At 43.7% G+C, this 144179-nt stretch overlaps 3 protein-coding genes across 9 annotated transcripts; all 3 read right to left on the bottom strand.

The window, feature by feature from the left end:
* Window positions 1–58800: 58800 nt before the first annotated feature.
* LOC307215517 (uncharacterized protein) lies at window positions 58801–74459 on the bottom strand. Its single transcript, XM_079974851.1, has 6 exons — window positions 74338–74459; window positions 72901–73176; window positions 67496–67750; window positions 64817–64954; window positions 63134–63253; window positions 58801–62371 (listed from the first exon to the last, which is right to left on the bottom strand). Exons 1-6 carry the CDS (start codon window positions 74396–74398, stop codon window positions 62187–62189), a joined length of 1035 nt encoding a protein of 344 aa, XP_079830977.1. The 5' UTR covers window positions 74399–74459; the 3' UTR covers window positions 58801–62186.
* Window positions 74460–78599: 4140 nt separating this feature from the next.
* LOC307215461 (uncharacterized protein) lies at window positions 78600–94170 on the bottom strand. 3 transcript variants are annotated; one of them, XM_079974694.1, is made up of 8 exons: window positions 94003–94170; window positions 92924–92998; window positions 91393–91701; window positions 90701–91009; window positions 88514–88645; window positions 86416–86505; window positions 81642–81791; window positions 78600–79810 (listed from the first exon to the last, which is right to left on the bottom strand). In XM_079974694.1, exons 1-8 carry the CDS (start codon window positions 94091–94093, stop codon window positions 79677–79679), a joined length of 1290 nt encoding a protein of 429 aa, XP_079830820.1. In that variant the 5' UTR covers window positions 94094–94170; the 3' UTR covers window positions 78600–79676. The 3 variants fall into 3 exon arrangements, with proteins under 3 accessions (XP_079830820.1, XP_079830821.1, XP_079830822.1); XM_079974695.1 differs by having other exon boundaries at window positions 78600–79625; XM_079974696.1 differs by lacking the exon at window positions 88514–88645.
* A 7247-nt stretch (window positions 94171–101417) lies between these two features.
* Window positions 101418–142723, bottom strand: ILDR2 (immunoglobulin like domain containing receptor 2). Of its 5 annotated transcripts, XM_079974798.1 has the most exons (11): window positions 142200–142723; window positions 135615–135670; window positions 132925–133257; window positions 131552–131671; window positions 117865–117921; window positions 115644–115790; window positions 113663–113842; window positions 110627–110740; window positions 107900–108110; window positions 104096–104836; window positions 101418–102493 (listed from the first exon to the last, which is right to left on the bottom strand). In XM_079974798.1, the coding sequence occupies exons 2-10, from the start codon at window positions 135646–135648 to the stop codon at window positions 104110–104112; spliced, it is 1923 nt and encodes a 640-aa protein (XP_079830924.1). In that variant the 5' UTR covers window positions 135649–135670; window positions 142200–142723; the 3' UTR covers window positions 101418–102493; window positions 104096–104109. The 5 variants fall into 5 exon arrangements, with proteins under 5 accessions (XP_079830924.1, XP_079830922.1, XP_079830923.1 ...); XM_079974796.1 differs by lacking the exon at window positions 135615–135670 and having other exon boundaries at window positions 142200–142721; XM_079974797.1 differs by lacking the exon at window positions 135615–135670 and having other exon boundaries at window positions 104149–104836; window positions 142200–142717.
* Between the last annotated feature and the right edge of the window lie 1456 nt (window positions 142724–144179).

Raw genomic sequence — 144179 nt, 5'->3', positions numbered from 1 at the left:
CCTATAGAGATTTCAGCACACACACATATCCATATCCATATCCATACCCTCACTTACAACACATACTTTACTATTCAACTCCATGACTAATAACCATGCACATCAATTGGTTTATACTGTATGTGAAGCCATCAGGATTTATCGAATGCTTGCAGTGTGCTTAAACTAACTGTGTCCAGGACAGTCAAATTTTCCATTGAGTCACACACTCAAGAGATTCCCAACAAAGAAAAAAACATTGGTCTGGTCTGGATCATTAAGGAGAGCAGCACAGAGATGGCTGTACATTTTGCCTTGTCAAACAGTTATATAATAAAATTCCATTCCTAAGCATAGGACTCATATTACAGCTTTATGTGCCCCTGCCATCCCAATTCATACTCAAACTGCTTGAGGAGCCATTTGCAAGTGGCCTATACATGTACCTCTTCAGGGAAGGCTGTGGTTTGGAACTTGCTTTGTTGTTTTGGATAGTGGGTCTTCTCATTTTGGTGTTTTGGACTGATTTTACACTTTGGTGAACATTTGAATCAAAACTTTGCTTTGGTTCATTTTCCAAAAGTTTAGATGACTTCTCCATTGATTAGAATGAAGAACAACAACAACTGCCTTTAACTTCTTCACTTTTTGACAAGATTGAAGGGAAAATCCACAGCCTTAGTAGACTGACTAATATCCAAAAACTTGATGCATGGAAGGGTTTTCTGTTTGTAAGATACCTTGAAAGTTTGAGCTATAACTACTTCTTCTTCTTCTTCTTCTTCTTCTTCATTTGAGAGGCAGAATGTGTATAGGCTCTGATAGTACCATTTCCTGCAAAAGTGGAAGACACTGATCATACTTGCAAAGTCTACACACACACAGGCTCATGCACTGAGGAGACATCAAATATGTGGACATGGGGGAAGGAGACAGTTGCCAGCATAAACAACCAACTTCCTCTCCACACAACCAGTCATACAAGTTTGAATGCCACTCTGTTCAGGCTTTTATGCACAAGCAAATTCAGAAACGCCAATGGATGCCATAACATGTACACAAGAAGAGCCTGCTGGATCACATCGGTGCCTCATCTGGTCCAGGATTCTGTCCTCCTAGTGCCCAACCAGATGCCCACAGTCAGGATCCAGTGACAACACCACGCTTCCTTCCTGCATTTCCCAGCAACTTGTATTCAACTAGTATATGCAGCCTCTGATTGTGGAGGCCAAGCCTTTGATAGCCTTTACCTCCATGGATTGGTTGAATCAGTTGGTTAGAGCATGGACAGGACCTGGCTGGATGGGAGGCACCAGCCGGGGAACCCCCAAGGGAAACCCCAGAGGAGGACGGCTCAGAGCTAGGGGATTGGTGGAGGGACACAGAGGAGAGGTCAGGGGGAGAAGAGTGGGAGGTGGTGTTGGATGCTGAGGGGGCAACAGGATTTGGTGAAGAGGGGGAGCCTGTGACTGGAAGCAATTCCAACTCATTGGCTGAAGCAGAGCAGGAGGGGCAAGAGGCTGTAGCAGAATGCAGGGAGCCTGCCTCTCCTCCTGTGGCAAGCTCCTCTCCCCCCCACCCCTTGTCTCCAGGGACACGCAGAGCAATGAGTAGAGCAGAGATTAGAGATTTCCCATCACAGTTTGAGACTGCTTGGGAAACTTCTGGCAGAGGAGGATCCTTAGAGGGGGTAGAAGGTGAAATCCTGACAACTGCTCTGTAGGGGCAAGACTTACTGGGAAGTGTTGCTGAGTCATATGCCATTTATTTGAATAAAAAGTTATCTTCTCAGTCAAACACCGCTACTCGCTCATTGACCTGCGTCTGACTCCAGCCCTGACACCTTGCAAATCTGCATATCTAGGTTTCATTTGACACACTTTCACTAGTGAATAGTGCATAACTTCTAGGTGCTGGCTCTCGCGGCTGCCTGAAAGCCTTTGCCATCTTTACACCTTAACCCAGATATGTGGAAGCTCATTCTTCTTTTTACTGATTACTGAGAGGAAAGCCCTCTGCATGTGCTCAAGGGAAAACTTTCAGGATTGCCTCACATGTCCCAGGGCTGAGCCCTGACACTAAAAACAGATTCTGGCTCAGGGTAAGAAATTCACACCTAGGTACATGAAACTCAGTTAAATATATCTCTCCCTCTTGGTCTGGCTGATGGTGCAATCTTACTGGATGGGACTCAGCAATAATATAAAATGAACGTATCAGCTTTGAGTTGTTGTTATTTACTTCCTCTCTGTGTCTTTGCGTAAAGGCTACAGCACTAAAACTGGTCTTTGCTTTCATTCTGCGAGTCAAATTTGTCTCCAAAATGCTGCTGTTTTCCCAACCAGACACTGTGCTTTTGCAATCTCTCTCTCCAGTTATCCTAAGGGGCTTCTCTCAAAAGCCTCAGTCAAGACAGCTCATCTCAGTGCCCAGGAGCTTTACATAAGCAATGCCCATTAGCGTTAATGGAAGATGCTTGCATAAATCTCTCAGGCGAAGATGGGAGAATAGACCCTTGGGTATATACACATGCATCAGTGCCGGAGTTCTTATCAGCTAAATGGAGGAAGATGCATTTGCACCTGCTAGTGTTCTGCTCCTTGGGCCTCCCCAAAGAAGCTTCTTGCACATGGCAATTCAAGAAGCAGCAAAATCCATTGTAGTGCATCTAGTTAAGTCAATTCTACAACTGTAGAATCCAGGGCAGCATTTCAGCACTGGAGACAGGAGGCAGTTGTTGCTTGCATATCTCAAGCAGGAGCTGGGAGTCTCCCTATTCCCAATTCCCCATTGTGATCTTTGCATTCCAGAACAGTAAATTAGTGGAATTACTTTTGCTATGCAAGGTGGATTTGGGTGAATGGCGTCTCATTCCCACTCAGCCACCCCTCACCCCACAAGTTCTCTTGGGTGTGTACCAGATATTTGCCTGACTAGAAATAGTCAGAGGAGGCAATAGTCAGTTTTTGCTGTGCAGTTGTTTCCTTTACATGCAGTATCACAACACAATTCACCTGTCAATTAAACTTTGCTAGTGAGGATCATATGTTAGGACCACAGTCTCCATCGTCTTCCTTTCCATATTGATCAATGATGGAAATGAGGTGCCAATTTGTCTATTGCTCTTCTTGTTTATTTGTTATTGTTGTCATGTCTCTCACAATGTTATATTAGCATTAAACACAATGATAAATTTTGGTGCATTTGTTTTGTGGAACACCATTTTTAATGGAACTCTTGATACATGTTTTTGTTGGTCTTTTGCCAAAATTCAAAAGGCATTAAAATGAACTTTTAAAAGAAAATTTTAAAGAATTCATGCACAGTATAATGTTAGGTTAAAGAAATAAAGAGCCAACTACATCTATGGGGTCCTCTATTTTTTGCTGAACATATAAAACATCCCAGCACAGTCTATTACAATGGATGAATCATGGCTTAATAACCAGAGGAGTTCCCCCCACCTTTTGCAGACCACCTATTTAAATATTTAACTAGCAGATCAAGCAATTTCTTTCAAAGCTTAATATAGCAGACATGTCAACAGCTAACACACCAGGTCTATTTCATCCAATTCACATGGACATCTACCTTAAAAAGAAATCCTGTCCCAAAATTGCAGCAATGTTAATCTTATTAAAGTACAAGCAAGTAATGTTTCCCACGTTTTAAAATTTAGCACAGTTGTTAGCTAATATACCAGTGCAATGGGGTACTTGAATCATCACAGAAAGACAGTAGCAGGGGGCAAATTTACGGCTAACAGAACAGGCTTTCCAGGACCCTTTTCCAGCCTGTTCCTGTCCACATTCGTCATCACGAATGGACAGGGACAAGAGCAACTAGAGCTGTCTGTGCCAGAAGCTCAGTGCTTCTGGATGCACAACAGGCACAAATTCAGGTGATGCTTCTCTCTAGCAGGGATATGTGGTAAGAGCAAAGGCTGCACCTGTTGAATTTCTGCCTGTGAAGCTGCCACTGGCAGGAAACAAGCAGTATAGTGATGCAATCATTGCTCTTTGTCCTTGTTTGTGATCCGGACTTAAATTGCCCTTTCCTCCATCGGTATAAAAGAAAACAACAGACAATGAGGCTGATCTTTACATAAGGAAGTGATAGGGCACTATGGCACTGAATACCACTTGCTGGGGAAAACAGGAGCTTGTCAGCTTTCCAGGAACATCTGGTTGGCCACTGTGGGAAACAGGTGCTGGACTACGTGGACTTGAGATTAGACACAACAAGGCCCCTTTTATATTCTTGCAACTCCTTGACTGCATTTTTCCCTCCTATGCCCCTGTGAGATAAGGCAGATGGTGCAGAGACATTTCAAAAGTGAGGGCCAGAGGCACACCCTTCTCTTCCACTCAGAAAGGAAGAGATGGCAGCTGTTGCAAAGAAAGCTGAGCCACTCGACATAGATTTTTCTCCCGCGTCTACAAAGAGAATGCGTCAAGCGGTGGAATGAACCGAATCCACCGGGGCCTGGTGACGTTTGCACAGATTCTGAAGGAAACAGTCTATGCAAATCTCAGAGCTGCTAACAAAGGAGCTTCATTAGTGCAAGGATTTCTGTTTGTGCAATGGGAAGCCCCCCCTTCCCCTCCACACACTCCCCAAATCTGATCTGGAGGGGGGACCCCCAGAACAGGTTTAGGGGCACACACAGGGTAAGTGGGGAGTAGAACTGTAGAGTTCGAAGGAACTCCAGGGATCATCTAGTCCAACCCCCGGCAATGCAGGAATCTCAACACGTGGTTCCCCCATCCCGGTTGAAACCACCATACTCGGGAAGGAGGAGGTGAAGTTCAGTTGCAAAACCAGAAGTTCTTGAGCAATGGAACTACTTCACCAGATATTGCCCCTAATGTCTATAGTGGAGGAATAGTGTGGAAAAGGAAGATAAAATGATAGAAGGGCCAGACTCCAATACAGGTCTGACTCCAGGTTTTGAGGGTCTCATAGGTGGTGGCCCCTCACCTTTGTAATTCATGGGTGAAGGTCCCTGGCTTGCCAAAGCACATTGTCTGATGACCCTAAAGAGCACAATTTCTAAGAACGAGCAAAAAGTTGGAGAATCATGACATGGATCCGACTATGTAATATAAGAGGGTGTACTTGGCATCATATACCTAAGCTTTAGCAAGGCTTTTCTCATCTCTATAAAGGCTCAGGGAATGTGGGCCAGAATGAAGGTGGAGGCACATTTAGCTGAGACACAAACTGACATCAGATTCAAAACGAGTATCCAAAGGAATCAGTCCAAAGTCCCACATTGTTCAGCACCTTCCTTAATGGCTTGGAAATAGGTTTCCTAAACTTGTTGAAACTGTTGGCTGTTTTGTAAACTTATTGAAGAGACTGGCAAAGATAGAAGAGGGTAGGCTACAGTTCAAAATGAGCTCCATAAACTAGAGAACGAATAATTATGACAAAATGGAACTTGACAAAGACAAATGTAAAGGATTATAAATGCTCCTTTATACGATGCAAAATACCCAGCTAGGCAATAGTACTGCCAAAAATGATTTAAGTGTTACAACGGATCACTAAACATGAAACAAAGCTATGACACTCTGCTTTTTCAGTACCTGTGTTTGGGTAGAATTCTCAGTCAAACGTTAATCACTGCAACATGGAGACTTTCCCTATGAAGTGTGTGAAGAACTAGGTCTAAAAAGAATTCTCCGTTGTAAATTTTTGTGTTGAATATTCTCTAGATATATATGTGGATCGTTAACATCTGGCAAAGAACCTCTCTGTTTGCTGCAAAAAATGGCATGTTGCAAACACCTGCAACTAGGAGGTGTGCACAACCCCTAGGGCTTGCACAAACCAAAGTAGGATCCTTCTGACATGCCCTGAACCAAAATGCAAACCAAAATGAAAGGGCAACTCAGATGTTTAAAAAAACTGTGCAGACAAGTGGGGGGAACGATACCCCCCCTTATTTCCCCATAATGGGGAACATGAAGCTTTGTTTTGCTGAATTGGGATTCAGATTTGGACCTGAACTTAATCAGACAGCATCCAAAGCACTGTTTTTCAAAGTGTCAGGCTGTTTTTCAAAGTGCCAAGTTGGTGTCTGAACCAAATCTGGTGGTCTGTGCAGCCCCCTAGGGTGAATCCTGGCCAGTAACGTCATCTTTCTTTATTCTTTCAGCTCCTGCCACCACAAGAAAAGCCTTGCATGTTAATTGGGGAGGTGGGGTTGAGAGACAAGGAACAGAGCAGTCTGCTTAGGAATGAACTTTTCAGGATTATTCTGAATGAAGCAACACTAAGATAAGTGAGAATCAAGCCCTCCCAACCTTTACAATTTGAAGCCAGGAGCTAACATCGCTGCATGCTGAATTCACAGCTCAACAAAGTATGATGTGAAGAACTGCTTCGCTTCAACCAGGACCAAGTTAGTTTGCTACCGTCAGCGATGGGTAAAGAAACCTTTTCCCAAGCATGGACATTTCCCAGGCTCTGGCAGCAGCTCCAAAATTCATTTCACCCTTTAATTCGATTTCATGGAGCAGAGTAAAGAGAGGTGGGGCGGAGGGAGAGGACCAAGGGGATAAGGGAAAGGGCATCTTACAATTCTTCCTTTGAATGCAGTGATGCTCTTGATCAGTGAGGGGTGGGATAAGTGGTTTCCATGGCAATATATTCCCAAATACACACACACACATATTTGGCAGGGAAGAAATTCAGTGCCCTGTATTGAGTGTCAAATTTCAGCAAGAGCACAAGTCACTTCCATTTCATCATCTTCCAAAAAAATAAAAAATAAAAACCTCTGGCTTTAACTAGGTCACATTTTCTTACCAGAGCAGAAGCTGCTGCAGCCTTGCTCGGAATGGCTTAACCACCCGAGAAGAATTTCACTAAGAGGCGCCTTATATGCCAGAATTGGTGATAAAACCCACTTCCCTCTGCTCCAGAGGGGGGGGGGACCCTGTGTGCAGGGTGGGGGCAAAGCCTTTGGAATGGTGCCGTTCAATGGCGGCATTAGAACAGCAGTTTAAAACAATGACGCAGTCCCCCAAGGCAGGCCACAGCTGTACACACACTGAACACATTTGGGGAGAAATGGGGAATGGGGACAGAGAGAGAGAGAGAGAGAGAGAGAGAGAGATTTGCAGAAAGCCTTTATTCCGCTTCTCATTTCCCGGGAAAGGCTTTGTAACATATGTTATTAATTCAGTGTGAGTGGGTATGCAGGATGTTTAGTACAGTATACGAAGTAAAATTCTAGTTTCATCCCATTGATTTTAATGCCAAAGCGTCCTGGGCAATGTTTCTGAAATGTATTTCACTTAGGATTGATATCTTTGCCCATTTTTGTAACTATGTTGATTTAAGTATCTGACTGTTTCATTAAAAAAAAAAAAATGCAGTGCAATCCCATCTTTGATTTACAATGGCTAGGATGAAGGTGGACTGTTACTAAATCCCTTATAGAGGCTTAAACCCTAAGCTTCCAGTACCATTTGCCTCCAGACACATGTGGAAAAGGAAATGGGGTTGACCCACTGGTCTCACCTTCAACCTTCACACATGCAATGGAGAACCTGCAAGTCACCCTGTATGAACACAATAACTGCATGTGGCTGGAACTGTCAAAAGTGCCTGGAAAGCAGGCACAATCAGGATTTCGTATTATGTAGCCACAGATCCATAGTATCAAGTCAAAGTTGGTTGGCCATTACTAGTCACTGCCTTTTATGTGCGGGTTGGGCGGTTGCTTTATCTATGACAGAGGTGGCCCTCCAAAAGGCTGCTGGATTCCAGCTCCCATCAGTCCCCAGCTAGTGGTCAAACAACATCTGGAGGATGGTAGGTTAGCCACCCCTGGTCTATGGCATCTGCTTGTATCTATGAATATGGCCAGTGGAATACCTGGTCTATGTTCCTATTGAGAAGCTTGAAGACAGTGGCACTGCTGGTTCCAAAGCTGTATGTGCATAGGGCAGCTCAAGCCAGTTGGCTGCCTCAGGAGCAACGGACAAAACGTAACCTCTCCTCTCATTTCTTGCACAGAGTAAACCAAATCTTACTTCAGCACTGGCAATGGGTCAGTGTCTTGCACTGCAGGCTAACTTGGGGGGTGGGGGTTCAGGGCAAACCACATAGCTCAGTCATCTCACTGCTGTTCCCCACCATCTGCCACCAGAGGCAGCCATCTCACGCTGCCAAATGATTAAGTTGGTCTTGTCCAGGAGCGCAGGAAGGATTCTAGAAACAGGAAAATGCTTTTCCATTTGCACAGCCTGGTCAGCCTGCATCAGTTCAGTCTATGCTGGTTGATCCTTCTCAGATTAGTAGCCCCCATCATTTCCAGGAAGGGCTGGGAATGTCCCTTGCTTGAAATCCTGGACAGCCCCTGCCAGTCAGTGAAAACAATACTGAGCTAGAGAGATAGTTGTGGATACCCAACAATTAGAGACAATAAGAGATGCTATGGGGAGCCTCGCATGGTCCAAATCTGAGCATTCATTGCAGAGTGAAGTGGGAATGGCTTTGCTGTGCATCCAAATGTTCAGTCGTTTCTTGAATTTAACAGAGCTCTTTTGGCCTCCACTATCTTATGGCAATGAGCTCCACACATTAATAATGCATAGGGGCCAGTTTTAAATATATTGCCTTTTAAAGACATTAAGGTCCTCTTGTGCCTCTATTATTAGAATGGGAAACAGGGTGTAGATAATTTACTTTCATTCATTATTTTTAATGCATCTGCCATGGCCCTTATTCTTTGGCTCTGTAAATTAGGCATCCAGTATTTTCATTCCATCTTCATCTTGGGGGCTTTCCATGCTGATAGCACATGGCTTTTTCTCTGTCTCTGGGCACCTTCAGATTCAGCTGTTTCTTTGAGATAGGCTGAACCTGGCGCCCTTCAAATGTACTGCAGCTCCCAACCTTGAGATATGCTGACTGGCGCTCTTGGGAGTTGTCATCCAAACATCTGGAGGCTGGCCATTTAGGGGAAGACTAGATGAACAGTCATAGTTCTACTATTCCTGGTGAAGAATCCTCAAGGATGTATACAAAGCAATTATAATACCAGATTGTTACTTTATAGTAGGACTGAACATTTCAGTTTGTAGATTCAATGTACAGCACCCCAGTGGGGCTTTGCAGAGAGGTGAGGTTGCTGTATTGACCACAGGCCTGTTGCTCACACTGGCCACAGTGGAAAGAGGAGCAGGAGTATTGGAATTGATCCATGCTGATGACCGTGCCACATCTAGCAGTGAGGCTGGCTTGAGATCCTGCAGATTCCTGGCCAGCTCAGCCCTGCCACCACCTCAAAATGCCCAGTTGAGGCCTTTCTGATGGCTCCCACCAGCCTCCAGGCCTGACATTTCCCTGCCCGGTCTTAGATAAAGCATGATGAAAGCAGAGGCCAATGGTTCAACCAATGGTGCAATCAAGCCTGTACATGTCTACTCAAATGCATGTCCTATTGGATTCAAGGAATTGTCCACACTTCCATTTGTCCCATGCCTAGATAGCATATGTCTGAGCGGTTTTCAACTTCATCTGCAGTTTCTAGGCATGGGTCCAAGCGATTTTCCTCTTGCCCTGTTCCTTTCCCAGGAAAAACTTGTTCTTTGGTGCTAAACTGGAGCAAGAGTTAATCCATAATAAACCTGAATTGCTGTTGCGCTGATTGAGCACTAAAGAGCAGTTTTCCCCAGGGTAAAGCAGTGAGACAAGATAAAGTTACTCCCAGGTAAATGAGTTTAGGATTTGCAACCTAAAGCACATGTGTGGCTAAACCTTCTTTAGCTGTTTTAGATGGTTAGAGAAGGAAAAGTACTATACATGCTCAGTGTACAGTTGCAAAGAGAACCAGATGCAAACAGATCAAAATAGACTTTCCTAGAACAGAAAAAAGGCATTCATTTCAGTGAAGTCTATTTATCTGCCAAATTGTAATGTATTTCCAGCTGGTTTGGCTATGGCTAGGCTAAAAAGAAAATTCAGGATTATTATATGTTTTGTTTTTTTTGAAAGGCAAAACATATTTATTTCAGTTTCCCTTGGCTCTTTTGGGAAAATGGCTGATTTATATTTGCTCAAGCTTTCAAGAAAATTTCACATCTAAAAAGAAACTGGGCCAGGGAAGCTGCTTCAAGTTCCAAACAGCTGGAAATGAGATGGTGATGACAGTGAGGGAGGTGGCTAAAGTGGAAATCTTAATCCACTTCAAAAGTGAGCTTTCTCTAATATAATACAGAAGCCCCTCACATTTACATGTACCTCACATTTACAGGTTGGTGGCAGAGCCATTCATGGGATTACTGCAAGCTCAGCGTTGCTACTGCTAGTCGCCCACACCATTATTCCACTTCTCCGGTCATATGGCAATCTGCATCTTCCTATGTAGTCCAGCATTCTCTCCTCACATTGGCCAGCCTATGAGAAGCCTGTGATTCCTAGCAGATGGCATTCATGGGCATACTGCCTCTGACATCAGGTGTAGAACATCGTGTGTCCCAGTGGCCTCAGAGTGCAGCAGCCATCACAAATCAGAAACTATGTGAATCTCCAGCTAAGGTGTTGGACCAGGTTCAGGACCCTGAACCTCCTGCTGGAGACTGAGAAACCACTGAATCTGAACTGACAGACAGGAGCCCGCAGCATGCGAAGCAGAACTGGTGAAGGTGTGCTACCTGGGTAGAGCCCCGAGGGCCAGGTAAAGAAACAGGGGTTGCACATTGGTCCCCTGGCCCTGAGATTTCCTATTTCTGATCTAGCAGAAGTAGAGCTACCAGTGAACTGTCCAAGACAATATTCCCCTCCCCTTCCACTTGCAGAAGATGACTAGACTGGCAGTTGAATTGGATGGGACAGTATTCTGCACAGCTGAAGGTGGCAAACTAAATTAGGGGGCACTGAGCACGATACATGGTTCACTCAGCTCCATCTTCTAACACCTTTGTGCCATTTCCCTCCCTGCAGCATCTGCTGCCTGAGGCAACTGCCTCACCCTTCCTAATGGTAGGGCCAGCTCAGAGTGATATATTACAGGAGATCCGTGCCACATGGCTGCTGCCAAAAGCCATGGCCGTGCATCTCTTCCTCCTTTCTTCCTTGGTAATTCAAAACATTTTTAAGTATATTTGCATTTTCTAGTGTCTTTATCTTACTTCTTTACAGATATAATCCCTTTCTTCCCAGTCCTTCCAATAACTGTTTTTCCCCCCATTTGTTTTCTCTGTACTGTCTTCCACAAAACCAATTAAAGGCAGGTATTTTGACCAGTTTGCAAATCTCCCTCCCTCTTCTTTGAAAATGGGGGCTTATTGCCCCAGTTCTGCACATCTGAAATGATTTGGGGTGGGGGGGGCGTAAAACCCCTTTACTACCACATAAAACTTGCCAAGCTAACAAATGAAACTTTGTGAAATAAGCTGCAGAGCTGTCCAGATGTCCAGAATACCAGTGACCTGATAGGAGATAAAGATGAAAAGGAAACATCTCATGGTGCATTCATACCTCAAAAGCAAAAGTGGGCAGTGGAGATATATGAGTAGAGATAGAAGGAAACAAAACAACATTGCTAATTAGGGAAGAAACACTGGCCATTTCTGAACTCGACTGTAATGGCAAATGATAGATCTGTCACTCGACAGAAGGGATTCATTCAAATTGATTGAACAGAACTTTATAGTCTAAATTGTTGTTGCATATCATTAGAAGCAATTAAGGTGTTCACACTGTGCATCACTTACAGGGCATATTCCTGAATTATCTGTGAGCAGATTGTGTGTCTATGGATGTGGTTCGCAGTTGCTTAACACAGCAACAAAAGAAATTTTAACATGTGGCTTATTTGCAAAACTTATTTGCATTTGATGGAGTATGCGATGCTAGCCTGTGATAGCTTACGCCAGAATAAATTAACCTTCAAGACGCTACAATTCTGCTTTTCTTTTTGTTGCTCGAGAGCTCTCCTGTAAATAGCTATCAGCACCACATGAACTGTCACCTCAGGTAGATAATATTGTTTGGCTTCTCTGATTGGAACACATTAATTCTATATTCTATTTCTTTCCTTCCTTCTTCTCTCTCTCTCTCTCTCTCTCTCTCTCTCACACACACACACACACACACAGAGAGAGAGAGAGAGAGAGAGAGAGAGAGAGAGAGAGAGAGAGAGAGAGAGAGAAGGAATCTATTATTTTATTGCCAGCAAATACTCAATTGCTATGGAAATCCAAGTTATGTGTTGGTGTATTTTAGAAAGGCTGGGAGTGTGTTTTTATAATGAATACCCCAATGGATCTTAGATATTCCAGAGAGGATTTAGATAACCCTAAGTGGCTTAAAGTCTGCAACATCCAGTTTTAATTCCTAGGAAATATCTGGTGGAACTGCCCAGTTATAAAGTCCTTTGTGAGAAAACTGGTAGATATAACAATTTATCTATCAGAACTCATGATGTGACCCCCATGACTGTTCTGTTGGGTTATCTGGATATTAGACTTGAGGAGGGGAAAGAGTCTGTATGAAATCTAACAAATACAGCACAGATATCTGTAGCACAAAAATGGAGAAACAGTTCCCCATCTACAATAAAGGAATATTTGGCAAAGCAAATAGGCTCCTGAATTACTAAAAAGTGGTGTGAAAGACGAAAGTCATAAGAATTTTATAATAATTGGTTTCTGTTTATTGAATATATGAAGAATAGATTTGGCATAGTTATTGACAAGCATGGAAACTTCTCTATGTGGTGAATAATAAATATGCAAAAATATATATTTGTGTGGTATATTTCCAACTATGACAGAGCTTATCTTGTAAGTATTATCAATATATTATTTATAAAGTTGTATGTAAATATTAAAAGTGAATGTACATAGTTTTAACTTATTTGTGTTTAAATCTTAATACTTAAAAAAAGACTATCTGCTGAGGATCCAATTCATGGGACACTGTGAGGTCTTTGCTCCCTGAGGTTAAGGACAAGATGGCTCCCATTCCACATACAGAAGCCAACTGGGCTCACAGCTAAATTTCACTTTGACACCAGTCATGGGCCAGTCTTCCACTGTACCCCAGCCAGTTTTGGATGGTCATAACGTATTGTGCAGTATACAAAGTTCTGTCCTTCAATAGACGAGAATGGCAGGAGGGCCTAGAAGAAAAATCACAGGGCTACTTTTGTTGCTTTGGTGGTCATCTCACTTTGCCCAATATCTATCTATCTATCTATCTATCTATCTATCTATCTATCTATCTATATCTATCTATTTATTTATTTTATTTCCTACCTGCCCCTTGCCATAAGGTCCCAGAGCATGTTTCAACAATGTAATAATGCAGTATTTAAATCAGTTAAAACTGTTCTATCACTGAGTTGCACACTTAAGAATGACTTTATTCTGTCACTGGGGGTAGATGGTAGTACAGAGAAGGCACCTCTAGATGAGAACTATCTTGAAACACCCCAAGTTTCAAACTCTGATGATGGACAATAGAAATATAATTGTTTTTCCTCTGGTTGCCTTGATATCAAAGCTCTTGCCAGCTGTAGATGCATTTAAATTGGGCAGGAAAAATAAGGTTTGTGGTGGATATTGTGCTTCCAGAAATACTTATTTACAATATGTATACACCATCCAATAACAAAAAGTTTTCTGGACAGTTTACAGTAAAAGTGAAAACTACAAATTATACCAGGACCTTCTCCAGCCTGGTGTTCCCTCCAGATGCTGTTGCACTAAAACTCTCATTATCCCTGTTGATTTGAAAGGCATCAGATTGGGGGAGGCTGAACTATACAAATTATCTCAACAAAAAAACAGCAAGAATAAATTCAACATACAATGCGAGACAGAGAATTACAACAGTGCAAAATATCTAAAAATCACTAAATGTTTTTTTATAAAACTGAGAGACCTAGGAAAACAATAATAAAAACAGAAAGTTTCCACCTGCCATTCTGCTCTAACAATAACAAGAAAAAGCAATGTTGCATCATATTTTGACATTTAAATGAAGATTGTACTTCAAGGTTAGAAAGAAAAGCACCCAGCATCCAAATACTCAGAAAATTTTATTGCCTTTTCTACATTTGAACATTTATCTTACAATTGTCACTCTTATTTGGATATCTATTTGGACATATGGCTTGCTTATACTAAGATATGTGTTTACATCAGGATTAATGTACTGTGGTCTAAACCACTGAGCCTAGGGCTTGCTGATCGGAAGGTCGGCAGTTTGAATCCCCACGATGGGGTGAGCTCCCGTTGCTCGGTCCCAGCTCCTGCCCACCTAGCAGTTCGAAAGCATGTCAAAGTGCAAGTAGATAAATAGGTACCGCTCCGGCAGGAAGGTAAACAGCATATCCGTGCACTGCTCAGGTTTCTTCAGAAGCAGCTTAGTCATGCTGGCCACATGACCCGGAAAAACTGGCTGCGGACAAACACTGGCTCCCTCGGCCAGTAAAGCGAGATGAGCGCCGCAACCCCAGAGTCGTTTGTGACTGGACTTAACTGTCAAGGGTCCTTTACCTATTGATAAGGTGAGCCGACGTAGTTTCTTTCTCTTATATCTTATTTTTAATATAAATATAAATATTGTGTGCTTTTAAAAAACCTAAATTCAGAAATTGACTTTTTATTTTAAAAAAAAAGGTTGCCACACTTAACAAAATACAACCCAGAGCTCTGTTTTTATTCCTCCTCCTTACTTTTCTGCACCCACTGCAAGTGCATGAATGTTTGCTCAAAAAAGGAAGTTGAAATGAATTACAGGACTGTGGTCCCAGGATAATTGACTGTAAAAAAAAAAAATGGGAGGGGAGAAAATTAAAGAAGCTCATTGACTTACACATCAACAGATGGAGAAACAAGAGACTTTGAGAAACAGCTTCAGGAAAGCAAAATTAAACATAACAGATATGGCTTTCATTAACAAGAGCAGCAGTAAAAACTAATTTTCCATGGATGCAAATGGTTCCTCTGCTTGCTCTGTAGCACGCCATTTGGGGAACTTGGGTATTAGGTTGGGAGGGGGTTCACCCCGGTTTAGTCTTTTATTGCCACAGCTCTCCGAGTCTGTCAATATTTGTAAAAGAGCATGTGCATATCTCAGGAGACAGATAGGTGTGTATTGGATTTCCATGGTGAGAATGAGAAGAACAGACAGAAGCTGTAATGTAAGGAGCCTGAGGAGACTAGCAGGGCCAAGTAAACAGCCTTGTTTCATTAGACGAGAAATGAATTCCCACTTCAAGCTCCATGGCTGGAACAGGCAGGGGTCTCTATTGACAAGCAGAGGCATAAGTACACGTAAGCACGCGTCAGGATGTTGCCTTGCTTCACTGACAGACAATCCCCTTGACGTGAGCCAGCCACTTTCAGCCAAGAATAGTAACCATTACACAACTCTCCTGTGGGACAGCCTGCAGAGGCCGGGATGTGGCTGTTACTACGGTACAGAATGTAGCACATTGAAAACGCTCTCTGGGGGGGGGGGAGATAGAAAGAGAGAAAGAGAGAAAGAGAGAAATATACCCACTTCCTTGAGGAAATAAGAAGCTCCACTAACTGTCAGATTTGCAGTATCTTATTCTTTATTTACATTTAGACCCCTGGGTATAGGGTGGTATATACATTCAATTAATAATAATAGTAGTAGTAGTAGTAGTAGTAAAAGCATACAGGGCTTCACCTTTCCTACCTTCTGCCACCAGTTTCGGAGTGAGTTTAATACTTGTCTAGTTATGTCTTGCTCTCTTTTACTACACTGCCGCAACATTTTTGAATGATGGGCAGGCTGCAAAATAATCATAGCATATTCACAATTTATTTTTGGCATCTTCTCAAGAGGCACAACCCTGCTTAAAAAGTCAGTTGTTAATACAATATTAGATTCATCTTTTGAATGTATCGATGAATTTAGATGATCCATAGCTCTAGTGCTAATAGCTATTCACAATAGTACCATTATGCAGAAAATCCACTGCAAAGGTTTTAAGGACATGTAAACACCATACATATCTATTTTAAGGAAAGGGAATGTAGCATAATAAAAGCATTATTTCACAGATGATTCATTTTTACTCATTTCTCCAGTCACTTCACTTGCACTTCAACCGCAGTAGAATATTCAAATTGTAGCTTCTTTCTTGTTTTATTGTTTTCTAACCAAACCTCCAGAAAGGGTCATAGCTCAGGGGTAGAACACTCTCTTTGCATACAGAAATTCCCAATTCCATCTCCCAACTAAGACTTGGAAAGGCTCATCCGAACCCTGGAGAGCCACTACCAATCAGTATAGACAATGTTGACTTAGATGATCTAAGGTTCTTAGATGGATGACGGGTTCTGCAATTGCCGGGCAGGCTGGGTTCAGGACCCTGGAGGGCCGCATCTGGCCCACGGGCCTTGGTTGGAGGACCCCTGGTCTAATGGATCAACTCAGTAGGACAAAGCTTCCCAAACAATAAAATAGAGCTCCTGCTAGTTTTCGAATTTATTATTCAGTGTACTTTTGTCACTGTTCTGATAGGGCTATGTATGTATTATACGCATCACACGAATGCACAGTAAAGTGTAAAGGCACAGGTCAATTCTGTGACCAGGACAGCTGTCTACCAGCTTCGTCTGGTACACAGGCTGAGACCCTACCTGCCCACAGACTGTCTCGCCAGAGTGGTGCATGCTCTGGTTATCTCCCGCTTGGACTACTGCAATGAGCTCTATGTGGGGCTACCTTTGAAGGTGACCCGGAAACTACAGCTAATCCAGAATGCAGCAGCTAGACTGGTGAGTGGGAGAGGCCGCCAAGACCATATAACACCTGTCCTGAAAGACCTACATTGGCTCCCAGCATGTTTCCAAGCACAATTCCAAGTGTTGGTGATGACCTTTAAAGCCCTAAACAACCTCAGCCAAGAATATCTGAAGGAGTGTCTCCACCTCCATTGTTCACCTCAGACGCTGAAGTCCAGCTCCGAGGGCCTGTGGAACACCCTCCCATCAAATGTCAAGGAAGCAAAGAACTATCTGACATTTAGAAGACATGTGAAGGCAACCCTGTTTAGGGAAGTTTTTAATGTTTGATGTTTTATCGTGTTTTAATATTCTGTTGGGAGCACTATGGTTTCATAAACTAGTGGTATTTCATGTATTTTACAGACAGCATAGCCTGTACTGAGGAGGAGGTCAGGAGAAAGCTGGGTGGAAATAGCTCAGTAATACAGAATGCAAGAACCCCAGTTTGCTTTCCTAAGAACATATCAACAAAAGGAGAATCTGATCAAAGGTCCATTTAGTCCAGCATTCTGTTCTCACAGTGGCCACAAGCTTCCAACTTCTGATTCCCAGTAACTTTTCTTCATAGGCATACTGCCTTCAGCAGTGGAAGCAGATTACTAGTCAGGGATAACGTTTTCCTCCATGAATCTGTCTAATTTGTCTCTTCCCACTCACCCCCACCTAAACAAACACAACATATATTTATTCAAATCTAGCCAGGATCTTTAACTTAAACCTGTGGTTTAATATCCCGGTTTGCTCCAAAGCTGATAACTATGGCTTTCCAGTTTAGACGTAAATGAGAAATTATGGTTAAAGATGAGGATTTGGACACATTTTAGAGCATACAGTTAGGCATGGCAGGTCAGACCATCTTCATTCTAGACCACAAAAGAAGAGTGTTGACGTGTGGAGAATGTGGTAGGATGGAAGCTTTGAAGATGTGCTTTTAAAAGCCCAACTTGAGTGGAAAGTCAAGTTCCAAGCTCCTGTCTTACTCTTGCTTGGCTGCAAAGAGGTGGGGGATACAGAAGGAAGCTGGTAGAAAAAGAAACCATAAGATGAGAAGAAGAGAACAAGGTTATGGGAATATGCCTTGTAGGTTTTCCCAGGCTGCCTTGCCTCTTCCTTATCTCTCTTTCTATGCAAACATGTGTGTGCATATCATCTTCACTCTCACATTAATAATATCCTGGAACTGATTAACTGCATTCTTTAATGCTTCTTTCCACAGAAGCATCATCGGGAAAAGTGTATTTAGATACAGGGCGTGCATTTGCCCAAAATAGAATTAATCCCGAGCATTTGGATTAATACATCCCTAATACTGTGAAAGGTATCAAGGGGGGATTCTTTTATTTATTTATGCAAATATAGTTTTGTTTGGCTTGGCCTACCCCAGGTCTCAAAGAGATCTCTCCCTCCATATAACAGACCTTCTTCTCTATGTCAGCCCAGACGACCCCGAACTCCTGAACTCCTTGCATATTTACTGACATTTTGATTTTTAATCCACTCAATCCCAGCATTATGTCCACTCTCTTTGCTTTTGCAGTAGACAATCTTGGTTCTAAGCCCACCTATGCCAGTAGTGGCTGACATAGTAGGGCCGAGCCGCAGAGCTGCTTAGGTTTTTGTTGCAATTCTGGCCTCAGTAAGGAGTGGATAATGTGCATTACAGACTCACCACCACCCCTGCTACACCCAGCCCCATCCAGTTAAGCTGCCGTGATGGATAAGCCACTCTGCCCCACTATACCAGCCACTACTGTCCTATGCCCCACCCAGCTCTAGAATTTCCTCTCAACTCAGTGTTTATCCCTAAGGGCCAAGTCTAATGATTAGGCTGTAGATCTTTACAGGTGTGCCTGGGAGTCAGTGGTGCCATCAAGGGAACGGACATTCAAGGCCACACTCAGCAGAGTTAGCAGGACAACCTCCAAATGCAGCAGGGTTGACTTGCCACATTTCAAAGGAAGGGAAGCAGTCGCCTTGACAATCTGAAGAGGACCCCTGCAAGGCCAGCAAGTCTAAAATAGCTGCTCCACTGATGGAAATCAGTCCTACGGAACGCAAGGCGGCTTACCTCTGCATAGGCATGTACAGGATTGCCCTGCAGATTAGTTATTCATTACTTAAGAAACCCAGAATTACAGCAAAGCCCTAATCAGACTTGAACAGAGCAAGAAATTAAGCAGCTTTGGCCCAGGGAGCCAAGAGAATGACAGAATTGCAACCTCATAAACATTCTCTGCAGCATGCCCAACATTGCTATTATTACAGTCTTGAGCAGATCCAGTTATTTGGGGGGGCAGACAAAAAAAACACTTTATTCCATATGTTCCTTCCCACATGCTCTGGTCGCCATCTGAGGCACTGATCCTGATTCCTTTCACCCTATGAAGCATGGGGAAAGGGGGGTGGACAGTAACTATGAGGTATAAATTCCTCCCTCTAAAGAAATATAGGCCTTCTGCCGAAGAGGGCACCCCACATTAATTCAGCCTCCCTACTAGTCTCCCAAGGACCAGAAGGGTAAATTAGGGATCAGATCAGGTCCATGATCTGACTCGGTGGGTCTTACTAACATCTGTTACCCCTAGCTGGGCTGCACAACTATAAGCATCATAAGTTTCTCTCCGTTTCATAGGAGTTCTTCCCAGTTAGTATGTACAGGACTGCAACTTTGATGCGGCTAATAGTCGCGCACATATTTTTCAAGGGAAAGAAATGTCTGCTTCACTCCAATAAGCCCCCTATGTGATGCTATTATCACACTTGGCACAAACCCTAGAATCAGTGCCAAAATCATGCAAACAGAAGGCAAGATGTTTCACTGAACATTTCAATTGCCTCCCAAGGATTCTGACCCTCTTTATGGAGCAGTGCAAGAAGTGAGCTTTCATAGTGTTATGAGTTTTGGGTGTTAAGCTGTGTGCCAGACTCCCCAATCCCTGGATCTAGTGAGTGTTAGAATTTAATCAAGGCATCTAATTCTTGGAATAGCCAGGCTAGCCTCTTGGTGAGGTGATAGCCTGGTGATGAGCCATTAAGGGGGATTAAGGGGATCAGTGTGAGATGGCAACTGGGTGTCTCCACCTCAACAGACAAAGCCAGAGTTTGGAGTTTTGCAGTGATGTGACCTACAATCAAAGCAGCAACAAGGAGAGAGAGCCACAATCCAAAGCTGTGGCTAAGGGAGAAGCAAGACCCTCTTTTAACATCTTTGTCTTCCAGGAGCACTTCTGATCCAAGTCTATCAGTGACAATGACATCTTTCCATATCAGACAATGGAAAGCAAATGATGGACTCTGGCCCACATTCACCCACACTGCATTAACCTCTCCACTTCCATTGCTAAACATCTGGCATTGTTCTGGCTCACACAAAATGAAGCCACAGACTCCCAAGGAGAGAACCCTGGAAGGCAAAGGCCTTTACAGAGGAGAAGGTAAGGGCTACATCTGTTTTCCATGAATGCAATATTTTATTTATGCACTCAGCTCTTTGGTTAAGTGAGCCTGAGGGGCTGAGAATCTGCATCCATAGAAGCTTTTAGCTATTGTCTTCTTGGATGTGGCTGGAAGACTTGGAATGGAATGAATTGGAGCAGGACCCCTTGACAAGGCAACAGCAAATTGCCAAACGCAAGGAGATAAGAAAGCCTGTTAAAAGGTCAATCTGTAGTGATTGCTAATAGCTCGGGGTGACTCACAAGCCACAGGAGTGGTCTATTTCTGATATTCCATTATGCCCAGTGTGGCTTGCTGGAAGCTCTGTAGTGTGAAAAGGCAAAATAGAGCAAGTAAATCATTTCTTATTGATTGGCAACTGTGAGGCAATCCACTGGCCATCTTGAGAATTCTTCCAAGGAAACCACCCAGAGAATAAAAAGAGGACTCGCTTGTTTTGGAAAGGCTTGCTGGTCTTCTGGGTGTAATTTAAGAACAAAAATTGAGAATCTGTGACCTTTGGGCTCTTCTGGAAATCTAACTTGTATGTTTTATTATTAACTAAAATGGAAACAAATCCCTGCAAGTTAGAGCAGATATGCCAGTTTGTTTCTAGGCCCAATTCAAGATGCTTACATTAGTGTTTAAAGCCCTAAATGACTTACTCTTTGACCACTCCTGTTGCTTTTACACACATTATGATCTTGATGCCTTTACCTTGCTAGGGATGTTGCCATCTGTCTCTCTATTAGCCACTGATAGATCCTCACTCAAGATCCATTCCTGCCACTATGCAAGTTGTCCTGTTGCTACCCAAAACCTGGCCTCTTCACACAGCTGCTATTATGCAGACCAGTGGCTTGCCACACATATCTATGCTACTGTGTGGAAAACCTCCACAGAGCACTTCCGGTGCACCGCGATCCCAGCGCAAGCAGGGTTCTCATTGGGAGGGAGAACCCAAGCTATTTTGAAGGATAGGGGGCAACTCCAGGGCGCGGAGACCCCCCCAAACCCTTCTGAAGGGTGTTCAGAAGGGCTGGTTCCCGGCGTGGCCAGAGAGCGACCAACCCGGCTGCCAGGTAGCCTCGGAAGAGGTGAAGAGAGCGGCAGTGAGGTCCAGCGAGCCGAGGGAAGCCATTACTCACCTTCAGATAGCGAAGCCCTGCGCTTGCAGGGAGAGCGGTGCGCTCTCAGTTTAAAGGACTCCGAAAGCAAAATACTTGGATTTATGTGGCTAAAAGAATAAAAGAACAAGGAAGTCTCGGAGCAACAAAGAGAGGTAAATGGAGTTTAGCTGATAGCCAAAATCAACTCAAACGCGGCGTGACACCAGTGCGGGAGAAAGTGAAAGTGAGTCGCCTTAGCGGTTACGTTGTTTCTCCTTAAGTATCTTCCCCCACCAGAAAAAAAAATATATATAAGCATAAAAATACGAACGCTACGCTGAAGGAAAGGAGGGAAGAGAAAGGGGCCAGAGACAAAGTATCGGGACTCAGCGTTCTTGGTGAACCGGAGGGCGTGAAGAGGAGAAGGGGCGTTTCTCTATCTCGGCGTTAGAACACAAGAGATAGCAAACTCGGAAGAGAAAGCTCCGCCACCATTAGGAATCTGTTGTGCGTGGAGACGGGAAAGGAAAAAGAGGACAACTACATACATCTATATGGTGACTCATATGTACATGATCTCTACCTTTCCCCCCTTGGTTTGAGACTGGGACTTGAAATTTGGGGATTTCTAACTTATAGGATCTCTAACATATAGGAAACGCCAAGAATTTGGGGAAATAAGATGTCGGCACACTTCCAGAACGCTAATTCATAGAGACTTGGTGACCTCTAGCGATAAGATGGAGTTTGTGTGATTCTTGGCCGACTTCTTCCCTCCTGCTCTCCTCCCTGCCCTCCTTTTTCTTTATATGTCATTTTGTTCTATTTCCCTCTTTATTAAGCCCCCCCGTATGTGTACCCAGCAACACGGATTAGCCTGATTGAAGGCGGGAAGACCCCCCCGGTATTGAAGCACCCCGCTTTGAAAGGACAACTTTGTAGCAAGAACCTTATACTGACTTTCTATTTAGACTTTTCGGAAATATATACACATAAAGGATTGGTAACTCTGACTAGTAATATTAATGAAAGTAAGTGGATTTAAGGAAAACGGATAAAGCGGGAGATACAAAGGAAGGTATTAGAAACAACTACGGTGGGAAAGATACTATCTGGGATTGGAGGGGATATAAGTGTACAAAATGTCACTCACCGGGAAGAAAGGGACGAATGGTGGGACTCCTGGGGATAGGAGGGGTTCTAAACAAGAGGTAGACTTCAAGTCAGATATTTTGAAGATGTTTGTGGAGATCAAACAGAGTCAAGCCAATTTAGAGCATAAATTGCAAGGGGGGAGAGACCCCAGAGCACTAAAGAAGTGGTCCAGAAAGCGCTGGTGTCAGAGCTGCCCCTAGGTCCCAGCTCACAGAGGACCAACGCCAGGCTGTCGTTATGTACAAAAGTCTTTATTGATGTTCAGTTTCCATTTCCAAGCTGCAGCACGCAGCTCTACGTCTTAACCCTAGACCGGCGAAGTACCGTCTGAGTCTCCTCCCCTATGACACCAGTTTAAGATCCTAGCCCTGCTCCACCTTTTACGCTGCTCTCTCCTCCTCTGGGTCCTCCTGCCCGCTGGGGCATTGCCCTTTCTGGACTCTTCCGACGCTGAGTCGCTTAGCTCCTCCCCCTCCCTCCGGCGGGCTTTAGGACCCGGTTCCCAATCCTCATTCTCTGCTGTCCCGCGCTCCTGTACATTTGAACTTGCCTCTCGCGCCAACCCAGTGACCTTCCTCCTGACCGTTACACTACTTCTGTCACTGCTTCCCTCTTCCGGGATACTGGCCGGATCTGACCTCCCCTCCGTTGTCTGACTCTCCGATGGAGGTGTGGTCAGCCCTGCCTTATCTTCTCTCCCTGGTGGGGAATGCACTGGCCCCGATCCTTGGGACTCTTCCCCCCCACTCTGCTCTGGTGGGGAAGCTGGTCCTGATTTCCAACTACTGCTCTGGGAATCCCTGCTGCCCCCTTGCTCCTGGGGCGGATAAAAGGATTGGGATAATAGGATTGGGAAAATGGATAAAAAAATAGAAGAAACTGTTAACGAACTTAAGGGCCAAATGAAAGAAATATTTAGGAGAACGCAGCTCACGGAGGAAGGATTAAAGAAGACAAAGCTGGAATTAAAAGATATCAAAAGGGATAAGGAAAAGATCAAAGCAGAAGTGATGGATTTAAATAAGGCACAGGAAGAGATGAAGGATATTATAGCGATGAACGAACTGAGGCAGAGGGAGATTAATCTGAGGTTTAGAGCTGTACCAGAGACACAAAATGAAAACATTAAAGAGAAATTGATAATGGAGCTAGCGGAATGGCTGGGTTTACCAGCGGAGGAAATGGCCAATAACATACAGAACGCATTTAGAATGCGCGTTAACACAACAAGAGTGAGAAAACTGACAGGCGACTGCCTGATTACATTTAAGGATAAAGAAATGAGAAACAGGATTCTTCAAAGGAATAGAGAAAAGAGGTTGAATATAGATTGGAACTATATAATTATCTTTAAAGATGTCCCAATCAGATTACTTAAACAAAGAGACTCTTATAAATCTCTAGCACAGGCATTGAAGAAAAATAAGATCGAGTTTAGATGGGAATTCCCGGAAGGGGTTTCATTTATGTATAGAGGCAAGAGACATAGGTTATTAAACCAGGAAGAAACTGGGAAGTTTCTTAGGAAATATAAGGAACTGAGAACGGAAGCGAATGGAACCGGGGGTGCAGAGGGAGGACTACCAGGAGAATCAGGAGTGGGGGAGGAGGAGGAGGGGGGAGGAAGCGGATCAGATGAAGAGGCAGAGGAAGAAAAAGAGGATTCAGGGCACCTATAAAGGAAAGGATAACGTAAAGAAAAGTTAAGCGAAAGTGCAGCACTATGGGACTAAAAATTTGGATTTGGAATATTAACGGGATGAACGATAAAAAACAGAGAAATAAAATTGAGCAATATCTGAAAAAGAAGAATTTGGACATCATTTGTCTTCAGGAAACGCATGTAGCTAGAAGGCATAGAAAAGTGCTAATTAACAAAAGATTGGGAAATGAATTTGAATCCTCAGATAAGGAAAAGAAAAGAGGGGTGGTATTGTATATTAAAAATAGGAAGGAAGCTAAAACACTATTCAAAGATGAAGAGGGGAGGATGATAGGGGTTAGCATTAACTGGCAAGGAGAAAAGCTGGTGGTAGTAGGGGTATATGCCCCAAATGGTAGCAAAACCGAATTCTTTAAAAAATTAGAAGAGAAGCTATGGGAATATATGGACCAAAAAATAATTCTAATGGGTGACATGAATGGCGTCGTCTCGTTAGAAGTGGATAGACTCAGGGATGGAGTAAATAAAGAAGGAAAATTACCAAAATCCTTCTTTTCAATGGTAGAAAACTGTAACTTGACGGACATCTGGCGCCTCAGACATCCATTAGATAAACAATTCACCTACCATTCTGAGCCCAACCAATCGATGTCACGTATAGATCAGATATGGGTTTCAAGCGAACTATGCCCAAGAACCAAACTAATAGAAATAAGACCGAAAGTAATTTCGGACCATAGTCCGATAGAGCTGGAATTGGAAAGCTTAGAGACAAGAACCTTTAGATGGAGACTGAAAGACTATCTTCTAGATGACCAGAAAATTGTCGAAAATGTACGGAGAAAATTGTCAGACTACTTTGCGGACAACTGTGATAAAGGAACAAAGATTAGCGTAGTATGGGACGCAAGTAAGGCGGTAATAAGAGGATACTTCATTCAACAGAACGCAATTAAAAACAGGAATAGAGAGAAAAATAAAGAGGAAATTCTAAAACAGATAATGGTAAATGAACAAAAACTATCTCAAAAACCTAATTGCCAAAAGGCAAAAGAAAGAATAAAAATGCTACAAACTCAGTTTGCTACTATAATAAACAGAGAGGTGGAGTGGAACATCAAAAAATTGAGACAAAAAAATTTTGAATCTTCAAACAAACCAGGTAAATGGCTTGCCTGGCAAATCAAAAAAAGGAAGGAACAAGGTACGATAAACAAAATAATAGGGGGGGGGAGAAAGAACAGATCCCAAAGGAATTAGGAGTGAGTTTGTCAACTATTATAGAAGTCTGTATAAGGATAAAGAGAGAGTTGGCTTAAGGAGAATAGAAAGATTTCTGAAGGATAAAAAGGTGCAGAAAATCTCAACAGAGGACAAGCAAAGACTGAATATACCAATCGGAAATGAGGAGATAGAGGAAACAATTAAAGATTTAAAGAGGGGCAAAGCACCAGGTCCGGATGGATTCACGGCTGGTTATTATAAAGAGATGAAATCTATCTTAGTGGGACCTCTGAAGGAGACTATGAATAACATCTTAAAGAAAGGAAAAATCCCTGGGACTTGGAAAGAAGCATATATTACGTTTATCCCCAAACAAGATGCAGATCCAACTCAAGTCAAAAATTATAGACCAATTTCATTACTAAATACAGACTATAAAATATTTGCAGGAATCCTTGCAAGAAGGTTGAAAAAGTTGTTATCAGAAATTATTCATAAGGACCAGGCGGGATTCCTGCCAGGTCGGCAGATGAGAGACAACACAAGAAGCATAATTGATATGTTAGAATATCTATCTGTTAGGATTGACAAACAAGTTATTATGATGTTCGTGGATGCTGAGAAGGCATTCGATAATGTGATATGGGACTTTATGTTGAAAAATCTAGAACATATGGATGTGGGCAATGATTTCTTCAATGGGGTAAAAGCAATATACACAGAGCAGAAGGCCAAACTGATTATAAATAGCATGGTGACAGAAGAGATAAAGATACAGAAAGGCACAAGACAGGGCTGCCCACTCTCCCCGCTACTATTTATAATAGTTTTAGAAGTACTCTTGAACTCAATAAGACAAAATGGAAAAATAAATGGAGTATCATTAGGACAGAATGTCTATAAGACCAAAGCCTTTGCTGACGATATAGTAATAATGACAGAAGAACCAGCAACTGCAATAGAAGAAATATTAAAGGAAATAGAAGAATTTGGAGAAATAGCAGGCTTTAAATTAAATAAGACAAAAACGAAAATGATAGGTAAAAATGTGGACCCAAAAACAATAGAAATTATCCAACAGCATTCACAGATAGAGATAGTCAAAAAAGTCAAATATCTTGGTATTTGGTTAACATCTAAAAATATAGACTTATTCAAAAACAACTACGAGCCGATGTGGAAGGACATAAGGAAAGATCTGGAAAAATGGGGAGGGCTGAAACTGTCATTCTGGGGAAGGATTAATACAATCAAGATGAATGTTTTATCAAGACTTATGTTCCTATTCCAGACCATCCCTATAATTAAGGGGAGCCGAATCTTTAAAGACTGGCAAAGAATACTCTCAAGATACATATGGCAGGGCAAAAAACCTAGAATTCAGTTCAAATTATTGACAGACATAAAGGAAAGGGGGGGCTTTGCCCTGCCAGATTTAAAACTATACTACGAGGCTTCATGCCTTTGCTGGATAAAGGATTGGGTAAAGCTGGTGAATACGGAGCTACTCGATTTAGAGGGCTTCGACAATAGATTTGGCTGGCATGCCTACTTATGGAAGAACAAAAGGAAAGTACATAAGGGATTTGAAAATCATATTTTTAGAGGCCCGCTAATTGAAATATGGGAAAAATACAAAAATCTGTTAGAGCCGAAAACATCACATTGGCTATCACCTCTTGAAGTAATGAGCATAAAGGCTATTAATATGAGAAGCAACTGGGCAACATATAGCCAGTTGCTAACTAAGGTTGATGGGAAATGGAAACTAAAACCATATGAACAAGTAAAGGAGTATGTCTATGACTGGCTACACCATCTCCAGGTGAATCAGATGTTTAGTAAAGATATTAAAGAAAGAGGTTATGCAGAAAAAGACTCCAAATTCCAAACGGAGATAATAAATAATGAAGTGAAAATTATATCTAAGATGTATAGGATGCTGCTAGACTGGAACCTAGGCGATGAGGAAGTCAAATCAGTGATGATCTGCTGGGCAAGGGATGTAGGTCATAGCATACCATTTGAAGACTGGGAAAAACTTTGGAAGGAGGGGCTAAACTTTACGGCGTGTATAACGATAAAGGAAAATGTCATGAAGATGTTTTATAGGTGGTATTTAACACCGATGAAATTATCAAAAATGTACAAGGTGGACAAAAAGTGTTGGAAATGTAAAGATGGGGAGGGCTCCTTCTACCATATGTGGTGGGAGTGTAGAAGAGTGAAACAGTTCTGGGAGAAAATATACATTGAATTAAAAAAGATCCTAAAATATACGTTTAGAAAGAAACCAGAAATTTTCCTGTTAGGAATATTAGGGCAAGAGATAAAAAAAGAAGATCGTAGAGTAGTATATTATGCAGTGACAGCAGCAAGGGTAGTACTAGCCCAAAAGTGGAAACAGCAGGAAATACCAACGGTGGAGGAGTGGAGATCTAAACTGTTGGACTACGCAGAGCTGGATAAATTAACAGGAAAAATTAGGTATATAAGAGACCAAGTGTTCATCAAGGATTGGGGAAAGTACGTGGATTATCTGGAATGCATTAGTGAGGGACAAACAACGCTAAAGGGATTCAGAGACGCACTGTGAAAGAATATGAGTTATTGTGCAAAGCAAAAAGGAGACAGAGATAGGTACAATGACAATATAAGCAGAGAAACGCGTGACTCTGATTATTGCTTCGAATGATTTATGGACAAGCTGAAGGAAGTCTTGAAAGGGATGGCTATGTAACAATGCGGATGGGAAAATTATAAGTTTGTGTATCTCTTACTTTCCTTTTTTCTGTATTTGTTTTCTTCTCTATTTTCTGTATTTTGACTTTCTTACACATGTGTTAGTTTTCATTTTCCTTTATGGAATTAATTAATAAAAAGAATGATGGGGGGGGGGGGAAAGAAAGAAAGAAAACCTCCACAGAGGAAACTGGTGACAACATAGGAACCTTCCATACTAAGGATGCATACACACTACAACTTTAAAGCAAATTTGAAGCACATTATTTCCCTCAAAGTATTCTGGGAGCCGTAGCTTTGCCCCTCACAACTGCAATTCCCGGCAATCCCTAAACAAACAGTGCCCAGAATTCTTTGAAGGAAAGAATGTGCTTCAAATGTGCTGTATGGTTGCCATAGCTTTTTTAAAAAGCTATTTTTTTTACTAAATTCACACACACAAATTCAACACTTCTGACATGGGTTGCCATACGACCGGGTTTTCCCGGTCATTTTTACCGATTTTCGGAAATTCCATCCGAACACTATTTCTGACGCTTCCTGGATATTTCTGGCAAATTCAACGTATGGAAGCCCTATAGTGCTGTGAAGGTATGATGTGATCTGCTACATGTCCCACATCAACTGCTTTTGCCCAATATGTGCTTCAGATGGGATAAGGCATGTGACCAAGGGAATCCTTGGGCTGAAAAAGATTCAGAGACACCTTGGCCTAGAGACAGTCTTGCAGCGATATCACAAGAAAGGTAGGTGCTGTTGGGCTATAACTGCCATCATAGCTAATAACTGGCCATGCCAACTGAGGCTGATGGAAACTGGAATCCAACCGCATGTCTTGGGTCCTATTCTGGCCTTGAGAGGAGTTCATGGAGCAAAGCAGGCTGGTTATCGCAGCACCAAGGAGAGCTCCCAGAGAGCAAGGTTACACCCACTCCATACATTTAATGCACATGGCTTCCGCAAAAGAATCCTAGGAACAGTAGTTGAGGGTGCTGATAATCATAGCTCTGTGTGGGGTAAACAAAAGTACCCAGGATTCTTTGTGGAAGGCCATGTACTTTAAATGTATGGTGCGGTTATGACCCAAGTTGCTACAACAAAGAGTGGATGTAAATTGAGGGCTTTTGTCCCCAGTTCACCTGTTCTATGCTCCATCTCCCTTTGTCAGGGCACAAAGTACTCTAAAAGGCCCAGTCCTCTGGCCTGAAGATGGGAGATCTTACTGATGTGCTCCCTGCATCATTGAAAAGGCAAGGTAGTGTAAGAGTCCATCAGTTCCTTGGGTCTAGGGGAGGACCCCTGAATACTGCTGGACTCTGGGTGTCACAACACAGAAGGCCCCAGGTTCCTTACCCCTAGCATACAGCAAACCAAGAAGGAGAGGATCAAATACGGATAGGTTGTTGCTTATCTTTATCCCATACTGGACAAAAGTGAACATTAAAAAAAAAAATCTTACAAAATTAGAAGTGTCATTTGGACTGCAAAATGCATTTGATCAGCTTAAATTCAGTCTCGCTAAATTTTGATGGGTATTTTTCTAAAACACATCACTTCACTGATGTCCTCTCCAGAGATGTCTTTATCCTCGGCTAGCTCTTGTTAAGACGCATCATTCTAGACATCATGGAGAAGCCCCAGGAGAGCCATTGAGTAAAAGCAAAATCACAAGAAACAACCCACAGCTGAAGCATTGAGATTTAACAGCATCGCTCTCAACAGCTTAGTACTTGGTTGCAGCGCTCTTGGCTGACTGCAAAATTAGGTTGGTGCCAACAGCCTAAGAGCTTTATATTCCATATTCACAACAAAAACTATGATCATTTTTCCTTTGGTGATGGCCTTTCTTTCCCTTGCCAGTCCGGGCTCTTCCCCTTGCAGGAAAATCCTCTCTTAGTTTGGCCATGTAGAAAATCCTCTATATGAGAATTCCAAAATTGGTGGGGATGAATGCTTTCCTCTTAAGTTACTGTCCTGGCAAGACTAGTGTCAAGGATCAGCAAGGTCAGGCACTCACCAAGGTGAGACTGGCAGAGAACCCACCATTGTAATGAGACCCTGAGCAAGTATCCCATATCCTAGTGGAGGAAGTACCTGCTGGCAGAAGGTAAATCAGACAGGGCCACGTGCTGCACGTGCTTCAGGTGCAACTCCCACTGCAGAGGCCCCTGGGGGCAAGCTACCATTTCCCAGAGGGAGGGGCACCTGGAGGCTGCAGAACTGTAATCCTCTTGGGATCTGCTCCCCCCACCAGAGTGCAAAAAGGAGAAGGGCTGGTGTTGGGGTAAAGTTAGCCATTATGTCCCCACCCTTAGTCCCAACTCTCTCACAGCTGAGCATTAAATTTAAACTTGCAATAACTTGTCCAGAACTGGAGCCCTAGTAACCAATGGTGAAAATGAAAATCAGTGACAAGACCCAAATACATTACTTTGGATTTTCAGTGTTGGCTGGGTTGACTCATCAAATTGGAAGAGACCCCCGAGAATAATCTAGTCCAACCGCCTGCAATGCAAGAATATGCAGCTGTCCCTTATGGGAATTGAACCTGCAACCTGGGTGTTATCAGTACCACGCTCTAACCAACTGAGCTATGCTACATTCTTATTTATAGTAATTCACATAAATAGGAAGCTATGTGGAAACAAGAGTGGCTTTGGGCATTTGGGGTGGTGCTACGGATTAGCCACCTTTTAAAATCTGCAAGATAATTGCTTTGAGAAAGTCCCACCGAGTCTCAGATTCAAGTCTGCCATAAGCCCTTTTTAATATGTTGTGGTACCAAATGAATGAGGGGGCAGCAGGAATTTGCAGCCCAGTTCCCTAGATGACACCATGCACCCTGGCCACAAACCCCAGGCAATGCATGATGCAGCTTAGTCTGAATCGGGCTGCCTCCTATGCTCTAGGGTTTGCAATTTGGGGGTGGGAACTTTGATTAGCCAAGGTTTCTATTCCCAAGGTCTTGAAGTAGCTACTTTCACACTCAGCCAATCACACATCAGCTGGGAGATACTGCTGGTGTGTGCAGTGAGGTCAAGTGAGTGGGCCGAACCCTGTGACTTCCCACTGGCCCCTTCATGCATTTGGTAATGAACACCCTAGCAGGGTTTTAATGGCAAACCATGCTTTTAATGTTACATGATTGGGTCTTGGGCTTGCATGCTGCTTCTTCCCTCTCCTCCCTCCCCGACATCCTGTTTGTGGCAAAAGTAGAATTTGTGATTATTTCCAAACTGTGTTTTGCACCACGAGTTGCTGGCCCTTGGGCCACATGTACCCCACCCACCCCAGTGGTTGCTCCAGCCTCTCGGACCTTTTCTTCGAGCTGAAAAATGTTAGCCACCCCTGTTTTACACACATCACAGCCTGCCTACAAATGAATACAGTCATACCTCATGTTATGTTTGCTTCATGTTACATCTTTTCAGGTTGCGTCCCGCGGCGACCCAGAAGCACCGGAAAGGGTTACTTCCGGGTTTTGCTGCTCGTGCATGCGCAAAAGCGCTAAATCATGCTTCTGCGCATGTGCACAAGCATCAAATCACATCACGCACCTGCGCAGATACGGTGCTTCAGGTTGCAGGCTTTTCATGTTGCGAATGGGCCTCCGGAACGGATCCCGTTCGCAACCAGAGGTACCACTGTACTGGAAGCCTTCATCAAACTAGAGTTTTCAATTTGGGACTGTGGTCACCTATGGTTTGTGCCGACCATAATTTGCCTGGTTCAAATGTAACAGCAAGCAAAGGTTTGCTTCTGAAAGGAAGAGTGGGAGAGAATCAGGCCTTGTCCAGGAAAGAGGGAAGACTAGGAGTGAGCATGTGAGCTCAAGATCATTCATGAGCTCATATAAGAAAGCAAGACCTAATATCAGCAGCCATCACCAGGGCATAGCTACCACCTTCCAAGCCAGGGGTCAGCAACCTTTTTCAGCCGTGGGCCAGTCCACTGTCCCTCAGACCATGTGGTGGGCCAGACTATATTTTGGGGGGGAAATATATGAATGAATTCCTATGCCCCACAAATAACCCAGAGATGCATTTTAAATAAAAGGACACATTCTACTACTGTACTGTAAAAACATGCTGATTCCTTAGGTTGCCTAACCCTGCTCCAAGCTATGGGAAAAACAATGGTTAGGGCTGTCTATCTGCCTGGGTTCTGGATTCCAATGAACAGAAGGATCTTTTAAAAAACAGGAAACCAAGTACTTAAAGCAGTCCTTTTCCAAAGGTAGTTGCCTCTTTAATGCCCGAGGGCAAAACATGTGCAACTTATCAAAACAGGTTTATTTACCAACATACATCAAGATAATCATAGCATAAAATAAATAACCACTTCTAGCTATCTCGACTCATTGTTTGACAGTGGTGTAGAAGGTCAAACAAGCCTTGAAAGCATGCAGTTACATTACAATGATCCTTTGTGCAAGATATCTTAAAAGCTCTAAGATGAATCTCAGCTGCCCAGACTTAACACATGGGTGGGTAACCTACAACTTGCATAAGGTAAAGTGAAGGCAAAGGATGGTATACAACTAGGTTTTGCTCAGAGTTGATGGATTGAAAATAGTGGATCCAAGTTAGTTAAGGTCATTAATTTCAGTGGGTCTACTCTGAGTAAAATGTGGTGAATACCACCCAAGGAGCCTTGTTTAAAGAGAAAAAGCCCAAAGTATTGTGCAAACAAACATGCCCTACTTCAGTGGCATGGAGAAATCAGGATCCTGGATATCGCTAATGGCACCAGGCCTACAAAGTGTACACATCTTTTAATTGAAAATCCAGCAGGGCATAGAAAAAGGTTTGCGCTACAACTTTTCTCCACAGGACTCCCTGGTGCAATTTAATAGGCCAGCCACTAACTGTGGAGGAATTGGATGAAACAGAAGAAATAAAGACAATAGGTATTGCATGAACATTGATTACAAGTGACAGAGAGTGAAGATCCAAGGACTCCCTGCTTTCAAAACAGAGTTTTGTAGTCAGGTCAAGCAAGCCAGAAATGTGATTAAGATCATACAGGACAAAGTTCAACATTTGCATCTCCCCCTGTATGGAGAACTGGAGCAAACAATAATCGGGGTTTCTGTGGACTGCCATTTCTTCCAATTCAGTAGTAAAATACAGGTTTCCCTGGGGAAAGTGGTGGGGCAAAACAACAACACCACTCAGATACAGAGCTGGATATCCCATACCTGTTCCTAGAAAGCACAGCACAAAAGGAAGTGTGACTGAGCCCCAAGTTCGATGAGACTAACAGAGACCACATCTGCACTATTTAAAGCAGTATCATACCACTTTAAACAATCAAGGCATCCCCCACAGAATTATGGGGAGTGCAATTTGTTGAGGGTGCTGAGAGTTGTTAGGGACTCCTATTCCGCCCCCCACCCCCACCCCAGAGTTACAATTCTGAGAGCTGCTTAACTGTCATAGTCTCATTGCTGAGCCACAACAATACAGAGCTCAGTGGAGTGGGAGACCAGCCAACCAGATAGGTTTCTGAGGTGTACTTGCCTGGAGGCAGAGTCAGCATCCAAAGTTGGGTCCAGTCCTGGGGTGAGGCAAACAGCAATCCTCATGGTCAGATGGTCCAGGGATTTAGGAATCCAATGATCTTGGGGTCAAGATGAGCAGGAAGCAGCAAGGTCATGCCAGATACTACAAGCATCTGGCTGCTCCTGGAAGCTCTGCCTAAGAAGGCTGAAGCCGGCTGGTTCTCATCAGTGCCTTCTCCTCTGTCTCCTTGAAGGCTGATCAGCTGCAGGGGGAGTCACTCTGCCTTCTCCCCCTTCAGGCAAAGCTGACTCCTGGCCCATGACATTAACAATCAATCCCTCTTCTTAGGGAACTCAGGAATTTGTTGTTCTGTGAGGGGAAACAAACTATAGTTCCCATGTTTCTTTGCGGGAAGCCACCATAATTGCTTAAAGTGGTATACTACTGCTTTAAATGTTTTGGGTGGTATTCAACTAAGTTTTACCTAGACTGGACCTATTGAAATTAACGGGCCTAACTTAGTCATGTTCATTCATTTCAGTGTGTTTGCTCTGATTAAAAACCTAGTTGAATGGCAGATGGGGCCATAATTTGGATCCAACCATATATGCTTACTGCAGGAAACTCTGCTGTGACACTTCTCCACACACATTTACAGCCTGTATTTTGGTGGTGTACAAAAATATTTAATTTTTTAAGGATTGCACTTCTGCTAGAAGGGGGACCCCAGTATTTCAGAAGGACTCCAACCTCCTGAGTGCTGAGTGGAACAGGCAGTTTCAGTGTCCTCCTTTTATATTTATCTTTTGAACAGCCAAGTTCTGCATTTTGTGATACTATGGTGATGACATATAAGGTTTTGGTATGAAGGGCTGGATCTAGACAAATCAAAGAAGCGTTTCAGTTAAATGTTGTAAACTTTGTATGAGAAATCGGGTTGGCAAAAACAGAACTTAACAGCACCATCTGGTGTCACAGTGTTATAATGCAACTGGGTAAAGGTACCCCTGACCATTAGGTCCAGTTGCTGACAACTCTGGGGTTGTGCACTCATCTCGCTCTATAGGCCGAGGGAGCCAGCATTTGTCCGCAGTTTTCCCGGATCATGTGGCCAGCATGACTAAGCTGCTTCTGGCAAACCAGAGCAGCACACAGAAACACCGCTTACCTTCCCGCCAGAGCGGTCCCTATTTATCTACTTGCACTTTGACATGCTTTTGAACTGCTAGGTTGGCAGGAGCAGGGACTGAGCAACGGGAGCTCACCCCATTGCGGCAATTCGAACCGCCTACCTTCCAATCGGCAAGCCCTAGGCTCTGTGGTTTAGACCACAGCGCCACCCGTGTCCCATAATGCATATACAATGCATCTAAAGCGCTTTTTCTTTGCCAGTGTAGCTGAGTCCAAGGCCTGCAGAATTTTACTGGGGGGAAAGAAAACTAAGGCTAGCAAAGTGGACTGGGTGTATGGGAGGAAATTAATTCATTCAACTTGGTAAAACAAAGATGCTCTTCTGCTATGAACATTCTACAAGTACAGAATCTGGTGCAGAATGGATTTTTTTAAAAAAAAAAAAAAACTATCTGCTATACTGTATTTCTTAATTAAAAATGCAAGTTGTAGAGTTTCTCCCTTTTCAAGCAGCAACTGTAAAAGGCTCCAGCGTCTGGACTCTCCGCCCCTTCAAGGCCTTCATTTATGTTCATCCTTTAGAAATACATTCCCCCACAGCCCCCTGCCAACCTTTATCTGTCTTCTGACAACATGCTTTTGACTTGCAGTCTCTTGGAGACTTTTTTTATGCTGACAGGTCTACACAATTGTTTAAAATTTTCTTGAGTTGCCAGTCTTTTTAATGATTGCTCTTTACTGCTTTTAATGTGCATGCTCTTTGTTTTATATTGCTGTGCATCACCCTGATATTTTGTGAGAGCGTGATATGGAAATACTGATACAAATAAAGAAAATCAATAAATAAACATGTCAGTCCTTGGAAAAATCTGTTTTCAAGCCTACAGATGCTCAAATGACAGATCCCCCCCCACCCCCTGTGCAAGGAGTGGAAATGTAGATATTGTCTCTAAAGACCAGGCTCGATTTATGCTCCTAGCTACGTGACTCACTATCACTCAACAACTTCCACAAACCACAATCTGAGGTACCAATTCTTGCACCTAGGTCCAATAGCACTTTTTAACGTTCTGTGATAATGAGATGTGAAGCTACCAGTGTAAATTGAACCAGGTCTTTAGAGGCAATGGCCTTGTCCACATTTCGCCCTGATTTAGCTGTTAATCCACTTTTCTGCCATTTGTATTAAACTGGAGTAGCCCACACCTGCACATATTTCAGTTTGTATATGAGAAGGTGTAACTTCGGTCTTTCCTGGTTGTACCAGCAGCCATTTTGTGTTTGCCTCTGTCTTCTGATTTGTTGATTCTGTACCAACAGAGCATGCATGCAGATACCTGCACTCTCACCTTATTTTTTTATTTTTTTTAAAAAAAATATCCGTCCCCATGAAGTATGCAACAGCACACACTCAGGCAATTGTTATATTTGCTTGTGCATTTTCTGGTTTTGTGCAAATCTGAGGGGGAAGCAGAACCCTCTGTTCAGGAGCACACCAGAATGACTGCTCCCCACATTAAATGGGGGCACCCTTTGTGTGGCCACACGCAGCCCCCTGGACCCTATGCGGCACTATTAACACAGTCTCTGCCTACCTCAGCCAGTTGCCCAATCCCGCCTGGGGAGGCGTTGCCAAGGTGATCAGGCCAGGTAGGGGGAGGGACTACCTGCCCACACAATAGGGGAAGGATCTTACCTGGGAATCGTCAATTGGCTCCAGAGCTTCTCCCACCCTACCCACCCTCAGTTAAGACTTATTTTGCAGGTTAACCTTTTCTCCACAGGTAGGCAGGCGCTGCTATGACAAGGTTGCTGTTGAAGGGCTGGAAAGGAATTCTCCTGCATTGGCAGGTTTGCCTTTCCCGTAGCAAAACGTCACAACTTTGGCGGTATCAGGCCTTGGGCGGAATCCTTTAGTCTGTCTTCCCTAAATTCGGGGTGGGCATGTAGCGGTGACTCACGCCCCCCCCTTCTCTTTGTGGTGGTGATACCAGGGTTCCCCGATAAAGGGGTTGTTTTGAGGGGAAGCTTTGGCCGTACGCCGAGAGGTTGTCATTGCTCTCCCCTGCGACAGCGGTGTAATGGGGGCGGGCTCTCTCTGCTTGAGCATATGTTCTCCAGAGCCAGCCCCCACCCACACACACTCTGGATAACCCTGATGTTCCCCAGATCTCCCCGGGGGGGGGACTGGGAGGGGTAAATGCCCAATGCCTTATCCAAGGTCTACCCACATCTGAAACATAATAAAGTTGTCGCCAATTTTAATCCCATAGCACATTGTCTTGAGTCGTTATTCCACACGGGGGCCACCCAGGGTTTGGGAGGACTCCGCCTCTCCACACAAAGAGTTAACAAGCACACCTGGAAAAGAAATGAAAGCATTGAGGATGCAGCAGGCATGGAAAGGGGAGTAGCAGAAAATGACAATTGAGCCACCTACCCCGAAGCACTGAAACAAATAATTCATGAGTCTGAATGAGGTGGTTTGGAACATAATTTCCCCCAACTTATCAGGTTCCCCCCATTTCAGGTCAGCCCGTATACAGGCATCACAACATGGATGCATGTGCTACTCAAGTGCAACCATATATATATATGTCATGCCGGGAAATAATTAAATAATTCAATTCAAACATTTAGGCTGCTTGGCTTTCCTGTGGAACTGCTGATGTGGAGAGTAGTGCAGCAGCAGCCACTCTCCTGTGCACCCTCCAGCCAGCCTCAGAGCTTCAACTCTGCTTGAAGAGAGAGTTGTGTGGAGAGACAGAGAGAGAGAGAGAGAGAGAGAGAGAGAGAGCTGGAGAGCAGGGGGAAATAGGCATATAGAGGCTTTTTGGAGGGTGCTCCCTGCTTTATGTGATTTCCCTTATGCAAGAGGGAGCCCAGAACACAACCCCTATGTAAGTGAGGGGACGCCTGTATACAGGGGAAAGGCATTGAGACTGGTATTGTTGGAGAGTAGCATACATGGACTACCCAAATAAATGGGAATGCAAACTGCTGCAAACACACACTGAACTCTGGTGTGGACAAGCCCAATATCTACAGATGGTCCCTTGAAAATACAAAATAAATTCAGTGTCAGATCCTTCACCATGACGGTAGGCTCATTAATTCAAGACTACCTCCCAAAATGATTCTACTGGGGGCAGCTCCACCACATATGTAGGAGTACCTTTCCAGACACAATCTCCCCAACAAAGATTTCGACCCCATGCTGTCACTCAGGCCAATCTAGCTTGTCTGTAAAAGCACTTTTATGCTGAAGTTTCATACAGTTCTCCCTAATATTGGCTGAGATGGAGTGGAAGACTATATAATGATACACACACACACACACACACACACACACACACACATCACTCCCATGTTTCAGATTAGTTCTCCTAATTCCTGCACCCATTGGGATATATGTCCCAAGAAACTGGCAGTACTGAACTCTAATAATGTATATCTTAGATACTCACAACATTTTCCAGCTTTGAATACCAATGACTCAGAAAGTCACCAGGTGTTGGTTGCTGCTTATGCGTAAGAAAGCAGGCCTGATGAAGTTGCAACCAGCCCAAGATTATCTCTCCAAACACCTGCCACAGATGCACTTAAAATAAAGGTTTCTTAGTCTTAATATCAAGGTCTCATTACAATAAAGGCTTTTCGGTTTCCAGATCAGGCAATAGTTTCCATTGCCATTGTTTTCACATTTTTAATGTACATGCCAAAAATAAAAATAAGGGTTTCCTTCTGGCTTCTGCCTTTCGAGAGCCTGAAACAAGAGTGCCATGACTTCTATATGTGTGAGACAAGGTTCCTGTGCTCACCCATGCCTTACCACAGTCCTTCAGCAAAAATGGGAGATGTTGCCTTAGTTAAAAAGCATCCAAATACCGCTGGAGGTTAGATATTCCCCAACTACCTTGTCTTGATTTATTGTATAAAATGTACACACTCAGTGAGTTTCCAAACAGGGGCAACCCATACTGTAAATGGGTTGTTTGCATATCACAAGTGAGTCGTTCACAACAGCGAGTTTCTGGTTGTTGTTTTTTTAATGTATGCAATTTCCCCCAGAAAGGGTAAATCTGGATTAAGGTGGCTGGGGGATATGGGCTGGCATTTTGGTGCCAACAACATCATGTGGGCACCATGACAAAAATTATGCATGGGGAGCATCCATTCCACAATAAACACCCTTCAGGAAGCGCCTTGGATCTAGGCATTTATTGTGGAAACTAAAACTGTTGAAGATGGTTTGCCAGGATTTGATGGTCCTTTTCCCTCTCAGGAATACATTTTTAAAATGAATATTGCAGTAGGTTTGTAACAACACATTGAGTCAGCGCGAGGGAGGAAGATGGTCTAATGAATTCAGCACATCACAGCCGCCAGTTTTCACGGCGCCTCATGAAGTAGCTGAGCTCTGGTCTGGTCAGGAGCTAGAAAATTCTTAAGAGTCCTGCACAAACCAGGAAGCAGGAAGCCCTGAAAAATAGCTCATGATGTCATTGGATGCCAATCCCTGCCTAGTTCTGAAATTACACAGGAGGTGAGAAAAGGATATTAGAGTTACAACACCAATAATATATTTTGTCACAAATGTCTGCTTCCTCCTCCTCAGGGAGAAGTTGCAACTGGCTTTTCTCCCCAGTTTCCTTCTAAGCCACTCCTTGTGAACTGGAGGGTGGGTGGGTGTGGAGTTCCCTGGTTTTCTTTTTTGACATTCTGTGTTGTGTGCATAGCGTTTCCCTTAATATCTATTTGCAATATTCAAGCAGAGCAAGCATAGATAGGCTTCACCAAACCACCCTTGCTTGAAACCCTGCCATCTTGCAACCTGTCTGTACCCAAACCATTGAAAGCAAAGGTTTGTGTGCGCAGTTGCCAACTCTGTCAGGCAACATCAACTTAGTGACAGTTAGTGGAAACAGGCACCATGAAAGCCAGGGAAAGAACTAATAAGAATCAGCAGCTCCGGCCCTGTTAATCCATCTTCCATCACTCACCCAACTTTATTACTCCTGTAAAGATCAATGATGCATCAGTATTACACTTGCATCCTTCCCTTCCTCTAGATCAGGATGGCATATATAGTGTCCCTACAAACACCTGCTGCCACCACCCACATTTTATCCCCACAACCAACCTGTGAGGAAGATTAGGTTGAAAGATGTCTGAAGTGAGCTTCTTGGCAAAGTGGGTGTTTTAACTCTAGTCTTCCAGATCCTAGTCTAACACTCTAACCACCAAACCACACTGACTCTCACATAATGATTAACTTAATACATATATTTCTAGACTTTGACCAGGAGACCTGAATTTGACTCCTCACTCATCCCTGAAGCTCAGTAGCTAACCCTGGACCAGTCACTCCCTTTCCCTCCCCTCCCTCCCTCCCTCCCTCCCTGTCTCTCTCTCTCTCTCTCTCTCTCTCTCTCTCTCACAGAACTGTAGTGTTGAAAGGGACATCAACAGTGAAATTTTGGTGAATGGGCAGGACGGCTCCAAGATCACCCAGCAAGCTTTATGGCTAAGTCAGGATTCAAACTGGACTCACCCAAGTCCTCCCCAACACTGATTTTTGTTGTTGTTGTTGTTTAACTTAGGGTAGTATTCAGTTAAGTGTTACTTTGAGTAGCCCCACTGAAATCAGTAACTATAACTAGGCAAGGCCTATTAATTTCAATGGGTCTACTCTGGTTAAAATCTATAAACTGTTCTCTGAGCAGCTCCTAAGAAAGTAAAGAATCAAATTGCAAGGTTCCTCATAAGCAAGGGTGTAAGTGCAAGTGTTCTTTTAAAGATAAGGAAGAAGCAGTGGAGCAGGTGATGTGTGGGTTTCACAAGATGCAGGCTTTGAGCTGGCAATGTCCCACACATTCCAGGTGAGAGTTTTGCCCTACCCTTTTCCTACCTTGCCCTGCCCTGCCTTTTTACCGGAACTTCCTCCCGCTCCCATCGGTGACTCCCAGCCTGTGAAAATGCTGTCCACCTTCCATTTGCATACTACCTTGCTGTGTACATCAGGGTCAAAGAGACTGCGATTACATCATGTTTAATCCTTCAGGCTACATGAATCAAAAGAGCTATTGATACTTAATGCAGATCCAACATAATCAGGCAGGCCTCGACAAGTCTGCTGACATACACAGCATTAGCAAAGAAGACAACTCATGCACCTTCAGCAAAAAACAAGGATCCTGGAAAGAAGCCTGGCCGGCGCGGGGGTAGGGGCGTGGAGGGAGGTAGAGCAGGAACAAAGAAGGGGGGGGAATACTTAGGGCAGGCATGCCTCTTCAGGCACACAGCTCCCCACCCCCCCCAAGACATGCTTACAGGTGTATTGCAGGAAGCAGCCTCTCCAGTTTAATGGTACCACGCTACTGACAAATCTATGGCATGGAGATTAGATTAGATCTGCCACCTCTTTTATCCAGCATAGAGACCGTGGCTCTAACAGCTGTGAGTCAGGCACAAATTCAACAGGCAAAGCTTTTGCTGCTGTGGAAAAAGCTGCACATGTCCATTTTCCATCTGGGAGGAAAGAGGCTTGGTCAGAAAGATGGAGGCACGCCTAGCTGGACGCACCACACATGCCTCAAAAACAAATGACGCACAAGCTTCCAAATCAGAGGGGACCAGATACAATCATACCTCTTGTTACGTTTGCTTCAGGTTGTGCGTTTTCAGGTTGCATCCCACAGCGACCCGGAAGTACCAGAAAGGGTTACTTCCGGGTTTCACCGCTCGCGCATGTGCAGAGGCGCAAAATGACGTCACGCGCATGTGCAGAAGCGGCGAATCGCAACCCTCACATGCGCAGATGCGGGTTGTGTTCTGCTCATGTTGTGAACGGGGCTCCGGAACGGATCCCGTTCGCAACCAGAGGTACCACTGTGCTATAGATGATAAGAAGTTGCTCTGTACCAGGTCAGACCTTTGTCTAATACTAGGGGCTCTCCAGGCTCACGGGAAGAGGCTTTGCATCCCTTATTCTTTTACAGCTAGGCACACAGGGATTGCACCTGCAAAGGATTTGTTCTGCCCTGGAGCTCCCGTTCCTCTCCAAATGAAGGAGGATAGTCCGTGCGCCTTTCGTAGTTGTTGAGAAGCAGGAATTTCAGCAAGCGCTGTTTTTCCACCCCCACTTTCTACAGCAGTTTCTGTGTCTGAAGGATCGCCTCTTCCCATGCATGCCTACCAGGACCTGCCATCATCCCTCAAGGCCCTGCTCTCTGTGGCCCCACGAGTTGAGTTCAGGTAGGTGGCCACAAGCAAAAAGGCCTTCTCAGCAGTGGCCCCTTGCTTGTCAAATGAGCTCCCCAGAGAGGCCCACCTGGCACCTACTTTAATGTCACTTCAGCACCAGCAAGAGTGCGGTGCTTTTAAAATCTCATCTCTTTTCCTCTGTTTTTATCCCTGGAATGTTTTTAGGATGAGTTGTATGCTTCTTGCATGATTCTCATTCTCTCTCTCTCACATTTCATACTGATTGTTTCGTTTTGCTTTTCAAGATTTGTGTTTCATTTTTGCCTGTGCTTTTCTAAGTATAAATTCATTGATATTGTATTATTACACTTTGTAGCCAAGATTGTTATACATCAAACAAGCTTGCTTGTCAAGAAAAAAAGAAAATAAGTGAAGCAGAAAGGGAGGAAAAGAAAAATGACACGTGAAGGAAAAAAGGGGCAACGTAGCAAAAAACCTCTAAAGTATGGTAAAGGAAAACTATCGTTTACATTGTCATTCAATAAATGTAAACAAAGCCCACATCTCAATAAATCTGTTTTCTTGATTTTTATGTATTGTGTTTCTCTCCTACGTATGTTTTATCATTAAGACAGTTTGTCAGGTTTTCCTTAAACAATCAGTTATAGTAGGAAGTCTTTATTTTTTCCATTTTCATGAAATACACTGATTTGCTGTCACTAGCAGTGTAGTAATGAGCTGCAAATCAATATTAATGACTTCAGAATGAACTTTGGTGACACACATGCACATGAATACACACAACAAAGATACTTTAAAATATTATACTGTATTAGCAGAGAACTTTATAGCACTTTGTTTGTAACTTGGCAAGCAACTACAAATTATAATTGGGTCAATTTGCTCATCACCAACCATACCATCCAACATTCCTCAGATAAAAATAGGGACATTTATCCCTCCCTTCTCAACTGACCCTCCCCGACCCCGACCCCCATTTTTTGTCCCCACCCCCCACACAGAACATTTCCTATCAGAAGAAGGGTGAGTACCACTGGAACACAGTACACACACCCTCCTGAGAAAACCCCTTAATCCTCATTTTATTTTATTCTTTGGTAGATTTACGAAAAGAAAAGCACACACCAATCAATAAATGCATTTTATTTTATTTTAAAATTTTATTTATGCTTTATACATTTCACTAATTTTACAGTCATTTTAACATTTTAAAACTTGACTTCCTCCCCCCTCTTTCTGTGGCTCCTTAAATTTATTTTTAATATATTCTGCATATCCAAATTAACTTCTAATTTATTCCTCTACTTTAAATATATACTCTTATGAAACTGCAGGTTATTACAATAATCCTGCCCATGTTCTTATCTGTTTACAATTGATCTGTAAATATTCAATAAACCATTTCCATTCTTTTATTAAAAAGTTTGTTGTCTTGATTTGCGAAACTTACCGGAAGAATAAGAAATCAAGATACCAATAAATAAATTTTAGAAAGGAGCAAGATGAGGCGCACAAAGTGTTTGGATTTTGTTTTCCTTTAAGAAGGAGACTCCTTGCTCTCTGCTTTGCTTCCCCTTTCTTCCTGCCCGGGGTAGCCCTGCCCTCTGCCTGCCCCTCAGAGTTGGTTTTATGTTCATTTTAATAAACATAAAGCTATCCAAATGGAGTTCCAGCAGTAAAATGAACAAACCAACTATCCAGGGTTCTCATTTTCTACAATCTAGATGTTGTAATAAGCAGTGCTTTTTTTCTTGGGGGGGGGGGAACGCAGGGGTACGCATACCCCTAAAAATTTTGTGAATCTAAGTTTGGCCTCATTGAGGGGCAGTATTTCAATATGAGTAGGAAAATGAGAATAGCCCTACACTTTTTTTTAAAGAAAAAAAGCACTGGTAATAAGAATGAAAGTTCTATACAGTGGTACCTCGGGATAAGTACTTAATTCGTTCCAGAGGTCCGTTCTTAACCTGAAACTGTTCTTAACCTGAAGCACCACTTTAGCTAATGGGGCCTTCTGCTGCTGCCGCGCCACCAGAGCATGATTTCTGTTCTCATCCGGAAGCAAAGTTCTGAACCTGAGGTACTATTTCTGGGTTAGCAGAGTCTGTAACCTGAAGCGTCTGTAACCTGGGGTACCACTGTACAGTGGATGGGAAAGACATCTAAAGCCCTCTTGGTTGAAACAACTGTTGTTCCTGTGCTCCCCCTACTGTTCACTTCTAGGTGTACACCCACATTTTTTGAATATTCCATTGCAGGGAGAGAGAAATGTTATTGGGTGGCTTATTTGTTTGTTGTCAGCAAACAAAGCTCCTTTACACTTGGTGCTCTCCTGGCTTTATTTCCCTTCCTGCTCTCATAACATGAGAACAGCATAAGCCAGCAGTTGACAAGGGAGTTTCCTGCTGCAAAAGAACAGCCTCACAAGGGAGGTGAGACTGTTTGCCCTCTTTTTTTGAAAGAATAAAAGGGAGATATGAATTACAATCCTCAAAATGGGGAGCATGCATTCTTCAAAGAAAAAGAAGAAAATCAGCCTCAAGATATTGCTACAGAAGAAGGGGAGGTCTGGCATGTATTCAATTTGCTTCCTTTTTTGCCCCATGAATGGAACAGAACATAAGCCACCCTAGCCGTAAAGGAAAGCATGCTAACTGGCCAAGATACAGCAAATATGCTTTAAGAAAGCTACTCCATGCATGCTCAGAGGCATGTTTCTTTTCTTCATTATTACTTCACAGATTTCAGGACTCAACCCCAATAGTAAAAACAGAGTCAGGTGGCTACAAATGTACACAGAGGAGACCTTTCATTTTTATTTTGAAAATGTGTGTTATTGTCTTTTAATATTGTAATTTGCTATCTGTTTCATGTGCCCCAGGACTGATTGTAAATTTCTGACTCCTCAGGATTTCCCACAGCTGTATTATATTCTTAGTTTCCTTGATTTTGAAAACATGTCAGGTAGCCACAGACGATGCTGATGGTGTGAAAATGCATTTACTATTATGGGTTGGATCCAGACCTAGCCATACTTGGAACACATCCATGGAAATCAATGGGGAATGAATCACTCATGATCCAACCCTGTATATTTCTTCCATCTAAATGCTGCCTTTCTATTAAGGCAGGCAAGGAAGTTTACAATTTTAAAATACCAAAATGAGAAAGAAGAAGAGAGCATAAAAGCAGCAAATCTCAAACAAAGTTTTCACAGGCTGTTTGATAGCCCCTTTAGGAGCTAATGATATGGATCCCTTGATCTGGATTTTTCTCTTTGGCCTTCCTTCTAGCCAAAGTTCCTTCTAGCGCATGTTTTAAATAGGCTCTTGGGAAGGCGTGAGGAGAAACTCCCTTTAAAGTTATTTCAAGCCATTGTTGATCTCCTCAGAAGCTCCTTGATGTAGACTTCTTCCCTTCTTTACTAGTGCAAATCGTAGAAGGGCATACCTTAAAAATCTGCATTATCACAATGACAGATGAGCCATCAGTTTTGTGAAGAGCTAGCTGTGTGCCATAGAGTGTGTACATCTTTGGGTACCATTTTGATTTTCTGCCTCTGTCTTGGGCTGACCCTGTTGATGGCTGCCACCTGCTGTTCAGCATCGCTTACACATGCTCAAGCACTCCCAAATCCACCACCGGGCAATATCTTTATTAGGACAAATCAAAACACCACAGTTCTCCAAAACTAGATGTTATACACAAAGGGGGTGGACGATGGCTGTTAAGCCAATTGGGCTGGGTGTTATAGTCATGGGGATCTGCAGCTAGACTTCATGCCATGATGGGAGACTGCAGACTGACTGGATTAGTCTTGGCTAGGTGGTGCTTGTGGGTATCAGGTTACATCCAGGATTCTGGGACGAAGCAGCAGCGGCTGGTTCCTGCCTGGCAGCGTTCCAGATCTGTTTCACACCGTAAGCAAAACACACAGCTTCCTGGTTAGGCAGAAAGCAGGATTAAGACAAAACGCGCCAGTCTTTATGTTAACAAAGGTGGAGATTAATTTTGGGTGATGTGCGATAGAAGGGAACGTAAGCCTCAAAAATTCAGACTTCCACTTCAGATTCGAAGAAATCGAATGATAATTTGATTCTACAACACAGCCCTTAATTTCTTTCTTTTTTTTCATTTGAAATTATGTCCCACGCTGCTCAGTTGGGCTTAAACGCCCTTGTCTGTGTGTTTTATATCGCCTCACTCCAAAGCATTTTCTCACATTATGTACCCTAGTTGTAAGAAAACGGCATATTTCCAAACTTAAGACCATGAATGGACTGTTATAGGTTGGGGAAACCCCGCTCCCAAACCCTAGAAATTAATAAATGGTAGAATTTTGATTATTTGGGATATGAAGGGGGAAATACCAGCTGCAGAGGAACTCCTGGGCCAGCCTACATGAAGCAAGCTGGCATTAAGAAACTATAGGGCCATTGAGGCCCATTCAAAATGCAAGAGAACTGTCCTTCCCCACTGCCCTGAGGTGTGAAGAGAGAAGTTTGGAAGGTTGCCAGGATAACTTGGCGTGATGTGACAGAAGGAGTTTGGGGGGCCTTTAACATGAGGCCTGGAGTAGCTGATAAAAGGAGCAGAATGCAGCATCACTGAAGGCAGGCTGGAACTCCAGTGCTTCACTGCTGGGGAAGAAGAGCCAGAGGTTTCTATGCACACACATTTCTCCATCAAGGCAAGCAAGATGCAATATCAGGACACATTCCAGCCAGGCAAAAAGCACTTGAGGACAGTGTCCGGAGCAGGGCTGGTGAGAAGCGTGGCCTGGAGAGGTGCATGATGAGAAAACATATTATCCACTAGCTGGCGCCATTACCATTTCCTTGTAACCACAGATAAAACATTGTTGTGTATAGTGGTTTCAAGGTCAGTTAATCTAAGGTCTTGTCCACACCATTTCAAGGTTCACCAGGGACTCAGCTGTCCAGCTGCAAATAAAACGTCTTAAGTTAGTTTGTAAAGTGCAATATACAAATGTGACACTAGATGGCGATGGTGAGCTATGGCAAATTCCATTTCTTTTTCAAAACGTTTTTATAAAAAACCATTTTCACAGTGTTTTCAGTATGTGTGTAGATACCACCCAGGTAGTAAAAGGCAAAAGATTTATATGAACTGAAGAGAAAACAGAGCTTTCTTTTTCTTTTTGAAAAGCAAGGATGTTTGATGCCTAATGGTTTTGGTTACAAATAATAAAGGGGGTGGGAAGAAAAATGAAACCAAACAAACATTTCACTTTGTAAATTGCTTGCTCCTTCCTCTTTTTGCAGGAAACATGTGATGTTTGTACTGACCAAGTGACATACTGGTTTATCTGGAGCTGAAATCTGCTTTTCTACTAACCAATAATAACAAAAAAGTTTTTTTCTAAATAAATTACATGCCCCTTTGCTGTGTAATGTGCATTTGCCATATCAAGGATTTGGGGTTCTCCCATTTCCCCCTGCATCTTATCTCCTCCTCTGTGCTACTTCTCTACATTCCAGAGCACCAACAAGCCCAAAGCCTCATCTTTTCTCCCTGCTTCTTCAATTTGAAAAAGCTTTCCTTATTTCTTTTCCTCCTGTTCCTCAGCTCCTGTTGTTGCGTGCTTACTTGTTGCAAGGCATTTGAAGCAGCAGTATGCGATGCAGTCTAGTAGTAATGAAAAAGCAATATGACAAGTCCCATGAAATACAAACAAAAAAACCCCCCACACACTCCTTCTCAGCTCATGAATTTCCCTTCTTTCTGCTGCAAGCAGTACATGTTGGAAGATTTGGTGTGGTAGTTGTAGTGTGGTTGCTTATACCAAGTCACTGGCAAGATATTAAAAATAGACAATGTTACACAACATGTGGAACAAAAGTAAACACGTGTGTGGTCCTTGGACAACAATACGTGGGCACAGTGAACAAACTGGATAGTTATGGCAGCACGAAGGGCTGTGGTGCACAAAACAGATTTGGAAAATGTGAATTTTCAGCTGTGGTGCACATGAGTCCTAAATTTGCAATCCTGCACGGAACCGACACCAGGCTGATAGATGCAAACCAATAGCGTTCCTTCTGACACCTGTGGGCCAAACCACATGGTGTGGATATTTCATCAAAAGCCTCCACAAAAAGAAGACCCCTTTTTAATATGGAAATGCACAAGATTCAGCTGAAGCCTAAAGCCCTGAATAGAATTTGGTCAGTGTTTTGGTGGGGGGATCCTGGTGTCCCCTAAGCTAGGTTGAGACAGCCACTGATTGCCTTGGGTCAGGTGGCCCAGAACAATTTGGTGTTGTCAGGGTGAGGGGCATCAGACAGGAGAGGCAGACACTGAGCAGGAAGAAGGAGAGATCAGGCAGGGGAAAGGCAAAACTATGAGAGACTAAACTAGGAGAGATGGGGCATACCTGACTGGTTGTGTCTTTCACTTAGAACAGTTGTGGTTGAAGGCGAAGGGCAGTGCCCCAAGGAGAAGTCGTAGATTTATGAGCAGGAGGGATGCAATATCTGAAAACCAACAGAAAATAAAGAGCCTGGAATGTCACTCCATGTTGAAGATTGCTACACCAAGAAGACAGACCAGGGTACCAGCTGCGTGGGTGTGCGGCCTCTGATCACATATGCACATAAGTATTGTCAGGGACTCAGCGGGAGCGCAGGGAGGAGAGGAGATGGAAAGCGAGGGGGAGCAATCCGAGGGCAGCGTAGGAGAATATGACAGCAGCTCGATAGATTCCATGAGCCTCTCCAGCGAATCGGAAGATTCACAGAAGGGGGCGCCGATGGGCAGGACAAGGGGCGACCCAAGGGGGACACCCCAGAAGCAAGGGGCCAGCGGGGACTCCCAGAGCAGCAGTTGCAAATCAGGACCAGCTTCCCCACCAGAGCGTAGTGGGGGGGAGGAGTTCCAGGTGTCAGAGCCCACATATGCACCACCAGCGAGAGAAGATGAGTCAGGGTGGACCACGCCTCCATCAGAGAGCGAGTTAACGGTTAAGAGGAAAGTTGCAGGCTGGGCGCGCGCGCCAAGTTCAAAGGTACAGGCGAGCGGCACAGAAGGTAGCCCGGATAGGGAACCAGGTCCTAAAGCCCGCCGGAAGGAGGGGCAAGAATCGTCAGGGTCAGCGTCAGAGGAGTCCAGGAAGGATGAGACCCTAGCGGGCAGGAGGGCCCAGAGGAGAAAGGAATTTAGGAAGAGGTGGAGCAAAGCGAGAGTCTTAAACTGGTGTGGAGGGGGAGGAGACTCAGACAGGACTTCGCCGGTCTAAGGTCGGGACGTAGAGCTGCACGCTGCGGCTTTAAAATGGAGACTGAATCTCAATAAAGACTTTTGTACATAACTACAGCCTAGCGTTGGTCCTCTGTGAGCTGGGACCTGGAGGCAGCTCTGACAGTAAGTCCTGTCTCAAATTTCAAAGAACCTCGCAACGTGAGAGGACGCAGCGAGGGGCGAAGATTGGTGCTTCGCGAGCTCACAAAAGCAGCACAAGATGACTACAGAAGAACGACTGGCAGCTTTGCAAGAAGCCGTGGTACAACTTAACGCAGAAATACGAGCGGCAAGGAGGAGAGAAGAGGAATCAGATGCTGTCTGCAAGGATCTGCAAACCAGGTTGGAAATGTTGACTAAACAGGGGCCACCGGCAGCCAAATCAGAAGGGATCGGGCTCGGGAAGAGAGGGGGGAGCCTGGTGTCGCATTTCGATGGGAGTCTGCAGCAATATCCTAACTTCAGAGCAGACGTAGTTTTTGCGCTAAAGTTGCTGGAGAAGGACTTTAGAGATGAGCAGGAGAAAGTAGGCTTCATACTAACGCATCTCCATGGAGAAGCTAAAGCGTGGTTGCGCAATCTGTGGAGAGATAATGATCCAGCCCTCCAAAACGCAAAAGCCTTCATTAAGGCGATGGACGATTGTTTTTTATCGGAGATAGATGTCGATGTCGCTAGAAAAGAGATTCACGGTCTGAAACAAGGCAGAGCCACTGTAAGGCAATATCATTCCCGCTTTTTTGCATTGGTCAACGCGCTGGGATGGGAAAAAGATTCAGCGGCCGTCAGGGACCTGTTCTGGGAGGGGCTGAACGGGGCTGTGAAAGACGAAATCGCAAGGGGGGAGAGGCCACGGAGCACTCAAGAAGTGGTCCAGAAGGCGTTGACGATTGGTGTGCGGCTGGAAGAACGTCCCTGGAGCAAAGATGAAGGGCGTTGGGGACGCACGCCAGCAAGGGCACCTCCTTTCTTTCCCAGAGACTCAGCGCGCGCTCAATCCACGCCTCCACTGGGAGGGGGAGAGGAGCCGATGGAGATAGGTGGTGCCAAGGCTCAGTCAGCGACCAGAGCCCTCACACCAGGAGCAGCCAAGGTGAAGCCTCCTAGAGGGAACAGGAAGTGTTACATCTGCGAAAGTGCTCAGCATATGGCAAAAGAGTGCCCCCAGAGGCTCCACAAGCACAATGCAGCCTCAGCAAAAGTAACAGAAGCAGCTCAGCAGAGGGAACCGCAGCAGGGAAACGACGAAGTCTGGCTGGAAGCAGAGCCACTGGGGCCCAGCCAGACGAATCAGTGAAGCAGTCCCCAGGAATCTTACAACCCACAGACCCCCTCCCGCCCAAACCAGTGGTGCAGCTCACCGCAACACTCCAGCTTCCCAATGGGCTCACCATGGAAGTGCCTATTACCATTGACTCTGGTAGCAATGCAGACTTTATGGGGGTGGATTTCATCAAGCAACATAGCATAGCGCTCCTGCCTGCCACGATGCCCCTGAAAGTAGTGACAGTCGATGGAAGAGAATTGCTGGGGGGACAGGTGGTACAGCAAACGCCGCCAATGGTGATGCGCATTGGAAATCACCGCGAAGTCATCAGCTTCAACGTCACCCAACTGTCAGACACGCCCATAGTGTTGGGCATGAGCTGGTTGGACAGGCACAGCCCGGCATTGGCATGGTACCAGCGTAAATTGACCTTCTGCTCCTCCTACTGCGCAGAACATTGCATCATGACTAACCAGGAGGACGAGGGGCAAGAGGATGACCCACAGCTACAACTGGGCATGCTGCAAGCGGTACCCGACAAGTACAAGGCGTTTTTGGAGGTCTTCTGCGAGAAGGAAGCGGACAAGCTGCCTCCCCACAGACCCTACGACTGCAAGATTGACCTCCTGCCGGGGGCAACGCTGCCGACCGGAAAACTGTACTCCATGTCTGAAGACGAACTGCAAGAGCTCAGGGAGTTCATAGATCACAATTTGAAGCGGGGATTCATCCGAGAATCCAAAGCAGTGGGGGGCAGTCCTGTGTTCTTTGTGAAGAAGAAGGACACGCCCCAGAAGAGGCTTGTAGTTGATTTCAGAATTTTAAATTCGAAAACCAAGCCCACGGCTTTCCCGATGCCCAAGATCGACGACTTGCTCGCGACGGTGAGGAAGGGACGCATCTTCACCAAGCTGGATCTACGAGGGGCGTACAATCTTATACGCATGCGGGAGGGCGACGAGTGGAAGACGGCCATGTTCACGCCCTTGGGCACCTATGAGTATAGGGTTATGCCCTTCGGTTTACAAAATGGCTCCCACTGCTTCCAAGCATTCATGCATCACGTGTTAGCGGGGCTCCTCTACAAGAAGTGTGTCTGCTTCCTGGACGACATTCTGATCTTCTCGGAATCGCAGGAGGCTCACGAGGGAGATGTCAAGGAAGTACTGCAAAGACTACGGGAGCACAGGCTTTACGCCAAGCTGGAGAAATGCCAGTTCGACATGACGGAGGTGGATTTCCTGGGCTACAAGCTGTCCGACAAGGGAATCGCCATGGACAGTGCCAAGGTACGATCAGTACTGGACTGGAAGAGCCCGCGCAATCGGAAGGAGGTCCAGAGGTTTGTCGGCTTTGCTAACTTTTATCGCAAGTTCATCAAGGGTTTCGCTATGCAGACGGCGGCCATCACGGACACCCTCAGCTCCAAGAAGAAGAAGTTCATCTGGACGGAGCAGGCGGAGCAGTCCTTTCAGAAACTCAAGCGTCTTTTTGCTTCCGAGGAACAACTGCTGCATGTGAACCCCAGCAAGCCCATGAGGGTGGAGACGGATGCCTCCGACAGAGCCGTGGGGGCAGTCCTGTTGCAGCGAGACCCGCAAGGGGATTGGAGGCCGTGTGCTTTCTACTCCAGGAAACTCAGCAAGTCGGAGCAGAACTACACCATCTGGGACAGAGAGTTGCTGGCCATTCATGCAGCATTCAAGGCGTGGCGGCACTTCCTCATCGGAGCCAAACACACGGTGCAAGTTCGCACGGACCATAAGAACCTGGAGTACTGGCGCACGGCGCGGTTCCTGAACCAGAGACACATCCGCTGGGCGGAGTTCTTTGCGGATTTCGACTTCAGGATAGAATATATCCCCGGAGACAACAACGTCATGGCTGATGCGCTATCCAGGAAGCCGCAGTATCTGGAGGAAGCAGCACCGGTAGCGGCCAAACACATTTTCGCACCCAAGGCGTGGGCATGCGCTTCTGCCACAGTAGACCTGGAAGCGATACGGCGCGAGCTGCTAACAGATTCCTTCGCGCGCTCCAAGATGGAGGAGGTGCGCAGCGGCACGGCAAAGGACGACGAGTTCCAGATACACGACGGACTGCTCCTCCGCAAGGGGGCCATCTACGTACCGGGAGATGAACTCCGCGCGACAGTACTGCAACAGCTACACGACGCACCCAGCGCCGGACATTTCGGCAAGGAAAAGACAGTGGAATTAGTAGCCAGAGACTTTTGGTGGCCCAAGATGCGGGGAGAAGTCGCGGATTACGTCACGAGGTGCGACACCTGCCAAAGGGCCAAGCCAGTACACAGACCGCCGGCGGGACTGTTAGAACCGCTACAGACCCCGTCCGAACCGTGGGAGAGGGTAGCCTTGGACTTTGTCACTGACCTGCCCAGCTCGAGGGGCAAAACAGCAGTACTCGTGGTAGTCGACATGTTCACCAAGATGGCGCACTTCATTCCTTGCGCGAAGGTGGCCACAGCGGAACAGACAGCCAAGCTGTTCATAGACCACGTGTTCAAGGTGCACGGCCTGCCACGGTCTATCCTGTCCGACAGGGGGCGCCAGTTCATCTCGAGTTTCTGGCGGAAGCTGATGGGAATCCTGAACGTCAAGGTCAACCTAGCGTCGGCAAGACACCCGCAGACCAACGGACAAGCGGAGAGGGTCAACGCCGTCATGCAGCAGTACCTGAGATGTTACGCCAACCAGCAGCCCTCGACCTGGGTGGACTATCTGCCCCTGGCCGAGTTTGCCTACAACAACACACAACACGTGTCCACGGGGGTGACACCGTTTTTTGCCAACCACGGGCGACATCCCAGGACCTTCCCGGGCTTAGAGAAAGAGGGGGAGGGGGAGCCACAGGGAGCTGAGGCATTGGCAGAGGAGTTACAGGAGGTCCATGAACAGCTCCGTAGACAGTTAGACCTAGCAAAACACGTATACAAGATGCAAGCAGACAAACACAGAAGAGTGGGGGAGGACATACGGGTAGGGGACTGGGTCTGGTTAGCGGCCCAGGCAGTGCCGGCCAGATCCTTAGCTAAGAAGAAGCTAGGACACAAGCAGTTGGGCCCTTACCTAGTCGAGGCACAGATCAACCCAGTGGCTTTCCGTTTGACACTACCGGAGGGTTCCAGAATGCACCCGGTCTTTCATAGATCGGTGCTAACGCCCTACAAGGCACCTCACAGGTTTCAGGAGCCAGGAACAGCTCCCAGTCCGCTTAGAGATGCACCCATGACAGGGGGGTCGCCGAGGGCGGGGCCACTCAACGAGGTGACGGAGATTTTGGACTCGAGATGGGGGGAAGAGGGCGTCGAATATCTCATCGCAAGGGAAGGTGCCCCGGCCAGCGCCAACAGCTGGGTGCCGTACTATGCGGTGGAGGAGCACTACCTCAAAGACGAGTTCCACGCACTCTTCCCACACAGGCCCATGCCGGAGGATTATTTTGATGAATATCTTTTCACCCCCACACTCTCAGCCAGTACGTTTCAGGGGTTCTCCTCGGATGAGGAGACGGTTCCAGAGACTACCTCGCCGGAGGGGTCGGTCTCAGACTTGGGTGCGGAGCGCTCTTATTGGTGGGACACTCAACCCGAGGAGGAGTGGCGCAGGAGACTGCTCAGAGGGCCCTGGCACGCAGACTACCCAGAGGAAATGGGGGAACAAGGGGGCATGGACGGGTTGGGGGAGGATCCTGGTTTCGAGCACGCCGGCAACGAGATGGAAGCGGAGGAGAGCGACGTCGATGTACCCGTCACGGACTGGCAGCATGCCAGGGGGGAAGACCGGTATCCGGCAGGCACCCCCATAGCATTGGAGCACCCGGAACCCACGCCAGAAGAGGGGGAGGGGGGAAGGGGGGGCTTCGAGGGGGGGATGGATGTCAGGGACTCAGCGGGAGCGCAGGGAGGAGAGGAGATGGAAAGCGAGGGGGAGCAATCCGAGGGCAGCGTAGGAGAATATGACAGCAGCTCGATAGATTCCATGAGCCTCTCCAGCGAATCGGAAGATTCACAGAAGGGGGCGCCGATGGGCAGGACAAGGGGCGACCCAAGGGGGACACCCCAGAAGCAAGGGGCCAGCGGGGACTCCCAGAGCAGCAGTTGCAAATCAGGACCAGCTTCCCCACCAGAGCGTAGTGGGGGGGAGGAGTTCCAGGTGTCAGAGCCCACATATGCACCACCAGCGAGAGAAGATGAGTCAGGGTGGACCACGCCTCCATCAGAGAGCGAGTTAACGGTTAAGAGGAAAGTTGCAGGCTGGGCGCGCGCGCCAAGTTCAAAGGTACAGGCGAGCGGCACAGAAGGTAGCCCGGATAGGGAACCAGGTCCTAAAGCCCGCCGGAAGGAGGGGCAAGAATCGTCAGGGTCAGCGTCAGAGGAGTCCAGGAAGGATGAGACCCTAGCGGGCAGGAGGGCCCAGAGGAGAAAGGAATTTAGGAAGAGGTGGAGCAAAGCGAGAGTCTTAAACTGGTGTGGAGGGGGAGGAGACTCAGACAGGACTTCGCCGGTCTAAGGTCGGGACGTAGAGCTGCACGCTGCGGCTTTAAAATGGAGACTGAATCTCAATAAAGACTTTTGTACATAACTACAGCCTAGCGTTGGTCCTCTGTGAGCTGGGACCTGGAGGCAGCTCTGACAAGTATGTACATAATTCAATTGTATGCCAGCTTTCCACAGTTCAAACTATGCTCCAGGCAGCTTACAACATGAAAAAATACATGACTGCAATGCAACAAAAATAGTCATAAACAATAAATTAAACAAGTCCTACATAAATCAAATCTAAATAAAGATACAAAAAACAAGAGTAGCAATAACCTCCCGCCCCACAATAATAATGAAAAATCCAAACAACACCCCAGCCCAAGAGTCTGTTCAACAGTCTCAGCTTGTGTAGCTGGAGTCAGTCAGGGCCCCCACCCTCCCAGGCTAGGTGGAAAAAGGCCTGCAAGGCAGGCAGGGAGCAGGTCTGCCAGGACTCAAAGCCTAGATGATACGGGCCAAGGCTTACTCTAGTGTCTGCCTAGGATTAGTCCATCAGTTGAAAGCAGCAATCTCCAAGAGGCAGAAGGGAGCTCTTCAAGTGATTGACTAGAAATCAATGTCCCTAGGAAATTCAGATCACTTCTGCTGCTGATTCAAGGAGAGTGGTATGATTAGCACACTGTCAACGTAGATATGAACCACAATCATCATCAGATGGGTCACCAAAACCACCAGGACCTTAGTGAAGTTCCTGGGTGTGGCCAAGGCTGGTATTGGTGTGGTCTACAACTGAACCTCAAGGAGGGGTGATGACATTGTTAGAAAACGTCTTACTTGGTACCATTTTCACCAACAATTAAGCAACAGGGCCACATACTCTTCTTTAAAGAGTGCAGCTTTCATTCCTTTACAGTGGTGCCTCGCAAGACGAAAAGAATCCGTTCCGCGAGTCTCTTCGTCTTGCGTTTTTTTCATCTTGCGAAGCAACCCTATTAGCGGATTAGCGCTATTAGCGGCTTAGTGGCTATTAGCGGCAAAGTGGCTAAGCGGCTATTAGCGGCTTAGAAAAAGGGGGGGAGCGAAAAAAATCGCAAGACTCGCAAGATGTTTTCGTCTTGCGAAGCAAGCCCATAGAGAAATTCGTCTTGCGAAGCGCCTCGAAAAATGGAAAACCCTTTCGTCTAGCGGGTTTTTCGTCTTGCGAGGTATTTGTCTTGCGGGGCAACACTGTATTACATGAATGCCAGTCAGTGCAAGAATGAATTAAAGGGTTTGCTAAACTGAAATTAACAGTGCATATGATACATCCTGTTTAGTCTAAGCCAGTCTCTAAGCAGATTTGTTGTTTGCTTTCATGTTGCCCTCCTGCCCGGGTTTTACTTATTTTGTTTGTGAGATTGGCCATGTCTGTTAGAAGATGCTCAAAGGCATACATCAACCAGAAGTAGGAAAGCAATAAAATAGGAACATTCTGGCTTATGAATGCCCACACACCTGTTTGCATATTGTTTGGGGAAATGTGAAATGTCTTTGCCTTAAAATGCAAACTGAACAGAATTTCTCCCCCCCCCCCCCCGCCGCCCGCTGAGTGTTTGCTTGCCCTGCAATCGACAGCCACATGATGCCAACCACACTGGACCCTAAACAAAAACTCAGCTCAGACATGATTTGAGTTTCCAGAGAAGACTGAGTACAGAGTGCTTCAGGGGAAGCAGCAGCCACCACTTCATAGTTCCCTTCCATCCTTTCATAAACCATGGGCTGGTGGCATTGGTGGTGGAGGAGGAAAAGAATGGTGCCCCTGGGAGCAGCAAGGAGGAGCTTGGCAGAAGGGGAAGCAACTTCCCTCTGAAATGCAGGACAAGCCAGCATCCCTTGGCTCTGGTGATGGGAAGGCGGACAGGACAACACAGACAAGCACCCCACAATACTCTGTAGAGCTGAGATAGTGAAGAGCCTGCAGCCTGCCTCTTTATATTCAAGGCAGTGAGTTACAACAAGGGAACCCTCCTCATACTCCCCCAGTGTTTTCATTCGTAATCTGGAGTAAGCATGGTAGGCGCTCTCTTTTGAAATGAGTCGTTTCCTTTGATGCAGCCCTTTAGTTAGCCACCTGCAGGAAACCTCATCTGCAATAACTGGTTTTAAAAAGGTAGCTGTGGATTGTGCCTGTCGCTCATTCATCTCCATGCAGCAGATGGATCTTAAACTGCTGGTACGGATGAGACTTCGAGAAGGAACATCAACAGACCTGCCCACAGACAGACATATCTGGTGGTGGAAGGTTTTGCAAGTGGCTGCCTTTCAAAGAATGTCTGTTTGTCAAACAACACACTCCACACATACTGCGGCAATCGCTCAGGAGACCTTCATCCCGGGGAAAAAGAGAGAGACCTCACTAAAATGAAAAGAGGCGGAGGGCCTCTGCAACTTTGGAAAAGAGGCTGTGAGCTGGCAATTTGGCTGGGAGTTGGGGGAGAGTAGTAAGAGAGATGTGCTTGGGAATTGTGAAGTCTGTGTGTGTGTGTGTGTGTGTGTGTGTGTGTGTGTGTGTGTGTGTAAAACTGTAGACCAAGGCTGGCTCTGCCATTGGGCAGTGAGGAAGCTGTCTCAGGCAGCTAATTCTGGCTGTCCTGAAAGGGCAGCAAATTGTTACCTTTTCTGTTATGTATTGAAGTTCTCACCCTGGGCCAGCAGGGGGAAGTAGATAGTTTTCACTCAGGTGCACATATGCAAATAAGGGATTGAAAGTGACATTCAGTGATTGGATAGTTACAGAAAATGGTTACTGTTGCGTTCTAGTGGAGCTCTATATAAGCAGGCTGGCTGAACACTTCAGTTCTGTTCTGTTCTGTTCTGGCCTGTGAATAAACAAGAGCTGTTTGAAGAATCGCTGTGTCGTCTGATATGTTCACCCACAACTTAACATTTTCATTTTTAAAAAACAATCTTTTTATCCCCAGGGGGAAATGCTTGTTGGAGCTTCTTCCTCAGAAACCAAAATACCTTGGTGTGCCTTGGGTATTATTGTATCTGAACTGCCGGTCTACTCTGGGGCACCAGCGATCATCATGTATTACCCAGACGAACATACAAAACTGGGCCTGACCTAATAATGTTTGGAACTAGTTCGGAGCAGACAGTTGTTTTATGGATCCAGAGTTGCTGTAAACTCTGTGGACAGAAGCCAAAGAAGAAAGCCAGTATGAGGACTAGAATGAGATCAGCGCCCAAAAAGGACAGGGCTTAAAATGAGAACCAATAAATACATTTTGTGGAAACTTCTCTTTCTCTCAGTTTGCCACAGTGTTTTGCTGCCACCTAGTAGCAGATTTGTAAAAATGCAGTTCATAAAATAACTTGTTATTTTGATTGCTGTTGGCTGAGCAGAATTATTAATGGTTGACTCTTTTATGTGCACTTATGAAATGCACATACAGGCTGAAGTAATACAGTCCTTAGAACTTCTGACAGCCTGTCCATCAGTAACAGTTGTTGTTTGCCCCCAAACCTTTTATTTTATCCTTAAGGAATGAGCAGGGCTTCATGGCAAGCTGGAAATCCAATTTCCTGGGCCAGGGCAGCAAAACAGAACAGGAAGTTGGGAGGTGCTGGTTTGGTGCAATGCTTAGAGTGGTGGACTAAGAATTCACACTCACAGGGTACACTTAGGCCAGCCACATCTCATAGCTTCACCTCTAGTGGAGAGTTGCCACAAGGATAAAATGGAGGACCAAGTACCTCCTACATTGTATTGAGCTCCTTTGAATAAATCTATTTAATAACCATATAATAAGAAACAGGAGCTTTGGATAAGTAGAGCTGAGGAAAGTGAGATGGGAATGACGGCATGGTTGGTGCCACATCTACACGGATAAGCTTTCCAGATGGTAGTTTTGCTATGGTAAGGAACGAAACAATGGTACAAATAACTTTACTTTTCCACATTATGTTTACAAAACAATATTTTTATTAGTTAGGGTACAGCATTATTTTAAAAAACACCATAGCATGAATGCAGATAAAAACATTACAGAAGAATGAATCTCCCAGCCTTATATTACTGTAATAGAGAGAGAAAGAATAAAGCAAAATGGCGAGCTGTAGCTGTCAGCTGAATTTCTGAAGCTATTTTATGGCTGTCTACACGTCTTCTCTAATGCTGTAAACATGCAGCTTCCTACACATGAAGCAAAGTGGGATTCTAGAAGATCCTGTACGTTAGACTAGTACGAAGCTCAAGAGGCCTGTCAAGTAACGTGTGCCTAGTCATAGGACAGTCACCACCACAGTCACATCATGGATGGCAGATAAAGACATTAGGGTGATGGACAAGCAGGGTGCAAGTGGTACAAAACATCAGCAGATAAGGGGGCTGCTCTGATGTGCTGCCACCAAGCAATCTTCTCAGAAGGGGTAGAGGAGGGGGCCTGTACATCTGGGCCCCTGGCTTGGCAATCAATGGTAAAGACACAGTAAACCATTTGGCTGGCACACGAGAAATACTAGCCTAGTCCCAGCCTTTTACTTTAAGTCTTAGAATCTCCCAGAGCATCTTTCTTCTAACCTTGGCCTCTAATGCAATATCAGGGCTGTGAATGACATCACCTTCACTACTGGGTTGGGGTTTTTTTTAAGCCCAATAGTTAACGTAAAGCAATTTCACTTTATTCTAGATACTGTTGAACTCTGTACCCTAGCATGCTCTGCAGGAGGAAAACCCATACTCCTTTCTCCTAGCAATCAGGACTTTCAAGTCACAAGGCCAAACATCACACCAATGACATCCATGCTCATGTGACATTCAGACACCATGGTGTGTTTTTTAAAAGCTTTTTAATTTTATTTTAAGGAAAGCGTTGTCCCCAGAATCCAACTGCAAATTCTAAAGACTTTTTATGCACAAGGCTTAAAGCAGGGCATGCGTCAGTCAGGCTTGTGAATGTAAAGTCTATGATGCCTATTTGTGTCATATGTGCATCTTTTCTGCATTATCAAACATAGCTATAAATGGCAGGAGAGGCTGGAACACAAGCGAAGTTTCAACTTTGATAGCAGCCTAAAACAATGTGACTTATTGCTTAGTAAACATACCTGGCACACGTGCTGCACATCTAATTTACAAGGCCTATATAAGCCACAAAGATGGGACAAGAAGCCTTGAAATCATGTGTTAGATCTGAGTTCTGAAATAGAATAATTCAAAACATTTGTGTAAAAATGGTCTCATCAGATAGCAGTAACTGGATGTTCATGGCTCCTGGCAGTGGCAGTATTGGTAAGAGGGGTTTTTCCAGTAAATGAGACATGACTCTGAAATTAATTCTGACGCAACTCAGTTCTGTAGCCATAGAGTGGGGTTTAGTCATCAGCATTTAATATTTATAAAAGGGTCTGCACTGAACAAGGAGCTGTACGTCAAAACAAATGCATAACAAGTCCCAGCCAGGAGTTCACGATCTAATAATAGCTAGTGATGCTTAGACGCAGAGACTGGCTTGTTTAGTCAAGGACTGACTTCTTTTCAAAGGCAATGGAATGTCACCCAAAGCCAGGACTACTGACACTCACATGCTGCAATATTATATAAACTTACCTAGTCATAAACCTTGCTTCTGAGTACACATGAATGGAACTGTAGTGCCATTTTCTTTAGTCTCCACCAATCTCTGATAAAGAACTTTCTCAGGGCCATTCTATACATGTCTACTCAGAAGTAAGTCCCCAATGCCATTTACTTCAAGGAGTGCTGCTACATCAGTGTATGTTCATATAGGGAGGAAATAATGCCCCCTTTAGAAGTTTCTAGAACTTAATCCTTAATGCCTATCTGCAGAGTATATGCCCAATTAAGGACAGCAGAGTGGCTTGCAGTGTTTCAGGCAGCAGCAGCAGCAAAGCCTTTCTATCTAACTAAGGGCCCAAAATAGCTACACCACAAGAAAAGAGCACCTGGAGAATCCCTCAAATTCTCCAGCCTTTCATCTGAAATAAGATGCAAGCACATCCACACAAAGGCAAGATGCAGGCAAGGAAAGAAATGGAACACCTGCCGCAAATTACAAAGACGATATATGTGAACTGCTTGGAACACTCAAGAAAGCACAATGCGTATACAGAGAATTATCAAATTGCTTAGGCCAGTAGTCAATTTATGCTGAAAACTCCATCACAAATATAAAAACAAAATGCTGTTTCTGTGCTTCCTATTAGTCACAAACTATGCACTGGAGCAGCTTCTTCAACCTTGTGCTCCTAGGTGTTGTTGGGACTGCAGCTCCTACCATTCATGACCATGGCTGGGGGTTATGGAAGCTGTAGTCCAACAACATCTGGATATCCAAGGTTGGAGCTGGAACATGTGCTGGGAAGCATTTTTGCATCATTCCTTTCAAAGGGACATACAGCAGTGGGCACAGGGATCCCTACTTTCTGCTAAAAGGTAGCTGGATGGAACAAAAATATTTAGAAATGGAAGCTCGGAGTGTCAGAACTTGCTCCAGAAGGGGATGAGGTTGGGCATCTCTTTGGGCCTGTAAACTGACAAAGGGTCCACTGTCCAAACAGTGCCACTGACCTCACTTTCCACATTCTCTGTTTTCGTGCCTCACCTCTTCCAGGTAAAGGAATTCTGTAGATACCCTCCTTGAGGGTCCCTGAAATCCATGAGCCAACATCAGTTCATATAAACACCCAGCGTAATGAATAGGACTGTTTTTGACCACAAGAATCTGCGAAAGCTACTGTGATATAATTCCAAACATCCCAGTACAGAACTCAACACTTTTTCTGGAACTTTTAGGGAATTTCTGGCCCCATTCCAGTATAAAATATGTACTTTGGGACTCCTGTATGGTATTTTGCCTGTTGTGTGTCTGTGCCTTGATAGAACCAAAAATATTGGGGTTTTGAGAAGCCTGAAAATTGTCATAGAAACAGGAAAAATTAATCAGATTGTTTGAAGGTTAAAGGTCTTGCACATAGATCTGTCATATTTAATTTGAAATCTAATTGCTACATGGAGCAAGGATACCACATTGGCCCATGAGGACTATTTTTAGGTGGGTTTGTAGATTTGGCTAACTGTAGGCAGGCGTTTTTTTAAAGGACACTATTATTATGGAGATAACATCATGGAATGAAGAAACACCAATTCCCAAGACTGTAGGAAGGGTTAAAGGGAACACATCTGATCAAGCATCAATAGGATCAGGGAAGCAATCATCCACCGTTTCCAGGGCTTCAGTGTCAACCATGACTTCTCGAAATGCTGTTTCAACATCTTCCTCTGTTTTAGTCTCCAGTGCCAGCTTAGGTTGAACTGTAGGATTTGGATCTGTCTTGTGCTCTGGTTTAAAACTCTCACAGGTCTCAGGACCTTTAAAGGAAGTACAAGTTAGAATGTGCTATAAAAATGAATTAACATAGTCTCAGACCTCAATCTTTACTATAATCTTCAACAAAGTCTTCATCTCAGCTTTCCTTTTGCTGTTATCTTTTTTAATTTTTGATTTATAGATTTATATCCCATCATTTAAACAGAAACCTCACAAGGCAGTACATGATGTGTATCAGTCAAACAACTAAATCATCATCATCATCATCATCATCATCAAATAAGAATGTAAGAAGAGTTCACTGGATCAGACCAAAGGCCCATCTTGTCTAGCATCCTGTTCTCACAGTGGCCAACCAGATGCCTGAGAAAAACCCACAAGCAAGACCCAAGCACCAAAGTACTTGTCCTACATCATTTAAAACGTAAATAATAACACTAAAGCAATACAACCAAGTGAATGGTTGACAATTATATTGAAACAGCCATCAGTCCCAGTAAAACCTTATAACTACAACACAATCACAATAAAACATCTCACAAAACTTCGTCCAATTGAAATCATTATGGAAGAGCCCCAGTGTACAAGCGATTATTGTGGAGGAACTCTGTATGATTCCATTTGGCCATGTGGGGGCTACTCTACATGTTACTCTACTGTTTTGTGGAATGGCCACCACACAAAAATTGTTGCATGTGGCTTTTAGAGGGTCACCATTTCTGCATCCCTGAACTACACAAATACATTTATTCCCACACACCTTTGCTCTTTAATAACAACAACAATGATATAACTGTACCTACCAGGATTGGGGGTGCTGGCAACAAGGGCATCTGTGGTTTCACAGGGGTCTCCATTAGGAGGACTCTTTGGTTCTTCACTGGAAATGGCAGACAGGGTTATCCCCTCATCCTTTTCATCTTCTGTTGGAAAGCATAATGAGAGACTGAAAGGGGGCAAATCAATCAATTAATATGGGTGAGGTAGAGTTTCAGCTTTGTGGGTATTCCTTCACCAGTGCTAACTGCTGTCTACTAAACTGTACCTGGCCTCTCCATAAAAAACCCAAAGCACCCCCAAAAAAATTCCCTGTACAATTGCCATGCTTCATAGAGCAAAATAGCAGGTGCCCTATTTTACATCAGAGGTGGCTAACCTGTGGCCCTCTACTGGATGACATCTCATCCAAGAGAACATTGGCCAGCCGGGCCGAGGCTTTGGGGAGCTGAAGTTCAGCAACATCTGGAGGGTCACAGGATCCCTGTTTTCACCTGTGCATTTGTTTAGGATTGATGAATTGTTCACATGTAACTAAACTGTTGATCATTTTTATGAGGATGAGCCAGTAAAGGGCACTAAGAGAATAAGAATTATAGGCAAAGAGGAGGAGAAAACTACAAAAATGCATACAGTGAATAGTGGGTATAAGCAGTTTAATTCCAACTTGTATTAATTCTAGGTAAAGAAGGGCAAGGTCTCCAGATGGTCTCCTGATGCCCCTTTGGAATAAGATCAGTAGGTCTGGATTTTTTCCCATGGGGATTCTCCTAAACTTCAAGGACGAATTGTGGAACAGGGGCCTCTTGTTCTGGTGATGCCAGAACTGAGTTATTGCCAGAGGCCTAATCATGCAAGGAGACCTACAAAATGTGACACCTTGATGTCAACATCACCAGCATCATGATTTGTGGTGCCTGTAGGCAAAACTTATAATGGCGAAGCCTCTGTATCCCTTCTGTTCCCATGGCATATTATGAGACCTTTCTAGTTGCAACAACCTACATTAAGAGGAGTGTAAGGAGTTAGGGTGAAGGATTTTGAAGAAATATCGGGTAGGCTTGATAAGAAATTTGGAAAATAGATCCCATGGTGCAGGGTCCCTTCTAACAGTTCTATGATGTTATGTGCCGAAGGAGCTGCATACCTAAAAGATAGGTTAGGATCATATGAATAAAACCAGCTAAATGATCCTTGGTCCCTAAAACAAGAATAATGTAACCTTATGAGAAATATACCTTTGCAGAAATGCAGTCAAGTGTAAAACCTGAGAGGCAGGCTGGGATATGGGCAAAGGAGCCATGGAAAGTAAATATGAGCTTTATTCTGGCTGGTTGCAAAATCCGCCTAACTTCAGAATTGTCACTTTTGTCACAGAGTGTAAGCAATTGCAGTTATAGGAGGAGCTTAGATTCATCTACAACAGGCATCCCCAAACTCAGCTCTCCAGCTGTTTTGGGACTACAATACCCATCATCCATAACCACTGATCCTGTTAGCTAGGGATGATGGGAGTTGTAGTCCCAAAACAGCTGGAGGGCTGAGTCTGGGGATGCCTAATCTACAATAACCTAGGTTACAGGCCCATGCATTGCTTACTTGGGGAGTAAATGCCACTGGACTTAGTAGATTTCACTTCTACGTAAACATGCAATAGGATTGTGCTGCAAAATACAATGCAAAAAAGAAGAGGGGAAACTGCTACTCACCCGCAGGCACTGGAGTGAAATGATGCTTGCTCTTCATGCAGCAGCATGTGATCAGTGAGGCAATAATGGCCAGAAGGAGAGCACCCCCTCCACACGCTACCATAATATACAGGAAGTGTGGGTGCTGCAGCAGTTCTCCTGATTGAAAGAAACAACACTGTTCTTAAGCAGTAAAGAAACAGGAGCAACCTAAAGACAGGACTCAGGGTCACCACAATGTTAAAGGTGTCTTTGCCTATAATATGCAAGGTGTGTGATTTTTTTAATGCAAATAATGTTGGTGGGGAGAAGACCACTGTTAGTTAGTAGAATCCTACCAGGCATGGAGAAGTTATGTAAGGATGCTTCTAGACTGCTACTATTTGGGGGTGGCAAATTCAGGTTGCAGTCAACACCAATAACATACATTTAAAGCACATCTAAAGCATATGACTTCCCCACAAAGAAGCCTGTGAATAGTAGTTTGTTAAGGGTGCTTTAAGTCACTGGTCTTCGGCTGATGGGTTGGGACCCACTAGGTAATAAGCTACCCTTTGATCCTTCACACCTCATTTTACTTGAAATAAAATTTACTTACAAAAGAACATGATTCACTCTGCCTCCCACTTCACTTAGATCAAACTTAAAAAACCCCACTTAAGGCTGGAAACATTCCATTGAGACAATATACAATAATCCACTTTATAGCCTAGTATGCTTTGCTTCCATTTTATATTTTAGTTCCTAGGAATTGAAGTGGCTTTCAGTCACTAATATTTACATTTACATTTATTATTATTAAAAAATATTTTTATCCCCACCACCACTGCTTTTGGAAGCCAAAAGGTCCCTGGGTTCATTTTTAATTATGAAGTGCCAACGGGATTTTCCAGACCTGGTCCACTCAGTGTGAATTGCCTGCTGTACCCCACCTATCTAGTTGCAACAGGGCCAGCCCTTCCATTAGGCAACACAATTTGAGTATCAACGAAGGGCAACAACTTATTAGTTATTTAATTTATTGTCATTGTACTTTTACAAAGGAGAGGTTTTCTGTCTCAGGTGACAGGATAACTTGGATGGCCTTAGGGATTATGTACCTTGACTTGGTAGGAATTCATGGCACCATTACCTGGTCAGCTGCAGACAGCAAAATGTGTTGTGCTGACCCAAATAGGTAGGAATTATCCTCCTTTGTTATGTAAAAAACATGCCCATAATTTCAAGAGAAAGGAGGGTCCAGAACAAAAGACCCAGAGCTCAACCCCCCTCAACCATGGAGCATAGAGGATATCATCATGAGGTGCATAGAAACTTATTCAGACAGACATGCAGAGCCCATTTTTAACCTTTAGCACATGAGGAGGCCCCTGTTTGCTGATTCTTGCAGCTGCTGCTACATCTCTCTAGGTCTGTAAAGATTGGAGAGTGCAGAAATAGTTCCCTGTGACTGAGGGGATTGAACTGCACAGTTACTGCACCATAAATATCAAAGCCACGCACGACTGCTTGCAGTTAGCAGTCTGTGAGCAACCCATTGACTGCAATCCATTCAAAACATTCAGGGGGCAATAGGTATCCAATAAATTGCATTCTTTGTTTGCTTGTTTTTATTTCAACTGCCTGGTCCAGGACATAGACATTAAAAAGCAAAATACATTGCCAAAATGATGAATGATTTACCCTAACCATGAATGTCAGGTAAAGGAGATTTTATTGTGAGCTGCTAATATTTCTGGTTATTTTGCAGCGAATATCTAGGCAAGAATCACAAGATGGGGCCAAAATGGAAGCTGAGCCTTGGAGCATTCAGCTAATTATGCTGAGGACTGCTGTGTCAGTTGTGGTGCTGGTAACAGAAAGATTATTACATCAGTTTCAGATGTCTCTCGGTGACTTTTTAATGCTGACAGGCCTATGCTGTCTAAAATGTTCCTTCAGCAGCCAATCATTTTAATGATTGCTTTGCTTTGCTTTTATTTTTATTTTACTTTTATTGTGTCATACACTGCCCTGATGTTTGTGAGATTGAAATGTGTGTGTGTGTGTTTCTGGGGAACATGTTAAACTATATTGTAAGATGTATTCAGACATGTTTTTCCCACTTTAACATTATCATTAAGTTCTCCAATATACAGAGGAACAATAAATAAATAAAAAAAGTTCCCCCCCCCCCAAAAAAAAAATCATCACGGCCTGGAAGAATAAAATGAGAATGCTGTATGGAACAAAGTAAATAACAAACCATCATTTTTCAGAGGGCCTCTCACCAAAAGTCTTTAAAATAAGCATGAAAAGGGGAAGAAATACTCTCCCTTGTGTGTCTGTTAATTATCTATTAAGGTCCAGAAATTAAATTTAAAATCCTAAAGCTTTACAAAATCACAATATCTGCATATGCGGGTGGGACCAAATGTCCATGTTCTTTCAGATTCGTGTATAATATAAAGTCATTCCACATGGCAAAGTAATGGTCACTAGTGATTTGGCCTCCCATTAGCCCCTGTCAACATGGCCAAAGGTCAGGGATGATGGAAAGAGCTGTCCAACAATGTCTGGAGAGCACCCAGTAGGCAGGGGGCTGCTTCATGAATGAAGGAAAATGATTTTGTGTTGGTGAGTCAGAGAGACACATCTGCTGACATATATATTCAAATAACACGTTGAACACCCATAAGAAGAAGGTAAAATATAACTTACGATCGTTACCACCATTACATGACAGCTCAATGGAGGAGCTGCTGCAAGAGTTTCTTCTATGGCAAGCGAGCTTTCCCTGTACCCCTTTCCCCAAAATAATGCTCTTGCCACCATCTTTCACACAAGCATCAACATCATGTATTATTCTCCCATTCCGAGTCCAGTAAACTCCATCATTGAATTGACCATCTGCTTCACAGGACAAATTTGCTCTTCCATCAGGTAGACAATTGATATAAACAGCGGGAGGCTTCTCTAGGCAGTGGAAAGAGAACAACAAAACAGAGAGAAAAATGTTACCATGACAGGACAGTGGGAACCATCATCTGAACCTTTCCTTTTTTCATTTAATCCCCTATTACCTCCTTCAACTATATATAACATTCAATGGATCCTAATGGATTTTTCCTGCTGTTTGCTTCTGGAGAAATTGAAAGCTCCTCATGGTCCCTGTAAACAGACCTGCTCCTCTACTAAAATTTACCATCTTCTAAATTGGGATTCCAGGAATCTTCGAAAGCAAATCACATGGATTGCAGGTTCCTATTAACTTTGTTTTTAGGGGTACCAGCCCAAAGGCATGTTATTAAGGTGTGATCATGTATTGAAAAAGCCACTTCCGGCCTGCCCAGGAGGTGGGGTTGCGGGCTTCACACCCACCCCCACATGAGCAGGGGTTGGTTTCAGAGGGGGCTCGCCCTCTTTTCGCCGGCTAGCCCCCACGTTTTCCCACCCTCCCTCCCTCCCTTTGGGTAGGCTTTAGGTAGGTCTCTGACTTTGCTATGGACTTCGGTCTGTTGCCGCAAGGGGCATGGTAGGAATTTTTCCCAATTGGCAATTTACAGCCATTTGGTTTTTCGCCTACCTCATAGCAACTCGTCACAACTCCTCGGCATTGGCGGTTAGGCATTGGTAAGAAGGGGTTAAGAGGATGTGGGGGGGGAGGAACGCCATCACCTCCCCCCAGTGAACGAAGGGTGGTCCGATAAAGGACTCCGGGGGGCGTGGCCCTGTCCGAAGCCTATGGAGGTGTGGGCCAAAGGCATGCCCCCGAGCAGTGACCCGGGGGAGCTCCTAGTCGACGTGCCTCAGCAGGAGACTCCCCCTCTATGGTGTTAACCCTTCCCGTGTCTCCAGCAAATGGGCTGGAGCCGGATAGTTGATAGGACCAATGCCTAAGCCAATGCCTCTCATTCCTGAATTCAATAAAGTTGTGGCCTAATTCACCCATTTAACCTTAAATTATGGTGTCTTGTGTCTTTATTTATCCTGGTGGGGGGCGGGAACTCGCCACGCAATACAGCACTTATGTTACTTCAATCCGTTGCCATGCCCATGCCCATGCCCATGTCAATCAAACTGCCTCGCCAAACCATCAACTTCATCATGTCAGGAGCCACTAATGGTTGTGTGAAGTTGGTTCATATTAGCTCCAGTCCAAAGAACATGAGCCGTCTTGTGACTTGTTGAAATCAAGCATACTGGAAAAAGATGGGTTGGTGTTTTTTGTTGTTGTTTTCCAGATCAGAACAAATATATGGAAATTCTGGGACACAATATAGAAGCATGGCAAAGGAATATTTCTGGCAAAAACATTCCCATTCAAAATGTGAGTCTCGCAATTCAAGCATGCATTTGAAGTAATGAAGAAATTGGTGTTTCCTTCTCCCTCTTTGGCAAGTTGTATCTTTGCTATTTAAATCCCACTTACGTGTGTACCCAAAGCACCATTGCCTTTGCTACAGCAGTTGCAGTTCTGCCTGTTTGCCTTTGGGTGGCACTTAAGAGTAATGTACTTAAACACTTGAATCATAAATGCATACCTTTCTTATGGCACTTTCTTCTGTTTTAACAAACTGATCCGAGCGCGTGCAGAGCCGCCGTGTGCTTTTATTACACTAACCAGAATAAATTAGCTCCCTCCTTTAACCTGTTGTATACCAACCCACATCTTTGAACGAAACCTACACTCCCATTGATCAAACCCTATTTAAAAGGGATGCGGTAATTGTGATATTTTCCCTATGCAGTGCTTTAAGGTTACAAAATTAGAACGCATCCATTCTATGATAACAGCTTTAATATTTTTATTCTTGAAATACAGTATATGGTACTACCTTGACTATAGCCTCAAATTTGAATTATGGATGGAAACATTTTCACAGATTTTAGGTATCCCAACTGACAAATCAATTGCCCGACAGCCTAGCCCTACTGAGTTCAGGGAAGGGGGTGGTCTTAGTCCCAGGTAAGGCTATCTAAGATTGCAGCATTAATGTTGGAAAGAGCCTTTGCATCACTGTATCTCCTTGTCCGTAAAGGGTTTACTTGTTTTCTGCTCGTTGTGTAGCTGTTAAAAGCCAAGGATCCTCTGTCCATACAATATAGAGAACATACCCACCAATATTCCTCAGATGAAAATAGGGACATTTCTCATTTGCCCTCCTCGACCTCCCATTTCTGGACCCCCTGGCAGGGATTTCCTATCAGAAGAAGGGCAAAAGGGAGTCCATGGAGGGGCAATGGGATGCTCCCTGACTGGTGCTGGGGACAAGCATCAGCTCTCCCTCCTCAAGCTTGATGGTGGCAGCACTGACAGGGGAAATATGGACATTCTGGGATCAAATCAGAAATCAGGGTGTCTTTCTGAACTCTAGGACTATCCCTGGAAAATCTAGACAACTGGAGGGTATGTGAGAACCTCAGAGTACAGTGGTACCTCTAGTTATGAACTTAATTCATTCCGGAGGTCCGTTCTTAACCTGAAACTGTTCTTAACTAGAGGCGTGCTTTCGCTAATGGGGCCTCTTGCTACTGCTGCGCCGCCGGCACATGATTTCCGTTCTCATCCTGGGGCAAAATTCTCAACTCAAGGTAACTCTTCCAGGTTAGCGGAGTTTGCAACCTGAAGCATTTGTAACCTGAGGCGTTTGTAACTCGAGGTACCACCGTACTTGTGTATTCTGAGGCAGACTGAGGGCAACGCACATAGCCTGTACGTGTGGTCTGATTATTATTATTATTATTTTCACACAGTGAAATGAATTATCTGAAACACTTGCAACAAGCACAAATTAAAATTTGGCATACCACAAAGCAGTTCACTTAAGGGAGATTTGCAATGCTGTGTCAAATCAGCAGGCCTGTTTGCTACATGCAACGTCTGTCAGGTGGTGGTAGTTATGAATGACAGCTGAGTGTGAGAGGTGATGTCCATTGGCCTCTAGAATAGTCTCCAACTGCCCCAAAAACGCCAGGACTGTCACAAAACCCTTAAGCCATCACAGCTTCTCACGTTGTCATGTCGAGTCCCGAATTCCCCTCTTTATTGAGCTACACTAACTGGAAATGGCTTCACGTTGGCGGAAGCAAGAGGAAGAAAGAGTTGCCAACTGAGTCACTTCCTCCTCCTCTGCTGCCATGTCCTTTGCCGCTGCTCCTGGGAGTCGGAGAAAATGGAGTGGAGTAAGAGGGAAGAGTCTTGTGCCAGATCTAGGGGAGGGAGCCAGGTAGGTTATCTGGCTAGCTGGTTGAGGAGCAGTAGCAGGAAGAGGAGGAAGGAGGGAGGCAATGGAGACGACAACGGCAATGTCACTGCCATCCCTGCCCTGGGAGGTTGTGACTCTCAGCCTGGCAGGCCCCCAGTCACCCAGCCAGCCATCCAGAATAAAAACAAGGAGAGAGTGTCAAGCCTGAAGAGAAGGTGGAGGCTGAAGGAGACCCTGGGCAGGAGCGGGCTCTGGGGGGCGGGTGTGCAGCTGGCAGCGTACAGGCAGCTCTGTGCAAGGCAGGAGCTTGAGGGGAAGGGACAAGGAGATTATTGGGGTGAGGTGGGTTCTGGAGCTAGGTGGGTTTCAAGTGAGGTTGTCTGTCTCATGGAAAACTTTAATAAGAAATCTTAACCTGCAAAAAAAGTCCTCCTCCTCCCCAGCAGTGATATTGAAGTACAGTGGTACCTCGGGTTACATATGCTTCAGCTTACATACACTTCAGGTTACAGACTCTACTAACCCAGAAATAGTACCTCGGATTAAGAACTTTGCTTCAGGATGAGAACAGAAATCGGGCTCTGGCGGCGCGGCGGCAGCAGGAGGCCCCATTAGCTAAAGTGGTGCTTCAGGTTAAGAACAGTTTCAGGTTAAGAACAGACCTTCAGAATGAATTAAGTATTTAACCCGAGGTACCAGTGTAGAATGAGGGACGCAGGTGGCGCTGTGGGTTAAAGCCTCAGCGCCTAGGACTTGCCGATCGAAAGGTCGGCGGTTCGAATCCCTGCGGCGGGGTGCGCTCCCGCTGCTCGGTCCCAGCGCCTGCCAACCTAGCAGTTCGAAAGCACCTCCGGGTGCAAGTAGATAAATAGGGACCGCTTACCAGCGGGAAGGTAAACGGCGTTTCTGTGTGCGGCTCTGGCTCGCCAGATGCAGCTTTGTCACGCTGGCCACGTGACCCGGAAGTGTCTCCGGACAGCGCTGGCCCCTGGCCTCTTAAGTGAGATGGGCGCACAACCCCAGAGTCTGTCAAGACTGGCCCGTACGGGCAGGGGTACCTTTACCTTTACCTTACCAGTGTAGAATAGAATGCCTCATCTTATCTGAGGCATGTTGGAGGGTACGCTTTAGTCATTAGGCTGTGACTCTCCAAGTATTGCTAGATGACAGCTGCCATCATACATGTTTTTGGCCCTCCAACATAAGCTGGAGGGCCACAGGTTCCCCATCTGTGTTTTAGGCAAAATATCACTGAGTTTAAGCTTAAATTAAAGTGCACTTATTTGTGGATCACAAACTAAGGCTATCCTTGGAAATAACTCCCATTGAACACCGGCACCTATTTTCTGAGTGAGTATGCTTAGGATGTTTGAAGCAGAACCAGCAATTAATTAACCTCTTAAGATTTTTCCATTGTTGATTCCAAAATGAGGATGCTGACCACAAGGAATGGATAGAATTATGTCAGTTTCTCTCAGCTACTCGTTTTTCCCATCTTAAATTTAGTGCTCTAAATTTCCACATCAGTTTGCCAAGGCTTTCCGAAAAGTCCTCATGAAAATCGATTGGCATGTTGATCCAAATTTCTCTTTTGGGTAAGGAATTTCTGCAAGCAATTTCCCCGGATATGCCCAGTTTTGCAAAGCAATTTCTCTGAACACAGAATAGTTTTGTATGTTGATTTCACTAAGATATGAATATATTCTAGTATATGCACTTTTGTGCATATACTACCTGGCTGGAGAACAGCTAAGCTGCAAAATGAAAATAAGTGCAGGTTTTGAAGGATGTCTGTGTTTCGATTCATGCATTGTTACAGAAAGTGCAGATTCGGTATAAAATGCAAACAGGTACTGGATGCAAATGAAATCAGTTCCCATGAAAACTGATTCCAATTTATCCCCCATCCCTACTTACCACACACTTTGAGCAAGAAAATTTCGCTGTCGTTTCCAAAAGCAAATGTATATTTCCCCTCATCGTTTTCTGATAAATCCGTCATCTCTACAATCCCGTTCCTTGAGCACAGCCTTTTGTCACAGTCATTGCAACAGTCCATCGTAAAATTCTCCGGCTTAGAACAGTTCGTTTCTTTCATTACTAGGATGCCACTTCGATTTTTAATTTCCAAAGGAAAAGAAACATTACCACCAGCATCACCAAAAAGCTGTTTGAGGTCCATACAAGTCACACCTGCAACAGTAATAAAAGATTTAAGTAGATTTTTTTTTTAAAAAAAAACAAAAGCAGTTTATAAACACTATTAAAATAAATAAATACATATTGGAAACCACAGTAAGTCTAATCAAAGAGGTAAGACTGTGGTCACAGAAAAAGATGAGCAACCTCTTAGTCGAAGAAAACATATGAGAATTGTATTCTTCAGTTTTTTCCCCTTTTTAGCTCATAGCTTCATGTTATCTGAGTGAAAAATAGGATGGAATCAACTCAATATTGGTTACTAAGACTGAAAGCCTTAATTCATGAAATAGTGCAATTCATAATTTTATATGAGTGCTGATCCTTTTGAAGGATACTTGATGAGCCACTGCTGTAAATAAATGACCTAAATGTAGCTTTTAATTCAGGTATCATTTAATATATTTTTACAAGAAAGTATGTGGTTTGTCGGTTAAATAAGTGTTGTTTTTCATGTAGCTTAAACTGTCGCCCATAGTGTGTATGTATTTGAATTCATTACTCATTGGCCTCAAAAAACGTTAAATGACTTCATATGGTCAACAGATTTATATTGATTACACCATAGAATGTTTAGAAATGGAAATAATCACCATCTACTTAGTAGTTTAAGGGGGAAAAGAATCTGAGTAGTGTTTGCAAAACTGGATGAATTCAGGCTAGTTACTTTCCCTCACTGCAATTCACTGTCTCCAAAATCATGCACAGATATTGAAAAGGACTTGGAGTATTGTTTTCAAAAGGATTTTAAACTGGAAACCTATGTACATCAGACTTGATTTTGAGATGTTTTCATCAAGTATTCTAAATTATTTGTTCAAGGTCACGCCAAGAGACAATAAAAGAATCCCAGAATCATTGTGTTGACCACCACCCCACACGAAAAGCCTCGCAACCTCTTATTTCTCTTGCATTTACAAATGCAGTACATCAGGCGACATGGTTGCAATTAGTTTATGAGAAAATCTGTCTTACTTTGGAGTGACTGTCCATTTTCATGCTTTGGCGGTTATGACACCAGCATTTCCCTGAGTCCCGTAGACTAGCCTTCCTTTAAAGGAGAGGGGTGGCAGGGGTGAAATCTGAACGAAGAGGATCATTTCTGCTCACCTAGGCAAAGCAATGCCAATTTGATAAAAGAAAATTCCCACTTACCATCAGAAATGGTCAGAATCACCAGCACGCATGGCAAGGGAAAAGAAGAGCGGAAATCCATTTTAAGCACCTTCTTGCATCGTGTGCTGAGAAGAGGATCTGGCTTTGCTGTTAAACTAACGCACTAGTCAGGAAATGATGTCAGAAGCAGGAATTTAAAAAAAGAAAAGAAGAAGAGCATATACTGGAGGGGTGCAAGACTAATGTACAGTCAAAACAAAGCAGAAGGGTGTTTGGTTGACTGACCTCATGCTTTAGCCACATCACCTTGATGATCTATTTCTATGGCCCTGTATGCAGGAACTGGGGTGTGTAAGAATAAGATTCAGAAGGAGGGGTGAAATAGTGCTCTAAGCAAGTCCATCAGAGCCAACAGGACGGAGCTAGCAGGAATCCCAAGCAAATCCTGATATTGTACCACTTTTTCCTATTCATTGAAGCCTTTGCTGACTGATATAAACACGGGAGTGCAAAATGCAAGGCAACATAAACAATCTAATCCCACTAACAGTAATCATACTGAGTTGTATTCAACTACTGTATGTCATACGCAGAGGATGCCCACTGAAATCAACTAACTTTTACCCAGAGTAGACCTATTGAAATGAATGGACCTAAAGAAGTTAGGACCATTCATTTCAATGGCTCCACTCTGGGCTGGCAAGGTGAATCCTGCCCAACAGAACAAGCTAGATTCAACCCACTGAAGTGGATTCAGACCAAAAGCTGCAGCACATATCGGTAGTGTTTGTGTGTGTAATTACTCTATATGCTTTGAGCATCAATGATAGCTCAAAGAATTCTGTACCTTTGTGGATGGAACCAGCAGGACATGCCCCAAATGCATGAGGTCTTTTTTCTGATGACAAATATTCAACCATGAATGAACTGTGCTGTATATGAAATTAATCCAAAACTTTGGCCAATTTAGAAAAGATACAAATATGGCGCTGTATGTTAACACAATTTGATACAGCAGCAGTATAGTACAGTGGTACCTCGGGTTAAATACTTCATTCGTTCCGGAGGTCTGTTCTTAACCTGAAACTGTTCTTAACCAGAAACACCACTTTAGCTAATGGGGCCTCCAGCTGCCGCCGCACCACTGGAGCACGATTTCTGTTCTCATCCTGAAGCAAATTTCTTAACCCGAGGTACTATTTCTGGGTTAGCGGAGTCTGTAACCTGAAGCACCTGCAACCTGAAGCGTATGTAACCCGAGATACCACTGTAGTTGCAGCATACATGTCGCTGTGGAAGATTATCCTGTTGCAAATACCTCTGATAATACTTTGCAGATACTCACATATGCCTCAGTTGAGAGGGTCACAGTAATGGCCCCATACGTGTGTGCAATGCATGTATTATTCCCCACCAGAAAAGTGCACTCTCACAAGAATGGCCAGGCCCAGCTTCACAGTCAGCATTCTAGAGAATTCTCCCCACCCCCACCCCCCAAAAGCTACCAAACTCTGTCTCTACAGGGTTGGCTGAAGGTCAGGATAACTATTCTGTCTCTACCACACGCACATACAGTGGGACGGGGGGGAGGGGAACCTCACTGTGATCTAAGATGCGACAAAAATAGCCTTCTGTGAGAAAGGCAGTGATCTGAAACTTCAGACATCTGCAGGCCAGTGGAGAGAGAGAGAAAAGACATCTGCAATTAAGAAGTCACCCATGGGTGCACTTGCCCTTTATATATATTTTTAGACCAGAACCGTGCAACTGCAACCTATACGTAGACCCCACCATCCTGCCCTAAGTGAATGCACTTGATTGGGGAAAGGATCTATACTGCATCCAATAATAATTCTGGAAAGCAACAGAGGAATGAGGAAGAAACCAGCTCTCACCATTTTGGAAACATCAATTTTAGGCTACTATTTTTTCCTGGTCATTTCAATGTGTTCAATATACATTTTATTCATGTTGCAAGTCAGATGCTAAGTTGGCACTTTCTCTCTCTGAACTTTCACTTTCTCTGTCCTGGTTCTAGACTTGCCTGGTCTTCTTCCTTAATTTCCTCCCATGGCCCAACATATGAATTTCCGCCTTCCTGGGATTGTCTCATCCTGGCATTCTTTCCAGGCTGACTCTTGCCCGGCATCCCTTTGCGGAGGAATCAGGGGAAGAACCTTGAGAAGGGGATGCCGAGGGAGGGGTGGAGCAAGGGCGAGTCTCCAGCCAGGATTTGAGGGATACCCATTGCCCTCTGGTGAGCTTCCGTAGCAGTGGTAGCAGGCAGCACCAGTGCTCCAAAAAGCACTGGGTGGGAGCTCCCAGAGCAGTGCAGTGTTTTCCCACGATGCTGCCAGCGTGATGCTACACTGGCTTTGCAGAAAACTGTCATTGTAACTAAGTGCTGACACTTGGAGCACTGGAGCCAGAAGAAAAATGAAGCGGGTTCCAGGGCAGGTGACAGCAATGGGTCCTGCCATGGTGTTGGGCCCCCAACACTCGCCCAAGGATTCCAGGGACCAGCGCTGACCCTGCCTGCAGTGCCTTAGTTATCCTGAATCTGGTGTCCTCCACATATTGTTGGACTACAATTCCCACCAGTCCCAGCCACCACATGATGGAGGACACCAAGCTGCTGTTGTGCAACACAATTCACTTACCCCTCTCGTGCAAAACCTTTCTCCTGTCTCACGTTCACCATCATCAGCTTGATCACCCAATCAAGTCTATTGCCTCCTCCACCTCCAAGTCTATCACACACTCCCTCTGGTCTTCCTCAGCCTTGCATGAAATGGTCAAGGTGAGACCACTGAGGCAGAGAAAGATGAAGGAAGCAGTGTGTGGCCAATTCATCTCACAGTCTTCCTTAGTCCCTGCTTGACTACCATCCTAAGATATGTATCGTGGGCTTACTCTTCGTAAAACCCAGGTCCACCACCACCACCCCAAAAAATACTTCTGAGGCAGCACAATGCATCCATCTGTCAAGTTTTGAGCTCTTTGCTCCACACTTTTTTGAGTTCTGGTTTGTTCTTTCCTTCACTTGTCGCATTTATATCCCACATTTTTCTCCAAGGGGCTCAAGGTGGCGAAGATGGTTCTCCTCTCCATTTTATCCCCGTGACAACCCTGTGAGGCAGCTTAGACTGAGAGGAAGCAGCTCTCCCAAGTTCACCCTGTGAGCTTCATGGCCGAGTGGGGATGTGAACCCTGGTCTCCTAGGGCCTAGTCCAACCCTCTATCCACTACACCACACTGCCTCTCACAACTGTTGGAGCTCAATACTCAGTTGCTGCAAAAGAAATCTCCACTTTATGAAGCTCTTTCATAGAGAGACGCTTTATAAAAAGGAGTGGGAACTGCCAGATGCAATTCTGTTTAACACTCTGAATAGGCCTCAGCAACTGCGCTTTGCATCTCCTTGTTAACTTTCCTTCTGGGAATCCTGTGTTGTTTCTCACTCTGCTGCTGAAAGGTGGGGTGCTTGGCTGGCAGGTTGCTCGAAAATCTGCATGAGTCTGTCTACCTGGCCAGCCAGATAACAGAAGTCGCTTTTGGGTGGATTCCAGAAAGGGAAGTGAAACAACCATGCTATCACTTTCTTTGAGATTGAAAGTGAGACGCTACGGATGATAAGATTTCCCCAGTTGCATTTCATTATTGTGGGCTGACTCTGTCTCACACTCTGCTCTATGGTCTCATTTTGTATGGAAAATTTCTAATTAATGTTGAGAATTGCATGTGCGTAATTTGTCCTCGTTCATTCATATTAGTTTCTCTCTATCCACATGATCCATGCCCATAAGCTGTTGTGCACATTGAAACTTTTTTTTTAGTTTGTGACTGAACGTGAGTGCACATCATTTGAAAAGCTGGGCTCAGATGAGAGGGAATGTGCATTGCCACGTACATCAGAAAGGAATACTCTGTATTGACCTTCTTGAAAGAAGGTTATGATTAAAATGAAAAAGGTGGTGAATCACCCAAGGCAGAGAGAGACATTGCTTAAACACAAATAAGATTTATTGAGAAAAGAAAAACAGAAATTCGGACTTAGAGGAAAATCAAAGAAACATAAATTATCTGTTTCCTAATGACTTATGCTACAATCCTAACCATTTCTACTCTGACACAAGCTCTATCGAGTTTAATGGGTCTTATTCCCAGGTAACTGGGGTTAGCTAGCATTAACCATGAATTACGATGAACTACTTAAAAAGTGTAAACGTTCACACAAAGTACTGGGTAATAAATCAGGGGTTGAAAGCTAAGAAGCGCAATCTTTTGGCATCACCATCCAGAAAGGCAAGAAGGCTCAAACTAGATTTCCAAGGGCAACATTTACAGTTTCAAGATGGCGGTTATTTTGGTTCACCTAGCTTTTGAACTGATGCAGATCTGACAGGCAAGTTAGCAGCTTTTACGTTCAGTGTGACTATTTATATGGTCAAAGGCGGCCTAAGACCACAGTCTGCAACCACAGTTCTGTATCTTGGTTATTAATGAATGATTCTGAAACACTTTATACTTACAGGTTTAGTACCTAGCAAGGAGATGTGTGTTTAGTCGTGGTTTAGGCAGGAAGCAGAGTAAAAGCCAGTCGTATACAGATCTATTTTCAATTTGGGCTGAAACGTTTGCTGTGAACAAGTCAGCAGGGTTTGCTTTTTTTTAGAAAATCAACTTTTGCTTTTCAATGCATACACTTTTAGTAACTAAATTACAATAAAACATGTTCATATGCCTTTATATATATGGAAGATATATCCACTCCAGTCCCATTGCAAAAGCATAGCTTGAGCTTCTAAAGTCTTGGATTAAAAGACTATAGAAACCTGAAGAATGACAAGTCTAGAAACTCATACCAACAGCAATTTTAATAATGCATCCGCAATATACATAGACAAGGATAATTAATGATCAGGGACAATGCAAGAGGGAAAGTTGGATGATACACAATACAAATTAAACATTGCTTATTTTAATCAGAACAATACAGTACAGTTAGGTCTTAACAAATTACTACATATTATTGTATCTATACATAAAACTCACCCCATTTGCTAGCAATGTAATGACAGTTTGCTGAAAGAGCAGTTTCTCATCATGATGAAGAGGTAAAATGGTCTTTTATTGTTTCATATTTGCGAGATTAAAATTAGTAATTAGGTTTATTTTTTTACATAAGCACACTTGGAAAGCTTCTGCCTAGCTACTAAATGAACTGCATCTTCTGACAAATGAGATAGCATGTTAAATAGAACTGGGTCTCAGATGATTTCAGAATTCCATTGTCTCTTTTCCCATCATACATGTGGGCTGGGTCACTGGAAGAAATGCATATTTGTTCTCTTAATTCGATTGCATCATCAAACCTCTCACAGAACACACTCCACAAGATCTGGAAGAACACAGCCGCCATCCCAGCAAACAGAGCTGTCACTCCTCAGTAGACTAGCACTACAACTCCTGACATTCATACACAGTGCTGGTGGTAAAGCGTTTTCTTTCTCTGGACAGAAAAATAATATGCATACAGTCATACCTCGGGTTAAAGTTGCTTCAGGTTGAGCGCTTTTGGGTTGCACTCTGCAGTGACCCAGAAGTAACGGAATGCGTTACTTCCAGGTTTCCCCGCTCGCGCATGCACAGATGCTCAAAATGACGTCACGTGCATGTGCAGAAGCGGCGAATCACAACCCACGCACGTGCAGATGCACAGACACAGGTTGCGTTCTCTTCAGAATGCAAATGGGGCTCCAGAATGGATCCCGTTCACATCCAGAGGTACCACGGTACATCTATAAGGTATTTCTCACCCTGTGGTCTCCAAACTTTCCCAGCTTTCCTGCATTGCAGGGGATTGGACTAGATGACCCTGAGGCCCTTCCAACTCTATGATCCTATGAGTTCTCCCTCTGTCTAAAACTGGGGAGAAGGAGGAGAAGAAGAAGAAGAAGAAGAAGAAGAAGAAGAAGAAGAAGAAGAAGAGGAGGAGGAGGAGGAGGAGGAGGAGGAGGAGGAGGAGGAGGAAGAGTTTGGATTTGATATCCCGCTTTATCACTACCCTAAGGAGTCTCAAAGCAGCTAACAATCTCCTTTCCCTTCCTGCCCCACAACAAACACTCTGTGAGGTGAGTGAGGCTGAGAGACTTCAGAGATGTGTGACTAGCCCAAGGTCACCCAGCAGCTGCATGTGGAGGAGCAGGGAATCAAACCCAGTTCACCACATTGCGAGTCTACCGCTCTTAACCACTACACTACACTGGCTCTGGATCTCCAGATGTTGTTGGAGTACAATTCCCATAATTCCTGACGGCCATGCTGATGAGATTTGATGCCCAACAACATCAGGAAGCCCCACATGCACCAACCCTGGTCTAAAAGAAAGAGTTGGTTTTCTCTATACAAGACTTGCCAGAGCCAGAGCCAGCCCACAGATGCAGTGGGGTTGTGCTTCAGCCTCAGGTGGCAGAAGTACGAGAGGCGGCACCCCATCTGCCCCACCACTTCCACCACCACCAAATTTCAATATGAGAGAGACATTCCAGCGTGAAGTGCTGCCACTCGCTGGGTGAGAGGGGGGCATTCCTGTGATGGTGGAAGTGGTGGGGCAGGAATGGTGCAGGGGCGTGGCAGTGCCAACAGAGTGGGGACAGGAGACAACACATTCCCATTTCACCTCACGTGGTGAAATGGGATGCGCTGCCCCTGAGACTTCCCTATTTTACCACAGCTCCAGTTGACATCTGTGCAGTGATCATGCTGCAAATGCTGGACATTTCTGCTGCTTTCACTGTATAGAGAGAAATTCCACCTAGTCCAGCTTTCTGTCCTCATAGTGTCCAACCAGATGCCTATGAAAGGCCCAGGAAAGTGCTGTTGTGCTCAAGTAATTATTTCAGGCTCCCCACAGGGATCAGGTTGCACACTATGGGAACAAAACTTCCAAAAATTACTTTTGTAAGTGTCCCCAAATTTCATGGAGGCTCGATCGCAGTTAAGATCACTTTCAGCATATTTATATTTCAGACTTCAGCTGGTTTATCTGCTAGTCATTCTCCTTCCCCAGAAACCTGATGTTCTATGAAGATGGCCAGAATAATCAAAGAATCCTTAGCACAGTTCCCAGAAGGCTGTGGGGGTGTTAAACTAATATAAAACCTAATATGTTTGCAAGATAGGTATGTCCTTAGACATTTAGACAAGGAGTACAACCTCATCTGCCTATTGCCTTATAATTAGAAAAGTCCTCAGGATGCTCAAGAGATGCTCACAGCTAAACTATTTAGATAAAAATATGTCCTTCCTGTCTGCAGTGTGGTTCGGTTTTGGCCACTTACCTTGAAAAGTAGAGATATTTAAAAGCATGGGGTTTTCTGTGTTGGGAGCTGCTGCTGTCGCAGTCTCTTTTTCATTCCCAATCGAAAACCCTTGACCTTCTTCTGTGGTTTCTATAGCCTGTGGTTTCTGTAACTCTGGACTTGCAGTTGCTGAGCAAGAAAGCAAAAAGCAGAAAGTACAACAACCATGGATATTAAATGCTGGGTTAGCACAACATTAACATATAATCATGTTGTAACACAGGAACAAACAAAATTTACTAAGTATAGGGGGAACAGGTTTTAGCATGATTTCACAAAGTTTCTGTATACTATGGGGCTTACTCCCAGGTAAGCAGCCTTTTCTGAATACCATAAACAGAGGATCCAAAATCTGCCTTGGGTCCTTACTGGAGGGGGGGGGGCGGATAAGAAACAACAAGAAGATGCTTGGAAAATGTAACTTGTGGGACTTCCTGATAAATACAAAACCATAGTAGCCATTTTTTGTGAGCATGTAGCTCAATGTAAGCCAGGTCCATGAGAGGGCCAAACTAGATAGGACCTGGGAGAAATGTGTGAAGCATTTCCTAACTGAAAAACTTGAATTGCATGGGTGGGGTGCCCCAAATTTTGTCAAACCAGCTGCAGTGGAAGGGAGTGATCAGTAGTCCCCCATCACAATCTGCTAAAACCCACCCTCTTGAATCTGCTTTTTCCCCTGTAGGGAAATTTTGAGCCAGTTTTGACTGAGAAAACTACTCAAGATAGTAAAGTCTCTTCTCCCTCCTGCTACTGCTCCAATTACATTTGGAGGCAACAAGGGTGCATTAAAGGAAATTGTTGGAAGATACTTGCTGTTCCTCCAGCTCACATCTAGTTGGACCCTCAGTGTATGTGCTGCACTAGAACAAACCCTTCTGACCACCAACAGTTGCACTGAAATCTCTAGAGACAGCAGACATGATATTTGAAGTTCCTTCTCTACGTGTGTGCATTCCCCACCACCACTCTGCCCCAATACCAGCACTATGCATCACTGCATACACCTGTGGTTAAAAACAGTATCATCAACCTCCATGAAAACTTTCTATTGCAAGCTAGCATCTCACACAGGGTCTTATTTCAGCTGGTTTTAAACATTTCTGAGGATGAACAAATCCTTACATCAACTACCCTTGCAGCAATATTTCTTCATTAATTCTATGTTTTGATTTCTAGCAGCTAACACTGAATACTGTTCAAACTCCTTTACCAAAATTGCTTAGGGCAAATGTCCCAAACATTTGGAGCACCAGTTGGGAGGGTGTAGAGTGCTGGACTTGGACTAGGGAGAGGTGGGATCAAGTTATTGCCCAGTCTAGGTGGCCCATGAATGCTGCCTGAGCTCCTTGGAAGAAAGGTGCGCTAATGTTTAATTTGAATAATAATAAGGAACAACAACAATTTAAAAAAATAGCAACAAGAAGGAGCAGTTGTCATATCAGACCCATTAAAATACCAGTTTGCCCATGTCTTAAGATCTTCTGGAGAGATGCTGTTCCAAGTACTCTCTTTAATTGAGGTATGCTACTCTTTAAAAGAAAAAGAGGGCTTTTTTCCACAGTGCCTCTCCAACTTTTGAGTGCCTTCTCAAGGGAGACATGACTGGATCTGACATGACAAGCTTTCCTATTTGCTCTCCTATTTGCTCACACATGTTAGTTTGGGGGAGGGAGGGATGGAATGGTTTATTTCTGTTTTTAGCTTTTGAGATATTTGTTTTGTTTCATTTATGTTTTGTTAAGCTGATTTGCTGATTTTAAGGTGTGTTTATATATTGTCCAAATTAATTATATTCCTATTTTTGGACCTGGCTCTAGAATCTTCTGTTGAAAGACGGTTGAGAAATATTTAAAATTAAAAAAAAAACTTAAAAATGAGTCATTGTGAGTCATGATTCACTTATATCTATTGAATTCAGTGGTCTACTCTGAGTCCGTGGCAATCCAATAACAAATAAGCAAATAAATAAATAGCAGCTGCAATGTTTCAGTTTTTAATTCATTAAACTAATGGATTTTTAAAGTATTTTAATCTACTAAAAAAGTGAATCAGGAAGCTTATTTATTTATTTATTTATTTAAATTGGTTCTTTAATGTGAGTTACTTATTAAAACTGTGGGTGGCAAGCAGGAATGCCTCTTCGAAAATGACACTTGCAATGGCATATTGGGGGGGGGGGACCCAGCCTGTGGGCCTAATTAGACCTACCATGCCTCCTCATTAGACTTGCAAGGCAGTTTTTGCCCAGTCAAGCTCACCAGCTCTACACCCAATTTATATGACATCACATATGGAGCAGTTCAGGGCATGGCTGGACTGAAAGAGGGGTTGCAACTGACTGGCCCATCTCCAGAGATGGAGGTGGCTGCCCAAGGGAGTGAAGGAAGAATGGCGGGAGGGAAGCACCAACTTGCAGAAAATATGGGGTGCCCCCTAAATTATGCTCCACAGAGTTGGAGCATATGGGACCAGCGGTGCAATTTTATACATGTCTACTCAGAAGCAAGCCCCACTGAATTCAATAAGACTTTCCCCAGCAAGGCGTGTGTAGGGTTGCCACCTAAAGCACATATGGTTAATCAAGTTGCAGTAATTATAGTAATAAACAGCAGTTCAGATAGATGACAGTGCTGCCCATTGAGAAGACATGGCCCATTCACTCGCTGAATTAGCTTTGTTTCTCAGAGTAGACCATGACATTGCCTTCTGTTCGTGATATTGTTATAGGTGGGGGGAATTCCACCCACCCACCCAAAAAAAACCCCTAGAAATTAATAAATGGTAGGAGTCTGATGATTTGGAGTATTGAAGGGAAGATTGGAGGCCTGTGTTAAAGTACAGGCTAAGCTTCCTTCCTGTCACCTGGGATAGAGGCATTAACATGAGAAAAGGTGTTGTTGACCCATCTAGGAAGGATCTTGGGCCTGGGCAGATAGGCAGAGGTTGCCATGGTGATGGGGTATGTATCTGAGGTGGCACACAAAGAGAGTCTTTAGAGAAAGGTGTGCTGGGAAGAAGAAGGGAAGAGAGCAAAGGGGGAGATCCATCTTGGGCAAGCTGGTTGAAGGCTGACTGGGAGAGATGCCTTGCACTCCAGTGCTGCATTGCTGTGGGGAACAAGTAAGAGCTGGACTCCCTCCATGCAGACTGAAGGTGTAAATATGCAAATAAAACAGATTTCTTAAAGCAGGCTCCACTACATCTTCAATTATCCAGAGGAGCTCAAACCATCGGTGAATGCCTGAAACCCCCTGGAATCTTGCTACTGCTTGGCAGAGAGTGGGGGTGCCGCCCAACCTTTGTAAGAATATGCACAATTAATACCTTGTTGGAATGGAGTTTAATTTATAAGGAAGGAAAACAGGCAGAACCATCACTTCTTTGAGGTGAGTAGTCTCCAAAACAACCCAAAATCCTTGCTTCCAGAAGCTGATCGGCAGTGCTTCAGAATGTCCTACTTACTAAATGGCACTGTTCACATGAGTATTCTGCTCAGTGAACTGTTAAATGCACTTGGTGGCAGCAGAACGTAGTGTATGAATCACCCCATAATGAATAACAAACTACACTTGGCAAAGATGCACCGACACGACCTAAATGCAAGCACAGTAAAGAAGCTCTGATAGCTTTCTGGTTTTTTATTTGTCTTTTAACTGGCACGTAAAACCATAAGAACTGCAGAAGAGTCTAGCTAGCTCCAATGAAACAGATTTATGTTATTGTCTATGTATTCTCTTCCATTTATATTCCATCTTTCTTCCACCCTGAATCTAAACATACTTGTTGTTGCAGGAAGTCCCCAGTCCAGGAACTGACCAGAACTGAATTTCATATATTAATTTAGGCCTGCTTCACAAATCATGCTAACACAAACTATCATAGAATCACAGAATCATAGAGTTGGAAGAGACCACAAGGGCCATTGAGTCCAACCCCCTGCCAAGCAGTAAACTATGTGTGAGTATGGAGGCTCCCAGAGAGGAGATCACAGCCACTTTGCTTCTCATCAGTTGTTTGGCTGCTGCACCAAACTGGGAGAGGTAAACCATGAGCCTAGATTTGTACAACACATCAGCCCATACCATGGAGTTGGAAAATAATTTCCCCTCAGGCACAACTGGCCCAAGACATTTCCCTCCCCCAACCCCACCAGCTGCACTATAACTCTATAACTAGTCTATAACTGGTTTTAACTAGTCTGAGAGGCATCCTTGTGTACTTGGAAGGTCATAACTGTTGGATTACACATGGCTTTGTTGGTGGCCTTAAGCAGAAACTTAGGTTGCAGTGCAGTGCCAGACTGTGGGAACTGGAGGACCCATGGCCTTCTTCTGTAACATATGGCTTGGCTCATTTCTCTCTGTTGTCTAGAGCTAAGGATTCCCAACAGAATTTGCTTCCTTCTGCTTTCTGCTTATGTGGTCTAAATTATATAGACCAAACTTGAATCTCACCTATTGGTCTTTGGGTCCCTTTCTTCTTATAGTTCTTTGAACCAACCCCTGAGGTATCTCCAAACCAATTTGTTCCAGACCCGCACACCTTGATTTGCAATAGAAACCTATCACACCAGAACCACCTTTGTTTGTTGTCCTCATACAATTACCAGGGAGAAAGGTCACACTTTTACAACCTCTTCCTGTCCTGCCCTCAACTGCAGCATACAGAGGTCTCTTCACAGTTCTGGATCCCATGGAAGCCTAAACACATAGAGATTAGTGTACACTGGTTTGGCAGCTGTAATACTCACATTGGTCTTGCTTTCTCCTATAAACTACTGCATAGTCAGCCACATTCTTTCTCCAACTTGCACGGCGTTGTCTTCTTGTTTTCCAGAGATCTTAAACCATATAAAATAAAAAGTGTGGAAATGGTTTTCAGTGAGAACTGAAAGCACACATTACTGGTGCCGTAGTCACTCCTAATATCCCCATCATCTCCTAATTTTATTGCAGGGGTGCAGACACAATCCCATTTCTTCCTTTGCCTTTTCTTTCTCTAGAGCAAATGACAGATGGGTCTCCTCCCTCCTGCCCATTACAGCCTTTGTGAAAAATGGCACAGATTTTAAGGGAAGCTTAGAATAAAGTCTTTCCCCAGAGGTAACTGGCTTTTCAGCATACGCATACTGAAGAACCCTCAACCTATTTTCTTTTTAACAAACCAGCTTAGCACCACTTAAAACATGGCCTGAAATATCCGTTGGCAACTTCCTCTTATCAGGGACCCTATGAAAGCTAAGAGTGCAGGAGGCACATGCGAGAAACAGTGTGGGCATCATTTAATTGCTCACAACCCATCACGTGCTCATAGCCTTTCAATGCTGGCAGAAGGAAAGGCGATGGATCCAATTATTTGTGTTTTCCCTCTTCAGAGGTTGAGTCTTGGTGGCTAGAGATGGGGGAGTTCAGTTCACATTTAAAGGCAAATCTATTAAATTCACAGAAGCAGAATTCACAGGTCCTTCCATCCAAAAAAAAGGGTAATGAGACAGGGCAGATGGGCTTGATGATAGTATCTTCACCTCTTAAAAGATATCTACAGTAACTTGTTTTTTAATCAATGCATGCATATACTTGCTATCAATTAAGTTCACAGTCCTACCTAGTACACAGTGATTCATGTTAGTTAGTTAGTTAGTCAGCAAACAATTCAACAAAGCCAGCAATTCCAAAGGGGATCTTCAGTTGAAAATGTCTTACTTTAGACTCAAGGATGTGGCTCTCCCTGGCATGTGCCAGAGGGCGGCAGAAGTCTGCATCCTGGTTTTAACTAGTCACAGTGCAGGGGACTGGAAGTGACACACTGCCCTGACACACTCACTGCAGCCTGATAAAAGACGGCAGGTCGGTGTGGGAGAGTGTGATAGCTGCAGTAGCAGCAAAACACACACACAAAGGGCGGGGGGGGGACATGGAGAAAGAATTATTTACAAGTCCAAAACAAAGAAGGACATCTAAGAAGCAAGGAGGGAGAGAACCTCTCTCCCAGCGAAGCTGCTAGAAAATAATACTAATTGTGAGTGAGAGATGGGGGAAACAGAGAGGAGAAATCTGCAGCTACAGAGACAAAGCAGAGGCAGTGTGAGAGAGATGTGAAAGAACAGCTGTGAAAGAAAAAGAGACAGCTGAGGTTACAAACTTCAGTAGAGAGGCAAGAAAAGCTGAGAGAAGTTGTATGGGCTGCTGCAATCGGAAACACCTGTATGAAACCTGGAGCAAGGAACCATTCCAGGTCTTTGAGGCCTCCCGTGTGTTGGGGGGGGCACAGGGGCTCTTACATGGAACAGGAATCCTGACACACAATGTGTTGTTATGTCCGAACCAAGAACTGCATTCACTTCAACAAACTACAATTTAAGCTGAGCCAAGGTCAGAAACCGCTGTTTCAATAAACTATAGTTTGGCCCTACCCATAGTTTGGCCCAATTCAGATGTAACCAATTATGGTCAGCTTAGCTCAGGAAGCAGATGAAGATCTCTTCCTCTGATGCATGTTGGAGGAGGACAGAGGACAAGAGGATGCTTGAGTCCACGTCTTGAGTAGGCTCACTCCTATTATGCTAAAGCATAGTTTAGCATTATGTCCAAACAGGTGTTATATGCTTATCTCCATCTTGTGGTGTGTGTGTCAGAGAGAGAGAGAGAGAGAGAGAGAGAGAGAGAGAGAGATCCCAGTATGCTTGGCGTGCTTGTAAAAAAAAGAAAAAGATCATGGATTTTCACCACCATGAGATGAAAAAGGGTTTATTGACAAAGTAAAAGAAGGAGTTGCATTAGACAACCATCTGTACCTTTTGAGTGAGTTTCCCCCATTATGGTAAGCAAGGTAAGGCAAGGAAAGATTACCTGGCTTCCTCTTCCATTTTCCAACATGATACATACATGAGCCCAATATAACGAGAAACACTGCAACAAGAGCTCCTTTTAAGATGAAGAAGATTAAATGAGGCAAAAGTATTGTCTTCTGTGGATTAGGTTCTAAAATTAGAATGAAATTGTGAAAAGAATTACCTATTTTAACTCACTTCTGACAGGTAGTTTTACAAAGAGCTCTGTTTGTACTTTTAATGACATGCGGCACTGTGTAAAACATTAATATTACCCTGTCAATTTATTTAATCATTTCAATTAACTACCTTGCGCTTAACTTTTTCATCAATTAACCATGTATAATAAATGTTACATGAACTCAACAGAGTCTATAACTTGACGGGGGCGAGGGCAGCACACAAAACTATGTATTGTCATACATTGCTTGAAAATCAGCTTTCCTAGGAATAAGCCCCACTGAACTGAATGGGGCTTACTTCTGAGTAAGCATGCATAAGATTCTAGACATATCCCACCAACTCTACCAATTCTAAGATCTTTTCATAAGGAGCAATCTTAGTTAAAACCAAGTGAATCTGTTATCAGACTGAGAAATACTCTTAAGTCTTTAAGTCAAGCCACTAGCCCATCCAGTACAGTACCATGTGCTCTGATTCATAGCAGATTTTAAGACCTCAGAACAATGCCTGCTGCTTGAAAGCCTTTTATCAAGGGTCCTTCTGCATGCAGACGTATGTACTCTACCATGGCACTATGCTTTCTTCCAGCAATACAGACAGCTTTGTTAAGTATAATTGTTTAATGTGCATTGAATGGAGGGGGGGAATCTATAATGTGCCTATATAGCATGACTAGAAATTTCCACTGAAGCTGAAGAAGAGCCTAACAAGTGAATCATGAAGTGGGGATGTATCTCTGCGCCTCGATCACAAGATGTTTAGCTCACAGTCATATGAAAAGGATTGTATTGCAGGTCTATGCATATGCTAATCTGTAGACATCCATCTTGGATGGGGTGCTTTCTTTGTTCCAAGCTACTGAAAAGAATGGATGTGTGAATCTCTGTCTCCAGCAAACAACCTGAGACTAATGGAGGCAGCAATGGAGGAGAGACAGAGCTCAGAATCCAACGTATTAGTAATCTAAGATATTATGGCTTCTGCTGGGAGCAGTGTAAAAAATATGCATCTAACTGAAAGTAACTTTTATTGTTTTAAGTTGTTTGGAATTAAGTTCTGTAAGTAAAGCTTCTGAGCCATATTTTGGCCTGGAGAATATTTAGTTCAATACAAGCATCAGTTTTTATTCATCCAGCAGATTGCATATGTGCAATATTAATAGTCTCAATAGGGTTTCGTGCTGAAACATAACTTGGTTTTCATTCATCAGGTTCTTCCTTATTACATGAAGCAACACCTAGCACCTGTAATTCCAGGTGGTTTTTGATACATTGTGTAAGGAGGGAAAAATAATCTCTGCTAAACTATGAATATCATTTTTAATTTTAGCTGTAAATCAATATTTCTAACAGTTTCTTAACAGTTAATGAACCCAATTTCTGTTGTGCCATTTTAAGGGACAGTCTACCACACTGTGGGCACAAACTTCACAAAAAGTTAAGTGCCTGTAGGTTCTGTTGATTAGAACAGAGCAAGTCAGTCCAATTGGCTTAGCATGGCCTAAAGGTACATAATGTTGGCAATGCCATGAATAAAAAAATAGTAATATCCTTCTATTCAGTAAAATTACCAACCTTCTTTTATTTGGAGGTAAGTGTTACTGTACTTTAATAACGTATTTGCAGCAGGCTCTTGTCAAACAGAATGTATGAAAGATATACAGTTACAACAAAATTACAGTACGTATAACTTCCAGTGGTTGGGTTGGCTATTGCACTTGCTACTCATCTTAGAGCATGGGAATACCCATCTAATACAGTGGTACCTCTAGATACGAACGGGATCTATTCCGGTGCCCCGTTCACATCTAGAGGCAAATGTAACTAGCGACGGCACATCTGTGCACGTGCGCATCACTTTTCACTGCTTCTGCACATGCGCGTGACAACATTTTGAGCGTTTGCACATGCGCAAGCAGTGAAACCTGGAAGTAACGCGCTCCGTTACTTCCGGGTTGCCGCGGAGCATAACTCGAACATGCTCAACTCGAAGCGTATTCAACCCGAGGTATGACTGTACTCACGTGTAAGTTCCAGTTGAATTGTGTGACTGTACTGATACACACCATCCTTGGTAAACACCTCTGCTGTATACTGTCCGATATCCTGCATATGAGTGGGACACAAGCTCAAGCTGCCATTGTTAAGTATAAGACATCTCTTGCTGTCGTCTATGCAAGTTGTAATATTCTGGCCGTCCACCTTTCCTATTGTGATATTGCCCTTCTTCCAAATCACATCATGAAGGTGGGTGGCTTGTTTCGTGGTCTTCATCTCAAGGAGCATACAATCACCAAGTGTTCCTTTGGTGAGACTAAGCTGCAGTTTGGATTCTGAACACAGAGCAAAAATATAGTGGACATACATTTTACTTCGATCCTCAAAAATGTGTGCATTAAGTAGATTTGAAAGAATTTTGAAAACTTTCATTTCACTGAATTAAAATATTTCAATTTTAGGGGTGCAATTCAAATTTCAGCCATGAAACTGAAAGCAAAGTAGTAAATGCAACTCTCAGGGAGCTATTCAATTTGAAAATTATATTAGAATGCCTTTTAGCTGCATAATGTAACTTCTCTGCCCTAAATCCGCTCCTAAATGTGTTCCTCTAACTCTCCAGATGTTTTGGCTATTATACAGCTGAATGCTGCAAACGCATGACACTTATTTTATAGGAGTAACACACAGTCCCTTAGAGGGCCTATCTGATACTTACGTGTAAGCAGCAGTTCCTTTCCGTTACTGTATTCAATGCGTCCATCCTCAGTATATGCTGCCACTGTATAATACCCAATATCGTCCAGCTGAGTGGGACACAAGCTCAAGGTGCCATTGTTATAGATAAGACATCTTTTGCTATGGATTGTACAGTTTCCTTCATTCTGACCATTGACCATCATCCCAATCAAGGCTTTGCCTTTCTTCCAAATCACGTTGTGAATGTGGATTGCTGGGTTCCTGTTCTCCAGATCAAGGAGAACACAATCACCAAGCGTTCCATTGATGAGGCGATCCACTTTGGATCCTAAGCATGTCAGTAAGATGCAATGGGAAGACATTTAATTCATTGACACCCAAATTGAACAAAGCATACCAATTAATAAATCAAAAATGTTCAGATTTCAAGAGGACATCTAAAAATTTCAGACACAAAACACAGCACAAAAGCAAATTCAAATCTCCATAGTAAGACATCGCTGGTAGAATTCATTTCCCAGCTGTAATCAACATAATTTCACGCTTTTTCAGAAGTGAAATATGACAGCTTTTAATATAGAACATCCATTTTTAGCATTCTTATCTGACATAATAAATCCCAGGAACGTTTATACCCAATATATCTTTTGTTTCTTTCTTTGTTTAAAATATTTTATCTCACTCTTCAATTATTCCAGGGTGGTTTACAAACTGCTCTTAAAACAGTAAAGCACCAATAATTAATATCTATCCTTTCATTGTAAGTAGTTGCAGCAGCACCAGGTTTTATCCAATTGGATTCAAAGAAACCGGGAGTGGATTGTTCAAAATGGTGGGTGTAGAATGCCCTCTTGAATCTAGTAATTGTGTCACTGGCTGCTTCTTCCAAACAGTCACTGCATATTGAAATAGTCAACCCAGACTCAAGTTTTTCCAAGCTTACAGATGTGCCAGTATGGTGGGACCACCCCCATAAAATGCTGAAATCCCATTAGTATGCAGTGCTGCCCCATGGAGGCTGCAACTGTCATGGTTAGACACAACTACCTATCTACATGCTCATCTGATCATGCCATAAATAAGTTTGACCATGATTCCCCTCTCTCAGTAAAACATGTATAGAAAAAGGGGCATGAGCTCTGGCAAATCCTCTTTACCACCTGGTTAGTCACATGATTGTGTGTGCACAGTGGGACATAGCCAGCCACTGTTCCTGCAGTACACTGAATTATTATTTTACATCCAAGAAGAGTTCTATGATAAAAGAGGTTTGTGAAATTTCAAAATGTTCTAAATGGACAAGAGCTGTCTCAGCTAAAGAGACAGGTAAAAATACTCAAAGTAAATAAAAAATAGGCCATTAAGTCCACCTCCTTGCCACTGGTCATGATTCTCCACACACTAGCATCCTGACCCCTGAGCAGTCCTGACCCCTGAGCTGACAACAAGCAGAGAACAGACTCAAAATGGACAAAGAGATAAATATCTAAAATGTTGTTAAACAAGCTATATGCTCTCTGTAACATGTTCCCTTTTCCAGGCAGTCTCACCAGAGTATTGACTTCCGCGTGGAAAATCAGCAGATTCATCCAAAGCCTTATTTGCTCGCATGCCATCACCAAAAACTGGACCAGAAATATAAAAATAATAGCATTAAGAAAAGCTGCATATCAAATGGTTCTTTCCACCATATGAATAGATAACCATAAATAATACTACAATCTTAAGGCAGAAATGTATTAGTTTTAGAACATGAACCTGGAGGGCAAAGTTCCTGTTTCCTAGTTGCCTCCTCATTTTGGAGTTGACACAAGGCTTTGGACATGGGCATCTCATGGACCAGTATGAAAGCAAGAATGCTGGATTGGATGAGAGTTTGGTCTGATCCAGCAAGGCTTTTCTCATAGTTTTATGTTACTATTAGAGACCTTACAACCAGCTCCAGATTTTCTTCCATCCCATCACAATGACAGATGTGTGGACTTTAATCATAAATTTTGACAAAAATATGTATCCTTTCTTTCTATATCTGTGATTTTTTAAAAAGGCATGCTGTTTTTTAAACATATCTGCAATCTCATTGGCTTCAGTTTCTTTCTGTGATCAAAGCACCATTATCAAAATTACTTTACCTTATTGTTTTGTCCATTATCTTATTATATTAAAGAGATTTGGGGGAGGGGGTTGACCAATCTGGCCAAATACATTTGACTCCTGCTTTACCGAAGGACTAAATAAGCAATTTCTAACATCAATAGTAATACTGTGCATTAAACTTTTTGAAAATTTAAGTATGATTCACCCTTTAAAAATGTATCCCATTCACACACCACTTACAGTTCTGCTTGTTGGATTTACACTGCATTTGATGCAATTACAGCAGACTAAATCTTAGTACTCTGATATACGACAGTCACTATCTAATCCTACACATAAGCATGACATACCAAGTCACTGACTTCCATGAAATATTTACTTAGTTGTAGTTCATTCATACTGCGGGAGGCAGTGGAAGACAGAAGTGCCTGGCGTGCTCTGGTCCATGGGGTCACAAAGAGTCAGACACGACTAAATGACTAAACAACAACAACAACAAGTTTATTCACATCCAAGCCAAAAAGAACCTTACCTTGAAGAACAAGTATATAAACCATTGACGGGACAGGAAAAATAGAAAATGCTTGAGAGTTCATTTTGGTAGGATGCTGTAGCAGGTACATCAGAACACAATATCCTCAGAAACATCCGTACAGTAACAGATCTTCCATAGCATTGCCTGGAAAAGATAAAGGGCTATTCTATCTTGATTTTAAACTCCTCCTCCTAGGTTCAGTGTAATTTGTCAAAACAGAGAAGCATGGGAGAGTTGGTTCTTCAAAACAGAAACAAGGTGGTTTCAACCACTGTATGAAATACTCATGCAAATTGTTGGTAAATGTGTTACTCACATGCCTGAATGTACAGAAATAGTACCTTGTAAGGCAAATGCATGTGAGAGCAAAAAACAGAGATCAAAGATAAGAGCTACAAAGAGCAGAGAGATGTGGATGACCAGTCCATGATTCAGAGTGGGGAACCTGAGGCAAGTGTTGAGTTGGGGTATAATATTTAATGAGACTTTAGTAATTAAAGTTACAGCCACAGCAGAGCTTTTTTACAGCAAATCCTATACATGCCTATATAGAAGTAAGTCCCACTGAGTTCAATGGGGGTTATTTCTAGGTAAGTAGACATAGCACTGATTATATAGATTCAAACTCCAATAAGCCAGTGTGTTGTACCCCAAACTTGTTGACCAAACTGGAATGGTGATGTGTGAAACAGCAGCCATATTGAGATAGCTAGAAAATAATGCAAAGTACCCAAGAGTAGACTCAAATATTAGTTTTCTAATAAAGTCACTGACTCCGAGCTGACCATTTATTTAATATACTTTGAACTCTTCATTCCACACAACCAATTTCCAGGCAATGTACAGCTATTAAAACATATTCTATTATAAAGCCCTATATGGCTTAGGTCCAAGCTATCTGAAATACCACATTACCACATATGAAGCTGCCTGGGTTTTGAGATCTTCAGGGCAGGTCCTTTTCTTGGCCCCATCACCCTCATAGGCACACTAGGTGGGAATGGACAAAAGGGCCTTCTCGGTGGTTGCTCCCAGACTCTGGATATTCTTCCTCCCTGGAGAATACAGACTGGCTTCCTCCTTGTTGTCCTTCCGCCATCAGGCTTTTGGGAATTGACCACTTTAATAAAGGGGCTGGTGCTGTGCTGCTTCTATTGCAATTGTTTGTATACCGGTATTTTAAACAAGATTAGATTATTATTAATGTTTAATTGTTTTTAAATGACTGTGTGTCCCCCCCCCCCAATGTTTCTATGTTTTTAGCGATTTCTTTTTTTTTTGTATAAGCTGCCTTGAGTCCTGTCAGGGGGGAAAGGCGGGGTATGTGTAACTAACTAAATAAATAAACATTAAAGAAATAAGCAGCAGCAGTAGTAGTAGTAGTAGTAGTACAGTGGTACCTCGGGTTACATACGCTTCAGGTTACAGATGCTTCAGGTTACAGACTCTGCTAACCCAGAAATAGTACCTCGGGTTAAGAACTTTGCTTCAGGATGAGAACAGAAATCGTGCTCCGGCGGTGCAGCAGCAGCAGGAGGCCCCATTAGCTAAAGCGGTGCTTCAGGTTAAGAACAGTTTCAGGTTAAGAAGAGACCTCCATAACGAATTAAGTACTTAACCCGAGGTACCACTGTAGTAGTAAACAATTACAGTAAGAGGACCATTCAACAAGAAGAACAGGTTAGACAACCCTAATTATGAACAAATTCCTTGATATTCAAATCTTTAAAATACAGACTTCCATACTTCCAGCAATAAACTAACCAGTTGCAATCCTGTACTCACGAGAATAAGCCCCACTGAACTCAATAGAACTTATTTCTGAGTAAACATGCAGTGGGCTGCACTGTAAATCGAATACTGTGCAAGCACCAGGGCAAACAAGAAAACCTATGAGAAGAGAATAGCTTAAATTAACCTAGGGATACAGTATATGAATGATGGTAAGATATGTTTACATGGTTGCCATCTAGAGGCCAGAAGGCAAAAGTGTGGTTTTTTTGAGGAAAAAGTTGGCACTGAGCATGCTCAAGGCCTGTGTTCTTGGGAGCGGTTCCAAGATGGATGCCAGTGTAAAAACTGTATAAAATAAACCAAGAAATAAAAGCAGCTCTAGTTCATCTTATCGCTGTAGCTTGCATTCACTGTTCTGCCCTGCTGTCCATTTTGGCATACTGCTGTGGCTGCCTTTAGGGAAGCCTTTAGCGCTCCCTGGCTTCCTCTTGGAATTGCCCCACTTCTGCCCAAACTATCGCTGTAGCATTTGCTGACGCAATTGATCCCTGCCCTGTGTTCATATTATTATGAATGCAGTGCTTGCATCTTACTGGCGGTGCTTGGAACGAAATCTAATTTAGCTAAAGCTTAATTCTGAGCGTCCCCTGGGGAACCAACAGTAACTGTGTGTGTCTGTTACAAATGGAACTTTTCCCCTTACTTCGTTACTCGTTGCAAAGAAGTACAGGACAGGCTGCCATATTTTTCTCAGCATGTAGGGCACCGTGAGGTAGATTCAGGGATAGATCAGTCTCGGTAGTGAAGTAAACACTGAACATCTTAAATACACTGGACTAAAGTTGAGCCACTAAACACCAGGGACTGAGCTCTTGTGCCACTGGGATGGGGAATCCACATCCTAATCTCATCTGTCCTACAGAACTGTTAAAAAAATATTGCGTTCACACTGTGCACACATGTAGCTATGTGTATTTGGGGGGGGGCAGTTTCTCTTTACTTTGGGAGGGGAGCAATGCAGGGCTGGGCTTTCTTTTTTTTGCAGCAACAGCTCCCTGTCTTTTTGTGGCTGTATGGTTCAAAATACTCAGGATTAAATATGTCTTGATTCTTAATTGGCCAGGAGGTTTTGGTGCAAATAAATTAACTCTTCAGTAGGAAGCCTCTGAATGCAGAAAGGATTGTGCTACTTGCCATGATTGAAAATATTTCACTGGCTCCAAATCTGGACAGTACCTACACAAACCAGCTGAACTCTGTGTTGCACCTGTGTGACATCTCTTCAGAGACAGGATCCAGCCTGTCCACTTGCTTGGGGAAAGGTCTTTGTTAAGTTGTGCGTGAACATATCAGACGACACAGCGATTCTTCAAACAGCTCTTGTTTATTCACAGGCCAGAACACAACTGAACTGAAGGGTTCAGCCAGCCTGCTTATATGGAGCTCCACTACAGCACAAAAGTAACCACTTTCTGTAACTATCCAATCACTGAACGTCACTTTCAATCCCCTATTTGCATATGTGGACCTGAGTGAAAACTATCTACAGTATCCTCCTGCTGGCCCAGGGTGAGAACTTCAGTACATAACACCCTTGAGAAAACTTAAACAGGAGCAGTGTCCCAGGAGATATCCAGAGTCTGTATGTTCTGAATGTGACAAGAGCTTTAAGTTGGAGCATCTGGCTTAGTCCTGCACCGGAGGATGCATTCTGGAGAAAAGCTCTTTAAGTGTATTGAGAGCTCACATCTCACTCGGCCCCTGAGAATTCATACTGGACAGAAACCATATATGTGTCATGAGTGTGGGCATAGCTTCAATCAGAGATCCAATCTTACCAAACATCGGAGAATACATATGGGCCACAAGCCCTGTGCATGTGCAATGTGTGGAAAAATAATCAGCGCCAGCTCTGCCTGTAGCAAAGGATGCACACAGGAGAGAAGCCATAAGTGTCCAGAATGTGGGAAGAGCTTCAGCCTACCATCTCATGTCACTCATCACCAATGGATCCACAGTGGAAAAAAAGCCCTAAATGTGTGTGGAGTGTGGGGAAAGCTTTGAGCAGGGCTCAGATCTCATAAACCATAGAAGAACCCGCACTGGTGAGAAACCCTATAGCTGCAACCAGCTATACCTCAGTGGGTATTCCAGCCTCATTAAATGCCAGAGAATTCATACAGGAGAACATTCGTATATGTGTGACGATGCAGGAAATGTTTCTGGTTCCAGCCCAAGCTTCTGCGACATCAGAAACACTATGCTTGACATAATTAAATCTGAATGACAAATGCCCTTTGGTGGTGGGCAAGGCGTGCTCAGGCAGTATACAAAAACTAGAACTGAAACATAATCCAGACAAGGTGAAGTTGATCATGCTGGGTAGCCTAAATACCTATAAAGGGATGGAAATGCCTGTGTTGAATGACTCCTCCACCACCACTAATAGATCGAGTTTGTAGCTTGTGAACATTCCTGGATCTAGGCCTCATGGGTGAGCAAGTCAAGGCAGTTTTATCAGCTTTGACTGATTTACCATCTGTACCCTTTTCTGGGACAGAGGGTCCTGCATACTGTTGGGGGCATGCCCTGCTAATTTACCAACTGGAGTAACATGATGTCCTCTATATGTGACTGCCTTTGAAAGCTGTGCAATTAGTTCAGAATGCGGCAGCCAGATCAATCTCTGCTGTTAAAACTGCATGTAGCACTCCAGTTCTGTAATATGCTGAGATATGACTGAACATAGCACATCTGTGATCTGAAACCTTTCTTGCAGAAGAAAACAGGTGGACTAACACTGGGAAGAAACAGCAGGTCAGGCAGACTCACCATACTGATCAGCTGTAACAAAAAGCTGGGCTTGTTTCTTCATGCTAATGTGATGAGTTCTAAAGCTGTGGCATGGAATAGAAAAATGAAGGTGAAGCTCATCACCAGGGTTGCTCTTAATATTGTAAATAACAAGATGGGGGCGGGGGATTGCATTATAACTACTTAGCAAAACTCTATGAAGTACAGTGGTACCGCAGGTTAAGTACTTAATTCGTTCCAGAGGTCTGTTCTTAACCTGAAACTGTTCTTAATCTGAAGCACCACTTTAGCTAATGGGGCCTCCTGCTGCCGCCGGAGCACGATTTCTGTTCTCATCCTGAAGCAAAGGTAATATTTCTGGGTTAGCGGAGTCTGTAACCTGAAGCGTATGTAACCTGAAGTGTATGTAACCCGAGGTACCACTGTAAAGCTGTTATGTACTGAGCTGAATCCTAGAACAATAGGATCCAGAATGCAGCAGTCTGATTGGTCCGCAGGAGCCACCCAATCCAGCTCCAGGTAAAAATGAATCAGTGATCTGATTGGCCTGTAGGAGCAGCCAATCAGGCTTCTGGAGGAGGTAAATCTGCAACCTGATTGGCCTACAGGAGCAGCCCGGAATTAGCCAATCACACAGGGCCCATTGTGTAAATAATGTATAAATACCTGTAGCTAGATGTTTTGGGGAAAAGATTCATTCATTGCTACTATGAGCTGAATAAAGAGCATGAAATTCACACTCGACTCCAAGTATATTTCACTGGCAACGAAGGTAGGATTCCGCTGAGCTGACTGCCACACACAGCACTGCAGCACCACCGCCTGCCACACCGCTGCCTCGCACAGTGTATCCAGGCTTCAGCTCTGGGACCCAAGGAACTCAGAATGGCAACCGACAGAAGCTTCTTGCTGTTCAACACAGCATCAGGAGACTGGGAAGGTACGCCACCCGTTTCAACTTCCTCCTAGAAGCTAAAGAGGTCACCAATGACGCCAAGAAGAGGACAACATTCCTCAGCATCTGCGAAGAGGAGGCATTCGAAATTGCCCGGGCTCTCCTTGCACCGGAAGACGTCGCTACTGTTTCTTACAAAACAATAATGGAATGGCTGAAGGGGCACTTCTCGCCGCAGCCCTCGGTGGTAGCTTGCCGAAATGCCTTCTACGCAAAGCGGCAAGCCCCTGGGGAAACCATAACCGGGTTTCCATTTGATAAGAGAATTATGGCTTCAAGACATTCATGTCTCCTCCTGCAATGTGTAGAGATGGACTGGCATCGCACCCACTGACTTGCACCTTACCATGAGTTCAGGATCAGTGAGAAAGGCTGCAGACTTCATTCAATGTGTGTTCTTAATTTAGGTCTCTCAATTGATTTCTAAAGGTTCTGTGATAAAGGCTTTCAAGTACCAAGAGAAACAGGGAAGGAGGGCGGGAGGTGGGCAAGACCCCTATCCACATCACAAACACTGGATATCAATGCCCCTTATTTTTCACCTGGGAATTCTTTCTAAAACTACCATAGTAGTAATTTAGCTCAACCCTAGGACAAAATGCCTCTGCACTGCATTGTCCGGTACTGGCTTTTAAGCCACTCTAGACGCATGTAGCAATTTCCCCAGCACTTACACCAATCTTCAGAGCCATGGTTAGCGTTTCTAAGCAACAAATGTCAGGAAAGGGTAACTTATTTTACAGCTGCCCCTCTAAAAAGCAATGAAAAATGCTGGCGTGATCCAAACTATATATTTACTTATAGGAATGCCGTATTGATTTGAATGCAATTTACTCTTAAGTAAGTAGATTTAGGATTACAACCTGAATACTCTGTCCGTCACGCTAGAAGCAATGTTAAGATGCCTCATGTCCACAAGATGGTGTTGTTATCTCAAGAATGTATTCCAACTGTGTGTGATCGTCAAGGCTACACAGGATGCAAAAAGCTTCTCGTGGTCACTGGATAGAATATTAGCCAACATACCTAAGGCATTTGTTGCAGTATTGGATAAATACTCCCCCCCCCCCATGAAACGTCTTTCTTGTGAACATTGCAAGCATAGTGTTGCAATTAACGTGAAATATGATCGCCTGCAACATGGCAGGATCTGCCATACCCCCCATATTCTATCAGTTTATGACAAAACTAAATCAATCTGTGGCACAAAAAAGAGGACAAGAGCTCAGTCAGGAATAGAAGTGGCAGCACACAACTGTGTTGTGAGCAGGCTCTTCAGGAGCCTGCACAAATAGCCCAGCTATTTTTGTAACATTAGGCTTTGGCAGGATTGAGAAGCTGCTGGAACAGAAACAACAAATGTATTTTATATATTTGTTTTAGATATTCTGCCTTCCTTCCACAAGCACTTTCAAACAGCATACATAGGTTTTAAATGGTAATATCTTATTAAAGCACTGAACAGACCCAGACCTATTTAGCTTCAGCAAGGTTCCTGTATTGTGTGCTTTCAGCCTATGCCCTAAGGCTAGAAGGATAGCACCAGAAACATAAAATGCAACCAAAGGAACCTCCCAAATACTCCCAGGCTAAATTGTTGACTAACCTGCCTTTCCTGCCTCTTACTGTAGTCGCTTAAACTAAGGTTGTAGTCCACTAAAAAGGGGTCGCAGGTGGGAATATTTGTTTGCAGGAAGCAGACCAAGTGTTCTCAGACAGTGGCAGCCTGCCAACAGTTCCTAATTTTTAAGTATTCCTTTTCATGCTGCTGCTGGCCTGAGCAATGCCATAAGCATAAAACAAGTTCTTGAGGATCATGTGCCACTTCTGAACTAGATCTGCCTTCCCAGCATTGTGGCAGATTCTTGGGCTATTGATGCTTTAGAAGAACAAAATGTGAACAATGAAGTAACTTTCAAAGCTGGTGTTTCACCCAACCTATTTATTGTTCAAATTTTCTGTTGCCTTATTGAATGGCCGCAGCCAATTACCAGAAAAGGAGCAATATTGGTCCTTGTAGAAGTATAAAAGCAATGGCTATTTTCCCCTCTTTTGCACCCTGATTTTCTCATTCTAGGTCTGTTGTTGTCTACTAGTTGGCTTTATTAAGAAAAAAAATCATTGTCAGCAGAACCCAAGCTTGAGCTCTGCTTACGAAACGACCAATCAGCAGAACTAGCTGAAGCCTTTTATGGCTATAGTTCAACTGTAAGGCAATGCTGATACATCATATCAGACAACAGTGAAATAACATGGCACATTCTCATTACAGCAAAATCTACTAAGTTTCACTTTCAAAACAAAACATTAATCTCACTGGTGGCTCCCATTCCTGAATGAGGACATTAAAAAAAAAATTTTACAGGAACTCCAATATGTTCCTCAATATTACCCTGTCCTCCTTAGTGCAGTGCCCCAGTTCTCAGTTTGGGATCATTTCCCGATGGGTGTAGAATTGATTTTGCAGTATTTCTTGAAAATGCCTTTTCAAGAAGTCTCAGCATAGGAAGAAAGAGCCCTTTGAACCTGTGGCAACTTTCCCTGTCAAATCTAGGATGCAGAGCAGTACAAGTGAGAAGTCAGTCATATCGGGGAAGGAATATATATCATACAAGAAAGCAGCTCCCATAATACTGTGGGTTCAAAGATGACTGAGGATGAAAATATGGAGACACCATCTTTGCTGGGAGATCAGAAGATGAGCTTGGCAAAAGAAATCTTCTCCATGTTTCATTTCCTTGTCAACTGAGCTTCCCCTTTCCAAGGGGTTGACTGGATGAGAGCAACTGGTTGGAACTAGCTTCTGCACAAGATCTCTATTCACATGATGAAACAGACAAGAGTCTGAATATTATCAGGTGAGAACACACATCTTGGAAGCCTGTGTGACTCAGCAGTATCACTGTTTCTGTTTTCCAAGTCCATTAACACAACTCTTCTACAACAGCATCACACCACGAGGGACATCCTTGTTGGGAACTCATTCTGAGGGGGAAAAGAGAGGCAAACACTGTGAAACACTAAATCACATCTCTCATAACACGAAGAAAAAAATGTATCCTCAGCAGGGAACAAAAACTGGGTGCTTGGCTTCTGCTTTCAGAAGCTTTAAGTAGCCTCTTACAGTGGGGCTTCCATACATGCTAACTAGCTTTATGGTGGCATTTATCAAATCTTTCTATCTTTAACTACCTGCCCACCAATCTCACAGCCTCGATATGAAGGGGCCAATTCGTACCTTCTGAAAGCCTGCTGGAAGACCCCTTGATTTCATTCCTGGTTCAAACCATGTCCAGGGTAATTGTTCATTTAAGTGCTTCATCATGAACTCAGAGTGCAGTTTCTCAAGGCTCCACACAACCTGCTTCAGGAAGGCTTTTTGTGGCATTGTCTATATTCAAAATTAACTGCTCATCCAGATTTCCTTTTGTGCTGTACTTTCCATGCACAGGTCCACACTTTAAAGCTCTGTGTCCGAGTGGTGTGGGGTTTTTTTGGGGGGGGGCAGTGTCCCAGTGCTTTCCCTGGGAAAATCCACATTTACCACTGAATTGACACAACGGCAATCTGTAAAAAACCTGATTGTCATTTGCTTCAATTCAGTTGTAAAACACAAGTTGTTCTGGGGAAAGCACTGGGTCAAAAGAAAAACCACTCGACCTGGATCTGGACAGCCAGGACCTGTACCCAGAAACGTGGCACAAAAGGAAGTCTGGATGAATCTAGATAAAAACCAGAAATCTCACCACAAGTACAAGGGTCACAGCAGCTCCTTGTAAGCTGCCAGATGGCACTTGGACCTTCCTTTCTCCATCACCCAAGCCAACATAATTGCACTAACTGATCTTCCTCAGATCAGTAATTCTCTAGTTATACATGTGTGCTCTCAGTACTTCCTTATGGCCAGAGCTGACATGAATGTGCTTCCTTTACTGAGTGATCAGTGGGCAATTTTCTGACCGGTCAGTCACAAACTGCACCAGGCAGCCTTCTAAATTAATTTGGCACATCAGTGGATTATCAGCTAGTGCAAATACACTTTTAACTACTCAACAAGTTGTAAGCAACAAGTTATTAAGAAGGAAATATATAGGTTTTCAACTTTCCCATCCAACAACACCAGTAGACAGATAGTTAACTGTTCCAACTGCTCAAAAAATAAGGTGAACAGATGCCACTTCCAAATGTTGTCTAGGTCACTAGGATCAAATCAAGCAACTATTGCTTTCACCCATCATCAGTGACCCAGAATTAATTTACGATTTACTAAAATTAGATTATTTTGCTTCCTTTCTTATTATCAACCCCTAACCTGCCACCTTCTGCTCAAGATATTCCTCTTTGTACTCCTCAGTTCTCTGAATCAAGGCAGATTTTTTAATAATGCATTTTGTACTCAGATTCCAAGGCCTAAGACTGAAACATGAAAGTGGCCACGGTTTTCAGGCTCCCCCTGCAACAGCTGTGCAAGCAGGGCTGAGATCTTTCCCCAGTTGCAACTTGAGTAACAGAACCAGAGTACAAAAACATTGACTACGAAGCGGTCCTAAGTTGTTGCCCCATCAGCCCAGAACCTAGCCACCCTGCCTGGTGATTCTTGCTCAGCCCATTTGGATCAGGAGTGTCAGACATGGCCTCACTGTTTTCTTGGGTTCTTTCTTCCTTTTCTTATCTGAGTTATTCAGGCTTGGTTGTTCTCTGCTTCTATATGAAGGGCCTCGGCTCAACTCCCTTTCGCTGTATGGCGGCAGAGTGTCTTCCCCTTCCTCTTGCTGTGGAGGTTGTTGTTGTTGTTGCTGCTGCTGCTGCTGCCCTGGTTTGTAAGTGGACGGTGGCGACCAAGCATAGTATGTCCCTCCTCTCTGGCTGGATTGTGAGCTAAACTTTGAAGGTGTCCCGCCATGATCACCACCTTCATCATAGCTTCGCGATTTCCTCTCAAGGGCACTGGTAAGGTAGGAGTGGTCGTACTTCTGACTCCCTCCCGGTGTCCGACACACTAGCCTAGGCAAGTGTTTCTCTTCGTGGGCACGTCTCCTCGGTGGGCTATACGTCCAGCCCCGATCCGAATCTGTCAATGGCTCACGGTTTCCTGCCCTCTGCTTGCCATAATACTCATCGGATGAGTTTTCTGGGTGTTGCACTGCACCTCCACGTACTCCTCTGGATCCTGTCCTCTCAAAGCGCCGGGGCTCCTGAGGGCCTTCTGTCCGACAGACGTGCTGACTGTAGGACTCGGCGAAGGCTGCAAGTTCATCCATGGAGACAGCCGGCACTCCCATGGAGAAACTCTTCCTTGAGAGCATTTCTGACTTGCATCTCTGCTGGCTGAAAGAGACGGGAAATGGTTCATCTTTTCTGTTTCAAATCAGTAAGCCAGTCTTGTAACTAGACTTGCCTGCTCACCTAGGGTGAACAAGCAATAAACCCCAAGCGAAGCACCTGAATGACATATGCCAGCAGCCTAATATGCTTCTGCCTAGCAAAGGATACACACACACATGTATATATATATATATATATATATATATATATATATATATATATAGAATTGCTATCCCACCCTTTCTCCCAAAGGAGCTTAGGAGAACAAACAATGGAGTAGTAAAAAGAATACAATTAAAATAAACAACAACAACAACAACAACAACAACAACAACAACAAATCCGTTTATTGTGAGGACCATGCCTGTGCACAAAAATCAACACTACAGTAGTTAAAAATATTAAAATTCATTACATACTATGCCAACAAAACCTTCTTCCCACAAGATAGAAAAGGAGGGAAAACAAGCAGCGAGTTAAACAGATGGTGAAGGGGTCTTTACATTGTCGTCTATAAATCTTTCCCTGGCTTTCATGGCCTTCATCACAAAGACCGCTACCACATGGGTAATGCGTGGGTTTGCATCAACTAAAAAAAAATTTACTCTATCTTCAGGACTGGTTATAGAGTTGGGTATAATTTGCAGCAATGCGTCTCTAAAGCCCGAGTAAATGGGGCAATAGAGGAAGTAATGTGTAAGATCCTCTTTAATTTTCATAGAGCAAGGACATAAACGATGTTCAACTGGGGTTTTTGTGTATCTGCCGGACAGATAGGCAGTTGGAAATGTTTGAAACCGTGCCATGGTGAAAGCTCTCCGAAGGGTGGGATCAGTGATCTCAACCAGGTAGTTGGCACAGATTTTGACTGCTTTTACTCATGGGAACCAGTAGGAAAACCCAGAGTTTTTTATTTTGGTGGTGTCCAAAAAGGCGTCTTTTTCAAAGATCCATTCCCGAACTTTATCAGGGCTCCACAATTTGAGAGTGTTAAACTCTGGTAAGTTGTATCTGGATAGAATGTCTAATAAACTTTTATGCCAAGTGGTATTATGTTGTAATGATACAAAGGCTTGTTTAGCCAATAGGGTGTTCGGGGCATCTATGAGGTTGATGAAAAAACGCAAGAATCTTAAGTGGGCCCTAGCAGACACAGAAGGTAATCCTACTTCCACTCTAAGGAGAGCTGCCGGAGTACTGTGAGGGAGGCCTAGAATTCTTCTGAAATAAAAATTTTGGAAGATTTCAAGCCGTTCTAACAGCTTCTGATTCCATCCCCAGAGTTCTACTCCGTATAACATCTGTGGAATCACTTTTCCAACAAAAGTTTTTAGTGCCGGGGTCACCAGTTGCCCACCCCTCGAATAGAAAAAGCTGAGCAGAGCACCAGTTGTCCTACGTGTTAGAAGTGCTACAGTCTTGAAGTGGGCAAGCCAGCTAGATGTGGCTTGGAAAGTGATACCAAGATATTTAAAAAGGAGACATTGTTCAATTTTGTGTTCATCTAGAGACCATCTAAATGTATGTCGAGCTCTAGTAAACACCACAATTTTTGTTTTATCATAATTTATCTTTAGAGAGTTTTGGGAACAATAAGCTGCGAGCCCCTCCAGCATGCTGAGTAGGCCCCTTCGAGTGAGTGCCATGACCGCCATGTCATCAGCATATAGCAGTATATTCAGGTGTTTGCCTTCCAGGGCAGGAGCTGATGACTTATACTTTGCCATACGTTGGACAATGTCGTTTATATAGAAATTAAAGAGGAACGGTGCTAACAAACAGCCCTGTTTAACCCCTTTCCCCAGTGGCAGAGGGTCAGTATAGTTGCCTGACATCCCAGTTCTGATTTTAACTGTGGTGCCCGTATGTAACTCTCTAAGTATTTTGAGAAGTCGTCTATCAATATCTGTGTCATATAGTTTTTGCCATAATTTGTCCCTACAGATTGAATCAAAGGCGGATGTGAGATCTACAAAAGCCACAAAAAGTTTGCTCTTATATGTCTTTGTATACTTATCTATCATTGTCTGTAATACCAAACAATGGCCTATTGTACTATGGCCCTTTCTAAACCCTGCCTGTTCCGGCTTAAGCAAGTTAGAATGGTCAGCCCAGTCAACCAATTTGTTTAGCAGGTGGCGAGTATAGAGTTTATACACAATGTCCAGGAGATTTATGGGGCGATAGTTTGAGGGGTCTTGGGGGTCTCCCTTCTTATAGATGGGGGCTACCAGGCTCAGTTTCCAATTTTCTGGGATTTTGCATGTATCATTTATTGCCGTAAAAATTTGGGCCAAAAAAACAGCCCACCACTGGGCATTTAGTTTAAGCACCTCAGGAGGAATCATATCTTCACCGGGAGCTTTGCCATTCTTGAGTGTTTTAATTAGCTCAATTAAAATAAAGTAAAACATATTTAAAACATTTAAGAACAATGAAGAATATTTTAAAGCATATAAAAACAGTCATATAACCTCACAACAACTAATAATTCCAAGGTTGTTGCGAATAGGATCTTTCACCCGTCAGGTGTTTGGGTGAACAGGCATTTTCAAAAATTCCTCTTCAATGTTTATAATGAGGGAGTGGGGAAAGAGAGAGAAACCTCACCAGGGAGGGCCTTCCCTGGTTTGTTTTAATTCATGCTGGGAGAAAGTTGGGATAGAAAGAAAATAAATAAAGGAAATTCCACAAATGGGAAACCACTACTAAGAAGGCCTTGCTGTGGGTCAGCACCAAGAAGGCAACATCCAGCGGCGACAGCATCAACCAGGGCTCCCCGCTGATCGAAGGACATTTTCAATCACCTTTTATATTAATCTCTTCTCTGGACATAAACACACCCAGGTCCTTCGGCCTTTATTCACAGGATTTTTTCTCAAAGCTCCTCACCATCTTTGTCACTTTTGATTCTTACTCTCTTCATTGTCATTCAAGCACCTCCCCCTGCCCCCTCCTAAAAAATGTGGACCGCAATAATTAGAAAGAAAAAGGAGGGAAATCAGGAGAGCAAAAGGCATTCTCCCTCCCTTCCTTTTTTCCCCTTCTCCCAGGAGCTGCACTCACCTGAGCCTCAGGCTGCCCCTCTCTGCCCTGTAATCAGAGCATGTCTGTGGCCTAGATGTGCCACCTCCACTGATGACTCCTGCCCAGTATTCTGCATCACCATCCATGTCTCCTGAAGGGGGAAGCAGCTTCCTGCGCACCTGGCGGTAAGATTGGCGGAAGTTGGCATCTTCCTCATGCAAGGAGCTGAGCTCTGAGATGGTGTTATTGTCTGGGATGAAAGAAGGCACAGAAATGCTGGAAACCATGGAGATGATAAAAATAACTCAGAAGACACTGGGAAAAATAGCAATCTAACACTCATGGATTGTTGGAGAGCCTTCACATACCGGAACAGAATTAATTCCTCAAGAAACACTAGATGTTGTATAGAATATCTAAATACTGTATAACAGATCCATCCTTTCTGGATGGATGATTACCTGTAGAATTTTTTCTTTTATGAAAGTAAACATTGTGTGAATGGGTGAGAGAGAACTATAAAAATGGTGAGGGGGCTATTGGGTTGTTGGTTTTATTTTTATTATGTATTTGTGTGGTTTTATATTTTGATTTTATTCTGTGAACCGCCCTGAGACCCCCAGGTATAGGTCTGTATATAAATTCAATAAATAAAATAATAATAATAATAATAATAATAATAATAATAATAATGGTGGTGGAGTAAGACTTGTCCCTGTTAAACCAACCTTATCAGAAATGTGGACTTAGTTATCAAAAGCAGTGCTAAAACTGTTTTTCCTTTACCCTTTTTTAATAAAAAAATATAAACCAATAAAAAAAATCAAAGCAGTGCACATACAATAATTATCAATGCTACACAGATAAAATCTGCAATTTTAAAAAATGAGGATACATGACTAAATTATATTTCATTTCTGGGTAGGTTTGCTGAAATAAAGGCACTAAAAAGCTGTAATCTAAAACAGTATAGTGAGGGCATCTGCCTAATAGGCGGGCAGTTCCAAAGCATAAGTGCTGCCACAGAACAAGACAGACTACAGAACAAACATTAAATGGCACTTGTAAAAGCACCAATTCAGGAAAACATGAGAAAAAAGTGGATCCAAAGAAGGCAAAAGGGGAAAGGGAAAGGGAAAGGACCCCTGGATGGTTACCGTAAGTCCAGTCAAAGGCGACTATGGGGTTATGGAGCAAATCTTGCTTTTCAGGCCAAGGGAGCCAGTGTTTGTGTACAGACCAGCATGACTAAACTGCTACTGGCATATGGAGGACCGTGACACGAGCAACGCCATTTACCTTCCCGCCGCAGCAGTACCTATTTATCTACTCGCACTGGTGTGCTTTCGAACTGCTAGATTGGCAGAAGCTGGTATAGAGCAATGGGAGCTCACCCCGTCACACGGATTCGAACTGCCGACCTTCCAATCAGCAAGCCCAAGAGGCTCAGTGGCTTAGACCACAGCGCCACCTGCTCCCTTACAGATCCAAAGAACCACAAGGCTACCTCTATGTGTCAGTGAGAGATATAGTACTGTCTCTCACCATCAACAGTCTTTCATGTAAGAAAGTAAGAAGGTCTTGGAAAAGCATTTCTAACTTGGCGTGAGGGTCTGCTGCTCAAAAGGAAAAACGTACAGGGAATCAACAGGACATGTTCCAGCCCCTGAGTGCAGCCAAGTAGGTTTTTTTTTTTTTTTTTTTTTGGATTCTTAAAGCAAAACCAATGTAAACATTGTATTGCTCATAAAGATTTCCATATGCATTTTTTCACAGGTACTCCTCCATAGCAATAAAACATAGGAGAAGCACCCTACTGTGTGTCAGAATTATATGCATTCTGTCTCACTCTTTCTGGAGTGGGAGATAGACCAGCTCTGTGTGATTCACCAAACTTAGCTTTTTAAAATGACACGCTCTTTCCCTCCCATCACCCCCATTGCCTAACCCACTGCACATAGTGACATCTGGATCCTAGGCATCCCAATCTGGAGGAAACCTTTTTATAGTATTTCTTGTGGGTGGAAATGGCAGCATGTTCAGTGATGACTGCTTGAGTACACCATGTAATTTTTTAGTTTTTTTCCCTCAAAGCTGTGATTAAAGTCATTCCTTGAGTCTGTCAAGTGATTGAGGCAGCTTGTGTATCTCTGACAGCCAGGACCAAGTGGCACTAATGGGCTGAATCTATTGAATGTGTATGCTAAAAATAGAGGGCAGCATTTTTATCGGTTGGTTTTTTTAAAAAAAAAACCCTGTATTAGACGTATCTGAATGGACTTGATGAGTCAGTGACTTGGACCACCTCAGTGTGCAGCAATTTATTTCCTGCCGTCTTTTGCTAGAAATGATGGATGTGTACAGACATACATAATGTGGGGGTGAGCCCTATGTGGAAATGCACTCACTGTGTTTTTCTCTCCCGGACTGAACTCAGAAGAAACCATTTCTGTGTCTTTACAGCAGAAGGCAATTGTTCACCCTGCTGGTTGGTGGAAACTGACGGCATTACTAACTCACATTCCACCCCTTTCCTGAAGCACTTTTTCCCAATATTTTAAAAACTGTTTCCAACTTTTAAAAAAATGGCAGGGAGGGAGATGAATGTGCATGTGGTGCAATTAAGAAAGGTGGATGCCTTGTTGAAGAAACATGTTACTTTGCATCCTGTTAGTAGCCCAGTCTTCTGCATTAACATTCCATTCTATTTTGAATGAAACATTGTTGGGTTTTACTAGAAATAGCTGAACAAGTTCCATCTCTTACATCTCTCTCGCATCCTCCTCGATGGGTCAAACTGAGCCAATTCTTTCTCGACATAGTACAGCACCTTCATAGAATCTCTCTCTTTGTCAGCCTGGATTCGGTAGCCTTTCCGCACTATTGGAGAAGTAGTAAATAACTGGTCAATATGAATTCTTTCCAAAAAATAACTTTCAAGTCCTCCTAAACTAAGAATCAAATCAGGATGCCTAACTAGTTCCTGATTGCAGGGGAGAACAGAATCTTATGTGTTCGTTAACTCAAAAACCATAGGGAAATTCACGAACAATTACACACTTCCAAACCCTGAAGATTTTAGTGGAAAAGTCAACACATTCTTCTCTGGCACTGAAATAAGTGGACCTTTAAAATATGGAACTATAAAGTATGGGATCATGCCTAATTTGAATAACAGCAGTGAATGCCAGTTTCCTCAAACATTGTGTTTATTGCCTCTTCCCAACAAGACTGTCTATGACGTGGTGCTTCTTCCAATATGAATGTCTCTTTATTATTACGATAAAACTTCATCTTATCCATTTATGAAAGTGACTTTTTAACTGCTAGTGACCTTGATGGAAATTAGAGTGGCATTATACAGTCATCATCTCTTGAAGACCCAGAGGTTGTTTTGGCCTTTGGATATCTATTTGGGGAGCTTGCATAATTTCTGTAATTGACAGGGAAATTAGTCATCCTTCCCGCCTCGCGCCCCCCCCCCCCAATTGCAGCTGTGTAGTAGGAAAAATTTATACCCTATTTTGTGGAATGTAGATATTAATATCAGAGTGAGTTTAGATCTGTTGACTGATCCCAAACAATTAAGGAAGACACTCCTAAAATAAAAAAATGAGCTTAATGGGACTTACTCCCAAGTAAATGCAACATATTTGCAACCTTAAAGAAATGTCTAGTGTGGTCAGTAAAGTTCTTGTGAGTCATTCAGTCAGGATTTGATTCCATTAGCTATTCCATATAAATCAGAGATGATTATAGTAACCCATGCAACAGTATTTATAACAATTGCCCATGCCTGGTACCTGAGAAGTGAGAGGGTGGGAAGGATTTAAGGTAAAGGTAAAGGTACCCCTGCCCGTACGGGCCAGTCGTGTCCGACTCTAGGGTTGTGCGCCCATCTCACTTAAGAGGCCGGGGGCCAGCGCTGTCCGGAGACACTTCCGGGTCACGTGGCCAGCGTGACAAAGCTGCTCTGGCGAGCCAGCGCAGCACACGGAAATGCTGTTTACCTTCCCGCTATAAAGCGGTACCTATTTATCTACTTGCACTTAGGGGTGCTTTCGAACTGCTAGGTGGGCAGGAGCTGGGACCGAAAGACGGGAGCTCACCCCGCCGCGGGGATTCGAACCGCTGACCATGCGATCGGCAAGCCCTAGGCGCTGAGGTTTTACCCACAGCACCACCCGCGTCCCGGGGAAGGATTTAGCCGTGCTTTATAATGTATGCAACCAATTTAAAGTACCGTATTTTTCGCCCTATAGGACATACTTTTTCCCCTCCAAAAATGAAGGGGAAATCTGTGTGCGTCCTATGGGGTGAATGCAGGCTTTCGCTGAAGCTTGGAGAACGAGAGGGGTCGGTGCGCACCGACCCCTCTTGCTCTCCAGGCTTCAGGAAGCTATCAGCAAGCCTGGGGAGCCCGCGGGAGTTCCCGCAGGGCTCCCTAGGCTGCGGATAGCAGCCTGCTGCCTGGAGCATGGGGCGCGCTGAAGCCGCGGCTGGGGGGGGGGAATAACTTTTTTCCCCTTTATTTCCCCCCAAAAAAACTAGGTGCGTCCTATAGGCCAGTGCGTCCTATAGGGAATAAAATACAGTAGTTTCAGAGAAGCAGACCCAACACCATGTCTGATACCAATGAAATGAAAAATGCAGTGGGTTGTTGGTTTGTTTTTTCAAAGTATGTGTCGATTGAGCATCCTAGTTCAGTACAGCCATTTCTGTGCAGTGACATTTAAAGCACACACACAACATGTTGGGTTGTTTATGATACTTTTCAGTTCAATATAATTCTGCTTTTGGTCAAATACTGATTTATCACTCCTGAATCTGCTCCAGATCTTTTTGTTAATAATGAAAGAATGTTTTAACAGTTCCCCTTAACTCATCCATTCTTATTTTCAGTGGAGGAGAGCAGAAATGCACAGATTATTTAAACCCTTTTCTCCAATGACTTTTCCAATGATCCCTCAAAAGGTCAGTACACTAGTACAAGGGCACAGGAGCTTTATTGCCAGCATTTGGTCATCAATTGCTTTTTTCAGGAATGTCATCTTAGTGCAGTGCTGCTATTACCAATTAGATTCTTCCTTCCAAAATGCCACATGCCGTTTCAAGAGCTAGTAGTACAAGCATTTGATCCTAAAGTATTGCACAGGACTGTTGATAAAGAACACCTGCCATTTTCTTTGGCTGCCTATCACTGATAAGCAAAAAGGCATGTAGCGCTATCCTAAGCACGTTCCACTACGTTCAGCAGAACTTGCTGCTGACTAATGTCCATAGGATTGCACAAAGTTTTTCTCTGTCTCTTAATCACAGATCAGTACTGATTCAAGGCATGTGTGACATAACCAAAAGCACATGGAAATATGCACTGGTTATGCTGCCACCACACTGAACACTTAAAATGGGGCATGGCTTTCTTCTAAAAAGTTCCAGGCAAAATATGTGGCGGAAAAATATATATAATACCATAAGTTTTTGCTCATGAGTGGTAGACATGAAGCAGAGGTACAAAAAGGATTTGTGTTTTTACTTTGCATGATTATGCAAACTTGCACATTTCTTAATTTTGATATACAACTGTCCATCAAAAAACATACAAAGAAGTTTGTACCTTATTTTTCAGGAAAAGTCACCCTTTCCTAATCTCAAAACTTTCCTAGTTAGAATGAGGATATCCCTTGGTTTTGTTAATTTAATTCCATGTGAATACACTTGTATACATTTTCCTCCCATTCTGCTTCATTTGAGGGCCCTGCTGATATATTCTGACAAAGACCCAGAAAGCATCCAGATTACCACTTTGTCCTCCTGCGCTGGATTCACTTGCTGCCAAGGGAGGAAGGTGTGACTTCTCCATCAGAACAGCATGAGATGGGACTCCAGCCGCAGAGTGGACAGAGGGAATATAATAAGGCCCAGGGATTGATGTAACAGTTGAAGGGTATCCAGCCTTCGCAGCCTTTCCTGCTTCATACACTGGGGAAAAAAGGTAATAATTAAAAATGAAGCATTCACCCTGTAGTGCTTCCCATTTAACAGTTTGTAACTGCTTTTGATTTTAGCAACAGAAATTGCAACAGCCAATTGATTCTTCCAAGATCTTTTAAATGAGATGATACTGAACCCATTTTAAACAAACAAGCTCAGCAAGTGTCATCAGAAATGTTTTCATGTTTCAGAGATACTACGATCTATATATCTTCAGCAGCAAAATCAGGTTCAGGTCATAACAAGACTTTCTATCAAGTATATTTCTGCAAAATAATCAGAGGATTTGTTTATTTAAAAAGGGGGTTAATTAAAAATAATTAAACCACCGAGTAAACAAATGCAGAACCTAAATGAAATTTGAGGGAAATTACCCAGAAGCCTAATTAGCAAAGAGCATTCACCATGTAAATAGATTCTGTTTAATTTATCTTATAGCGTCATAGCAGTTCACCTTTAATACTACTGGAAGCCTCAAGCATGTATTAAAAGCCTGCAACTAGTTGGCCAAAGATTCCAACTTATATCAGAATGGGATTTGGCTTCTCACAGCAGACACAGGTGTGGACTGAGCATTCATGTGACTGATATTTCTTTCCACATAGTCACCCTGATCCAGCAAGATCTGTGTGTGGAAGAAAGCTTCTGTGCATGCCACCAGATGGATTTAAGATGCACACCTGGCTGCTCATTTACATCTGCATTGCTATGGACATCCAGTCACCATTCAGCTGACTGGTCCATCTTTAGATTTATTTAACACATGTTCATTTGGCTTCTGCTGTTGACTGAAGTCACTCACAAACATCAAGGAGACATCAAAATTCATCAGTAATTATGCAGTCACTTTTTTAAAAAACAACAACCCACCTTTTCAAAGTTAACAGTAAAAACAATGGGTTGATTCCATTGCTGGCTTTTGAAAATCCCCCTATCTACTGTATCTCTCCACATTATTTTCCTTCTGTTCAGAGGGTTCACCAACCCTCATGAGGTGTTTCCCAGAAGGAAAAAGCAGCTGCAGTAGAAGATAAGACCAAAATGGAGTGCCCCAGTTTGCCCAGGTGTATTTGCTTACTACTGATGGAAAGCCACCATTGGATGCAAGAGAGCCAAGGAAGCTGCCTTGTACCGTGTTGGACCATTGGTCCATCTAGTTCAGTATTGTCTACACTAACTGACAGCAGCTCTATTGGAATTAAGAAAGGGTTCTTTCCCAGTCCTACCTGGGCATGCCAGAGTTTGAAACTGGGACATTTGGCATGCAAAACAGATGCTCTGCTATAGAGCCCAACCCTATACAGATACATACTCCTCTCATCCAAACCACTGAAAGCCTGAACAAACAGATGGGCCTTCTTGGATTTTTCAAAAGGCTAGCAGGAAGGAATACTGATAATCCTCTTTCCAAGGGCCTGTTCAAAGGGTGTTTTAAAGCCTCATAAGAACTAGCTGCTCAACGCCACCCAGAACCCACAAGTTGAACATAGCTGCGGCTGGATTAGAGCCAATCTATTTTGCAGTCACCCCATGGATGATTGACATCCATATGAAACTCTGCTCTGTGAAAGGTCAACCGATACACGTTTGGCTTCTCAGTTCCCAAGGCAATTTGTCAGCCTGATTTTAATGAGCAACAATACTTTAGGGCTGACAGCTGGATCCTTCAGTTCTGTGAGAAGCACAGGAGGAGAAATATCATTTTAGCAATGAATACGGCAAGGAAGATAGTGTATCTACATGAAAAGGTGCTTCACAATTTCGTCCACATTGTGAACAAGTCACTCACGTGCCCGTGGACAGCAGCAGGTATCTGGGCAGCAGGGGCAGCGGACGTAGCAACAGCAGCTATGAGGACAGCACTGGCACCAGCAGATCCCAACCAGGAGGAAGAAGAGGAAGACGCCCAGGATCACCAAGCCCACAAACACCCACTCTAGAAAGAGAGAGGTGCAAATGTGTCAAAATGTTAGGACTATTTAGATTAATTCAGTGTGTGTGTGTGTGTGTGTGTGTGTGTGTGTGTGTGTTTACAAAAACCTCGGAATGAGTGTCTTTGGGGAATACTAAAGGACATGTAAATCAATTGAATTTGATAAATGAAAACATCTATTAATGCTTAAAAGGAAAGGCCGCCTTCAATATTTTTCACTCCATACAGGCAACCCCCTATTTATGCACGTTCAATAAGTATGCAACCATGCACACACGCATCATACAGAACCTGGAAATGACCCGAAAACGTCACGAAAACATCACCAAAAGTGCAGAATGGGGCAGGGGTCCAGCCCCCTCATAAAAAACTGCCTCGGCCCCTAGGAGTCAGCACCTATGCTATGATCTATAGATTGATTCCATTATACCTAATATTTACCTGGAGACCCAAATAAAGCTATAATTATCCAAAGACTGTACTGCCCCAAGAAAAGAAAAGTGCTTTTGCCCATCTCTCATAGCAAAAGCCAAAAAAGCAATGGGTAGGCACAGACAGCAATCTACTAAGTGGTAAATGGCGGTGATTTTAAGAAAATAGCAGTTCCTCCATATAGTGCTGTACAGTTGTATTGTGTTCAGTTGTATGTGCAAGTTAGGATTTTCCCAGTAGTAGCAGTCTCCAGCTACACCAACATAGGGATACACACAACAGCTTTATATAAACAACACTGGAGTATCCATTGCAGCAGTAGATTGAATAATACCCTAAATCTATCTTGCCTGTAGGGTTTTTAAAATATCAACCCTCAAATACTACCAAACCGCCTATCCATGTATGTCTGGGTAGCTTTAGCCGTGGGACGCTGCTGAACAAAAAACTTAATTACTTACCAAAGCTGCTTCTAGACTGTCACTAATTTGCAGGTAGAATGCAACATAGCAGCTAATACAGAATGTGGCAGCTAGACTGGTGACTGGGAGTGGCCGCCAAGACCACATAACACCTGTCTTGAAAGACCTACACTGGTTCCCAGTACGTTTCCGAGCACAATTCAAAGTGTTGGTGCTGACCTTTAAAGCCCTAAACGGCCTCGGTCCAGTAAACCTGAAGGAGCGTCTCCATCCCCATCGTTCTACCCAGACACTGAGGTCCAGCACCGAGGGCCTTCTGGTGGTTCCCACACTGCGAGAAGCAAAGCTACAGGGAACCAGGCAGAGGGCCTTCTCGGTAGTGGCACCCACCCTGTGGAATGCCCTCCCACCAGATGTCAAAGAGAAAAACAACTACCCAGACTTTTAGAAGACATCTGAAGGCAGCCCTGTTTAGGGAAGCTTTTAATGTTTAATAGACTATTGTATTTTAATACAGTGGGTACCTTGGGTTAAGTACTTAATTCGCTCTGGAGATCCATACTTAACCTGAAACTGTTCTTAACCAGAAGCACCACTTTAGCTAATGGGGCCTCCCGCTGCCGCTGCGCCGCCGGAGCATGATTTCTGTTCTCATCCTGAAGCAAAGTTCTTAACCTGAGCCCTATTTCTGGGTTAGCGGAGTCTGTAACCTGAAGCGTATGTAACCTGAAGCGTATGTAACCCGAGGTACCACTGTATTCTGTTGAAAGCTGCCCAGAGTGGCTGGGAAAACCCAGCCAGATGGGCAGGGTATAAATAATAAATTATTATTATTATTATTATTATTATTATTATTATTGATGCAACATCATACAAACAAATCAGAAAGAATACTCAATAAACAGCAGGCATCATAGAATCTCCCTGCAAACTTTGTGAAAACAAATCTGGATGAATACTTGATGGACAGGTTGATATGCAAGTGACCCAAGTGAATGGTCCCATGACTAACAACAAAGTCACCGTTGTCTTAGCATGCTCCGTGTCACTTGCTAAAGCCCCGGTTGTTCTCCCCAGTTGCTAGCTGCAAGCAGTTGCAAGCAGTTATGGAAAAGATGGGGAACCAAGGGCACATGCACAAGCAGATGAATGCACAAGATGCTGTGGTTGAATGGGAAGATAAAGCAGAAGAAGAATGGATAAAGTGTTAGATGACGGAGTACCTGGCATAATCTCCACAGCAAAACTGGGCAGGAGATCAGCAAACAGCCCTGTCCTGCCTAGAAAAGACAGAGGAGGGGAAAGAAGGAGAGAGGTTAGTGCAGGAAAATCACTCCCTTGCCTCAGCATGAAGCCTGCTCTTATGTTATGATGAGGTCTCTATGCTAGGGATGGGGGAGACATTGGATTCAGTTTCACATTTAGAAGTGAATTCACACTTTCCAAAACAGTACAAGAACAAGCCCACAGCCATCCTGCAAAATTTGCATTATTCCAAATTTTGCAATGGACTTTGCCAGCCAAAGTAACATGTAAAAAAAAAATGTACCTGCTGGAGTAAAGTGTGCATAAAAATGCATATAATAATGAAAATAACATACAAAATTTATTCTGTTACAGAAAAGTACTACCAAAAAGGGTTTATTAGGTGAGATTATGTACAAAAATATTATTAAGAGAAATTCACGCTAAAATGCTGATGAATTTTCATGAGGACTTTCTTTTTTAAAAAAGAAGTGTGATATGTAAATGTGGAGAACTGAATTTAAGATTAGAAAAATGAGAAACTAGTATGATTCATAGAATCATAGAATAGAATCATAGAATCATAGAGTTGGAAGAGACCACAAGGGCCATTGAGTCCAACCCCCTGCCAAGCAGGAAACACCATCAGAGCACTCCTGATATATGGTTGTCAAGCCTCTGCTTAAAGATCTCCAAAAAAGGAGACTCCACCACACTCCTTGGCAGCAAAATAGAATCGCTTGGCAGCAAAATAGCTTTCTCCCCTTTCTTATTTCTCAGTGAACTGTACAGGAATGGATGCAGTTCCCTTTCTCCACATCTTTAAACTGATACTGATTTAAAATAGGTAAAGGATAGATATATGAAATAGCTGCAGGAAGCACTGCTTCACAGGAGAAATAGTAACTATACATATTACATTGTTTAGCTTCATGCACACATATGTCTCTTAATGAAGACCAAAAAAAATATCATTTTGGCCTAGACTTTCAGTATATATGGCCTATTCCTTTTGAGACTTCATTATACGTAGCAGTCATAAATTCTGCATTGAGCCTGCATAGATTGCTTCCAGTTGACATGGAAACAACCTGGTTCAGAGGTGCTTTACAGAAAGGAAAGGCTTGACATTGTAAAACAATACTGTCTGCGTACTGCACAATTGTGTTAGTAGCAGCTTGGGTCATCCCAACCTTGACTGCCTTTGGTACTTTTAGAGATGTCTGGTAAAAACCCAGAGATGCAGGGAGTTGGGGATAAGGTCTCTTAAAGAAAACTGATATTTCTAAAATTAGCGTTGTAATCTGGATTTTTTTTGTTGCAGTTAAAGAACTGATAAGATCTCAGTTAAAATGGAAAATGCAAAGAGCTGAATGATTTCCACCATTGGTCCTGGCTCTTGTGAATACCCCAGCTCTACAAAACATTGGCCCAATTTCACCGAAAATGTAATTTTATCAGCATGGTAAGTAGTAACCTATACAGAGTTTAACATTTTCACCTTCTATGTTTATGCATCTATATTTTGTTACAGCTCTTGATTAAATGGTTGCAATCAAACATTTCATATCCAATTCAAGAGCCACCTCATTAGCATGATTAGATATCATCCTGAGACCTGCAGGTTTCTTAATTGGTCAAAAAGTTAATCACCACAAGGCGCCATCCCAGTGTCAAAATAATCCACAAAATTACTGTGGATGACCTACAGTAGGATGTTCAGACAGAAATGTGTATGAATTAAGTCTCTTGGCACTCAGAAGCTCCACAAGCGCACCATGAAATGACAAGAAAAGGAGAGTCATCTTGAATACAGTGTTATGTTGCAACTTGCTCTTAGTAGACATATACTGCAATCCTAATGCATCTTCATTTAGCAGTGCTATTGGATTCAATGGGACTTAATCCCATGTGACTGGATTACAGTCCAAATAAACTGCATGGACCATAAGATCAGTCCATTTTGCTTTACTGTATTTATTTAGAATCCATTCATGAGAAAGGGCAATATTTTACCTTCAGGAAGATAGCCACTGGCTACAGGATTCTAGATACAAACTTGTCTCCACATCAGTCAGCCAGTTCTGCATTAAGCAAAATTTAGACTAAGATCACCAACTGGAATTCAATTCTTTCCTACTTCTAGTTTTCCCCATTGAATAAAAAAGAGGGCTATACTTATTAAGACTACAGTATATGTTTCTGGTCCCCTAACCATGAGGCTATTGTCAAAGCAACAATAAAAGCACTCTAAAGTCTAGTCATGCTTTGCCACCTGTTGCATTTCATCAAAGCTGCTGTTATATCACCACTGTAACATCATCAATCAATGAGTGGCTCTTGGAGCCACAGTGGAACGCAAAACTGACTCTGCAGATAATGTGCTCACATTTCCTTATAACAATAATTGTTTCTATCACCAATAGTTTTCTTGCAACTATCTTTGGGCTGAACTATATGTTACACACATAACAAAAGGCCAGAAACTCATTTTCCTGGGGGAAAGCAGTTTGCACTGGAGAAGCAACGTAACAGGGAAGGGATCTTTAACTCTTACTATTCAGAGTGCTTCTTCCTACCAAATCCTGCTCTTTTCTACTGCTATCCCTACAAAGTCCCAAATCCATGGTTTAAGACACCTGGTGAGGATACAAGCACTGTTATGCTGGAAAAGGGTGCTACTCCTTCACAGTGTAGCATTTTCTTGATCTAACTGTGCCCCTCCAAAGTTCCTATTTTCCTTGCTGTGGGTAAACATATGAAAGGTACCAATCAGGAAAATGGCATGGGCAAAAGGCTTCAAAACAACATGGCAGTCCTGATTCAATTCTCCCCTTCCCTTTAAAGAGAAACTAAACATTGGGAGATCCCATCACAAATCTCCCACATTTCCTCTGGTTTGACCCTGAATGTAACACTGTACCTATTCCTTCATACACATTTAAAACAGCAACTGCACTAAACACTAGTCTCAGTTGCATGTATGTTTATGACTTTCAGTAACAAAAAGCAAATATGTAGGGAGAGAAAACTTCTAAACAAGTCTTTTCTGGTGCCCTCCAAAGGTTTGTTTTTGTTTTTGTTTTTTGTTTTTGCTAACCCCATTGTCCCTGACCATTGACCATTTTGGCTGGGGCTGATAGTTGTGGGCCAAAACTATCAGAGGCTACCAGGTAGGAGAAGCCTGCAGATACCTGGAGTGTGGGGTCATGTTTTCTAGTTAGGGAATTGTTTGAGGCCAAGTGTGAATGCCTAAAGATCTGGAGAATTGAACATCCCAAGCACTCTCAAACTGTGATCTGGCCTCCAAAACAAAACAGATGTGGTAGCCAACCTGCCAACCCCTGTATTCCAGCACATCCTGTCAAAACAGTCAGATCAGCCTCGATTGCCAGGGACCATGCTGCACCCTCCACACTCCCACAGAACGGTTTACAGCCAGATTCCAGAATACAGCATACACTTCAGACAAAGCACACACACCCGCCCAAAGACTGTGTGTGTTTTGTTCTCGTCTCACAGATTTCTTCTCGCCCTTCCCTCCTGCCCACCACCCTGTCTAATGTGAAGAATTCAATCTCTAAAGGAATTCACTAAGCTCTCTCCTTGGGGGCTAGTTCAAAGCACGGGGGTGAGGTGGAGGCGGGGCAGAGGCCATGCCTAGGTCTGAACCTGATGACTTGTATATTCCAACAGAAATTAAACAGCACTAAATAACTGTGCCATCGCCCACCTTTCAGCATTTTGATTCCCCCCTCCTTTTACACAAGCTGCATTAATTCAAAGATAACCGCTCTTCCCAATGCTGCGTAATTCCACCCCGCTTCACAGAACCTCCCCCTGATCCTAGTTTTTAATACCGGCTGTTAAGTAGGCTGCCGAAAAACACTACAGCTGACCCAGCCACTCTTGTTCATACCAGTGGTAACCACAGCAACGGTAGGGGGGAGGTAACACATGGGCTTGTCATGAATGCTCACTAATTGAAGGCCAACTTTCCTCCCACAGGGATGAGCAACAAGTGAACCAAAAATATATAACGAACGAGGACAAAAGAACACACTGGGTGAGGAAGGAAGAGGTCTGAATACCTCTTGGAAATTTTCAGGCAGAAAATTGAGACATTTTGCACATTTAGAAATTTGATAATCCAGGCACAAGGCAGATGTGAAACAAAAGGTTATTTTTATGGGACTATATTTTTTGGGGGGGGGAATAGAAATTTGAAGTGTACGGTCAACAAATACACAAGGGCTGCCAGAATGCAGCTCTAATATTCTTAAAGGTTTTGGTTTTAGCAATCTGCTTGAGGAAACACACAAGTCTATTCCACTGCCAACATTCAGTTGCTATTTGCTTCCCAGCCACAGTGATGCAGAATGAGAGCATGAGCATTCAGGCTTCCAGCCAAGGGGCAACCAACATTTTTGGGTATGTCCAGGGGTCTCTCTCTTTTCTTCCCCTGCCCCCAAACTGTGTGAGAGCAGAAACTGACATTTGTGCAATTAAAAGAAGCTTGGGGTGGTTGTACCTTACTCCAAAAGAGGCAGCCAAACCCTCCCCTCATGACCATCTTCTTTAAGAGATAACTTCCTCAGGTTAAATGGTGACCTGAGCTAACCTTCGTTCCTGTACAAAGGTAAGCAAGGACATTTATTCACCTATTCTCGTAACTGTACACTGGGAATAGATCTGAGTCTGGCCCTTAGTGGAGGCGCCAAACTCAATTCAAAATCAAAAGCAGGAGAGTACAGAGGAGGAACAAGCTGGCAGGGGAAAATAGCATATTAAGCAATCCAGATAACAGACCATCCATCTTGGCTTCCTGTTTATTATTGTTATTTCTTGCTGGAAAGGGAACTGCAGACATTTGATACATCAATTGCAACAGTAGCATGGATTTCAGTGTATTTCACCTCCCCATAAACATATTTTTATCGGTGCGGGCTCCAAGCCCTCCTGTTTTCATGTGTCAGTAACTCATAGCAACTATCCTACTGCTAGTCTGACTAGATGGCCCAGTTTATTAGGATTGTCCCAGATGGTTATTTCCAAATGGCAAATTTGTCCTTGTTTCAATAATAAAAAGAAAATCTAGGACATGCTGTCATTGTCTCTATTCCCGCTGCACTGCTGATTATACCTTTTGTATAAGTACATCCAGCAGCTGCCTCTCTGCCGTTTCCCTAAATGCACCTGCTGCCTCTTAAACCATCAACGGAAGTTTGAGCCAGACACATAATCAAGTTGCAAGGAGTGGGCAGCAAAGTCTACAGAGAAAGAGCAGGCACTGATTTGGCATAGCATGTACAAAGCAGAGAAAAGAGCAGATACGGGGAAGTGAGTTACAGTGTTAAAGCAAAGGAAAGATATACTGATCCAAATGTCAGGGGAATAAATCAGAAGGGCAAACTCAAATATGGGGAAGGATGAAGAGAAGTTGTAAAATTTTGACAAAGGAAAAATAAATAAATGAGACAAGAGGTAAGTAGGTAATGGAAAAAGGGAAACATCCTATGAGACAAGACACACAAAAAAGGTTGAAAAAACACCATGGATGGTCAATGTGAGGGGGTGAAAACATGCAAATGTAAACACAGTAAAATAGCAAGTGCAGCTAAGCACAGAATAGGAATTTATGATAACATTGTTTTTGGACATATTGGATTACAGCAGTCTGGTTCTGCAGCTCTTTAATGGGAAAAAGGAACTATTGTTCTTCTAGCGGTGGCAACTTGTGGCTATTTGGCAAAACCGTAGCACTTGTTGGGCCTCGACATTTAGACATGATCCCATAACAGCATAAAAACGATGTAGAGAGGAAACGCGTCTCTTGTAAATCAGAGGGGCATCCAGGAAGCCACTGAGAGATTTATTGGGAGAGTGTGACCATGTAATGAATTCCTCTTTCCTCCCTCTGCTAGAAATAAACTTCTTCTTTTCTGCCCATCCCTCTCTTTCTTGTTTTGTCAATCAAGGGAAGAACAGCAGCAGCTATTTGCAGAGATCAAAGTTTTAACAGGCAACAGAGACCGCCAAGCAGCCTGTTGCCATAGAAACCTTAGTAACCGTTAGCAGCATGTGGCCGAGGCTGGCGAGTGAGAAGGAATGATGGGGAAATCTTTGGACAACAAGCACCACTTCTAAATAGCATTAAAGGAGGAGAGTAGGACTGGGCAGAGAAGACTCAAAGGCTGCTAACAGTGCCATGTGGGCTTGAGGCAGAAAGGCTGGGGGGGGGGGGCGCGAGGAGTTACAGCACACTGAAGATGCAGACGGGAACTACCACTCCATCAGAAACAGCCATTCACAAATCATGACAAAAAATAAATAAGGAGTTACTTTGTTCTACCCTTTTCATATTACTACTATGTGTGCTATTCTGTTAAGTTTTACTCAGAGCAGGCATTGAAATTAATCAACATGGCAAAGTTAGGTCCATTAATTTTAATACCACCCAATGAATACCACCCACTGTTTGCTTACTGAACTGTTTATAGGTGTCAGGAGCCAAGCCTGCAGCAGGATGGTGGGACCTTGGCCCCTCATATAAAGCCAAGATTTAGGTTGTGTGTCACACCATGCTCTTGCCAAAGAGCCAGAGTCCTTTGTTCCGAATTGGCCAAACTAATGAAACTCTGAGAAACACATGAGCAGTCTCCCAATGGCTTTTTATTGTTACTGAAAGGCAATAAGGGGTCAGGGATTAGGTATCTGACTGGAGAAGAAGCAGAGGAAGGAGTGCCTAACCCTTTCCCCTCAGGCCATTTTTCTCTATATACTACATTTGCACTTTCTGTCATCATGCTGCTGAACAAATAAACAACGAAGAAGAGAGCAGGCAGACAGGTGGCCCAGGCGGGCCTTTCCATGCACTTCCTGCCAGACTGGGGTAGGAAGAAGAGGGAGGGCAGACAGACACCACAGGGAGGCAGGGTGAGCAAACAGACCAGTGTGGTCTGGCAGGCAGGTGGCCCAGGAAGTTCTTCCCAGATTCCTCCTGTTGTTGCTGCCATCACCACTGGTGTGGGGAGGGGAGGGGAATGAAGGGAAGAAAGTTGCTCTCCACTTTGTCCTGCTGCCATCACCACCTTGTCAACTTTCTCTCCTTCATCCCCCCCCCCCCCACAGTGGCAACAGTGACAGAAGCAAAGAAGGGATGGGGTTAGGGAGTGGCAAGGGGTTGAGAGGGTTTTTGGTGGCAAGCTGTGTAGGAGGGGGTTTGGGACCAATTGCGAGGCAGGTGCTGGCAGTCGGTATGTTTGCGAGCAACACAAGCAGCCTCAGAAGTCCCTAGTGCAAGTGAAAGTAGGGGCAGGGAGAAGCCATGCCATGAGGAGAAACCCTCTTTGCATATATCCTTCCTGCTTGGACAGCTCCTTTATCTTTTTTATAATAATTTTTATTAAATTTTCAATGCAATTATACAAATGTCACCATATCAGAAAATGGACAGCTCCTTTATCAGTGAGTGTGTGGTAACACCACTTTTGAAAGGCAGACAAACTCAGCTCCCATCCACAGTGGCTGCCCACCATCTTAACTTCCCCCAAGTGCAATGCCTGTCCCTGGCCTATTGAGATTGGACAGCAAAGTTCAGCTTCCATTCAAGAGTAGTACTGCTACCTGCTCTCTGCTCTTTGGCCACCAAAGGACACAGCAGCAGGTAGGTGGGTTAGGCCAATGAAGGACCCTACTGAGCCCCTGGGGCCTTCAGCCAATGTCTGACCTGGCTGGCTGTTGGTGCTACGCCTGCTATTCATCACTAATCTCCCAGTCAGGATCAACATGAAGCAATAATATGGGCAGGACCTGCAAACAAGGCACTTTTAATTATAGGCACGGGAGCCCCCAAAAGCTTTAATAGCACTTTGCCTGTTCACACTAGAACAGCTGGTGCTGCAATTACATGTTGTTGCAAAAAGGGAAAGAAGCCCACCGCCACAAATCAAGTCTGAAAGGAATACGGGAGGGTAGACAACAAAGAAAATATTTGACTGCATTTATTTAGCAACATCATCTGGAATTCTCTATAAAAAGTAAGTGGATAGAGGATGGCAGTTCCACAGAAAAGAGTCTGTGTAGAAGCGACCTCAGACGCTATTCATTGCAGCTGCTTGAAACGCTGTTTCTTCACCCAGTCTTACTTCCTCTGTCTGATCATACTCAGACCACCACTATTGATTTGGCAACCACAGGATCAGATAATAGACCTATAACTCTGAGGGAGCAGGCAACAAGAGTGTCTGCTGTGAAGCCTTCTTCCCCAAACTACCACTTCCTCCACACAAGTCTTCACTTCTGCTTTGGTGACAGGGGTTGTGATAAGACATCTACTCTCCAGAGAGTGCCAGTTGCTAATCTGCAGTTTAGCATTTCAGTGGACTATGTTGTGGGATAACAGCATCCCACAACATATCAAAGATACCAACACCTGTTTTAATCACAAGTACAGTGGTACCTCAGGTTAAGAACTTAATTAGTTCTTGAGGTCCGTTCTTAACCTGAAACTGTTCTTAACCAGAGGTACCACTTTAACAAATGGGGCCTCCTGCTGCCGCTGCACCGCCGCCGTGCGATTTCTGTTCTCATCCTGAAGCAAAGTTCTTAACCCAAGGTAATATTTCTGGGCTAGTGGAGTCTGTAACCTGAAGCGTATGTAATCTGAAGCGTCTGTAACCCAAGGTACCACTGTAGTTGCTGATATATGATTGGCAGCTTTTCAGCAAAACAATATAAAATCAGTGGTTCTTTTAACTATCATATCTTTATCATATTTTAAGTAGAAATTCACTTGAAGGATTCCTCTAACTTTCGCATCCATATCAACTTGTCTAATGCATTTTTGCTGAGGCAGAAAAGATCACTAAAACTGACCTAAAGTAGCATGTCATCCAGCAGGGCCCTCACCTCGCGTGGAGTCAGACTTTCCTCTCCACAGAGGCTTTTCACCCACTCTGCTTGCAGCTATTTTATTCTATCCTGTTCTGTTAAATATCCATAGGGTTGTCACATGGAAGATGGAGCAAGTTTGTTTTTTCCTGCTCTGGAGGCAGGAAACCAATGGATTCAAAGTTACAAGAAAGGAGATTCTGGATAAATATCAGGAAGAACTTTCTGACAGTACGAGCTCTTCAAGAGTGGAGCAGGCTTCCATGAGAGGCAGTGGGCTCTCTTTCCTTGGAGGTTTTTAAGCAGAAGTTGGATGGCCATCTGTCATGTATGATTTAGTTGAAATTACTGCATTGCAGGGGGCTGGACTAGATGACCCTCGGTGTCCTTTCCAACAATGTGATTGTAAACATATCCCAACAAAGGCGGCATTTTTTCATCTCCGCCAAGCTAAGCAGTTGGCCCCTTATCTCTCTCGCCCTGACCTAGCCACTGTGATCCATGCGACGGTCACCTCCAGACTGGATTATTGTAACTCACTCTATGTGGGGCTGCCCTTGAGACTGACCCAGAAACTCCAGCGGGTGCAGAATGCCGCGGTGAGACTCCTTATGGGGTCTTCGCTGCGAGATCACATTCATCCAGTACTATACCAGCTGCACTGGCTCCCGGTGGAGTACAGGATCAGGTTTAAGGTGCTGGTTTTAACCTTTAAAGCCCTATACGGCCTAGGACCCTCATACCTACGGGACCGCCTCTCCTGGTATGCCCCACAGAGAAACCTACGGTCTGCAAATAATAACATCCTCAAGGTCCCAGGCCTCAGAGAGGTTAGGCTGGCCTCAACTAGAGCCAGGGCCTTCTCGGCTGCGGCTCCAATCTGGTGGAACGCTCTGTCACAAGAGACTAGGGCCCTGCGGGACCTGACATCTTTCCGCAGGGCCTGCAAGACAGAGTTGTTCCACCAGGCCTTTGGTCAGGGCGCAGCCTGACTCCCTCCTCTGGCAACCTGCACAGAATCTTGCTTAATCGGTTGCCATTAATTTGATTTTAATTAATTTTTATAATGAAATATTTTGAATGTGTGATTATTTGATTATTTGATTATTTGATTATTGTTAGCCGCCCTGAGCCCGGCTTCGGCTGGGGAGGGCGGGATATAAATAAAATTTTTTATTATTATTATTATTATCAACACATACACAGACAGGAGGCATGAACTGATAAAGTAAGAAGGTGTATTTCCATAGCTGGTGATGACAAAACGATCCTTTCTGAAATCTGATGGTAGGGAATCTTCCCGTTTCTTGTCCTAAGGGGGGGGGGGAGATAATCTGTCCACCTCCAAACTGTCAGTATTTTGCAGGAAGGATTTAAATAACATGCCAGAAATTTAGGTTTCTGCAATTAAAATGGATTAAAGCATCCTGTCACAACATATCTACTTTATAAAACAAAAAACAAGACTTTTGGGATAGGAAAGTGACAGGGAAATGTACTTAATTGTGTCAGATATTTGATTAATTAACAAGAAGGCATACAGTATAACCACCACACACAAGCAGTGTGATGCCAGTGAGCAACCTTTTGATAAAGTCGTGGTTTTCTACAAATGCACTTATGAAAAATCTTGTGAAACTGCATGCTCACTTTTATATATCTAAATCAGAATATATGTGTTTCCTGCCTCAATCAGAAAGATTCAGATGTTGCTCTGTCTGTATGATTAGTTATTTTCTACTTTTCTACAGTTTTAAGAAATATTGCACAGAATGAGCAAATAAAACTTTTGAAATAAATTTGTCAACAGGCTAGTGAAGTAGGAATGATTTAAGTTATCTCAGTTATGTAGGATGACCCATAAACATCTATTTGCTCTTAAATAACCCATATTTCATGATTTTCAAGAGCTTTACTCTTGCCGCATAAAAACCTACCCTTCTCACATAAGTCCAGGGGATAAGGCAGCCCCCAAGGTGTTGCATAATTTATAGGCAGCCCCTAATCCCTTTCCTGTTCTAGTTTTGCATCCCCCTCTAAGGGAATAAGCCTCCCATCTGAATATCAGCAAACAGAAAAACAAAAGCCTCTCACTCTGACTCTCCAAGAACTAAGATATTTTATCTAAGCTTTTTCTACAGTTCATTAATAGTGGGATGGGGTTTAAATGTCCCAAGAAGCTACAGAACCTTGAACAAATAGTCGTTTCTAAGTGTTTGTTTTCTCCTTTGAATGATGACAAGAATGCTAAGCATTGGCAATGAAATACTACTGGGTGTGCAAAAAAATAAATAAATGCATTTTTATAATGTATTATGCACACACACAAGAATATAAGTAGTATATGTTTCTGGTCTTGGATCAGACCAAATTGGAGCCAATCATTTGCTTCTGAGAAGCCCAAAGCAGGGCATAGAGACCCCTGATGCTGCCCCCCCACTATAACAACCGGTGTTTAAACTGCTTCTGAATTGGAAGTTCCAATTATACACAATCCTATGCATGTTTACTTAGAAACAAGCCCAACTGAATTTAGTTGTACTTGGCCTCGGGACTGCAGTCTTAGCCATTATGACTAACATCCTTTGATACACTCCTACTACACTGATATTTAGGTAATCCCATCTAAACCCAAGGCCATTACCACACTTTATATACATTGTGTATGACATGCGCTACATCTTCTGCCAAATGATTTCATTGAGCAACCTCAGGTTTTAGGATTGTGAGAGCAGAAGCAGAGGGGAACCTCCTACCAACTAACATGGCCAATTTTGGATTTCTGGAGGGCCCCTGTGCAAATGGGTACAAAGAGCATGCATGCTAAATAAACATGCTTGAGGAGGGAGTCAGTATTGGCGCGGCAGGTTTTGTCTCACTGGGGGTGCCAGAAACAGGAAACTTTCAATAAATAGGAAAACCCTCAGAGGCCTAGCCAGCTTCTTATTTTGGAGTATGGGATCCTTCTCTCTCCCTCCCTCCCTCCCCCCCCCCCCCTCTCTCTCTCTCAACAGAGTCCAAGACTTTGTTCATCACAGGGTATCACTAAGTGACACAAACGTAATCTCTCTTCATCATCATAATCTCCCAGATAACCCCTCAAGTCCCTCAACTAGTTTCCCCTCTTTCCTGAAATCCAGTGTGGCTCAGCACTGGGCTGAACCTGACCTTTCTTCCTTCTTTCTGAATATAGCAGGGCCTCTTTGAACCTTGCCTTTGCCTTCTCTGAGACATGCTCCTACTCTTCCTCTTTTGCTGTTCTCCTTTTCCCCTGCCAGCCACCCAGTGGGATGAACGGAAGAGCATCAGATGTCCAAACACCACAGCACTTCAGGTCCACCCATGTTTACATCCGGTTATTTATGACCTCCCACATGATGGTTTAAAATAGAGCTGAGCCAAAATTATCTGCAGACGTATTAACAGTAGTCTGTGAAGTGGATCTAATGGAGACTGTGGAATCCAAAAGTTACCCTTCCACTCATGAAACAGAAGGACTCCTTGCAGCAGAAGGTGACCTTTGGGTCCTACAAGTGACTTGTGGCTGATAGAACCAACATATGACATTCACAGTGAATCTGCTGAAAACATCTGGGAACTGAACAGGCACCACTGAAGTTGGATTTGCACAGTTCATGCTGTAGAAATTTGCCCCAAAGTTCTCTTCTGCTGCTTCCAGGGCTGCCATTTTGCATTGTAGTTTGAAGAAAAGGGCAATAGGATACCTGGCAAACCATTTACACCAATCCCACCATTTCAGGGGGGTGTTATTGTTTTTTAATATTTTTTTGAACAATTGTTATTTCTCTGCCCAATTTTTCTAAGAATTTTAGACAGCTGTTTAAATTTTGAAAACAATGCAAAAGCTGTGTTTTTAACTTGTAGGCTATATTAATGAAATTCATTGTGCATGTTGGCACTGCAACATTTAGTGTAAAAGTATTTTAAATTATGCACTTATTATTTTTGTTTTAATGTGAGCCATCTGGAGTTTCAAAGAAAACAGGATACAATCATTTAAGTAAACACTGATCTTGGAATACTGCTTCAGTGGAACTTTATCATTTAAATTTAGGAGGAAAGAATCTGGACTCTCCATCCTTTGTTACATGTTGCCTTACAACAGTGCGTAGTGATTGCAAAACAATACTGGCTTGTATCTCTTTAGATCAGCTTCACTCTGACACAAAGCAACAATGCAAGGAACAGAAAGAACAGAGAAGGACACCCAGGAAATGTTGCAAATGTTTTCACATATAGACTAATACCATGCATTTAAAAACAAATCCCAGAGTGGTTTACCAATACAGTAGTATCTCGGGTTAAGTACTTAATTTGTTCCGGAGGTCCGTTCTTAACCTGAAACTGTTCTTAACCTGAAGCACCACTTTAGCTAATGGGGCCTCCTGCTGCCGCCGCGCCACTGGAGCACGATTTCTGTTCTCACCCTGAAGCAAAGTTCTTAACCTGAGGTACTATTTCTGGGTTAGCAGAGTCTGTAACCTGAAGCATATGTAACCTGAAGCATATGTAACCCGAGGTACCCCTGTAACATTCTCTTCCGTGAGAACTCTGGCAATTGTAGCTCTACAAGGGGAATAGGGGACCTCCTAACAACTCTCAGCACCCTTAACAAACTACACTTCCCAGGACTCTTTGGTAGAAACCAGATGGTATAACAGTGCTTTAAATGTATGGCGTGGATGTGACCTTAGATAGGTACATAGAAATTAGTAGAGAAGTAGGCTGTGTTGAATGGAAAAGTAAGCTCACCCAGAACAAGCAGCTCCACTGACTCTTCCGTCTTGCCCTCCACATCATCAGGTGTGATAATGAGACAGTAATACAACCCACTGTCTCCCCACATCAGTTTTCCAATGTGGAGGTCTGCATCTGAAAAACAATGTAAGAGAAATAGTAGAGTCAGAAACACAGAGAAAAGGCGAAGGACTAAAAACAAGGCTTTCACTAACAGTTGTTACTGGCAGGAGTGCATTTTTCTTCCTTAGAGAAATAAGCACACTCCAGTGAGCCACAGTGCACTCCAGAAAGCCAGCAAACTCTGCTGGACAGTGATTTGGATCCAGAAGACCAAATTCCTATTTATTGAGGAACACACCAGATTGTCTTTTCCACAATGAAAGTAGGACACATATAAACTTATCTCACAATGCCATTTGTTCCCATGCCCTTCAACACGGAAGCAAGGTATAGGCCCATTCACATCACAGGCTCCTGCTCCAATCCACATATACAACACAAACATCTGTAGGGAAGGGGCCTTCACATATAGTTGAACATGCAATGGCTTCTTTGGAATCTAGGATCTGGGTGGTCAGGGTTCCAGATCACAAGAAAGGCTTCATGCAGTGCAAAGTGATTGTGAATAATTTTTATTTCTATAGGAAGGGACATACACCTCAACAACACACAAGAACAAAAAGATCTTCTATTTTGCCAAGGTTTTTACAACTCAATTTTTGCTTATTGTTTTACACTGCCATTAGATGTTTTTACATCTAAGATCTCTCTGCCTTGTTAGTTTTCGTGTTTTATTGAAATTCGTACATTAACCGTTTCGCAGGTTTTTTAAATGTAAACTGCCCTTGGAATATGACTGAAGAGTGGAATATACATGCCTATAATAAGGTAAAGGTAAAGGTACCCCTGCCCGTACGGGCCAGTCTTGACAGACTCTGGGGTTGTGCGCCCATCTCACTTAAGAGGCCAGGGGCCAGCGCTGTCCGGAGACACTTCCGGGTCACGTGGCCAGCGTGACATCGCTGCTCTGGCGAGCCAGAGCCGCACACGGAAATGCCGTTTACCTTCCCGCTGGTAAGCGCTCCCTATTTATCTACTTGCACCCGGAGGTGCTTTCGAACTGCTAGGTTGGCAGGCGCTGGGACCGAGCAGCGGGAGCGCACCCCGCCGCAGGGATTCGAACCGCCGACCTTTCGATCGGCAAGTCCTAGGCGCTGAGGCTTTAACCCACAGTGCCACCTGCGTCCCTATGCCTATAATAAACAGTATTAAATAAGCACACTGATCCTCATAAGAGAGATCCAAAACACTGGTGTGATTTTCTACCATTCATAATAGCCAAAGAAGCTTTCCCATAATTAATAAACTGCTAGGCAGGCAGTTACCATGGAGAATGGTGACATCTCTTCCCTTGTAGAATTCTCCAACTGTGACCGACGGGCCCTGCTTGGAAGCCACAATGCGAACCGTTCTTCTGCTGTCCACGCAGTCCAAGTATGGATCCCATTCCAGGTTCCTCTTGCTCACAGCCTGTAAGCCTGCAGAGACCACTCCCAGAGCTTCTCCCATGCGGTCTTGGCAATACGATTTGAACTTCCACTGCACCACAGCTGGTTGTGTGGAGGAAGTTGAAAAGTGGCATCGAAGCACGACAGACTGAAAGAGCATGGCCACCTTTTTCTTTTCCGGCACCATGACCTGAAGCCCTTCAGTCACAGCTACAAGACAAAAAGTATGAACGTTATTGATTTGTGAGGTATCAACCATCTGTTCAGTGGTTCTGATCAAGACAGAATGTTATACAGGAGATTGCCATCTGCTTTTGGTGCTAAGAAGAAAATGTGCTGGAGAAATACTGGCAGCAAGGCAATAGTGCTATTTAATGCATCAAAACAATACAGTGGTACCTCAGCTTAAGAACGTAATTTGTTCTGGAGGTCTGTTCTTAACCTGAAACTGTTCTTAACCTGAAGCACCACTTTAGCTAATAGGGCCTCCTGCTGCCGCCATGCCGCCACTGCATGATTTCTGTTCTCATCCTGAAGCAAAGTTCTTAACCCGAGGTACTATTTCTGGGTTAGCGGAGTCTGTAACCTGAAGCGTATGTAACCTGAAGCGTATGTAACCCGAGGTACCACTGTACTGAGCTGGTTCAGACGTCAAGGTAAACTGCAGTTTGTCATGACAGAAACAAGCCGCAGCAAAACTTGGCCTCACGTGCTCTCCAATTCACCTCTGCTGCAGCCACAGGAACATCAAAAGCTTTCACTAGGGATGGTTGAAAATGTCACTTTGAATTTCTGGTTATCATCTTTCCAATCTTACCTAAGTTCAGTTCTCCATGTGAGTTTGCATTCTTTTTTAAGCCCACATGAAAATTCACCAGCATTTTAGTGCAAATGTATCCTAAGGTACAAATTTTTGCACGGCACTTTTCCCTAATACAGTGCATTTTTGTCTGTTATTTTCACTTATATGTGCATTTTTTTACACCCCGTTCCCTAGTATATGTATTTTGGACACTTTTGTTGGCTGAAGAACTGCCTTGCAGTTCAGACTTTGATTTTGCTAAACTTCCAAGGTTGATGTAAATAGCTATGCTGGAAAAACTTACAGATTTATTATGGGGAAAGGTATTACAAGCTTCCAAGGAACTAAAAAGCCTGGTCCATACACTATTTCCAAAGTAGTTAACATGTTTAAAGGTAAAGGTAAAGGTACCCCTGCCCGTACGGGCCAGTCTTGACAGACTCTGGGGTTGTGCGCCCATCTCACTTAAGAGGCCAGTGGCCAGCGCTGTCCGGAGACACTTCTGGGTCACGTGGCCAGCGTGACATCGCTGCTCTGGCGAGCCAGAGCCGCACACGGAAACGCCGTTTACCTTCCCGCTGGTAAGCGGTCCCATTTATCTACTTGCACCCGGAGGTGCTTTCGAACTGCTAGGTTGGCAGGCGCTGGGACCGAGCAGCGGGAGTGCACCCCGCCGCAGGGATTCGAACCGCCGACCTTTCGATCGGCAAGCCCTAGGCGCTGAGGCTTTAACCCACAGCGCCACCTGCGTCCCACAGTTAACATGTTTATTCTCACTTAAATAAATGGGATTAAATGCTGAAGGCTTTGAATAATGAAAATTGTGTGGAATCAGGTCATAAATGAAGTTAATAAATAAATAAAAAGTCTAAACCTAACTCTACAGGCTTGGGGAAATTTCACACCCTGGATTGTGTTCAATCTTAATCCTACTGAGTGGACCCACTTAAACTGATGAACACAACTAGTTTAGCTCCATTAATTGCAAGGGGTCTCCCCTGAGTAGAACTTTTTGGGATACTACCCTTTATATTTAATCCTAGCATAACTAGCTGCTGAATATCATAGCATATTTATATGCTTATATTTATATTATGGCTCTTAATTTCAGAGATCCCCAAAGATAAAGAATATTTTTTTTAAAAAAAAAAAAGAAATCTCTATACAATCACAAAACCTAGTTAATGTTTTAAAAGTGGCAGCAGTGTCAAACCACATTGAAAACTGAAACAGGTTGTGGGGGCAGGTGCTGTCGAAACTGCTACTAATAGCCTGTGAACTAACCAAAAATCATCCAGGTGGAAGGATGAGAGGAAGGGAGAAAGGAACAAGTTGTTCAGCCATTAGCAATCAGTGGAAATAAACATTTCTGATAATCTAACAATACATTTTCTCCAAGTGATAGAACAGCTGCATTCTGTGCTGGCACAGTAGACCCCAAAGATGATGTATGGGAATTAATTACATGCATGGAACTCCATCAATAGCTTCTGCATTATCCGTCTTTATTATAGGGCAAATTTTCACAATGCAAAAAGTGCTGGTTGAAAGACAATGTGTTGCTCTTACATACATCTAAGGGAACAGCTGGACAATGCAAGCAATATCACTTGAGCCACCCCCACATTAATCTGCACCATTGGCAAAGCTATGGCTTTAAAAGCATCTAAGGCACCACTAATGCATACATGACTTTTCACAAATGAGCCCTCTGTTCCTGAAATATTTACAAGTCTAAATAAGGCAACGCAAAGAACAAGCTCACAGTTCAGAAGAAGAAAGGTGAGATTCCTCCTCATGGTGAGAAGGGATGAGGAATTGCTTGCAGAGATTGTAGGAGTAGGTTTGAAATAAAGAAAGAAAAACCAATTATAATATTAGTATGAACAGAGTGTGTTCAGGAACTAACAAAATACAGGAGGCAAGTTAATACAAAAAGTAGAACTGGGGGAACTGATGTGAGCAAAGAAAACAAGAGCTCAAGTGAAGATTCAGCGGGCCTACAAAGTTTTTAAGTGTCATGTTCATTTTAGTCTCTTTAAAGGCTAACCTTTCATTTACTGATGAGTACTACCTGCATTCACTGAATTCCTGAGGTGAACAAACATATAATGGAAGCTTCAAAAAACCAGATAATTGTAACAATCAGAGGAGAACCTGACTGCATGCATCCACTCTAAACAGATGAAGATAAGAGGAATTAAATTTAGGAAAAAAATAAGTTGTTGGCTTTGGCAGCAGCAGTTTCTGTACAGTGGAGATAACAGAAATCAGTGCACAGGATAGGAGCAAGAATAAAATGCACATTAGTCATAGCTTTTTGAGCCCTTATTTTGCCCATAGAATAAGGAATAAGGAAAATATAAATTTTTTGGAGAATTGTTAGATTTTATTTAAATGAGCAGAGATAATATTGTAAACAAGTGGGTAATTTGCTTGGAAAAAAATTTCTTGTAACGATGTAAGTGGGAGCGGGAGATGTGAGGGAGTCCAAAGAAGTGACGAAACTATGTTATGATATAAGTAATGTTGTTTATTATTCATGCATTTGTATTCAAAAAACTTTAATAAATATGTATTAAAAAAAAAAATATTTTGCCCATAGAAGTGTTGCCCTTTTTTTAATGAGGCTGTACAAGTTTATATTGAAAACTTCCAACTTCTAGAGATGCCGAAATCAGAAAACTAAAAAGCAAGGCCTGCACCTGATACCAATGACATGAAGCACCATACCATATTTGTATGTTATGGTGTCTTTTTTCACTAGGGAGCAATTACTTTAGACTAGTGGTGTTCAACTGGCATGCCTTGAATGATGGTTAGGGGTGCCGCGGGCAACACTGGTCTCCATCCCTCTTTTCTCTCCCCTCCCCCCCATGCCCTCTCGTGTCTTTGCCACTGAAAGGTTTGTGTGGCTGTTTGCTGCAGTGGCCCTGACTACAAGCTCCCCAGACCAATGGTGTCTTTGGGGCTGGCCAGGGGGTGCTAGTTGCCAGGAGCTGAAGCAGCCTCGGAGTAAGCATGCAAGTGAGTCAGCATGAGGAGGCACCTCTCTTTGGAACAGGAAGGTGGCTGCCCGGAGGACTCCTAAGGAAAGAGAAGGGGAGAGGAGGCCAAGGGAACACTCCACAAGGGAGGGAGTTTGAAAAGGGGTGAGGGGCTGCCGGCTCTCAGGCAAGGGGCAACATAGCTGGGCTTCTCAGGCTTGGAGCATGTTTCCTCACAGGGGAGCCACAGGAAGAATGTAGTTGGTCAATAGAGCCTTTCAAAAAGGTTGAAAACCTCTGCCTACCACCCTAGACAAGGATAATCGTTTCGAATGGGCTATGGACCCAAGATGGTGTACTGGGAAAGCTGAGACCTACAGATGACAATACATGGTGTTCTGTTAATTTTTCTGCTGGGACGTTCCTGCAATAGGTGGCTCAGAAATGTTAGTTTTGCCTATCTAATCTGCTTCTTGACTCCCCCAGCTGAGAATTATTTTTGAAGAAAGACAAAGCTAAATTTTGCAAGTGTTGGTCTCTGTTTGAAACAAACACTTTAGGCCCTGCCTGCAGACAATGCAGCATGTGATATGTTGTAGATGGAAATTAGAACCTTGCAGGAATGCGCAGAGGTGAATTAATTTCTGGTTGAAGGTGGTGCTTATATGTCCCTTGCATGACTGAACTGTACAGTACAGGATTATCCAGAGAGCAGCAAACTGGGCAACTACCCTGGGATCTGTCCCCCACATACCAATGGCCACCACTGACAGCCCCACTGCCTGGCCAGCCCTGCCAGCTTCTGCCCACACAACAAAGCTCTCTACTTCCACCCTTCCTAGAACAAGACATGGAGAGAGTTGATGAGAGGCACAGAGCCACATTGGTACTGTCACTGCCAAAGGGGCAGCAAAAAACAAGAATAAACACCAGGAAGAGGACACAAACCTCATGGAGAAGAGCGAGGGGGCAGAGGGGAGATTAAGGCTGGAGCAGATAAACAGTATGCTTTGCCCTAGCCCCTACAAACCCCAAAGGGCATTCCTGGTACTGCAAACCCAGGAAAAGAACCTCCTGCATGAAGTGTTCCAGGCTTAAGTTAATGGGGAGGAGGAAATTACTGAATGGAATTGTGAAATTTCTCAAAAGCTTTCTTCCTATGTGAGCGCAGACACTGAAAATGTTCTCAATAGAAACTCTGTAGAGGAGCTGATGGTAGGAAGCTTTGTTCTAAACCAGCCATTAAAATGTTGGTAATATTGTGGTATTACTGATCTAAATCAAGGCTCCTGTGGCGTTTCTGCATAGATGTACTCCTGCACTTCTATAGGAAATTTATTCAGTACTTTGGGGAAATTCCTCAGTGGGGCCCAATGATAATGGCAGGGCATATAAAATGTGGTGTTGGAAAGATGGCTCTCAGGCTCCCATATGTCATATGACTTGTTCATGGTGACTACGACGAAAGATTCTTTATAAGTCAGCATTGTTTTTGAGGCTGTAGGCAGCATTATCTTCTGCAGGGCCTGAGATCATACAGCAGGTGAGGCTTGCAGACATTCTCAGCCTGGTGAAATAACTCTGTAAAGAAATGCACTCTGGTGCTGCAATCATCAGGAGGAGACCACACACAATTTGTGAAATGACTCTTAAGTTTCTCTGTTGGTTACCTCAACTTTCTCTGCCTCCCCCTCCGCACAATTTACCTTCTCCGATTTCATATCATGTCCCTCTATTGCCCTCTTCAGCTCCACTGTACTAGTTGTAGGTTTTGACAACTTTCAAGTAGAGTAGCCATATAAAATATCATTTACACAAATTGTAATGCAATAAAATAATAACATTGCTCCCTATCACATTTTATAAATTTATTTATATTTTAAGCTTTCATCTATGTTTTGGGTCAAATGCACACCTTTCAGTGTTGAAAAATTCATAAACTATCTGCCAACCCTCTACAATCCTATGTTCCAGGTACAGTATTCCTCAATCATGATAAAGTGTGAATCGCCCTGCTGCATAGCAGGGACCCACTTCCTGAGCCTAGTGAAAAATATTATGTTTTATTCTTACAGCTTTTGAGAATAATTCTCTCCTTTTGGAATGACTAAGAAAATATTTTACATAAAATAAAACTGTCAATTATAAAATAAAACTGTCAACTGTTCTTTTGGTGTTATGTGCTTCACATTGTGGGGTATTACAGACCCCAATAACCTATTTGCAACTATATCATTTTACTGAAAAAGGAAAGCTCTTAGGGATGGTGTAAAAAAAAATTATGTGCAAACAGTGTCATGCTTAACACCATTCCCTCAGTTTTTTTTTTGTTTTTATGGCTGTCCCGGCACACATCTGACCCCAAAGCTGACTTGATGCAATAAGTGTTTCTTATCACCAAGGGTTTAACAAGACTCATTCAATTACTAACTGTGTGAACAACATCACATCTAGTTTGGTTCCAACACTGAAATGAAAGAGAATGCTAGAGACCACATGCAAGAAAAGTCTCCCTCCCAGAAACATAGAAAGCTGCCTTAAACCGAATCGGACCCTCTGGTTCATCTAGCTCAATGTTGTCTACATTGAATGTCAGCATCTCTCCATCGTTTCAGGAAGGAAGCCTTTCCCAGCCCTACCTGGAGATGCCAGGGATTGAACCTCCGACCTTCTGCGTGCAAGGCAAGCACACTACCACTAAGCTATAGCCCTCTCCCCAAACGACCTCTCTGCAGAAGCAGCAAGGTAGGCAACGTTATATCGTATGCCTGAATCAGAGAATTGTAGAGCTGGAAGGGACCACAAGAGTCATCTAGTCCAACCCCCGGCAATGCAGGAATCTTTTGCCCAATGTGGGGCTTGAACCCACGACCCAGAGATTAAGAGTTTCATGCTCTACCAACTGAGCTATCCCAGTCTGGTTTTGTTTATCCACAGAAAAGCCATAAACCCACCTCCTTCCCGCCTTTCTTAATAGGGTGCAAGAAAGAAGCATTCTTACAATGGGTTGCTGGCTGTTGTGCATACAAAAGTGAGTAGGAACAGTCAAATCCCTCAAGCTTGCTTCCTGTGCTTCTTCCCATAATCCATTTGTGCAAATTCAATACCGCAAAGTGGCAATTCCTAGAATCTTCTGTAGCTTAGCACCACGGCAACATCCTCCTCAGTACCTTGTAAAAATGAACTGATGACACTCATAGAAATACTCATCTGACACATATTCCTGGGATTTCCCTCCCCTCTCCCCATTCATACATTAGCAGAGGATTACCTGAGGGCATCTTCATACAGGGCACCATTTCTGCTTGGATGAAGGAAAGCAGCTGTGTATGTTTGCATACACCGTCATGTGTGAAAATTATGCAAGTATCTGTTTTACTGTAGGTAACCATAAATATGGAAGTCCCTGCACACTGCTTTGAATGCAATAATTTTCCACAGAAAGCAACCTGGAGAAAGATATGCGAGAAGCAAAGCTAGCTGCTGCCAAAATAACCTTACAGGAAATAGCAGCAATGAATTCTTTTTTTCTGAGGAAGTTCTCCTGACCAAAGTAAGCAACTACTTTTCCATGAAGAAAGAGGAAATGACACTTTTCCCCTGAGCAAGCAGAACTGCTAATCCAACCAATACAATCTGTGTTTTCCATTGGCAAAACGTCATCTTAGCCTTTTCACTTAGGCTAGACCTCAGCACGCACATACACAATCTCTGGGGCTGGCCTGTTCTCCCAAAGTTTCAACAGACATGATGGGCAGCAAAACTGGGCATTTCCTTGTGACCAAAGAGAGGCTTAAGGACCCACATGAATGCCACCACCATAACCTGCTGGTCAACACACAGACAGCCCCATCATCACCCATAACTTCTGCCTGATTTTTGCAGGAAGCAAAAACAGCATCCTGACTCCAGCCAGCCTAGTTCATGCATGTGCTGTGCTATGCTGTGCTGTGCAATGCCAGGGACAGGATCCATGGTGACTAGTGATCTACTCAGTGCTTGCTTTAGTGTCCCAATTCTTGGTATCCCTTGGTGCAGGCTATCCTTGTGGTCTGAAAACTCAAGCGAGGCCTCTTTGGCTCCAGCTGGCATGCTGACGTTGCAGCAATCCAGAAATGGGATGGCCGGGTTAATGAGCTGCAGTGGCTCAGGAAAGGCAAGGTGTGGAAGTGAGCCCAGAATGGTTAGTAAACCAGCAAACTTCAGGCCCAAAATGATGGAGATGAAGGATTTGGGCTCTGTTTTCAGTATAGCAGGCAGATATGCTAGAAAGGAGAAAACAGAAAACTCTTCTACATAGGACACGTTTAGGATTCAGAGCAGGGTGGGTAGCAAGCTTGTGGGGCGGGTGGTATTAGCAAGCTCAAGGGGGGGATTGCCACGTAGCTCCCTAGACTAGAAACCTCAGTTGAACAGATTCTCTGTAAGCAACTCTGCTGGGGGAAATGGTGGCCTGGGACCCTCCAGGGCCTAAGGAACTGGGGGTGGGGGGAGCTAGAAAAATGAGCATCATAAGCTGAGGGTTGCTTGGATGGTGACATTTGGATGTTTATTCTACACACACACCCAGCTGTAGAAGTGGTCCTGGGGGCATGTTTGGCACATGTAGTCAGAGAACAGATTTCTATCGCTTGATGGGAAAGCTGCCCGTTTAACCCTGTCAACAGACTTAGAATCTATGGAAAAAGAGAAGAACACCCCCTCCAAAAAAATATAAATGCATGTGCATGAGTGAAATTGGGACATTAATCAGAGTTAGTGATTCCGAACCGAAGAGAGTACAGTACTGTAATAATGACTCTGCCTTAATTATCAATCTGTCTGTGCAGGACATCTGCAGGCAGAGAGCTTTGCCTGGGAGCCACAAAAACCTGCAGCGTACCTTGCCAATTCCGATGCCCCAATACATTTCCGAAAGATGTTTTCCCCACATCCAACTAACTCCAAAGAAATCCAGGGGTGGCACCCTGGGGGAAAAGACAGCCACGCTAAAAACCCACACCCAGACCGAGCTCGCCTGCTTCTGAATCAGATCAGGACGAAAGAGATTTGGGAGGGAAAGTGGGGGCGGGGGGGGGGTAAAGTAAAGATCATTTTTCCCCTTTAGAAAGAGATACGCTGCGGGGGTGTGGAGGAGTTTAGTGCCTGCAACACCGATAACGGGCACCTCAATCAAACATGCTGTTTACTATTTGTTCGACATTTCTAAACCCCCCTCCCTTCCGTGCCTCCCACTTGCTGAACAAGCTTGAAACCTGCTGCAACACGACACACACAGAGCGGGGGGGCGGGAGAGAGGGAGAGAAGGCAGGCAACTCCTTTGGGAATCCAAAAAAGTTATTGATCCCCATGAAATCCCTTACCTGTGAGCCACAGCAAAGCAGTCCAGCCTAGTAAGACTCCATCCATCTTCGTGGTCTGTCCCTCCAGAAAGGAAAAGGAAAGGAAGGGGAGAGAGGGGGAGAAACTGGAGCCAGGAAAGTAAAAAATGAGGCTCCCCGCTACGAAGCGGCTGGCACCTCAAGTGTTCTTTCCCGTTATCTGCGGGTCTTCCGCCACATAACTCAGCGAGTGAATAGACAGAGAGTTCTGAATGGGAGCTACCACTCTGCTAGGGGGAGGGGGGCTGCACTGCCCTCCTTCGGGAATTCTGCTCCCTGCGTCGTAATTTATGCATCTCAGGCAAGACGGTGGCGGGGGAATCACCGTTAGTCAGCTGTAGTCCTCAAACCAAGCTCGGATTGACAATGGGCTGAAAACTTCCAAGGTTTTAAGTCTTCTCCTCCCCCGCCCCCCGCAACCAGAATTCCGAGGCTGCAGGAGTTTCTAAATCACGTGGCTGCCCATTGAAGCTGTCCAGGAACTGGAGAGAGTTCATCACACTGGGCATTCTTCGTGTTTAAGGACTAAGTGGAGTAACTGAAAGACTAGTGAGAACAAGCGGCCGGATCTAAGAATGTGTACCAACGAAGCTGAGGGGAAAGAAGGGGCATGTGGTCCCAAACCTGAAATGGGATCTTCCTAGGTATGCAGAGAAAACACATATAAATGCTCAGCACCGGATGCATTAATCCTTCGCTGGTGCAGATATACAGTACTGTATATCCATCCACAAGTGCAGGGACAAGATAGCCAAACACCATTAGTTAAAACTCCTCTTCTAATACAGGAAATAGTTTCTTATGTATAGTTTCTTACGGTTTTCACATTATAGCTAGTAATAGAACAGTGCAGGCTTTTATCCTCCTGTTCTGTCTTATTTTATCTCTTATTCCCCCCTCCCTTATCTCATTTCACTGAAGCTAATGGCAAAATCTCTTTGTGTTGTTGCAAAATTTAGCAGGAGTGTTTTTGGTATGCATTCAAATAACTATATATATATATCAATGATTTTATATTTACACAATTCTAAAGAAGATAGTGCACAAATATAAAATATATACGATTTGAACTTTCTGGACTATTCCAGCAGTGATCAAGGCACACGAAATACTTGCACAGAACACCTCTCCCATTCTAAATGCCATTGCACTTATCAACTACAAAATAGGAATGGCAATAGTTACCTCAGCCTAAAAGTCTGAGTTAACCTGAATTTTTTCCTGGCACAAACAGGTACTACCACTAACAATTACGGTAAATTATCAGGCTTGGATCCAGCCTTAGAATAATAGAAGAGTTGGAAGGGACCACAAGGATCATGTAGTCCAACCCTCTGAAGTGCAGGGATCTTTCACCCAATGTGAGGCTTGAACCCACAACCCTGAGATTAAGAGTCTCATGCTCTACCAACTGCTATTTGATCATACTTAAGTTGCTAACTTAATTCCATTGATTTCAATGGGTTTACTTGATGCATGTTTAAGTCTGGATTCAACCCACAGAAAATTTCTGGCTCACTGAATAACAATTAAATGATAGATTGGGGGGTTGCTAAATCATGTGTTACTTAAAGCTGCTGTTGCCATGCATTTTACTAAAGGGCTTCAGCCATAGATTTTTGCCTTCCTTGCTCTTCCCCAAATCATCACCCTTTTCTGCCTTCATTCCCCCTCTGCTGGCCGAACAGAGATACACCCAAAAGCTTCTGCGACTAAAACATATTTCTCTAACAATGTATTTATAAGAAAAGTGTCAAAGAAGTGGTCCATTTATGGTCTACGTCCAACTTGTTTTGGATCTAAGGCATGTGGGATAAAATCCCATCTTAGTAATGGAATGTTTATGTGGCCTGCCTTGAGTTCAGCCTCCATTCCTTCCCTATAAAGGTGTGCAACTGTGACCTACCTTGTGGATTTGGTCTGAGGATGCACAAGGTATAAACTATGAAAGATTTTCCATGA

Source organism: Podarcis cretensis, assembly GCF_951804945.1.
Source record: "Podarcis cretensis genome assembly, chromosome: 4".
NCBI lineage: Eukaryota > Metazoa > Chordata > Lepidosauria > Squamata > Lacertidae > Podarcis > Podarcis cretensis.
This window is presented reverse-complemented; position numbering and strand designations above follow the sequence as displayed.

Coding starts and splice junctions, on each gene's coding strand:
- LOC307215517 (XM_079974851.1), bottom strand. CDS start 74,398: ATGGATTTCCGCTCTTCTTTTCCCTTGCCATGCGTGCTGGTGATTCTG. Junction 67,751..72,900: donor TTTCTTGCTCAAAGTGTGTG/GTAAGTAGGGAT, acceptor TCCACTGCCTAG/AGAAGCCTCCCGCTGTTTAT. Junction 64,955..67,495: donor ATGTAATGGTGGTAACGATC/GTAAGTTATATT, acceptor TCTTTCAATCAG/GAGAACTGCTGCAGCACCCA.
- LOC307215461 (XM_079974694.1), bottom strand. CDS start 94,093: ATGTACCTGCTACAGCATCCTACCAAAATGAACTCTCAAGCATTTTCT. Junction 88,646..90,700: donor AATTCAACTGGAACTTACAC/GTGAGTACAGTC, acceptor TTCTAATTTTAG/AACCTAATCCACAGAAGACA. Junction 81,792..86,415: donor TAGGAGAAAGCAAGACCAAT/GTGAGTATTACA, acceptor TTTCTTGCTCAG/CAACTGCAAGTCCAGAGTTA.
- ILDR2 (XM_079974796.1), bottom strand. CDS start 142,245: ATGGATGGAGTCTTACTAGGCTGGACTGCTTTGCTGTGGCTCACAG. Junction 131,672..132,924: donor AGATGTCACCATTCTCCATG/GTAACTGCCTGC, acceptor ATTGTTTTTCAG/ATGCAGACCTCCACATTGGA. Junction 110,741..113,662: donor CAGCGCAGGAGGACAAAGTG/GTAATCTGGATG, acceptor CTTCTCCAATAG/TGCGGAAAGGCTACCGAATC.